General features: G+C 48.1%; 1 protein-coding gene across 1 annotated transcript; it reads left to right on the plus strand.

Moving 5' to 3' along the window:
• Positions 1-9,263: 9,263 nt before the first annotated feature.
• Positions 9,264-116,845, plus strand: P3H3 (prolyl 3-hydroxylase 3). Its single transcript, XM_078651518.1, has 15 exons — positions 9,264-9,842; positions 55,112-55,264; positions 55,347-55,533; positions 57,323-57,454; positions 60,029-60,162; positions 60,444-60,533; positions 69,405-69,457; positions 72,141-72,184; positions 73,361-73,485; positions 73,795-73,890; positions 74,453-74,606; positions 74,880-74,997; positions 76,944-77,019; positions 109,839-109,979; positions 116,234-116,845. Exons 1-15 carry the CDS (start codon positions 9,396-9,398, stop codon positions 116,420-116,422), a joined length of 2,139 nt encoding a protein of 712 aa, XP_078507644.1. The 5' UTR covers positions 9,264-9,395; the 3' UTR covers positions 116,423-116,845.
• Positions 116,846-144,179: the final 27,334 nt, after the last annotated feature.

Consider the following 144,179-nt stretch of genomic DNA (forward strand, 5'->3'; position numbering starts at 1 on the left):
TCTCCCCCAGCTCCCAATGTTGCTCACTGTAGTGCGCAATGCTTACCCTTCCTCACCCCCATTCTCTCCTTCATTTTGCAAACCACCTGCATTCCATGGCATGGCAGTTCGAGCTGGACTGTTCCCATGAGGCACAGGGTCAAGACTGATTTGCATATGGCCGTGTCTGAACTGGGGTGGCTGGGTGAGAAAAATAACGATGGATTAAACCCAGATCTGTGACTGGGGGTGAATATTTTGCCATTGTGCAACATTCCGTCCATCATCTTTGCGTGTTTTGCTGTTCACCCTATGTGGGAAGGGTATGCCCAGACGGGAGTCCCGTGCACACTACGCCACTGGAGTCAAGCTATTCTGGCTGAAGACGGCTGATAGCCAGAAACCGCTCCTAGGATGCTTGATTCCAGTCCAGGGAAGACATGGCTTGGCAGTTCGGGCTGGACTGTTCCCATGAGGCACAGGGTCAAGACTGATTTGCATATGGCCATGTCTGAACTGGGGTGGCTTGGTGAGCAAAATAACGATGGATGGAACCCAGATCTGTGACTGGGGGTGAATGTTTAGCCATTGTGCAACATTCCATCCATCATCTTGTGTGTTTTGCTGTAACAAGGAGAAATATCTTTCTTTCTTCTTGTTACTTCCTCTTTGCATGTGTGCTGCAGTGTGCCACGCACATTCAAAGAGGAAATAGCTGCAAAGGATAGGTTTCCCTTCCTGCACAAAAAGTACCCAACCACAATGTTTTGGCAGCAGGCAGCCACAAGTTACCCAGTGCTAGGAGAGAGCAGAACTGCACCATATCTTTGAAAATGCAGTGCTGTTGTGCTATTTCCGTTTCAGGCAACACAGCGCTGCAGTAACACTAGCTGCACTGTGTTGCATGAAATGTTAGTAAACATTTCCATCAATAATTAGCACAGGTGTCCAAACATACATATTGTCTTTGGCCTCATACAGAGCTCTGCTGCCTTTTTAGCTAGGGTCACACTGCAGAAATAACATATACATACAGACAAAAAATCAGTTTAACCACGGCTGCAGTTTAGCGGATTGGGCCGGTCTGCGCCGGCCAACGGACGTGCGCAGCAGTATGAAGGTAGTGCGCGCGACGGCCGTTGGCCAACAGAAGCATGCAAGGGGGTAAGAAAAAAGGGTATTTTTCAAAGAATGAGGGTGAAATTTATCTAAGGGTCCAACTTGGGGCATTTGTCTGGCAGGTTACAGTTTGGCACTACAAGATTTTGAGATTAGTGCACACCAGTTTTGTTTTGTAGACATTTTTGTTTTATAACTGTGTTTATTAGTAACATAACAATGTACATAACTGTTTGTACAGTTCTGTTTCCTGTATCAGGGAGACTAGGTTATAGTTATAAACACTAGGAGTGCTGTCAATTGGAAACTGATGGCATCCCTTAGGGCACACTGATGTCAGGGTGATTATCCTCCGTGTGATGATGAAAAGAACATTTACTCTTGTTGAACTTGAAATAAAGTTTTATTTTCTTATATCCATTGATGTATGTTTCTGCACATAATCAGTGTTGTTAATAAAGTTTTTTCATTTTCAACAATTGCATTCTCCAGCTCCAATGCATTTCGGGCTGCTGCCCTTCTTCTGGGAGCGTCTACAAAAAACGACATATATAGCACACATATCATGTCTGTCGAGGTTCAAGAATCATAAAACTGTGGTGGTGAATAGCGTGCTGGGAGTGCATTCTGGTGAGTCCTGTCAAATGAATAAAAGTGATTGTAGTCGACAAGCGGAGGGGACGTGATGTTCAATAGTTGAAACAGGGGCTTGGAATAAAAACTTCAAAATGTGCGTTTGTTTCATTGACAACTTATTTATCCTTTTGAAGGACACCAGAGAGAGTTTGGAACAAGCTCTGACTACATTAAATACCATTAATCAACGAATCAAGTTCACATGGACCATAGATGCAGAATCAATAACTTTTTTGGATGTTAAGATTACATTAAAGAATAACAGCATCATCACAGATATTTACCACAAGCCAGCTGATCGGAATAATGTTTTGCATTATACTAGCTTCCATCAGGCATCGCTCAAAAAACACCTACCTAAGTCCCAAATGCTAAGGGTCAAACGAATCACCTCTGAATCCAACTTGGCTGAAATCCAAATAGAAGAGATGACGAATAGATTTCGTGAAAGAGGATATCCCAATCAGATATTAGAGACAGCCAAAAACCAGGTCAAAGAATTAAACCGTTTGGATTTACTGCAAAAACCTAGAACAAAACCTCAGAGTGACAGGATGGTCATTGTCTCTAAATTCTCAAATGTGAGCACCACGTTCCGAAACATAGTGTTAAAACATTGGCCTATGCTACAATGGGAGATGGACTTCAAAGACATGTTTAAGTCGCGACCACTGTACGCATATACCAGAGGAAAAAATTTGGGAGAAATCCTCAAACAACCATAAAACATCTACACAGAGTCACGCAGCACCAGACCCTGCAACAATTGCAATAATTGTAATAATATAATTTTGGGCAACAAGGTGACACATCCAATGAGAGGTCATAAAATAGCGATAAACGTCACAGCCACCTGTGACACCAATAATGTGATATATCTGTTGAAATGTCCGTGCGGAAAAACCTATATTGGTAAGACAGAGCGCAAATTCAAAGTACGCTTGAATGAACATAAGTCGAATATCAGAACCAAGAAATTGAAATCGTCTGTAGCCAACCATTTCAATGAAATGAACCACAACATTTCCCAACTTAAGTTTATGATACTCGAAATCATCAAAAAAGTTGAGGGGAGAGACAATAACAAATATTTGCTTCAAAGAGAGAATCACTGAATTTATAGACTCAATTCCATGAAACCATATGGACTGAACGAACGCATTGAATATTCTTGTTATCTATAATGATATCATGGTACCATCATCCATTAACCCACAGTGATGGGGCATATGGTTCTGGATAGTCTCCTTACTGCAGTTATTCCACACCCATGTTTAATTTCCTCATGTCTAATTTTTTACGTTCTGTTGTTTTATGTTTTGTTATTTATCGTGTTATTTAATTAATGTATGGTTTATGGTTTTTATACACCATATACACACATCACACACAACCTCCATTCCCGGGTCTGTAAGTTCCCTCGCAGTCCCATTTCTATCGCTTTGTTTTCGCGGTCACATGATCGGCACATTTTCCTTCTTTATTAGTCGAGTCGACTCATTCACACTAACAAACCCGCTCACCGAGCACCAGACAGACGTTAATCCCGTCTTTGAACAGTAGCGGAAGCCACACGGCATCTTCTCGTGTAAGTAAAACTTAGCACTGCAATATAGCACCGCCACTTGAGTCCCGTCTCAGTTTCTCTGTGACGAGCATTAATCCCGTTTTGAATAAAGCGAAACCCGTAAGGCGTTTCTTTACACTATATACCACCATTCGTGTCAGCATAATTAAATGTTGTACCGTCCACGCTTTACTTCCATGTTAAACGTAAACGCGCTGCTAACAAACCACTCGTCTGCATTTCTGTAGCTCACGCAATTAGGCTTAATCAATCGATGCACCGTTAACATTTTACCTTCACGCTAAACGCGTTCCTAACAATTCACCCCCTCAGCATTCCCGTAGCCCATGCAACAAGGCTTAAAACCCCTGTTTCAACTATTGAACATCACGTTCCCTCTGCTTGTCGACCACAATCACTTTTATTCATTTGACAGGACTCACCAGAATGCACTCCCAGCACGCTATTCACCACCACAGTTTTATGATTCTTGAAACTCGACAGACATGATATGTGTGCTATATATGTCGTTTTTTGTAGACGCTCCCAGAAGAAGGGCAGCAGCCCCAAATGCATTGGAGCTGGAGAATGCAATTGTTGAAAATGAAAAAACTTTATTAACAACATTGATTATGTGCAGAAACATACATCAATGGATATAAGAAAATAAAACTTTATTTCAAGTTTAACAAGAGTAAATATTCTTTTCATCATCACACGGAGGATAATCACCCCGACATCAGTGTGCCCTAAGGGATGCCATCAGTTTCCAATAGACAGCACTCCTAGTTACTTCATTTTACTCGTCTCCAGGGTGGAAGGCGATACCTCCGGAGCACCTACTCAAATCAAGTAGCTTCTCAAAATGAATTCTATACAAGCTGTGCACTCGTCGACCGACCTAGAAAGTATAGTTATAAACACCACATTGCCATAATATTACAAGTGATCTATTGCTTCCAGCAACACGCCCCGGGAACCATTTCTCATCTATGCATCCCCCCTATATGGTCCCTCTTTTGGGTTCATGCATGGGCTCCTCTGATAGACATTCCTTATGCCCCATACACTGTCTTCTCCGCTACCATACACCAATCGACGTCCTTCATCCAATGTTGTGGCAATGGCACGTCGGGTGCTCCCCACAGCTTTGCAGAATGGCTTGGCGGCAGGTGATTTTTTAATGTATATTGAATCATAAATTAACTGTTGCTGTGGGCATCTCTAAATTAGCCAGACAGCGCCACCTTGTGGCAGACTATCACAAGTGCCGGAGTTGACAATTAAGTGCCGGTGCCGAGTACTGGACACCACCTGCTCAAATTAAACACTGCCCGTCATCATTTGATACTAATTTCTCACTCCCTCGTTTTCTCCTACATACATCTGCCTCCCTTCTCTCTCCCTCTTCCATTGCCCTCTCTATGCAATCTCTGCCTTTACCCCCTTTAATCTCTCACTCCTCCTGTTATCTCACATAAGCTTGTGTGTGCTCGTGCGAACACACACACTACACTTAGCCACCCGTTCCTCCTTTACTGTTCACTTTGACTGTCTCTATTCATTATCTGTCATTTACTGTTTTTCTCAAAAGCCCTTTCTGCCTATGTCCTGGGCATCTTTTGTTATCCACTTTTTTGTGTCACTTTATTCCTTTTACCCTGCAGTCCCTCCCACTTTGACGACCCATTGTCTCTGTCTCCCTCCTCCTTCAGGGTCCCTCATCAAAGATATCCCTCTCCAAAGAGACGGCTGGCATCCCTGTGAGCTGTGGGTGCTTGTGAAACGTCTTTAGGGCTAGAGGCAGCTTCACTTGAAATATTGTCTTTGTCGCAGAATCTGAGTGCGGCTTGGAGTTGACAAGCTTCATAAAATAGAAGGAAAGAGAGTGTCAATGGACCAGTTTCTACAATCCGTGTCTAGCCTGCACGCCACAGGTTTAGGGAATTACAAGGATCGACTTTCACATCAGACTTCCGCACTAAGTGGACAAAGACTTTTACTCACTCATTCCTGTTGTCTATGGTGCGCTCAGGATAAACATTGAACCATGGGCAGTATTTTCCAAGAAACGTGTCAGACATTCATCCCAGAGGCTTTGTCATCACAAGAGGATATGGGAGGTGTTTTAGGAAAAGCTCACTGCCATTTTTGGACGTTATAGAGGCTATTCTGTATATATAACCTAACTCGCGATTCTCCAAAGTCGGTCCCGGAGGGAGGGATCCAAGCCAGATTTGTAGCAAATCCCCATTTAGATAAATGTAGTTATCTTAAAAATCTGGCATGGATCCGGCACGCCAGGACTGACTTTGGAGAACGATGACCTACGAATAACTGCAATTCTGGCAGATAAAGGAAGTGAGGCATAGGGAGAGGAAGTGATTTGTGAAGGATCACACAATTTGTTATGGTGTGGAAGCCACGGGTAGTTAACTGTGCTATCAATGTCTGTGGCTTGCTCTTCGATTCTAATCTATGAGTGAACCCGTCTATTGCATAGCAATAGAATTCAATCCGTAATATACATTGTACTGGATCACCTCATGCTAGAAGTGAAGAGGATGAATGAGTGAATGGACCTCTTCCGCGATAGCCAGACTGTGGTCAGTAAGGAAGGAAGTTATGTTCAAGTGAATTTTTTTAACCGGATGTATGACGGTACAATGCGTACCGTTACAACGTGTCCCTTTACGACGCAGTTTTAACAACGCAAGTCGTTACAACGACTTGCGTTGGGGGGGCGCTGAGAGTGAATAGTTTAATTTACTATTCCAACACCAGTCCCCGTGGATAGTAGGGAAGGTGTTGGATAGTAAATTAAACTATCCCCTATCCTAGAGCGCCCTCCAGCAAAAGTCGTTGTAACGACTTTCGTTGTTAAAACTGCGACGTAATGGTACTGCGTTGTAGCGGTTCCGTTGTAAAGGATGTTTCCCGTTTTAACCATGTCTCCCTGCATAAGCAGACTTGTGTATATTTGTCCCTGTGCTATATTGCTTGTAGTAGGTAAGTAATTCAACATATTAACTGCTCTGCTCCTGTGTCTGTTGCTTTGTATTGATTGACAAGGTACAAATGCTCACCTGTGACAGGATGCGGGCTCAGAAAGACTTGTCAGAAAGTATCACTTTCCTGTTTCCTGCAGACCCATTAATGCAAGTGATTGTGACTATCTCCAACAGAGAGGGCCTGCATTGTCAATTATTCAGTCAGACCTCTTAAGAGTGGCAAGAAGGCTTTAAATCGATGTTTGTGAGAACCACTACTGCAGATGGAGACATACAGGACACTCTTAATACAGGGCTAAACTAGCCGGACTATTTACAAGAAGCTAGCCCCGCTGCAGCTTCATTTTTTTATGCAGTGGCAGCGCAATTAGTGCTCCACACTGCTCCATATTAACAAACTGACACATTGGGACCAATGTGTCACTTTGTGTAGGCCTGTATCAAATAATACCAGCAGGAGGTATAATGTACGCAGGGTAGGCATTCCTACCTTAAAAGCCACAGAGAACTGACGCAGTGAAATTTACTGCTTTTCACTGTGTCACTTTACAACTTGACTGTGTCAAAAACCCTATGCCTTCTCAAACCAGACGTAAGGATTGACGCAAGGCTTTTAAAATGGGACTCGCCTCTGTGTTCTGACGCATTGCTGGAGTTGCGTCAGTATTACACAAACTCCAGAAATGCATCACTTTAGCGCCAACAGATGCTTCAGAGTTTCTGACGCATCTGTGAATCCTTGCACCATTGAGCCCTGTATTGTAAATACAGTGCATCCTTGGCGTCGTTAGGGCATTTGCAGCAGGTGCATGAAATCTGACGCATGGAAGTTGATGCGCCAGTTCTTGTAACTATACTCCTAGGTTCACTTTTGGAGTTTGTGGAGTGGTGTGGCTCACTGGTTAGAGGCGGCAGACTCAGAAGCAGAGGTTGGCCCGGAACCAGGGTTCGATTCCCGACGCGGCAGGGTCTTGGACCAAGGTCAGCGGACTCGATAATTCTCGCCTCGGTGCCTACTCTAACCATGGGTCGCACTCAGCAACTCTGGGCAATAGCTTGCTTAATCTCCACTAACGGCCCCATCAGCGCCGGGGATGCTTGTCTTCACCTTGGAGATGCCCAGGAGGGACCATCTCACAGGGAAAGCCAGGATGGGTTCGCCAGCGGTATACAGCGCCGGGACAGCTGTGCTCTTTACAAGTATACCACGACATTTAACTTTTCAAGAAGCAGAACCAAGGTTTTTTGTGCAAATATTCATATGTAATACATTTTGCTACAACTAACATAAAATATGTGTCACGCTAAGCAATTATTGATAGGCTGTTATAACAGCTCAGTCTATACTTTGGAATCTCACCGTGAATATCACTTTCATTCATCCTTCTGACGTCGATAAAATGGTTTACTATTAAGTGGTTGTATGACATCACAACGCATGCTTTTACCACACATGCCATTACAACGCAGTTTTTACAACGCAAGTCGTTACAACGACTTGCGTCGGGGGGGGTTGGATAGTGGAATAGTTTAATTTTCTATTCCAACTCCAGTCCCTGTGGATAGTAGGGAAGGTGTTGGATAGAAAATTAAGCAATTCCCTATCCTACAGCGCCCTCCAGCGCAAGTCGTTGTAATGACTTGCGTTGTAATGGTTGTGTTGTAATGGTAGTGCGGGGTCAAAGTTGCGTTGTAAAGGATGTTCCCCCTATTAAGTAGCCTAAACCCTAAGTGCATGTTTACAGGGCTACAAAACTGCGAGCCATTATGTGCACAGTCACCAAATAAAATACTCATTAATACGTCATTAATTACAGAAAATTATGAAAGTTCAAGTGGGGCTCTGGGGCTTTGTGGCGGTGTGCATATTAAAGAACAGCACATAACACACAATGTAAAGTTATTTAATGTTTGTTAATTGTTAGGTCTGGGGAAGCCGACCAATTATGTTCAGCACACAGACAGTGTGTTTAGCCCAGACCCTTTCAATCATTGGGTCGCCTGGATCAGCCCCCTGCAGCCACTGGTTCGAAACACTGCCAATCACATAGGCTTTCCTTTAACCTCGTCATCCTGCTATTGGCTGTTTGGGTGTATCATTCCACTTAGTTGGAAGTGCTTCTATTGGCTCGTGTGAGAGCAATAAATGCACTGACACGAGGTTCGTGGGGCCTTTCACCCCAATGTAGTGCTGCCTTTTACTACTCTACCCTGAGGCATTTTCTTTGAAGTCACAGAGCTGTGTGCTCGAATGGAAGCGCACTTAACTCATGTAAAGTTGTCTTACAATGATATCCAGTTTTGACTCCGAATGCTTTACAATGCATAGTTTGTCATACATTTCCTCTGAAAATCAATGGAAAGTAATACAATTATAGTAAAGAATACAAATAAAAAAATAGTAATATTGCAGTTTTTTGCCCAAAATTTTTAAACCGAAGAAACCACATGTTCGAAGCATTTCCTTTATATTGTCATCAGTGGGGGGCAAACGCCCCCCTCTCCCCCTCCCAAAAAAAAATAATAATTGTCCTGGCATCCGCCCTAAAAAGGGATCAGGTTAAAGACAGGGAAATAAAATTATCATTCTGTAAGTCAAGACGGGACCTCAAGGGGTCGCTGTTGCGCCGTCACTGTGCCGACCTGTAATGTTTGTGTGTGCCACGAGCCCAGGGGTTGACTTTCTCCAGCCACGATAACAGGCGACCTTCTCCTCCTTTCATCACTCCAGTCCCGTTTCTTTATTGGTCCTTTTTGGGCGGCCCTCTCCTCCCCCTCCATTGGATATACAGACACACACACACACTCACACACAGAGACAGAGCAGCCAGCCCTCTCAGGGCAGAGGAATGTGTATCCTCGGGGCGGGGGGAGGAGGGTCCGCCCCTCCCTCCTCCTCCAATTTCTGCACTTAAAAAAAATCTGCACTTTTAACAAACCATCCTCAGAAAGTCAGGAGAGCTGCCGACCCTCCACGTGAACACACTTGTGTAGGCACTGAGGGGGCAGGTCTCCTCCTGCACGCAGCAGGCACCCCTGGCACACCTCACCAGCCTTGCCCATCACCCGCCCTCCCCACCGCCATGCCCCCAGCTCAGGTCGCCCTCCTGTCCCTGGTCCTGGCCTGCTGCCTGCCGGGGCCCCTCCTGGCCGGCCTGCTGCAGCCCTTCGACCGCCTCTACTACTCGGGCCTGCGTGCCTACTTCCAGAAGGACTGGCCTGCCACCGAGGAGTCCCTGCTGGGCGCCTTGCAGAGCCGCGCCCGGGTTCGAGGCGCTAAGGTGGCGTGCCATGCCCAGTGCCAAGCCGAGGAGGAGGACGCGGGCACGGCTGCAGGGGCAGGGGAGGGCGTGCCCGGCCACCTGCAGGAGCTGGGGGTCTTCGAGAGGGTGCTGAGGAGGGCAGAGTGCCAGAGCTACTGCCTGGGGCGGCAGGTGGGCCCGCCCTCGCGGCACCGCACCACGCGGAGGGTGGAGGACGAGTTCCGCAGGCGAGAGCCCTACAACTACCTGCAGCTGGCCTACTTCCAGGTAAGGGGCAGGGTGGTGCACAGTGTATGCATTCACCCATTCGTTCGTTGGCATTGGGTTGGTGGGCATTGCTGGGGTGGAATCAGTCCTGGGTCCTCACAGCGCCTCCTGCTGGTCAGGGCAGTCATTTTGGTTCATTCTTCCTGCCAGCAGAGCAGAGTTAGATGAACACACCAGACTGCAGAGGGACAGTCTACTCTGGACAGAGCCACTCACATTAGAACACTCACTGCCCAGTGGCGCTGGGACAGAGTCACTCACGTGAGATCACTGCCCAGAGATGCTGGGATAGAGTCACTCATGTGAGATCACTGCCCAGTGGCGCTGGGACAGAGTCACTCACATGAGATCACTGCCAGTGGCGCTGGGACAGAGTCACTCACATGAGATCACTGCCAGTGGCGCTGGGACAGTGTCACTCACATGAGATCACTGCCCAGGGGCGCTGGGACAGAGTCACTTACATGAGATCACTGCCAGTGGCGCTGGGACAGAGTCACTCACGTTAGATCACTGCCCAGTGATGCTGGGACAGAGTCACTCACGTTCGATCACTGCCAGTGGCGCTGGGACAGAGTCACTCACGTGAGATCACTGCCCAGAGATGCTGGGATAGAGTCACTCATGTGAGATCACTGCCCAGTGGCGCTGGGACAGAGTCACTCACATGAGATCACTGCCAGTGGCGCTGGGACAGAGTCACTCACATGAGATCACTGCCAGTGGCGCTGGGACAGAGTCACTCACATGAGATCACTGCCCAGGGGCGCTGGGACAGAGTCACTCACATGAGATCACTGCCAGTGGCGCTGGGACAGAGTCACTCACGTTAGATCACTGCCCAGTGATGCTGGGACAGAGTCACTCACGTTAGATCACTGCCAGTGGCACTGGAACAGAGTCACTCACGTTAGATCACTGCCCAGTGATGCTGGGACAGAGTCACTCACGTTAGATCACTGCCAGTGATGCTGGGACAGAGTCACTCACGTTAGATCACTGCCAGTGGCGCTGGGACAGAGTCACTCACGTTAGATCACTGCCCAATGATGCTGGGACAGAGTCACTCACGTTAGATCACTGCCAGTGGCGCTGGGACAGAGTCACTCACGTTAGATCACTGCCAGTGGCGCTGGGACAGAGTCCCTCATGTTAGATCACTGCCCACGGGCCCTGGGATAGAGTCACTCACATTAGATCACTGCCCAGGGGCGCTGGGACAGAGTCACTCACATGAGATCACTGCCAGTGGCGCTGGGACAGAGTCACTCACATGAGATCACTGCCCAGGGGCGCTGGGACAGAGTCACTCACATGAGATCACTGCCAGTGGCGCTGGGACAGAGTCACTCACATGAGATCACTGCCAGTGGCGCTGGGACAGAGTCACTCACGTTAGATCACTGCCCACACTGCCCACGGGCCCTGGGATAGAGTCACCCACATGAGATCACTGCCAGTGGCGCTGGGACAGAGTCACTCACATGAGATCACTGCCCAGGGGCGCTGGGACAGAGTCACACACATGAGATCACTGCCAGTGGCGCTGGGACAGAGTCACTCACATGAGATCACTGCCAGTTGCGCTGGGACAGAGTCACTCACGTTAGATCACTGCCAATGGCGCTGGGACAGAGTCACTCACGTTAGATCACTGCCCAGTGATGCTGGGACAGAGTCACTCACGTTAGATCACTGCCAGTGGCGCTGGAACAGAGTCACTCACGTTAGATCACTGCCCAGTGATGCTGGGACAGAGTCACTCACGTTAGATCACTGCCAGTGATGCTGGGACAGAGTCACTCACGTTAGATCACTGCCAGTGATGCTGGGACAGAGTCACTCACGTGAGATCACTGCCAGTGGCGCTGGGACAGAGTCACTCACGTTAGATCACTGCCAGTGGCGCTGGGACAGAGTCACTCACGTTAGATCACTGCCAGTGGCGCTGGGACAGAGTCATTCACGTTAGATCACTGCCCACGGGCCCTGGGATAGACTCACTCACATTAGATCACTGCCCAGGGGCGCTGGGACAGAGTCACTCACATGAGATCACCGCCAGTGGCGCTGGGACAGAGTCACTCACATGAGATCACTGCCCAGGGGCGCTGGGACAGAGTCACTCACATGAGATCATTGCCAGTGGCGCTGGGACAGTCACTCACATGAGATCACTGCCAGTGGCGCTGGGACAGAGTCACTCACGTTAGATCACTGCCAGTGGCGCTGGGACAGAGTCACTCACATGAGATCACTGCAAGTGGCGCTGGGACAGAGTCACTCACGTTAGATCACTGCCCACGGTCCCTGGGATAGAGTCACTCACGTGAGATCACTGCCAGTGGCGCTGGGGCAGAGTCACTCACGTTAGATCACTGCCCAGTGATGCTGGGACAGAGTCACTCACGTTAGATCACTGCCAGTGATGCTGGGACAGAGTCACTCACGTTAGATCACTGCCAGTGATGCTGGGACAGAGTCACTCACGTTAGATCAATGCCAGTGGCGCTGGGACAGAGTCACTCACGTGAGATCACTGCCCAGTGATGCTGGGACAGAGTCACTCACGTTAGATCACTGCCAGTGGCGCTGGAACAGAGTCACTTACGTTAGATCACTGCCCAGGGGCCCTGGGATAGAGTCACTCACATTAGATCACTGCCAGTGGCGCTGGGACAGAGTCACTCACGTTAGATCACTGCCCAGTGATGCTGGGACAGAGTCACTCATGTTAGATCACTGCCCAGGGGCCCTGGGATAAAGTCACTCACATTAGATCACTGCCCAGGGGCGCTGGGATAGAGTCACTCCCATTAGATCACTGCCAGGGGCCCTGGGACAGACTCACTCACATTAGATCACTGCCAGGGGCCCTGGGACAGAGTCACTCACGTGAGATCACTGCCAGGGGCCCTGGGACAGAGTCACTCACGTGAGATCACTGCCAGGGGCCCTGGGACAGAGTCACTCACATGAGATCACTGCTAGTGGTGCTGGGGCAGAGTCACTCACATTAGATCACTGCCCACTGACCTGGGACAGAGCCACTCACGTGAGATCACTCACTGCCCACTGGCGCTGGGGCAGAGTCACTCACATTAGATCACTGCCCACTGGCGCTGGGACAGAGTCGCTCACGTTAGACCACCCACTGTCCAGTGGCACTAGGACAGAGTCACTCACATTAGATCAATGTCCAGTGGCGCTGGAACAGTCACTCACATTAGATCACTGCTAGTGACGCTGGGGCAGAGTCACTCACATTAGATCACTGCTAGTGGCGCTGGGGCAGAGTCACTCACGTTAGATCACTGCCAGTGATGCTGGGACAGAGTCACTCACGTTAGATCAATGCCAGTGGCGCTGGGACAGAGTCACTCACGTTAGATCACTGCCCACGGGCCCTGGGATAGAGTCACTCACATTAGATCACTGCCCAGGGGCGCTGGGACAGAGTCACTCACATGAGATCACTGCCAGTGGCGCTGGGACAGAGTCACTCACATGAGATCACTGCCCAGGGGCGCTGGGACAGAGTCACTCACATGAGATCACTGCCAGTGGCGCTGGGACAGAGTCACTCACATGAGATCACTGCCAGTGGCGCTGGGACAGAGTCACTCACGTTAGATCACTGCCCACGGGCCCTGGGATAGAGTCACCCACATGAGATCACTGCCAGTGGCGCTGGGACAGAGTCACTCACGTTAGATCACTGCCCACGGGCCCTGGGATAGAGTCACTCACATTAGATCACTGCCCAGGGGCGCTGGGACAGAGTCACTCACATGAGATCACTGCCCAGGGGCGCTGGGACAGAGTCACACACATGAGATCACTGCCAGTGGCGCTGGGACAGAGTCACTCACATGAGATCACTGCCAGTGGCGCTGGGACAGAGTCACTCACGTTAGATCACTGCCAATGGCGCTGGGACAGAGTCACTCACATGAGATCACTGCCAGTGGCGCTGGGACAGAGTCACTCACGTTAGATCACTGCCAGTGGCGCTGGGACAGAGTCACTCACGTTAGATCACTGCCCAGTGATGCTGGGACAGAGTCACTCACGTTAGATCACTGCCAGTGGCGCTGGAACAGAGTCACTCACGTTAGATCACTGCCCAGTGATGCTGGGACAGAGTCACTCACGTTAGATCACTGCCAGTGATGCTGGGACAGAGTCACTCACGTTAGATCACTGCCAGTGATGCTGGGACAGAGTCACTCACGTGAGATCACTGCCAGTGGTGCTGGGACAGAGTCACTCACGTTAGATCACTGCCAGTGGCGCTGGGACAGAGTCACTCACGTTAGATCACTGCCAGTGGCGCTGGGACAGAGTCATTCACGTTAGATCACTGCCCACGGGCCCTGGGATAGACTCACTCACATTAGATCACTGCCCAGGGGCGCTGGGACAGAGTCACTCACATGAGATCACCGCCAGTGGCGCTGGGACAGAGTCACTCACATGAGATCACTGCCCAGGGGCGCTGGGACAGAGTCACTCACATGAGATCACTGCCAGTGGCGCTGGGACAGTCACTCACATGAGATCACTGCCAGTGGCGCTGGGACAGAGTCACTCACGTTAGATCACTGCCAGTGGCGCTGGGACAGAGTCACTCACATGAGATCACTGCAAGTGGCGCTGGGACAGAGTCACTCACGTTAGATCACTGCCCACGGTCCCTGGGATAGAGTCACTCACGTGAGATCACTGCCAGTGGCGCTGGGGCAGAGTCACTCACGTTAGATCACTGCCCAGTGATGCTGGGACAGAGTCACTCACGTTAGATCACTGCCAGTGATGCTGGGACAGAGTCACTCACGTTAGATCAATGCCAGTGGCGCTGGGACAGAGTCACTCACGTGAGATCACTGCCCAGTGATGCTGGGACAGAGTCACTCACGTTAGATCACTGCCAGTGGCGCTGGAACAGAGTCACTTACGTTAGATCACTGCCCAGGGGCCCTGGGATAGAGTCACTCACATTAGATCACTGCCAGTGGCGCTGGGACAGAGTCACTCACGTTAGATCACTGCCAGTGGCGCTGGAACAGAGTCACTCACGTTAGATCACTGCCCAGGGGCCCTGGGATAGAGTCACTCACATTAGATCACTGCCAGTGGCGCTGGGACAGAGTCACTCACGTTAGATCACTGCCCAGTGATGCTGGGACAGAGTCACTCATGTTAGATCACTGCCCAGGGGCCCTGGGATAAAGTCACTCACATTAGATCACTGCCCAGGGGCGCTGGGATAGAGTCACTCCCATTAGATCACTGCCAGGGGCCCTGGGACAGACTCAATCACATTAGATCACTGCCAGGGGCCCTGGGACAGAGTCACTCACGTGAGATCACTGCCAGGGGCCCTGGGACAGAGTCACTCACGTGAGATCACTGCCAGGGGCCCTGGGACAGAGTCACTCACATGAGATCACTGCTAGTGGTGCTGGGGCAGAGTCACTCACATTAGATCACTGCCCACTGACCTGGGACAGAGCCACTCACGTGAGATCACTCACTGCCCACTGGCGCTGGGGCAGAGTCACTCACATTAGATCACTGCCCACTGGCGCTGGGACAGAGTCGCTCACGTTAGATCACCCACTGTCCAGTGGCACTAGGACAGAGTCACTCACATTAGATCAATGTCCAGTGGCGCTGGAACAGTCACTCACATTAGATCACTGCTAGTGACGCTGGGGCAGAGTCACTCACATTAGATCACTGCTAGTGGCGCTGGGGCAGAGTCACTCACGTTAGATCACTGCCAGTGATGCTGGGACAGAGTCACTCACGTTAGATCAATGCCAGTGGCGCTGGGACAGAGTCACTCACGTTAGATCACTGCCCAGGGGCCCTGGGATAGAGTCACTCACATTAGATCACTGCCAGTGGCGCTGGGACAGAGTCACTCACGTTAAATCACTGCCCAGTGATGTTGGGACAGAGTCACTCATGTTAGATCACTGCCCAGGGGCCCTGGAATAAAGTCACCCACATTAGATCACTGCCCAGGGGCGCTGGGATAGAGTCACTCACATTAGATCACTGCCCAGGGGCGCTGGGACAGAGTCACTCACATGAGATCACTGCCAGTGGCGCTGGGACAGAGTCACTCACATGAGATCACTGCCCAGGGGCGCTGGGACAGAGTCACTCACATGAGATCACTGCCAGTGGCGCTGGGACAGAGTCACTCACATGAGATCACTGCCAGTGGCGCTGGGACAGAGTCACTCACGTTAGATCACTGCCCACGGGCCCTGGGATAGAGTCACCCACATGAGATCACTGCCAGTGGCGCTGGGACAGAGTCACTCACATGAGATCACTGCCCAGGGGCGCTGGGACAGAGTCACACACATGAGATCACTGCCAGTGGCGCTGGGACAGAGTCACTCACATGAGATCACTGCCAGTGGCGCTGGGACAGAGTCACTCACGTTAGATCACTGCCAATGGCGCTGGGACAGAGTCACTCACATGAGATCACTGCCAGTGGCGCTGGGACAGAGTCACTCACGTTAGATCACTGCCAGTGGCGCTGGGACAGAGTCACTCACGTTAGATCACTGCCCAGTGATGCTGGGACAGAGTCACTCACGTTAGATCACTGCCAGTGGCGCTGGAACAGAGTCACTCACGTTAGATCACTGCCCAGTGATGCTGGGACAGAGTCACTCACGTTAGATCACTGCCAGTGATGCTGGGACAGAGTCACTCACGTTAGATCACTGCCAGTGATGCTGGGACAGAGTCACTCACGTGAGATCACTGCCAGTGGTGCTGGGACAGAGTCACTCACGTTAGATCACTGCCAGTGGCGCTGGGACAGAGTCACTCACGTTAGATCACTGCCAGTGGCGCTGGGACAGAGTCATTCACGTTAGATCACTGCCCACGGGCCCTGGGATAGACTCACTCACATTAGATCACTGCCCAGGGGCGCTGGGACAGAGTCACTCACATGAGATCACCGCCAGTGGCGCTGGGACAGAGTCACTCACATGAGATCACTGCCCAGGGGCGCTGGGACAGAGTCACTCACATGAGATCACTGCCAGTGGCGCTGGGACAGAGTCACTCACATGAGATCACTGCCCAGGGGCGCTGGGACAGAGTCACTCACATGAGATCACTGCCAGTGGCGCTGGGACAGAGTCACTCACATGAGATCACTGCCAGTGGCGCTGGGACAGAGTCACTCACGTTAGATCACTGCCCACGGGCCCTGGGATAGAGTCACCCACATGAGATCACTGCCAGTGGCGCTGGGACAGAGTCACTCACATGAGATCACTGCCCAGGGGCGCTGGGACAGAGTCACACACATGAGATCACTGCCAGTGGCGCTGGGACAGAGTCACTCACATGAGATCACTGCCAGTGGCGCTGGGACAGAGTCACTCACGTTAGATCACTGCCAATGGCGCTGGGACAGAGTCACTCACATGAGATCACTGCCAGTGGCGCTGGGACAGAGTCACTCACGTTAGATCACTGCCAGTGGCGCTGGGACAGAGTCACTCACGTTAGATCACTGCCCAGTGATGCTGGGACAGAGTCACTCACGTTAGATCACTGCCAGTGGCGCTGGAACAGAGTCACTCACGTTAGATCACTGCCCAGTGATGCTGGGACAGAGTCACTCACGTTAGATCACTGCCAGTGATGCTGGGACAGAGTCACTCACGTTAGATCACTGCCAGTGATGCTGGGACAGAGTCACTCACGTGAGATCACTGCCAGTGGTGCTGGGACAGAGTCACTCACGTTAGATCACTGCCAGTGGCGCTGGGACAGAGTCACTCACGTTAGATCACTGCCAGTGGCGCTGGGACAGAGTCATTCACGTTAGATCACTGCCCACGGGCCCTGGGATAGACTCACTCACATTAGATCACTGCCCAGGGGCGCTGGGACAGAGTCACTCACATGAGATCACCGCCAGTGGCGCTGGGACAGAGTCACTCACATGAGATCACTGCCCAGGGGCGCTGGGACAGAGTCACTCACATGAGATCACTGCCAGTGGCGCTGGGACAGTCACTCACATGAGATCACTGCCAGTGGCGCTGGGACAGAGTCACTCACGTTAGATCACTGCCAGTGGCGCTGGGACAGAGTCACTCACATGAGATCACTGCAAGTGGCGCTGGGACAGAGTCACTCACGTTAGATCACTGCCCACGGTCCCTGGGATAGAGTCACTCACGTGAGATCACTGCCAGTGGCGCTGGGGCAGAGTCACTCACGTTAGATCACTGCCCAGTGATGCTGGGACAGAGTCACTCACGTTAGATCACTGCCAGTGATGCTGGGACAGAGTCACTCACGTTAGATCAATGCCAGTGGCGCTGGGACAGAGTCACTCACGTGAGATCACTGCCCAGTGATGCTGGGACAGAGTCACTCACGTTAGATCACTGCCAGTGGCGCTGGAACAGAGTCACTTACGTTAGATCACTGCCCAGGGGCCCTGGGATAGAGTCACTCACATTAGATCACTGCCAGTGGCGCTGGGACAGAGTCACTCACGTTAGATCACTGCCAGTGGCGCTGGAACAGAGTCACTCACGTTAGATCACTGCCCAGGGGCCCTGGGATAGAGTCACTCACATTAGATCACTGCCAGTGGCGCTGGGACAGAGTCACTCACGTTAGATCACTGCCCAGTGATGCTGGGACAGAGTCACTCATGTTAGATCACTGCCCAGGGGCCCTGGGATAAAGTCACTCACATTAGATCACTGCCCAGGGGCGCTGGGATAGAGTCACTCCCATTAGATCACTGCCAGGGGCCCTGGGACAGACTCACTTACATTAGATCACTGCCAGGGGCCCTGGGACAGAGTCACTCACGTGAGATCACTGCCAGGGGCCCTGGGACAGAGTCACTCACGTGGGATCACTGCCAGGGGCCCTGGGACAGAGTCACTCACATGAGATCACTGCTAGTGGTGCTGGGGCAGAGTCACTCACATTAGATCACTGACCACTGACCTGGGACAGAGCCACTCACGTGAGATCACTCACTGCCCACTGGCGCTGGGGCAGAGTCACTCACATTAGATCACTGCCCACTGGCGCTGGGACAGAGTCGCTCACGTTAGATCACCCACTGTCCAGTGGCACTAGGACAGAGTCACTCACATTAGATCAATGTCCAGTGGCGCTGGAACAGTCACTCACATTAGATCACTGCTAGTGACGCTGGGGCAGAGTCACTCACATTAGATCACTGCTAGTGGCGCTGGGGCAGAGTCACTCACGTTAGATCACTGCCAGTGATGCTGGGACAGAGTCACTCACGTTAGATCAATGCCAGTGGCGCTGGGACAGAGTCACTCACGTTAGATCACTGCCCAGGGGTCCTGGGATAGAGTCACTCACATTAGATCACTGCCAGTGGCGCTGGGACAGAGTCACTCACGTTAAATCACTGCCCAGGGATGTTGGGACAGAGTCACTCACGTTAGATCACTGCCAGGGGCCCTGGGACAGACTCACTCACATTAGATCACTGCCATGGGCCCTGGGACAGAGTCACTCACGTGAGATCACTGCCAGGGGCCCTGGGACAGAGTCACTCACATTAGACCACTGCCCACTGACCTGGGACAGAGCCACTCACGTGAGATCACTGGGACAGAGTTACTCACGTGAGATCACTCACTGCCCACTGGCGCTGGGGCAGAGTCACTCACATTAGATCACTGCCCACTGGCGCTGGGACAGAGTCGCTCACGTTAGATCACTCACTGTCCAGTGGCACTGGGACAGAGTCACTCACATTAGATCAATGTCCAGTGGCGCTGGAACAGTCACTCACATTAGATCACTGCTAGTGGCGCTGGGGCAGAGTCACTCACATTAGATCACTGCTAGTGGCGCTGGGGCAGAGTCGCTCACATTAGATCACTGCCAGTGGCGCTGGAACAGAGTCACTCACATTAGATCACTGCCACTGGGCTGGGACAGAGTCACTCACATGAGATCACTGCCAGTGGCGCTGGGACAGAGTCACTCACATTAGATCACTGCCCAGTGGCGCTGGGACAGAGTCACTCACGTTAGATCACTGCCCAGTGATGCTGGGACAGAGTCACTCACGTTCGATCACTGCCAGTGGCGCTGGGGCAGAGTCACTCACATTAGATCACTGCCAGTGGCGCTGGGGCAGAGTCACTCACAATAGATCACTGCCCAGTGATGCTGGGACAGAGTCACTCACGTTAGATCACTGCCAGTGGCGCTGGGACAGAGTCACTCACGTTAGATCACTGCCCAGTGATGCTGGGACAGAGTCACTCACGTTAGATCACTGCCAGTGGCGCTGGGACAGAGTCACTCACGCTAGATCACTGCCAGTGGCGCTGGGACAGAGTCACTCACGTTAGATCACTGCCCTGGGATAGAGTCACTCACATTAGATCACTGCCCAGGGGCGCTGGGACAGAGTCACTCACATGAGATCACTGCCAGTGGCGCTGGGACAGAGTCACTCACATGAGATCACTGCCCAGGGGCGCTGGGACAGAGTCACTCACATGAGATCACTGCCCAGGGGCGCTGGGACAGAGTCACTCACATGAGATCACTGCCCAGGGGCGCTGGGACAGAGTCACTCACATGAGATCACTGCCAGTGGCGCTGGGACAGAGTCACTCACATGAGATCACTGCCAGTGGCGCTGGGACAGAGTCACTCACGTTTGATCACTGCCCACGGGCCCTGGGATAGAGTCACTCACATGAGATCACTGCCAGTGGCGCTGGGACAGAGTCACTCACATGAGATCACTGCCCAGGGGCGCTGGGACAGAGTCACTCACATGAGATCACTGCCAGTGGCGCTGGGACAGAGTCACTCACGTTAGATCACTGCCAATGGCGCTGGGACAGAGTCACTCACATGAGATCACTGCCAGTGGCGCTGGGACAGAGTCACTCACGTTAGATCACTGCCAGTGGCGCTGGGACAGAGTCACTCACGTTAGATCACTGCCCAGTGATGCTGGGACAGAGTCACTCACGTTAGATCACTGCCAGTGGCGCTGGAACAGAGTCACTCACGTTAGATCACTGCCCAGTAATGCTGGGACAGAGTCACTCACGTTAGATCACTGCCAGTGATGCTGGGACAGAGTCACTCACGTTAGATCACTGCCAGTGATGCTGGGACAGAGTCACTCACATTAGATCACTGCCAGTGGCGCTGGGACAGAGTCACTCACGTTAGATCACTGCCCACGGGCCCTGGGATAGAGTCACTCACATTAGATCACTGCCCAGGGGCGCTGGGACAGAGTCACTCACATGAGATCACTGCCAGTGGCGCTGGGACAGAGTCACTCACATGAGATCACTGCCCAGGGGCGCTGGGACAGAGTCACTCACATGAGATCACTGCCAGTTGCGCTGGGACAGAGTCACTCACATGAGATCACTGCCAGTGGCGCTGGGACAGAGTCACTCACGTTAGATCACTGCCAGTGGCGCTGGGACAGAGTCACTCACATGAGATCACTGCCAGTGGCGCTGGGACAGAGTCACTCACGTTAGATCACTGCCAGTGGCGCTGGGACAGAGTCACTCACGTTATATCACTGCCCAGTGATGCTGGGACAGAGTCACTCACGTTGGATCACTGCCAGTGATGCTGGGACAGAGTCACTCACGTTAGATCAATGCCAGTGGCGCTGGGACAGAGTCACTCACGTGAGATCACTGCCCAGTGATACTGGGACAGAGTCACTCACGTTAGATCAATGCCAGTGGCGCTGGGACAGAGTCACTCACGTTAGATCACTGCCCAGTGATGTTGGGACAGAGTCACTCATGTTAGATCACTGCCCAGGGGCCCTGGGATAAAGTCACCCACATTAGATCACTGCCCAGGGGCGCTGGGATAGAGTCACTCACATTAGATCACTGCCAGGGGCCCTGGGACAGACTCACTCACATTAGATCACTGCCAGGGGCCCTGGGACAGAGTCACTCACGTGAGATCACTGCCAGGGGCCCTGGGACAGAGTCACTCACATTAGACCACTGCGAGTGGCGCTGGAACAGTCACTCACATTAGATCACTGCTAGTGGCGCTGGGGCAGAGTCACTCACATTAGATCACTGCCCACTGACCTGGGACAGAGCCACTCACGTGAGATCACTGGGACAGAGTTACTCACGTGAGATCACTCACTGCCCACTGACGCTGGGGCAGAGTCACTCACATTAGATCACTGCCCACTGGCGCTGGGACAGAGTCGCTCACGTTAGATCACTCACTGTCCAGTGGCACTGGGACAGAGTCACTCACATTAGATCAATGTCCAGTGGCGCTGGAAACGTCACTCACATTAGATCACTGCTAGTGGCGCTGGGGCAGAGTCACTCACATTAGATCACTGCTAGTGGCGCTGGGACAGAGTCACTCACGTTAGATCACTGCCCAGGGGCCCTGGGATAGAGTCACTCACATTAGATCACTGCCAGTGGCGCTGGGACAGAGTCACTCACGTTAAATCACTGCCCAGTGATGTTGGGACAGAGTCACTCATGTTAGATCACTGCCCAGGGGCCCTGGGATAAAGTCACCCACATTAGATCACTGCCCAGGGGCGCTGGGATAGAGTCACTCACATTAGATCACTGCCAGGGGCCCTGGGACAGACTCACTCACATTAGATCACTGCCATGGGCCCTGGGACAGAGTCACTCACGTGAGATCACTGCCAGGGGCCCTGGGACAGAGTCACTCACATTAGACCACTGCCAGTGGCGCTGGAACAGTCACTCACATTAGATCACTGCTAGTGGCGCTGGGGCAGAGTCACTCACATTAGATCACTGCCCACTGACCTGGGACAGAGCCACTCACGTGAGATCACTGGGACAGAGTTACTCACTTGAGATCACTCACTGCCCACTGGCGCTGCGGCAGAGTCACTCACATTAGATCACTGCCCACTGGCGCTGGGACAGAGTCGCTCACGTTAGATCACTCACTGTCCAGTGGCACTGGGACAGAGTCACTCACATTAGATCAATGTCCAGTGGCGCTGGAACAGTCACTCACATTAGATCACTGCTAGTGGCGCTGGGGCAGAGTCACTCACATTAGATCACTGCTAGTGGCGCTGGGGCAGAGTCACTCACATTAGATCACTGCCAGTGGCGCTGGAACAGAGTCACTCACATTAGATCACTGCCACTGGGCTGGGACAGAGTCACTCACATGAGATCACTGCCAGTGGCGCTGGGACAGAGTCACTCACATTAGATCACTGCCCAGTGGCGCTGGGACAGAGTCACTCACGTTAGATCACTGCCCATTGATGCTGGGACAGAGTCACTCACGTTAGATCACTGCCAGTGGCGCTGGAACAGAGTCACTCACATTAGATCACTGCCAGTGGCGCTGGGGCAGAGTCACTCACAATAGATCACTGCCCAGTGATGCTGGGACAGAGTCACTCACGTTAGATCACTGCCAGTGGCGCTGGGACAGAGTCACTCACGTTAGATCACTGCCCAATGATGCTGGGACAGAGTCACTCACGTTAGATCACTGCCAGTGGCGCTGGGACAGAGTCACTCACGTTAGATCACTGCCAGTGGCGCTGGGACAGAGTCACTCACGTTAGATCACTGCCCTGGGATAGAGTCACTCACATTAGATCACTGCCCAGGGGCGCTGGGACAGAGTCACTCACATGAGATCACTGCCAGTGGCGCTGGGACAGAGTCACTCACATGAGATCACTGCCCAGGGGCGCTGGGACAGAGTCACTCACATGAGATCACTGCCAGTGGCGCTGGGACAGAGTCACTCACATGAGATCACTGCCAGTGGCGCTGGGACAGAGTCACTCACGTTAGATCACTGCCCACGGGCCCTGGGATAGAGTCACTCACATGAGATCACTGCCAGTGGCGCTGGGACAGAGTCACTCACATGAGATCACTGCCCAGGGGCGCTGGGACAGAGTCACTCACATGAGATCACTGCCAGTGATGCTGGGACAGAGTCACTCACATGAGATCACTGCCAGTGGCGCTGGGACAGAGTCACTCACGTTAGATCACTGCCAATGGCGCTGGGACAGAGTCACTCACATGAGATCACTGCCAGTGGCGCTGGGACAGAGTCACTCACGTTAGATCACTGCCAGTGGCGCTGGGACAGAGTCACTCACGTTAGATCACTGCCCAGTGATGCTGGGACAGAGTCACTCACGTTAGATCACTGCCAGTGGCGCTGGAACAGAGTCACTCACGTTAGATCACTGCCAGTGGCGCTGGAACAGAGTCACTCACGTTAGATCACTGCCCAGTAATGCTGGGACAGAGTCACTCATGTTAGATCACTGCCAGTGATGCTGGGACAGAGTCACTCACGTTAGATCACTGCCAGTGATGCTGGGACAGAGTCACTCACATTAGATCACTGCCAGTGGCGCTGGGACAGAGTCACTCACGTTAGATCACTGCCAGTGGCGCTGGGACAGAGTCACTCACGTTAGATCACTGCCAGTGGCGCTGGGACAGATTCACTCACGTTAGATCACTGCCCACGGGCCCTGGGATAGAGTCACTCACATTAGATCACTGCCCAGGGGCGCTGGGACAGAGTCACTCACATGAGATCACTGCCAGTGGCGCTGGGACAGAGTCACTCACATGAGATCACTGCCCAGGGGCGCTGGGACAGAGTCACTCACATGAGATCACTGCCAGTTGCGCTGGGACAGAGTCACTCACATGAGATCACTGCCAGTGGCGCTGGGACAGAGTCACTCACGTTAGATCACTGCCAGTGGCGCTGGGACAGAGTCACTCACATGAGATCACTGCCAGTGGCGCTGGGACAGAGTCACTCACGTTAGATCACTGCCAGTGGCGCTGGGACAGAGTCACTCACGTTATATCACTGCCCAGTGATGCTGGGACAGAGTCACTCACGTTGGATCACTGCCAGTGATGCTGGGACAGAGTCACTCACGTTAGATCAATGCCAGTGGCGCTGGGACAGAGTCACTCACGTGAGATCACTGCCCAGTGATACTGGGACAGAGTCACTCACGTTAGATCACTGCCAGTGGCGCTGGAACAGAGTCACTCACGTTAGATCACTGCCAGTGGCGCTGGGACAGAGTCACTCACGTTAGATCACTGCCCAGTGATGTTGGGACAGAGTCACTCATGTTAGATCACTGCCCAGGGGCCCTGGGATAAAGTCACCCACATTAGATCACTGCCCAGGGGCGCTGGGATAGAGTCACTCACATTAGATCACTGCCAGGGGCCCTGGGACAGACTCACTCACATTAGATCACTGCCAGGGGCCCTGGGACAGAGTCACTCACGTGAGATCACTGCCAGGGGCCCTGGGACAGAGTCACTCACATTAGACCACTGCCATTGGCGCTGGAACAGTCACTCACATTAGATCGCTGCTAGTGGCGCTGGGGCAGAGTCACTCACATTAGATCACTGCCCACTGACCTGGGACAGAGCCACTCACGTGAGATCACTGGGACAGAGTTACTCACGTGAGATCACTCACTGCCCACTGGCGCTGGGGCAGAGTCACTCACATTAGATCACTGCCCACTGGCGCTGGGACAGAGTCGCTCACGTTAGATCACTCACTGTCCAGTGGCACTGGGACAGAGTCACTCACATTAGATCAATGTCCAGTGGTGCTGGAACAGAGTCACTCACGTTAGATCAATGCCAGTGGCGCTGGGACAGAGTCACTCACGTTAGATCACTGCCCACGGGCCCTGGGATAGAGTCACTCACATTAGATCACTGCCAGTGGCGCTGGGACAGAGTCACTCACGTTAGATCACTGCCCAGTGATGTTGGGACAGAGTTACTCATGTTAGATCACTGCCCAGGGGCCCTGGGATAAAGTCACTTACATTAGATCACTGCCCAGTGGTGTTGGGACAGAGTCACTCACGTGAGATCACTGCCCAGTGCGGCTGGGACAGAGAACGTGAGATCACTGCCGGTGGCGCTGGGACAGAGTCACTCACATTAGATCACTCACTGCCCACTGGGGCTGGGACTGAGCCGTGCCTGTCAGACCGGTGTATCTGAAATCTTGTCCGAGTCGAGGCAGGGTAGCCGGCCCTGCGCCTCCTGAACACCCCTGGGCCGGGGCAGAGTCCGGGGAGTGTTCCGCCGGTCACGTGGCAGGTGAGGGCATCATATATGGATCTGGAATAAAGTCAGTGCCATGTCAGGGCACTGCCTCTGAAAGGCCAGGGTGGCAGAATGAATGAATGTCAGTCACGTGCCGTGTGGGACTGGGGCATAGCTTTGATGTGGCACGTATCACACGTAACACAGGTAGAGCTTGGATGGAGACTGGCACATGCCAGGCGGTGCCTCCTGCTCGCAGGTAGAGGTTGGCAGAGTCAAGTATATACTGCACTCTGCTGCGTCTGAAAGGCGTGGGGCCTGGGGCGCGGTCAGTCACAGTCTGGCAGGGACATGGCAGATATAATGGGACAGCCTGTGTGCCAAGAACGTCTCCCCCATCGTGACTGAAATGATGGGGTGAGACCCTGTGGCAGATATGAGGGGGTGAGACCCTGTGGCTGACATGACAGGGTGAGACCCCGTGGCAGACATGACAGGGTGAGACCCCGTGGCAAGCATGATGGGGTGAGACCCTGCGGCAGACATGACAGGGTGAGACCCCGTGGCAGACATTAAGGGGTGAGACCATGAGGCAGACATGACGGGGTGAGACCCTGTGCCAGACATGATGGGGTGAGACCCTGTGGCAGACATGATGGGGTGAGACCCTGCGGCAGACATGACGGAGTGAGACCCTGCGGCTGACATGACGGAGTTAGACCCCGTGGCTGACATGACAGGGTGAGACCCTGCGGCAGACATGACGGAGTGAGACCCTGTGCCAGACATGATGGGGTGAGACCCTGTGGCTGACATGACGGGGTGAGACCCTGTGGCTGACATGACGGAGTGAGACCCCGTGGCTGACATGACAGGTTGAGACCCCGTGGCAAGCATGATGGGGTGAGACCCGTGGCAGATATGAGGGGGTGAGACCCTGTGGCTGACATGACAGGGTGAGACCCCGTGGCAGACATGACGGGGTGAGACCCGTGGCAGATATGAGGGGATGAGACCCTGTGGCTGACATGACAGGGTGAGACCCCGTGGCAGACATGACAGGGTGAGACCCCGTGGCAGACATTAAGGGGTGAGACCCTGAGGCAGACATGACAGGGTGAGACCCCGTGGCAAGCATGATGGGGTGAGACCCGTGGCAGATATGAGGGGGTGAGACCCTGTGGCTGACATGACAGGGTGAGACCCCGTGGCAGACATTAAGGGGTGAGACCCTGAGGCAGACATGATGGGGTGAGACCCTGTGGCAGACATGACGGGGTGAGACCCTGCGACAGACATGATGGGATGAGACCCTGTGGCAGACATGAAGGAGTGAGACCCTGCGGCAGACATGACGGGGTGAGACCCTGTGGCAGACATTAAGGGGTGAGATCCTGTGGCACACATGACGGGGTGAAACCTGTGGCAGACATGATGGGGTGAGACCCTGTGGCAGGCATGACGGGGTGAGACCCTGTGGCTGACATGACGGAGTGAGACCCCGTGGCTGACATGACAGGGTGAGACCCCGTGGCAAGCATGATGGGGTGAGACCCGTGGCAGATATGAGGGGGTGAGACCCTGTGGCTGACATGACAGGGTGAGACCCCGTGGCAAGCATGATGGGGTGAGACCCGTGGCAGATATGAGGGGGTGAGACCCTGTGGCTGACATGACAGGGTGAGACCCCGTGTCAGACATTAAGGGGTGAGACCCTGTGGCTGACATGACGGAGTGAGACCCTGCGGCAGACATGACGGGGTGAGACCCTGTGGCAGACATTAAGGGGTGAGATCCTGTGGCAGACATGATGGGGTGAGACCCTGTGGCAGACATGAAGGAGTGAGACCCTGTGGCAGACATGACGGGGTGAGACCCTGGGGCAGACATGAAGGAGTGAGACCCTGTGTCAGACATGACGGGGTGAGACCCTGTGTCAGACATGACGGGGTGAGACCCTGTGGCAAGCATGATGGGGTGAGACCCTGTGGCAGACATGACGGGGTGAGACCCTGTGGCAGACATGAAGGAGTGAGACCCTGTGTCAGACATGATGGGGTGAGACCCTGGGGCAGACATGAAGGAGTGAGACCCTGTGGCAGACATGACGGGGTGAGACCCTGTGGCAAGCATGATGGGGTGAGACCCTGTGGCAGACATGACGGGGTGAGACCCTGTGGCAAGCATGATGGGGTGAGACCCTGCGGCAGACATGACGGGGGGACCCTGTGGCAGACATGAAGGAGTGAGACCCTGTGGCAGACATGATGGGGTGAGACCCTGTGGCAGACATGACGGGGTGAGACCCTGTGGCAGACATGTCGGGGTGAGACCCTGTGGCAGACATGACGGGGTGAGACCCTGTGGCAGACATGATGGGGTGAGACCCTGTGGCAGACATGACGGGGTGAGACCCTGTGTCAGATATGTCGGGGTGAGACCCTGTGGCGGACATGATGGGGTGAGACGGAGACCCTGTGGCAGACATGATGGGGTGAGACCCTGTGTCAGACATGATGGGGTGAGACCCCGTGGCAGACATGATGGAGTGAGACCCTGTGTCAGACATGATGGGGTGAGACCCCGTGGCAAGCATGACGGGGTGAGACCCCGTGGCAGACATGATGGAGTGAAACCCTGGGGCAGACATGACGGGGTGAGACTCTGTGGCAGACATTAAGGAGTGAGACCCTGTGGCAGACATGATGGAGTGAGACCCTGTGTCAGACATGATGGACTGAGACCCCGTGGCAAACATGACGGGGTGAGACCCCGTGGCAGACATGATGGAGTGAGACCCTGTGTCAGACATGATGGGGTGAGACCCTGCGGCAGATATGAAGGAGTGAGACCCTGTGGCAGACATGACGGGGTGAGACCCTGTGGCAGACATGACGGGGTGAGACCCTGGGGCAGACATGATGGGGTGAGACCCTGGGGCAGACATGAAGGAGTGAGACCCTGTGTCAGACATGATGGGGTGAGACCCTGTGGCAGACATGATGGGGTGAGACCCTGTGGCAGACATGACGGGGTGAGACCCTGCAGCAGACATGATGGGGTGAGACTCTGTGGCAGACATTAAGGAGTGAGACCCTGCGGCAGATATGAAGGAGTGAGACCCTGTGGCAGACATGATGGGGTGAGACCCTGTGGCAGACATGATGGAGTGAGACCCTGCAGCAGACATGATGGGGTGAGACTCTGTGGCAGACATTAAGGTATGAGACCCTGTGGCAGACATGATGGGGTGAGACCCTGTGGCAGACATGACGGGGTGATACCCTGGGGCAGACATGATGGAGTGAGACCCTGTGGCAGACATGACGGGGTGAGACCCCGTGGCAAGCATGATGGGGTGAGACCCTGTGGCAGACATGATGGGGTGAGACCCTGTGGCAGACATGACGGGGTGAGACCCTGTGACAGACATGCTGGGGTGAGACCCTGTGACAGACATGCTGGGGTGAGACCCTGTGGCAGACATGATGGAGTGAGACCCTGTGGCACACATGACGGGGTGAAACCTGTGGCAGACATGATGGGGTGAGACCCTGTGGCAGACATGAAGGAGTGAGACCCTGTGGCAGACATGAAGGAGTGAGACCCTGTGGCAGACATGATGGGGTGAGACCCTGTGGCAGACATTAAGGGGTGAGACCCTGTGTCAGACATGACGGGGTGAGACCCTGTGTCAGACATGACGGGGTGAGACCCTGTGTCAGACATGTCGGGGTGAGACCCTGTGGCAAACATGATGGGGTGAGACCCTGTGGCAGACATTAAGGGGTGAGACCCTGCAGCAGACATGATTGGGTGCGACCCTGTGGCAGACATGATGGGGTGCGACCCTGTGGCAGACATGGGGTGAGACCCTGTGGCAGACATTAAGGGGTGAGATCCTGTGGCACACATGACGGGGTGAAACCTGTGGCAGACATGATGGGGTGAGACCCCGTGGCAAACATGACAGGGTGAGACCCTGCGGCAGACATGACAGGGTTAGACCCTGCTGCAGATATTAAGGGGTGAGACCCTGTGGCAGACATTAAGGGGTGAGACCCTGCAGCAGACATGACAGGGTGAGACCCTGTGGCAGACATGATGGGGTGAGACCCTGTGGCAGACATGACAGGGTGAGACCCTGCAGCAGACATGATTGGGTGCGACCCTGTGGCAGACATGATGGGGTGCGACCCTGTGGCAGACATTAAGGGGTGAGATCCTGTGGCACACATGACGGGGTGAAACCTGTGGCAGACATGATGGGGTGAGACCCTGCGGCAAACATGACAGGGTGAGACCCTGCGGCAAACATGACAGGGTGAGACCCTGTGGCAGACATGACAGGGTGAGACCCTGCGGCAGACATTAAGGGGTGATACCCTGTGGCAGTTATTAAGGGGTGAGATCCTGTGGCAGACATTAAGGGGTGAGATCCTGTGGCACACATGACGGGGTGAAACCTGTGGCAGACATGATGGGGTGAGACCCTGGGGCAGACATGAAGGAGTGAGACCCTGTGGCAGACATGAAGGAGTGAGACCCTGTGGCAGACATGATGGGTTGAGACCCTGCAGCAGACATGATGGGGTGAGACCCTGTGGCAGACATGATGGGGTGAGACTCTGTGGCAGACATTAAGGTATGAGACCCTGTGGCAGACATGAAGGAGTGAGACCCTGTGGCAGACATGAAGGAGTGAGACCCTGTGGCAGACATGATGGGGTGAGACCCTGTGGCAACCATTAAGGGGTGAGACCCTGTGTCAGACATGACGGGGTGAGACCCTGTGTCAGACATGACGGGGTGAGACCCTGTGTCAGACATGACGGGGTGAGACCCTGTGTCAGACATGACGGGGTGAGACCCTGTGTCAGACATGACGGGGTGAGACCCTGTGGCAAACATGACGGGGTGAGACCCTGTGGCAAACATGATGGGGTGAGACCCTGTGGCAGACATTAAGGGGTGAGACCCTGCAGCAGACATGATTGGGTGCGACCCTGTGGCAGACATGATTGGGTGCGACCCTGTGGCAGACATGATGGGGTGCGACCCTGTGGCAGACATGTGGTGAGACCCTGTGGCAGACATTAAGGGGTGAAATCCTGTGGCACACATGACGGGGTGAAACCTGTGGCAGACATGATGGGGTGAGACCCCGTGGCAAACATGACAGGGTGAGACCCTGCGGCAGACATGACAGGGTTAGACCCTGCGGCAGATATTAAGGGGTGAGACCCTGTGGCAGACATTAAGGGGTGAGACCCTGCAGCAGACATGACAGGGTGAGACCCTGTGGCAGACATGATGGGGTGAGACCCTGTGGCAGACATGACAGGGTGAGACCCTGCAGCAGACATGATTGGGTGCGACCCTGTGGCAGACATGATGGGGTGCGACCCTGTGGCAGACATTAAGGGGTGAGATCCTGTGGCACACATGACGGGGTGAAACCTGTGGCAGACATGATGGGGTGAGACCCCGTGGCAAACATGACGGGTGAGACCCTGTGGCAGACATGACTGGGTGAGACCCTGTGGCAGACAAGACCGGGGTGAGACCCTGCGGCAGACATGACCGGGGTGAGACCCTGTGGCAGACATGACGGGTGAGACCCTGCGGCAAACATGACAGGGTGAGACCCTGTGGCAGACATGACAGGGTGAGACCCTGCGGCAGACATTAAGGGGTGATACCCTGTGGCAGTTATTAAGGGGTGAGATCCTGTGGCAGACATTAAGGGGTGAGATCCTGTGGCACACATGACGGGGTGAAACCTGTGGCAGACATGATGGGGTGAGACCCTGGGGCAGACATGAAGGAGTGAGACCCTGTGGCAGACATGAAGGAGTGAGACCCTGTGGCAGACATGATGGGTTGAGACCCTGCAGCAGACATGATGGGGTGAGACCCTGTGGCAGACATGATGGGGTGAGACTCTGTGGTAGACATTAAGGTATGAGACCCTGTGGCAGACATGATGGGGTGCGACCCTGCAGCAGACATGATGGGGTGAGACCCTGTGGCAGACATTAAGGGGTGAGACCCTGTGGCAGACATTAAGGGGTGAGATCCTGTGGCACACATGACGGGGTGAAACCTGTGGCAGACATGATGGGGTGAGACCCTGGGGCAGACATGAAGGAGTGAGACCCTGTGGCAGACATGACGGGGTGAGACCCTGTGGCAGACATGATGGGGTGAGACCCTGTGGCAGACATGATGGGGTGAGACCCTGTGGCAGACATGACTGGGTGAAACCTGTGGCAGACATGATGGGGTGAGACCCTGTGGCAGACATGAAGGAGTGAGACCCTGTGGCAGACATGAAGGAGTGAGACCCTGTGGCAGACATGATGGGGTGAGACCCTGTGGCAGACATGACGGGGTGAGACCCTGTGGCAGACGTGACGGGGTGAGACCCTGTGGCAGACATGATGGGGTGAGACCCTGGGGCAGACATGAAGGAGTGAGACCCTGTGTCAGACATGTCGGGGTGAGACCCTGTGGCAAACATGATGGGGTGAGACCCTGTGGCAGACATTAAGGGGTGAGACCCTGCAGCAGACATGATTGGGTGCGACCCTGTGGCAGACATGATGGGGTGCGACCCTGTGGCAGACATGGGGTGAGACCCTGTGGCAGACATTAAGGGGTGAGATCCTGTGGCAGACATGATGGGGTGAGACTCTGTGGCAGACATTAAGGTATGAGACCCTGTGGCAGACATTAAGGGGTGAGACCCTGTGGCAGACATTAAGGGGTGAGACCCTGTGGCAGACATGATGGGAGAGTCCTTGTGGCAGACATGCTGTGGTGAGACCCTGTGGCAGACATTAAAGGGTGAGACCCTGTGGGAGACATTAAGGGGTGAGATCCTGCAGCAGCCATGCTGGGAGAGACCTTGTGGCAGACATGCTGGGGTGAGAGCCTGTGGCAGACATGCTTGGGTGAAACCCTGTGACTTCAACCTCCACTGGGGCGTACCGCATGACTCTTCGGCAAACTCGCTGGCCTCCTTCCTCTCTGCAAACGATCTTATCCAACACTGCACAAAATCAACACACTCTAAGGGCTCAATCCTGGACCTTGTTATTTCTAAAGCAGGCATGCTCTCTATCACTACCCCTATTCATGTAGACTGGTCCGACCACCTCCTCATCCCATTCTCTCTTCACCTCTCACACTCTATAACCCTTGGTCAACCTAAGAGGGCTACCTCCTGGTTCCGTGATGCGAAAAATATTGATGTCGGACCCCTCTGTGAATCAGCTCTGTTATCACTTCCAAGGCTAGACCCGAACCTAGATGTTAACGAACTCACCTCCCAATGCCTCACAGTCCTTGCAGCTGAAATCAATAACGTCGCTCCACTCAAAAGCAAAAAGATAAGGCCCACTCCCTCAGCTCCTTGGTTCAAGAAATCCCTCCATGAAGAAAGGAAGCAGCTAAGACACCTGGAGAAACAATGGAGGCAAGTGCCCTCCACAGATAATTTAGCCACGCTTCGTTCAGCAAGATCCAAGTACCACAAGCACATCTTCCTTGGGAAAGCATCGCACTTCAAAACCCTTCTTGACACAGCCAAATATAGACCCAAAAAACTATTTGATCTCATCAAGATTCCTAACTGCTCTCCCCCAACTTCCAAGGTGGAGGATTCTACAAAACAAGCAGCGGATTTCGCTATATTCTTCGATGAAAAAGTGAAATCACTTGTGGATCAGGTCGCTCATCCTACCCCTCCAGAGGAGCGCAAATCGTCAGCCATTTGGCAGAACTTTGACTCCATATCTGAAGATGCCCTCCTCAAGTACATCCACGAAACAAAGCCCTCCAACCACTCTCTGGACCCCATCCCCAGTGCCATTGCCATTGACTTCTATACCCATTCCCTTTCCTATTGGACTACTCTGGTCAACCTCTCCCTCTGTCAAGGCTCCCTTCCAGTCCCCTTTAAAACGGGGCAGGTCACCCCTCGGCTTAAAAAACCCACTGCTGATGCGAATGGCCTCAACAACTTCCGCCCCATCACTATTCTACCCTTTCTTGCGAAGATCTCAGAAAGATGTGTAGCGAAACAACTCTCTCGTCATATCAAGGACAATGATCTTCTTGACAATTGTCAGTCCGGCTTCTTCCAAAACTGCAGCACTGAAACAGCCCTACTGCAAGTGGTTGATGACGCGCTGAGGATACTCGATTCGGGGGGGTCCTGTCTTCTAATTCTCCTTGACCTTTCTGCAGCCTTTGACACTGTCAATCACAATACCCTCCTCAACACTCTTCAACAGAGAATGGGCATGGAGGGCACTGTGCTTAAATGGTTTGCTTCCTTCCTCTCTGATAGATCCCAAATGATCAAAATAGAGAACAGTCTTTCTTCTCCTGTGGCAGTAGGTCAAGGGGTTCCTCAAGGCTCTATACTCGCACCCACATTGTTCAATCTCTATTTAGAACCACTGGGAACTCTCCTAAGTAAATGCGGGATCCACTATCATCTCTTTGCAGACGACACTCAAATCTACCTCAAGGTTGCCTCCACTCACGATCTCTCCATCCTAAGCTCTACTCTCGACTCCATTCAAAACTGGATGTCAACTCATCAACTGATTCTAAATCCCTCCAAAACTGAATTCCTCCTCCTCTCCTCCTCACTCTCTCCTCCCCGGTTCAATCATGGATGGATCAGATGAATCTACTTAACAACAAACCCATCATTGTCGACAGCGCAAAATCCCTTGGTGTCACACTCGACAAAAAAACGCAATCTAATCTCCCACATCAATTCCATTGCAAAGTCTGCTCGATACCAACTGCGCCTTCTTTGGGGAATTTGTCACCTTTTCCAGGAACAGGACCTTAAAACCCTCGTGCAATCGCTGGTCCTCTCCAGACTAGACTACTGCAATTCTCTTCTTACTGGCCTCCCCAAATCTCACCTGTCCCCACTTAAGTCTGTTTTCCATTCAGCAGCTCGTTTCATTTATGGGGCCAAAAGAAGCGACCACATCACACCGATGTTATCCACCCTCCGCTGGCTTCCCATCGAGGCAAGATCTATCTACAAGACTGCCTGTATCACCCACAAAGCCTTGCACTCCTTCTCTCCTCGCTACCTGGCGAATAAACTGAAACTCTCTGGAGGCTCTAGACCATCACGTAATGCGGAAAATCTACTGCTTGAACCTCCCACATTCAAGAAGGAAAGAACGATGGCCCAATCCTTTTCAGGCAACGCGGTGAGAATATGGAACTCACTTCCGCCTCAGCTCCGGACCACCACCTCCTCCCAGGTCTTCAAAACGGACCTTAAAGTTCTCCTCCTCCAAAGACACCTCCTAAAGTAAGTCACGCCCTCTCTATTATCTGAAGGAAGACCTCCCATTATTGAAAACTCTTTTCTCCATGACTATGGCAGTGCCTTCCCAGTGTAGTAGTAGTAGTAGAAAAGCTTTATTCGATTTTTGTAAATTAAAAAACCATAAAAGCTACATCAGAGAAAGAAAAACGATACATATATACATAAAAATAACAATGCATTTAGAGCCAACTACAGAATAAAAGATGAAGATATATTATAAACATATTAAACTTTTCCTTTTTCTAAAAACACTTTTTAAAAAGCCGACCACGGTGGCCACAAACAGTTCATCATTAAGTAATTGGAGATACAGTAGGGCTGGGCGGCACTGATACCAAGTTCCATGGTTTTTCAAGAGTGGTTTGATCCATCGAACTCTCTCATTATGATAAAATTTGCAAAAGAAAATCACATGGAGTGTTGATTGTTCTGCCCTCCCATCACATGGACATTTGGTAAGCATTTTAGACCAATCGTTTGGATGTGGGAAAGACACCAGGCGAAAAAAGATGTTAAATCTGTGCCTAGTAAGTAAAAATCTGTCAAAACCCTTGGTGCACCAGCTCAAATAGGGTTCCATGTTGGCCGAGGTGAGCAGCAATTGGTGCCGCGCTACCGTTTCCTTGTTCAGCTCAGAACCTAGGCGCAAGGATTCTAAATGGAGCCAACAGCTATTCTTTAGATCTCTCCTCGAGATCCTGGCTAGCTCCTCTGGTGACGTGTAAAACTCAGGCTTCCCCAGATCCTGGCAAAACTTTTGAATGTATGTCAACCACGCTATATTATTGGATTTGTCAAGAGCCATAACATCGCGAAGAATCTCTCTATTGAGTTCCAAGTCTGCTCCTGTCCAAACCCTGTGCCAAAGTAGCAAGGGTTGCATTGCAATCAAGTCGCTAATGTGTCTAACCCCCAGCTCAGCATGACAATTAAACACAGATAAACTGGGTGGGACGGCCAAGATATACCTTAAAAAAGCATTTTCTACAACTTGTAATTCCCTAGTATCTTGGATGCCCCAAACACCGGCCCCATAAATGGCTGTACTAACGCATTTGGCCATATACATTTTGAGTAGGATTTCAGGGGGTCTTTTACCCATTTTACGTGAAAAGACAATGAGTGCTGCGGTAGCTTTTTTGAACGACAGGGTCCTGCTCCTAATGGCTGAGCCCCAAAGTCCCCCCCCCCTCAAGGACTACTCCTAGGTAAGAGAAAGATTTTGTAGTCTGCACTCTTTCCTTACGTGCAAACAGTTTGCAGGTTTTAGACTTACCCCTGGCGCACGTCATAGCAAAGTTTTTTTTCACATTTAATGACAAACCCCTGGAATCCATAAAGTTCATATAAGCACCCAGGGCTAGCTGCAGACCTCTCTCTGTCTTCGCCATAATGACGGCGTCATCAGCATATAATAATGACACCACTTGCTTGGAATTAATTCTGGGCGAGTCAATAACTTTGGACACCAGGACATCCTCTAAATCATTTGTATACAGATTAAAAAGGAGGGGCGCGAGTACGCACCCTTGCCTTACTCCGCGCTTTACATGAAATGGCTTGGTGCATTCTCCACTGATTCCATATCTCACCCTTGCCCTTGCCCCCACATAGAGTTGTCTTAAAAAAGAGATAATGGCCTGTTCTACTTTAAGATCCTCTAACACCTTCCACAGTCGATCATGCTTCACGCAGTCGAATGCGGCACTCAGGTCGACAAATGCCGCATAGAGTTTACCTGCCTTAGCCTGGACGTATTTTCCACGAAGGAGTGTGAAATTTAAGACCTGTTCCACAGTTCCCATCCCCTTGCGGAATCCGTACTGGACCGGAGATAGTACTGCTTCCTCCTCCACCCAGGAAGATAACCGGTTCAGGACGGTCCTTCCCGCAATTTTCATAAAGGAATCAAGAAGGGAGATAGGGCGATAACAAGAAGGGCTCTCTCTATCTCCCTTCTTGAAGATGGGTATAATAATGGAATCGGACCAGGTCCCAGGAAACCCCAGCTCACAACTAGCGTCCAAGACTCTCTTCAGTATGGGAGACCATAAGTCAACTAGGTATTTAAATAAATCAATAGGAACCCCATCTATTCCTGGGGCTTTACCTCCCCTACTCTGCTCGATGGCGGCGGACATTTCGCCAATTGAGATGTCTAAATTAACCGGTTGAAAATTCCTGGCCATGTCCCAATCCGGATCCCCCATATCCACAAGTTTAGGAAACCCGTCCGGATTATAAACTTCTGAGAAGAAGTCAATCCAGGAGGCTTCATTGATGGCCACCTCAACCCTGGCATTATTTGGTGCGTTAAAAAAGGGTGCATTGACTGCTCGCCAAAATAGGGTGCTATCCTTTGATTGTGCGGCAGTAACCAGATTGTTCCATGCCTCCTGCTTTATATTGTTGTTACAGATCTTCCGGGAAAGGCGATAGTCTTTCCTGCAGTTGGCCACCTCACACGGGTCCCTGATCTTTTTATGTAGCGCATCCATAAGATGTGAATGCGCCCTAGAGCATGGGGCATCGAACCATGAATTGGTCGTCATCCTAGAGGTGGGGCCTTTCCCCTTACGGGACAGACTATCTCGTACGGTCCGTGTAATATCATCAAAGGCTGCCAGTGTCTCCTTGTGAGAAGAAACTACATCTAGACACCTGTCAATAGATTCCAAGGATCCCCTGACTATCTTTACAGACATAACCTCCGGGTCAATCTGGCTCCATTTGATGGCATAGCCATTTTGCCTGGGCATATAACAGGATTTCAGCCACGACAATCTCTCTATGAGTGAACTAGACTTAGCCTGAGGTATGTTAATAGCAAAGGAAAGAGGGAGATGGTCGCTAAATCCTACAGGATGGGTGGAATAATCTGCATACCAAGTAGCGTGGCTTTCCGAGGCGATGATAAAATCTATAGTGGTGCCGAGCCCTCTACCCACAAAGGTTGCTCCAAATTCAACACTAGGGGTGCACAGCCTGTTAACAAAGTCAAGATTAAAAGATGCCAACATATCATTCAATGAGTCACTGCCTTCCTGGTGGGAAAAGTGTGGGGAAATATCATCCTCGTCTTCCCCCGTAAATCCACAACCCCCCTCTCATGAACACACAAATTATAATTGAAATCTCCCCCGCAAACAATAATACAGTCCCTCCCATTCGGGGTAACAATACCATTTATACCTTCCCAGTGTGTTTGTGTGGTTGGAGTGTATGCCATTTATTGCAGTATTATCCTTCTACCTGTGTTTGGTTCTCTTTTGTAACGATGCACACGCCACTTTTCTCTTGTAACACACTGTTTGCTACCTCTCACATTTTGTTTGTTTTTGATACTTGCACAAGTGCCACCATTGCCTACGTAACGTTTGTTCTTGTGCCTGAGTGTGGAGCATATATTGCACTATATTACCTCTAATTGTACTTTGTTTTCTCTTGTAACCTGCACACTTGTCACTCTTTCCTCCTGTAATGCACTGTTTACTACCTCATGTATTTTGTTTTGCTCACAATGGTCACTTTTACCACATGTAACTTATTGTCTGCTTTTGTAATTTGTTCACTTGTAATTTTCTGTACCTATTGTGAAGCGCTCTGATGCCTTCGGGTAAAGTTCGCGCTATATAAAAACGCATAAATAAACAAATAAATAAATAAATAAAAAAGATATTAAGGGGCGAGGCCCTGTAGGAGACATGATGGGGCGAGACCCTGTGGCAGGGAGTCCTGGGCGGTGCCAGCGGTGCAGCCTACGTGGCTCCTGTGATGCGCGGCGCCCCAGGGAGCCCCCGGGTCCTAGAGCCCGCTGCGTCCGACACCCGTGGAGCAAGCAGCAGAGACGGGGCGGGTCGGGGCGGCCTCACCCAAGGAAGACGCTTTAGCCCCTCCTTGTGTTGGGTGTCACTTTCTAGATTTGCGTGTGAATGAACGAAACCCTTTCGTTTGTTTGTTTACACAACAAAACAAACATTCCCAGCTTGCCTGGAGGCATCTTTGACTCAGCCCGGCTGCTTCTCCCATCAGTTTCCCTTCGTCGCCCTCTCTCTTTCCTCGACCTCTCTCTACAGTCACGGTCTCTCCAGACCCCAGTCTGCGCCTCTGCTGCTGCTCTCTCCCCCTCAGCAGTCTTGGGACACATTCACCCCGGGGCCTTTTGCTGGGACTGGAACGTGTGATCTGCTGAGAACTTTACAGCAGGGGCATTTAAACACACTCTCAGCAGTCATTGTAAGGGTTGAGCCCGTGGTCTGAGGTTTCAGACTGCTTTCTGCAGAAGACACCAGCTCTGAGCTCTAAAACCTCTCTCTGCAACAGCTGCATTAACCCCCTGAGCTATCTGAATATTCTTGGAGGCATTTGTGCACACGTCTATGTAGCAAAGGCAGATGTGCGTTTATATATCATGCACAATATATGGGTTTAGGCCGTGCTCTGTGTGACGTACATACAAGGAATGCCAGCTGTGTCCCCTGTGTGCCCTGGGCCGTGCACGAGGCACCAGTGACCCCAGAGCATGCCCTCTGTGTGAAGGGGGTGTGGCCTGTGACTCAGGCCTGTAGGTTCTAGTTAAAGGCTATATCTTGAGTTTTTTATGTTAATACATTTTGCAAAGTGCGCATGCACCAAGGCCTCTTGGCGCTATGTCTAGAAACAAAGTCTCATAGCAACTGAAGAACAAGCATTTACAATGTGATGGTTTCGGCATTAATAAAGGTAGAGCTATTGGCATTGCTCATGATTTTTTGTTTTATCATAAATAAATGGTATTGTCATTTACAATGCCAATAGCTTAATCGCTCGCAAATGCATGACCTATTGCATTTACGCCCACACAGAGCCACACACATAGAGCCACCTACACAGAGCCACTCTCACACAGACAGTCACCCACACATAGAGCAACCTACAAAATGAACGCGCCTGACTTCAGCTCCGCCATCTCTTATTATTTTTCCAATGGTCTGGCGTGAATTTTCCCTACTTCGACTTCATTTAATCTCCTCGGTACCTGCAATTATGGTGCTCGGGGACCTTTGAATCTTCACAAGTACCGGTGTTTACATTTCTGTGCTAGTGAATCCGCCTTTGACTGCCTTTTTCGGTATCAAAGTATATTTCTGTATCAGCTTTATACCTCTCTTTTTGTAGATCTTAAAATGTAAACTGGCTTTCCTTGTCTTCAGAGCGCAATAAGATTGTCGAAAAATAAGACATGTATGTGCCGCCGTCTGTGTGGGTGTGTTTCTTGCGTCTTGATGGCGACTATTGATCGGAAAAGTGTGGTTTAGTAGTATGACTGCTATGTGTAAAACGTCACGGTGTTGCCTAAAGCATACTGCTCATGACGTTTAAGTATATTGTAAGTTAGGATAGTTGTTGGATTGACCTTTGTTATATTTTATTTCATTAGCAGCAGTACTAATTGTAGAGGAATGTAAATAGCAACAGTGGTGGTACATAACTAGCAAGGATGTAGTACTGAGCACACACATGCCAATAAACCATTGTTTGCATACATAGGCCCATTGTCCAGCAGTTGCAGACAGACATTCCTGCTTGCTATGTGATAGGCGATGACAGTGCATATCTACAGGCTAGCGATGACAGTACTCCTCTACAGGCTAGCGATGACAATGCATATCTACAGGCTAGCGATGACGGAGCATGTCTACAGGCTAGCGATGACAATGCATATCTACAGGCTAGCGATGACAGTACTCCTCTACAGGCTAGCGATGACAATGCATATCTACAGGCTAGCGATGACAGAGCATATCTACAGGCTAGCGATGACAGTACATATCTACAGGCTAGCGATGACAGTACTCCTCTACAGGCTAGCGATGACAGTGCATATCTACAGGCTAGCGATGACAGTGCATATCTACAGGCTAGCGATGACAGTACTCCTCTACAGGCTAGCGATGACAATGCATATCTACAGGCTAGCGATGACAGTGCATATCTACAGGCTAGCGATGACAGTACTCCTCTACAGACTAGCGATGACAATGCATATCTACAGGCTAGCGATGACAATGCATATCTACAGGCTAGCGATGACAGTGCATATCTACAGGCTAGCGATGACAGTACATATCTACAGGCTAGCGATGACAATGCATATCTACAGGCTAGCGATGACAGTGCATATCTACAGGCTAGCGATGACAGTGCATATCTACAGGCTAGCGATGACAGTACTCCTCTACAGGCTAGAGATGACAATGCATATCTACAGGCTAGCGATGACAGTGCATATCTACAAGCTAGCGATCACAGTACTCCTCTACAGGCTAGCGATGACAATGCATATCTACAGGCTAGCGATGACAGAGCATATCTACAGGCTAGCGATGACAGTACTCCTCTACAGGCTAGCGATGACAATGCATATCTACAGGCTAGCGATGACAGTGCATATCTACAGGCTAGCGATGACAATGCATATCTACAGGCTAGCGATGACAGTGCATATCTACAGGCTAGCGATGACAGTACATATCTACAGGCTAGCGATGACAGTACTCCTCTACAGGCTAGCGATGACAATGCATATCTACAGGCTAGCGATGACAGTGCATATCTACAGGCTAGCGATGACAGTACTCCTCTACAGGCTAGCGATGACAATGCATATCTACAGGCTAGCGATGACAGTGCATATCTACAGGCTAGCGATGACAGTACTCCTCTACAGGCTAGCGATGACAATGCATATCTACAGGCTAGCGATGACAGAGCATATCTACAGGCTAGCGATGACAGTACTCCTCTACAGGCTAGCGATGACAATGCATATCTACAGGCTAGCGATGACAGTGCATATCTACAGGCTAGCGATGACAGTACTCCTCTACAGGCTAGCGATGACAATGCATATCTACAGGCTAGCGATGACAGAGCATATCTACAGGCTAGCGATGACAGTACTCCTCTACAGGCTAGCGATGACAATGCATATCTACAGGCTAGCGATGACAGAGCATATCTACAGGCTAGCGATGACAATGCATTTCTACAGGCTAGCGATGACAGTACTCCTCTACAGGCTAGCGATGACAATGCATATCTACAGGCTAGCGATGACAGAGCATATCTACAGGCTAGCGATGACAGTACATATCTACAGGCTAGCGATGACAGTACTCCTCTACAGGCTAGCGATGACAATGCATATCTACAGGCTAGCGATGACCGTGCATATCTACAGGCTATCGATGACAGTACTCCTCTACAGGCTAGCGATGACAATGCATATCTACAGGCTAGCGATGACAATGCATATCTACAGGCTAGCGATGACAGTACTCCTCTACAGGCTAGCGATGACAATGCATATCTACAGGCTAGCGATGACAGAGCATATCTACAGGCTAGCGATGACAGTACTCCTCTACAGGCTAGCGATGACAATGCATATCTACAGGCTAGCGATGACAGAGCATATCTACAGGCTAGCGATGACAGTACTCCTCTACAGGCTAGCGATGACAATGCATATCTACAGGCTAGCGATGACAGTGCATATCTACAGGCTAGCGATGACAGTACTCCTCTACAGGCTAGCGATGACAGAGCATATCTACAGGCTAGCGATGACAGAGCATATCTACAGGCTAGCGATGACAGTACTCCTCTACAGGCTAGGGATGACAGTGCATATCTACAGGCTAGCGATGACAGTGCATATCTACAGGCTAGCGATGACAGTACTCCTCTACAGGCTAGCGATGACAATGCATATCTACAGGCTAGCGATGACAATGCATATCTACAGGCTAGCGATGACAGTGCATATCTACAGGCTAGCGATGACAGTACATATCTACAGGCTAGCGATGACAGTACTCCTCTACAGGCTAGCGATGACAATGCATATCTACAGGCTAGCGATGACAGTGCATATCTACAGGCTAGCGATGACAGTACTCCTCTACAGGCTAGCGATGACAATGCATATCTACAGGCTAGCGATGACAGTGCATATCTACAGGCTAGCGATGACAGTACTCCTCTACAGGCTAGCGATGACGATGCATATCTACAGGCTAGCGATGACAGAGCATATCTACAGGCTAGCGATGACAGTACTCCACTACAGGCTAGCGATGACAATGCATATCTACAGGCTAGCGATGACAGAGCATATCTACAGGCTAGCGATGACAGTACTCCTCTACAGGCTAGCGATGACAATGCATATCTACAGGCTAGCGATGACAGTGCATATCTACAGGCTAGCGATGACAGAACTCCTCTACAGGCTAGCGATGACAATGCATATCTACAGGCTAGCGATGACAGTGCATATCTACAGGCTAGCGATGACAGTACTCCTCTACAGGCTAGCGATGACAATGCATATCTACAGGCTAGCGATGACAATGCATATCTACAGGCTAGCGATGACAATGCATATCTACAGGCTAGCGATGACAGTGCATATCTACAGGCTAGCGATGACAGTACATATCTACAGGCTAGCAATGACAGTACTCCTCTACAGGCTAGCGATGACAATGCATATCTACAGGCTAGAGATGACAGAGCATATCTACAGGCTAGCGATGACAGTACTCCTCTACAGGCTAGCGATGACAATGCATATCTACAGGCTAGTGATGACAGTGCATATCTACAGGCTAGCGATGACAGTACTCCTCTACAGGCTAGCGATGACAATGCATATCTACAGGCTAGCGATGACAATGCATATCTACAGGCTAGCGATGACAGTGCATATCTACAGGCTAGCGATGACAGTACTCTTTTACAGGCTAGCGATGACAATGCATATCTACAGGCTAGCGATGACAGAGCATATCTACAGGCTAGCGATGACAGTACTCCTCTACAGGCTAGCGATGACAATGCATATCTACAGGCTAGCGATGACAGAGCATATCTACAGGCTAGCGATGACAGTACTCCTCTACAGGCTAGCGATGACAATGCATATCTACAGGCTAGCGATGACAGTGCATATCTACAGGCTAGCGATGACAGTACTCCTCTACAGGCTAGCGATGACCATGCATATCTACAGGCTAGCGATGACAGAGCATATCTACAGGCTAGCAATGACAGTGCATATCTACAGGCTTGTGAAGCCAATACATATCTACAGGCTAGCGATGACAGTGCATATCTACAGGCTAGCGATGACAGTACTCCTCTACAGGCTAGCGATGACCATGCATATCTACAGGCTAGCGATGACAGAGCATATCTACAGGCTAGCGATGACAGTGCATATCTACAGGCTTGTGAAGCCAATACATATCTACAGGCTAGCGATGACAGTGCATATCTACAGGCTAGCGATGACAGAGCATATCTACAGGCTAGCGATGACAGTGCATATCTACAGGCTAGTGAAGCCAATGCATATCTACAGGCTAGCGATGACAGTGCATATCTACAGGCTAGCGATGACAGAGCATATCTACAGGCTAGCGATGACAGAGCATATCTACAGGCTAGCGATGATAGTGCATATCTACAGGCTTGTGAAGCCAATGCATATCTACAGGCTAGCGATGACAGAGCATATCTACAGGCTAGCGATGACTGCATATCTACAGGCTAGTGAAGCCAATGCATATCTACAGGCTAGTGATGACAGAGCATATCTACAGGCTAGCGATGACAGAGCATATCTACAGGCTAGCGATGACAGTGCATATCTACAGGCTAGCGATGACAGTGCATATCTACAGGCTAGCGATGATAATGCATATCTACAGGCTAGTGATGACAATGCATATCATCAGGCTAGCGATGACAGTACACATCTACAGGCTAGTAAAGACAATGCATATTTATGGGCTAGCGATGACAATGCATATCTACAGGCTAGCGATGACAGTGCATATAGGCTAGCAATGACAGTGCATAATTACAGGCCAGTGATGACACTTCATATCTACAGGCTACCGATGACAGTGCATATCTACAGGCTAGCGATAACAGTGCATATCTACAGGCTAGCGATGATAATGCATATCTACAGGCTAGCGATGACAGCGCATATCTACAGGATAGCAATGACAGCGCATATCTACAGGCTAGCGATGACAGTGCATATCTACAGGCTAGCGATGATGGTGCATATCTACAGGCTAGCGATGACAGTGCATATCTACAGGCTAGCGATGACAGAGCATATCTACAGGCTAGCGATGACAGCGCATATCTACAGGCTAGCGATGACAGCGCATATCTACAGGCTAGCGATGACAGTGCATATCTACAGGCTAGCGATGATGGTGCATATCTACAGGCTAGTGAAGCCAATGCATATCTACAGGCTAGCGATGACAGTGCATATCTACAGGCTAGCGATGACAGAGCATATCTACAGGCTAGCGATGACAGCGCATATCTACAGGCTAGCGATGACAGTGCATATCTACAGGCTAGTGAAGCCAATGCATATCTACAGGCTAGCGATGACAGTGCATATCTACAGGCTAGTGATGACAGTGCATATCTACAGGCTAGCGATGACAGTGTATATCTAAAGGCAAGCGATGATAATGCATATCTACAGGCTAGTGGTGACAATGCATATCATCAGGCTAGCGATGACAGAGCATATCTACAGGCTAGCGATGGCAGTGCATATCTACAGGCTAGCGATGACAGTACTTCTCTACAGGCTAGCGATGACAATGCATATCTACAGGCTAGCGATGACAGTGCATATCTACAGGCTAGCGATGACAGTGCATATCTACAGGCTAGCGATGACAGTACTCCTCTACAGGCTAGCGATGACAATGCATATCTACAGGCTAGCGATGACAATGCATATCTACAGGCTAGCGATGACAGTGCATATCTACAGGCTAGCGATGACAGTACTCCTCTACAGGCTAGCGATGACAATGCATATCTACAGGCTAGCGATGACAGAGCATATCTACAGGCTAGCGATGACAGTACTCCTCTACAGGCTAGCGATGACAATGCATATCTACAGGCTAGCGATGACAGAGCATATCTACAGGCTAGTGAAGCCAATGCATATCTACAGGCTAGCGATGACAGTGCATATCTACAGGCTAGCGATGACAGAGCATATCTACAGGCTAGCGATGACAGTGCATATCTACAGGCTTGTGAAGCCAATGCATATCTACAGGCTAGCGATGACAGTGCATATCTACAGGCTAGCGATGACAGAGCATATCTACAGGCTAGCAATGACAGTGCATATCTACAGGCTAGTGAAGCCAATGCTTATCTACAGGCTAGTGATGACAGTGCATATCTACAGGCTAGCGATGACAGAGCATATCTACAGGCTAGCGATGACAGCGCATATCTACAGGCTAGCGATGACAGTACTCCTCTACAGGCTAGCGATGACAGTGCATATCTACAGGCTAGCGATGATAATGCATATCTACAGGCTAGCAATGACAGCGCATATCTACAGGATAGCAATGACAGCGCATATCTACAGGCTAGTGAAGCCAATGCATATCTACAGGCTAGCGATGACAGTGCATATCTACAGGCTAGTGAAGCCAATGCATATCTACAGGCTAGCGATGACAGTGCATATCTACAGGCTAGCGATGACAGAGCATATCTACAGGCTAGCGATGACAGAGCATATCTACAGGCTAGCGATGACAGTGCATATCTACAGGCTAGCGATGACAGTGCATATCTACAGGCTAGCGATGACAGTGCATATCTACAGGCTAGCGATGATAATGCATATCTACAGGCTAGCGATGACAGCGCATATCTACAGGATAGCAATGACAGCGCATATCTACAGGCTAGCGATGACAGTGCATATCTACAGGCTAGCAATGACGGTGCATATCTACAGGCTAGTGAAGCCAATGCATATCTACAGGCTAGTGATGACAGTGCATATCTACAGGCTAGCGATGACAGCGCATATCTACAGGCTAGGGATGACAGTGCATATCTACAGGCTAGTGAAGCCAATTCATATCGACAGGCTAGCGATGACAGTGCATATCTACAGGCTAGCGATGACAGTGCATATCTACAGGCTAGCGATGATAATGCATATCTACAGGCTAGTGATGACAATGCATATCATCAGGCTAGCGATGACAGTACACATCTACAGGCTAGTGATGACAATGCATATTTATGGGCTAGCGATGACAATGCATATCTACAGGCTAGCTATGACAGTGCATATAGGCTAGCAATGACAGTGCATAATTACAGGCCAGTGATGACACTTCATATCTACAGGCTAGCGATGACAGAGCATATCTACAGGCTAGCGATGACAGTGCATATCTACAGGCTTGTGAAGCCAATGCATATCTACAGGCTAGCGATGACAGTGCATATCTACAGGCTAGCGATGACAGAGCATATCTACAGGCTAGCGATGACAGTGCATATCTACAGGCTAGTGAAGCCAATGCATATCTACAGGCTAGCGATGACAGAGCATATCTACAGGCTAGCGATGACAGAGCATATCTACAGGCTAGCGATGACAGAGCATATCTACAGGCTAGCGATGACAGAGCATATCTACAGGCTAGCGATGACAGTGCATATCTACAGGCTTGTGAAGCTAATGCATATCTACAGGCTAGCGATGACAGTGCATATCTACAGGCTAGCGATGACAGAGCATATCTACAGGCTAGCGATGACTGCATATCTACAGGCTAGTGAAGCCAATGCATATCTACAGGCTAGCGATGACAGTGCATATCTACAGGCTAGCGATGACAGAGCATATCTACAGGCTAGCGATGACAGTGCATATCTACAGGCTAGCGATGACAGTGCATATCTACAGGCTAGCGATGATAATGCATATCTACAGGCTAGTGATGACAATGCATATCATCAGGCTAGCGATGACAGTACACATCTATAGGCTAGTGATGACAATGCATATTTATGGGCTAGCGATGACAATGCATATCTACAGGCTAGCGATGACAGTGCATATAGGCTTGCAATGACAGTGCATAATTACAGGCCAGTGAAGACACTTCATATCTACAGGCTAGCGATGACAGTGCATATCTACAGGATAGCGATAACAGTGCATATCTACAGGCTAGCGATGATAATGCATATCTACAGGCTAGCGATGACAGCGCATATCTACAGGATAGCAATGACAGCGCATATCTACAGGATAGCAATGACAGCGCATATCTACAGGCTAGCGATGACAGTGCATATCTACAGGCTAGCAATGACGGTGCATATCTACAGGCTAGTGAAGCCAATGCATATCTACAGGCTAGTGATGACAGTGCATATCTACAGGCTAGCGATGACAGCGCATATCTACAGGCTAGGGATGACAGTGCATATCTACAGGCTAGTGAAGCCAATTCATATCGACAGGCTAGCGATGACAGTGCATATCTACAGGCTAGCGATGACAGTGCATATCTACAGGCTAGCGATGATAATGCATATCTACAGGCTAGTGATGACAATGCATATCATCAGGCTAGCGATGACAGTACACATCTACAGGCTAGTGATGACAATGCATATTTATGGGCTAGCGATGACAATGCATATCTACAGGCTAGCTATGACAGTGCATATAGGCTAGCAATGACAGTGCATAATTACAGGCCAGTGATGACACTTCATATCTACAGGCTAGCGATGACAGAGCATATCTACAGGCTAGCGATGACAGTGCATATCTACAGGCTTGTGAAGCCAATGCATATCTACAGGCTAGCGATGACAGTGCATATCTACAGGCTAGCGATGACAGAGCATATCTACAGGCTAGCGATGACAGTGCATATCTACAGGCTAGTGAAGCCAATGCATATCTACAGGCTAGCGATGACAGAGCATATCTACAGGCTAGCGATGACAGAGCATATCTACAGGCTAGCGATGACAGAGCATATCTACAGGCTAGCGATGACAGAGCATATCTACAGGCTAGCGATGACAGTGCATATCTACAGGCTTGTGAAGCTAATGCATATCTACAGGCTAGCGATGACAGTGCATATCTACAGGCTAGCGATGACAGAGCATATCTACAGGCTAGCGATGACTGCATATCTACAGGCTAGTGAAGCCAATGCATATCTACAGGCTAGCGATGACAGTGCATATCTACAGGCTAGCGATGACAGAGCATATCTACAGGCTAGCGATGACAGTGCATATCTACAGGCTAGCGATGACAGTGCATATCTACAGGCTAGCGATGATAATGCATATCTACAGGCTAGTGATGACAATGCATATCATCAGGCTAGCGATGACAGTACACATCTATAGGCTAGTGATGACAATGCATATTTATGGGCTAGCGATGACAATGCATATCTACAGGCTAGCGATGACAGTGCATATAGGCTAGCAATGACAGTGCATAATTACAGGCCAGTGAAGACACTTCATATCTACAGGCTAGCGATGACAGTGCATATCTACAGGCTAGCGATAACAGTGCATATCTACAGGCTAGCGATGATAATGCATATCTACAGGCTAGCGATGACAGCGCATATCTACAGGATAGCAATGACAGCGCATATCTACAGGCTAGCGATGACAGTGCATATCTACAGGCTAGCGATGATGGTGCATATCTACAGGCTAGTGAAGCCAATGCATATCTACAGGCTAGCGATGACAGTGCATATCTACAGGCTAGCGATGACAGTGCATATCTACAGGCTAGCGATGACAGCGCATATCTACAGGCTAGCGATGACAGTGCATATCTACAGGCTAGCGATGACAGTGCATATCTACAGGCTAGCGATGATGGTGCATATCTACAGGCTAGCGATGACTGCATATCTACAGGCTAGCGATGACAGAGCATATCTACAAGCTAGCGATGACAGCGCATATCTACAGGCTAGCAATGACAGTGCATATCTACAGGCTAGTTAAGCCAATGCATATCTACAGGCTAGCGATGACAGTGCATATCTACAGGCTAGCGATGATAATGCATATCTACAGGCTAGTGATGACAATGCATATCATCAGGCTAGCGATGACAGTACACATCTACAGGCTAGTGATGACAATGCATATTTATGGGCTAGCGGTGACAATGCATATCTACAGGCTAGCGATGACAGTGCATATAGGCTAGCAATGACAGTGCATAATTACAGGCCAGTGATGACACTCCATATCTACAGGCTACCGATGACAGTGCATATCTACAGGCTAGCAATAACAGTGCATATCTACAGGCTAGCAATGACAATGCATATCTACAAGCTAGCGATGACAATGCATATCTACAGGCTAGCGATGACAGAGCATATCTACAGGCTAGCGATGACAGTGCATATCTACAGGCTTGTGAAGCCAATGCATATCTACAGACTAGCGATGACAGTGCATATCTACAGGCTTGCGATGACAGTGCATATCTACAGGCTAGCGATGACAGAGCATATCTACAGGCTAGCGATGCCAATGCATATCTACAGGCTAGCGATGACAGTGCATATCTACAGGCTAGCGATGACAGAGCATATCTACAGGCTAGCGATGACCGTGCATATCTACAGGCTTGTGAAGCCAATGCATATCTACAGGCTAGCGATGACAGTGCATATCTACAGGCTAGCGATGACAGAGCATATCTACAGGCTAGCGATGACAGTGCATATCTACAGGCTAGCGATGACAGTGCATATCTACAGGCTAGTGAAGCCAATGCATATCTACAGGCTAGCGATGACAGTGCATATCTACAGGCTAGCGATGACAGAGCATATCTACAGGCTAGCGATGACAGTGCATATCTACAGGCTAGCGATGACAGTGCATATCTACAGGCTAGCGATGATAATGCATATCTACAGGCTAGCGATGACAGCGCATATCTACAGGATAGCAATGACAGCGCATATCTACAGGCTAGTGAAGCCAATGCATATCTACAGGCTAGCGATGACAGTGCATATCTACAGGCTAGTGAAGCCAATGCATATCTACAGGCTAGCGATGACAGTGAATATCTACAGGCTAGCGATGACAGTGCATATCTACAGGCTAGCTATGACAGTGCATATCTACAGGCTAGCGGTGATAATGCATATCTACAGGCTAGCGATGACAGCGCATAGCTACAGGCTAGCGATGACAGTGCATATCTACAGGCTAGAGATGACGGTGCATATCTACAGGCTAGTGAAGCCAATGCATATCTACAGGCTAGTGATGACAGTGCATATCTACAGGCTAGCGATGACCGAGCATATCTACAGGCTAGCAATGACAGCGCATATCTACAGGCTAGCGATGATAATGCATATCTACAGGCTAGTGATGACAATGCATATCATCAGGCTAGCGATGACACTACACATCTACAGGCTAGTGATGACAATGCATATTTATGGGCTAGCGATGACAATGCATATCTACAGGCTAGCGATGACAGTGCATATAGGCTAGCAATGACAGTGCATAATTACAGGCCAGTGATGACACTTCATATCTACAGGCTACCGATGACAGTGCATATCTACAGGCTAGCGATAACAGTGCATATCTACAGGCTAGCGATAACAGTGCATATCTACAGGCTAGCAATGACAGTGCATATCTACAGGCTATCAAAGCATGAAGATGGGAACTTTACTTGTTTACAACAGAATGTTTCAGTTATTGTAACTTTCCAGTTGTTGTATTTTAAGGACGTTTTTAAGCGCTTGGAGAGGACAAATGACCCTAATATTGGGTGGCAGGGACCTTCAGTGCAGGCAGCTAGGGAGGTAGAAGACACAGGGTCTGGGGCAGCACAGAGTAGATTCTCTACTGCTACAAGATTGTGATCAGCAGATCTTAAGTTCCAAGCCGCTGTAAGACAAGTTAAAGTCAGTGTCTGGGGCAGACAAGCCTGAAATGAGATTGACTATTTCTCAATTTTCTGGTGCCTTTGGAAAGGTGGCAGTGGAGGGCCAGTGCGTCAGCGCTATCGGTATTATAGAAGGGAACACACAAGCGTCTGCACCCCCTTCTATAATACCAAAGTGCCCTGGGGGCGTGCAAAGCGGACGCAAATGCCCATTGCGCCCCGGGGCACCTTATGTAATACGGCCCCGGTAACATTACATAAAGACATATTCATTTTGCCAATCACAGGATGTTGAGCGACTCCAATGCTTGATTTCCACGCTCCAAAGTCCGCTGCTCTTTACCCCGTTACGCCACACTCTCTCCCACAAGAACTGAGGCATTTGCCATTTCCATTATATACAATGAGGCCATAGTTGTTGCTTTTTTAGGTCTCGCTGCGCATTGAGCTTGCGAGAATATAAGGGCTTAACAAGAGCTTAAACATCGGGCGATTTCATGCTGTGCCCGTGAAAAGCAGGCTCAATGCGCAAGCGCATTGACCTGAAAGTGCGTGCACATGAAAGCCAGCCATCTGCCTCCAGCAGCTTCACTTGAAAGAGATCATTTCGCACTTTTCACGGCCGCCAGGCCGTGTCGCATTTCTCCTCCCCCCTCCCCACAGCAATGCCCTTTTTCCCCTGCCACAAAATGTAACAAAAAGATGTTAATATTTCACTTCCGTTCTTGGATTTTCGTCACAATAAAATACACTGAACATAATCTTCACAAAAGTTATTTACAAAACTTTAAGCTAGTGCCATTATAAATTATAATAACTTTCATTTAAGTATTAAATATTGAAAAAAAAATAAAACCCATTGTTGTTTGTAATATCAATACATGTAAGTCACATAAATACAACACATATTGCATTACAAATGCTATAGGTGTCACATTTGCGAAAGTTATAACTATTGGCATTGTAAATGACAACGCTATTAATTTCGGTATTTTCAAAAATAAAACATTAATAAAAAATGTGTCATTTACAATACCAATAGCTCAAACTTTCCTAATGCGAGACCTATTGCATTGCAAATGCTTGTTTAAAAGAAGGTGTGCCCGATATTTTAGTGTCCGATAATGGCACACATTTTGTGTCTGAAAAATTTGAACATATCTAAAGCTCATTGGTATCAAACGTGAAAAAAATTTTTTTGATTTTCCTGATGCCAATGGATTTGTGGGAAAGAACGTGTACAAATTGCCATTGTGTCAAGAATAAACGTTAAGAAGTAATTGAGAAACAAAGTGTGGAGTCATTTGAACACACCTCACTCTGTGACTGGTTCAAGACCCTTCTTCAGAGGAAGAGAAGCAAGAACAATATTGAGTCCAAAGTGGTGTGTTATTAACCTGTGTGATCAAAATTGGAAACAGACTATGAGGGAATGTGTAGAAGAGATACAACAGCTGGCAAGAGAGCATTTGGATCCTGTGGGACAAAGGTTTAGGGGTTGGTCATTGGGCCTTGATTAAAAAGTTTTTAGGGTTCAGAATGGAACTACCACCTCTAGTGCAGTTTTGTTAAAAAAAATAGTGTATGTTGTAATAAAGGTTCCTTTGTTAAGATAAAGCCCTATCATAAAGAGGTTCTTTAGAAAGGAAATTCAGCTGAAAATTGCGGTGCGTAGTTGCACTAGGGTCAAGAAAAAAACCTTTGCTCTAGAGATGCCTTGGGTAAAGGCTCACATGACAACCTGCACGCTGATTCGACCCTCTCTAATGTTGGTGAAAATTTCAGTTAGGATGGAATAATGAGTTGAGATCTCTCTGATGTCCATGAGGATACTGGAATCAACGTTGATAGATATGTATGCTCGGAACCCACCAAAAGAGTGATCAAGTTACCAGAAAGACCACAGGACTATGTATTATTTTGATTTGTTTATTTGTATGTTTATTTAATTTCCTTTATATATCTTGCTGCATAAGTGTATCTTAATTTCTTGTTCTTTTCTTTGCTTTCTTTTATTTCTTTAATATAGCTATATAGCCTGTCGTAGTGGGCTATACCGGCTATTAAAGGCCTGCTCCAGCGTTAAAGGCCCGAGCAGAAGGCGAGGGCCTTTTACAAGGGAGCGGGACTTTAGTAGCCTGTATAGCTCAGCTACGAAGGGCTATAAGGCTATAAGAACATTCTGCCACTAGAGGGCAGAATGTTCTAACAAATTAAGCAAAGGCTTCAGGGAGCGTGAGGGGATTGTAATCCGCTCAGGCTCCCTGAAGCCTTTGTTCACAACCACAGCTGTAAACAAAGAAGCATTGGAAGGTTGGAGCTCCGGGCTTATACCAGCCATTATAATCCCGGAGCTACTCAATTGTTTTCAATGGAGCTGCCAACATTCCAATGTTCTAATATAGCCTTATAGCCCGCCGTAGCAGGCTATACCGGCTATTAAAGGCCCACTCCCACATTAAAGGCCCGAGCCAAAGGCAAGGGACTTTATCAAGGGAGTGGGACTTTAATAGCCGGTATAGGCCTGCTACGAAGGGCTATAAGGCTATTAGAACATTCTGCCACTAGAGGGCAGAATGTTCTAACGAATAAAACCGAGGCCTCTCGAAGCTCGATGGGATTTAAATCCCCTCGAACTCCGAGAGGACTTTGTAAAACACTGGAATGTTGCTCTGCCGGCCTTTACCGGCCCATAGAAGCAGGGAGCACTCAATTGTCTTCAATGGAGCTCCCAACATTCCAATGTTCTAATTTGTGTTAAGGAAGATGTATGGGGTTAATGGAATGTTTCTAGTAGAATTATACTGTCCCTTGACGGTGTTCTTGTGGGAGCGCTTCTCCATAATGTTCTTCCTGGTACTTTGTACAGCAAAAGAAGCTCAACGAGGCCGCCTCAGCAGCTCACACGTTCTTTGTGGCCAATCCTCGGCACCTGCAGATGAAGGAGGACATTAGCAAGTACCGGAAGATGGCCGGAGTGCAGGAGGAGAGTTTCCGCGACCTTGAAGCCCAGCCCCACTGGGTAAGTCCTTTGTCGGTTTCTTTTGTATACCTAGATCTTCTCATTCAGTATCTGCCTAACAAGGAACCATCTGGTCCCGCAGGAAGCGTATGAGGCGGCATTGCGGTACTATGAGGCTGATCAGTACCAGGAGGCTATTCCACTCCTGGAGGTGTCGCTGAACGAGTCCTTCAAGGCACTAGAAGAGTGCAGGGTGCTCTGTGAAGGGCCCTACGAAGAAGAGGAGAGTGAGGAGGAGCAACACAAGGAACTCTATGAGGCCATAGCAGGTAAACCCCATCTGTCATTATGTGCTACCAGGTGTTGGGGAGCAAAGTGCTCATGTACAACATTTGAGGCCATTACATCTTTGTTCTTTTTTAACCTTCGTGAAGGTCTGTAGAAAAAAGATGCACATTTTCAAAGGATGCTGAGTGTTTTTGCTTTTCCACGTTTGCCTGTTTTGTGACCTTTCTGACAGTTTCTGTATCATAAATCCATATTTAACTATTTTAAAATGTTTGTGAATACATGAATTCTCAGGCAGTAGCTACTGTTAGGGGCATATGTATCAAGCCCTTTTCCCGTTTGTAAACGTGCAGATTCTCAGAACCGGCTAGTTTGGGAACGGGAAAAGGCCTTTTGTGATGTATCATCCCAAAAGGGCATCGCAAAATAGGGAATCGCAAATTTTGCGATTCCCTATTTTACGATTGCATTTAAGGAATCGCATATTGCAATTCCTTAAATGCGATGCATGAAGCACCCAAGTTGTGGCATTTTGGCGTAAGAAATAGCAAATTACCACCAACTTCAAGTTGGTGGTATTTTGCGATTTCTTTGAAAAATGCACTTTTTTCAAAGTGACATGTGGCATACATACAGGCCCTTAGGGCATGTATGTGCGCCACATGTGCACACACACACATATTTCAGAGGTGCAACATAGTATCCTTTTGACACCCTTGCACCCTTGGAATTGCATTTGCAATTTGCTAGTACCTAATGGGTACTCGCAAATTGCGACTGTCTTCCCATTCATTCCTATGGGCCTCTAGGCCCACGGGAATGAATGGGAAACTATTCCTTAATTGTGAATCGCAATTTGCGATAGGCAATCAAGGAATATTAAGGAATCACAATTAATATTGGGATTCCTACATACATTCCATTTTGCGAGTCCTTAATAGCGATTCGCAAAAAAACGCTATTAAGGACTTGCGAAACGGGTTTATAATACATATGGCACTAATGGCCAGATGAAGGTAATCGTGAAATACAGATTCCTTAATACAGAATTTTAACTATTCGGTATTAAGGAATCGGTATCTCCGATGTACGTAAACAATCGGTAAAATTTACAGATTCGGTAAAAATCGGTAAAAAATACCGATTCGGAAGCAATCGTTTACCGAATCACCAATACCGATTCGTAAATACCGATTTTGGTCAAATTCGGTATTACCGAATTTTGCTACATCGCATTTCGGAATTATTACCGATTCGGTATTGTTTGTTTCGGTGTTCACCAATCGGTAAATAAGGAATTGGTAACTGTCCCCCTTGGATTTACTGATTCGTTATTACCGAAGGCATTCGGTAATACGTACATCGCATAGGGCTAAATACCGGTCGGTAAAGCTGAATTTTACCGAATTTCGGCTTTACCGACCGGTATTTGGCTACCTACATCTGGCCCTTAGGGCATAAAAAACTTCAGCTAAAGTTAAACTTGCAGAGAAAAAGTTGTCGTACATTCATAGCCTGGCTGGGTCAGATTAGAGAGAAATGGGATAGAAAGGATCATGCATTGCACAGTAACAGATGCATGTATGAAGGTAAACTGGGAAACATCGCAAGGTTTGCAAAGTACTAAAAATTCGAATTTCGAAAAACAACCCCAGCGAAAAGACAAACTTTACACACTCCTAAAATAACCCATGAATGGTATTTGATTTTCCATGAAATCATGAAATGACCCCAGCGTTGTTTAAGGGATTCTTGTGCTATCCTGACTCGGTTCGCCCATGAACGCCTCCACCAGAGGACCGATAACCAGTTCCTCTGTCTTTGTTCCAGATCACTATATGCAGGTCCTGCAGTGCAAGCAGCAGTGTGTGCTGGACATCGCCACGAAACCCGGGCGCAGATACGCCATTGACGACTTTCTCCCATCGCACTTTGATCTGCTGCACTTTGCCTATGGGAGCGGTGAGAGGGGCGCATGCACTGTGGGGGGATCTACAAGAACCATAGGGGATGTGGCAAGTGCTGGGGATGAATATTGTATCGAGTCAAGTTGCCTACAAGGGATTTTGTTTGAGCAGAAAACTGCTATTCTAACAATTCCACAGTTTTAATACCATTAAGTTCTGCGAACTTCTATGTATTGATCATAGATTTAAGCATTAATGCACAGGAAATTTCAATCAAGATATAACAAAAAAGCAGCAAACACGGGGATATCTTTTGAAAAATATATTATCTATTGTGATTTTCAAAGTTTATAGTGTACATTCAACTCTACGGTTAACATCAAATGCATACAAATGAAGAAAGGGTACATCTTATTTACACCTCAGTTTCATAAGTAAAAAATCCTCTCCTCATAAAATCAAAATTTTGCCCAAACTTTTTACTACAGAATACAGTCACTAATTGTACATTAATACATAGGGAGTTGGATTCTTAGTCGACGTTTCGGTTTTCTATCGTGCAAATCCTTTAGGCCATCTTCAGGACGGCATAGTCTGCATTAAAATAATGACCCTTTTAGAAAATTCCAGAGCTTCAGATTTTGGAACTTTTGCAGAGACTCCTACCAGTGGAGAAGGGGGAATTTCCTGATTGTATTCTGGTTTTCCTCAATTTCCAACACCCTGATAATGGCGTCTTCACGAGATTTCTGTTTGACCTGATGTCACTTTGATATTCATGGAGTTTCAGGTCTTGAGTCGATTTTAGTAATATGGCAGATATATTTCGGGCAGCAGTCCTCTCGGCAATGTAGACGCGAGCAGCGGATGTATATTGTGCACCAAAGGTACAAGAAATATGGATGCCTAGAATAGGAGGAAGGCGCGCCAGTTACACATAGACGTCCAATACATTCAACATTCATTGGGTTCCCAAAAGCAGAAAATTGAGTATCTGAGGCATAAGGCATCAAAGGCTATGGTTGCCCAGATTAGGAAATAGGCCAAAAAACTAATGCATTTACCAATTGGGCATCACGTATTGGAAGGAATTGGTGTCCGAGGGTCAAGTATTGGCTTCTAGAAATAGCAGAAGACTCTGGGGGAATCAGGTAGCAGATCAGAGAGTATGCAGCAGCTAGTAAAAGGTAATGGTGTTGTTGTAATTGAAGGGCAGGGATGCATGATGGAACTACGCATTCGACTACCACGCATGCCTTTACCCTGCGGTGGTTACAACGCTGGTACCATTACCAAACGTTATCTTACCATGCAGGCTGTTGCAACGATTATGCCTTTACCACGCATGCCTTTACAGCGAATTTTGTAACGCCATCAATGTTAAAGGCATATGAGTGGTAAAGGGTTTTCCTCAAAATCAAAACAACCTCTCTTGATCCCAGCCCTGAGCCCTAAAACAGGCTGCTGCAATATCCCCCCTCCAGCCCCCCCAACCCAGACCAAAAAAAAAAAGTCCCCAGCCCTGAGCCCTAAAACTGCCCCCTGTTACTACCGCCCCTAGCCCTAAACAAAAACCCAGCCTTGAGCCCTAACGCCAGACCCACCACGGAACCAGCCCTAAAACCCTAGGCCCCACGCCCTTGTGTGAAGTCCCCCATACCTACAGCAAGAAAAGGGGGACGAAGCCGTACCAGTTCCACTTGGTTGAGGCTGACGTGCAGGTTTGTAGGGTTTTTTTTGTTGGTTTTTTTATAAGCGGAAGATGTCTTTGTCTTCTGAGGTAAAGATGCTGATTGCCTCTACCACGCACATGCCCTTAACACCTGTACCACACATATGCCCTTACGTTTATTACCTTTACAACGTAATTCATTGTAAAGGCATGCGTGGTAACGGCATATTAGTTGTAAAATCACGCCTGGTAAAGGCTATGCATGGTAACATCTGCGTTGTAAGTCCCATGTGGTAAAGGCTATTTCGTGATACCAGCTGCATTGTAATGGCCGTTTCCCAGAGGGCAGGTTCATCAGACTAAGAGTTTAGAGCCTTTCAAGATAGGAGTTATTTCTTTGTATTATGTTAGGCCCTTATCTTACAGCAGCAGGTAGGTCCTGCCAGGGCTCCATCGGCACTCCATCTGTCCCTGTTTCCGGATTCCACTGCAGACCACACACCATCACTGTATTACATCTTTCACTCTCAGCATTCCAGACACCAGCTCTGACATACAGGGAATGCAAACACACAGGGTACCGTAGATGTCCTGGGATTAATTGTGCACTGTAGGATCTTACCTGTGGGGAGCCCTGGGTGGCGGGTCAGATAAGCAAAGCAGTTGCTGCCCAGGATATGGGTGCGTCCAGTGCCATGAGTGGGTTTCCAAAGAAGGGGAAGAAGGGATGGGGGATTTTGGGAACCGTATGTCCTGGGTGGGCATCAGGAGTTAGTGGATGGTGGCTATGAGCATCAGGAATTGTGCCCTAGGTCATCATAAGTAACAGGACCACGTGGGGAGCATATGGGTGGGTGGTGAGGGGGGCGTGGGCTGATATTTGAATATTTTGGTACTACACGCATGGGCCGTGGTGCAATAAACATATACTCTTGCTCTCCTGTCTTCTTGGCACAGTTGGCGACTGGCAGAGGGCTATCGAGTGTGCCCACACCTTCCTGCTCTTCTACCCCAAGAACCAGACTGTGACGGAGAGACTTGGGCAGTACCAGAGCGCTACTGATGAGGGGCTAGAGGCGAAAGCCAGAGAGGTAAGCCCCAGCTGGCTTTTAGGGTGAGGTTTCCTTATTTATACTTTCATCTCTCTATCTCCCTCTCTACCTGTCTTCCTCTTTGATAATTTCTCTGAGTGCCTCAAACTGCAGTGGGTGCCAGTGAGCTGTACAAACTTTTCATTAACACGAAGACTGAAGTCCTCTGCTTCCACCAGAAACAGATGTTCTTCAAGGGTCCTTCTGGGGGAAGGAAGAAAAGAGAGAGAGAGAATGAAAACATATAGTAAGTCTAAACCCTTTGTCTTTAAACTCTCCAGAATGTGCGGTTGTACATCCAGAGATCCCTCATGGAGAAGACGCTGATATATTACGCCGTGGAGCACTTGGACCTCACCTTTGATGACCCGGTAAGGGCTTTGAGAATGGCTGCTCCACCCAGGTCCAAAATCAGTGTCCCACAATAGAGATATGTGATTTTTTGGGGGGGTCCATTACCAAAGCACGCATTACTTTTAAGGTAATAGTATTAGGTTCTAAGTGTGACGACAAAAGTAAAATATAGTTTAATTGTAGAGGCCAAGATAAAAAAATAAACTTAAATCGAATAGAGGTACAGAGGTCCACCCAACACCATGCACAAAAAAAGTGATAAAGGGAACAATGTAATTAAATAAATAAAAAAAAAGAATAAAGGATACTTGGGTGGGATATTGCCCCAGTAAATTAGAAAAAATCCAAGATTTTCTCAGAATTCCCTAAACAACCCCCCGAGGTTTTGGGAAAATTCTGAATCACCTTAGATTAATCTCAAAGTGATTAATCAGCCACAAAAACATATGGTGTTGGGAGCAGAATACAGTGCCGTTTATACAGTTCTAAAACCAGCAAGCATAATTACAGTGTGTGCGGAAAAGTTGCAAACATTCTTTAAAACAGCCAGCTGAAATGTAAATAGCAAAGGAAGCTGCCAAGCGGTAGCAATAAAAAAAGAACAAGAGAAAGGAGCTCTTGTGAGTAAATAAAGAAATTGTTGTATAGTTAAATAGAGGCATCACAAAACTGAGAGAGAAGAGCAGGAGGGGAGAAAACAAAAACATACCAGAGACAGAGAATAAAACCAGAAGACAGGAAAAGAGGAGTACGGAGAAAGTAAATGAAGAGACAGAATGCTACAAAATAGGCGGGCAAAATACAGGGAGAAAAAAAGAAGCAAGGGAGTAGATAGAAATGCAATAAATCAAGTAGAGCAGCATGGGAAAAGAAAAAGGAAGTGAGAGACAGAAAGGGGAGAGAAAGTAGGGAGCCACAACATAGAAAATAGATGACATCAGGCGATACGAGAAAGGAAGAGGAGTGTTAAAGTAAATCTCTTCATTCCAATCCTAGTCTAAAAGGGTTTATTAACCCCTTCCGTGCTCGGTGAGCACTACCTGCTGGGTGCTGCGCACGACCGTTGGCCAACGCAGCCCCAACCACTCCGTCGAACGCCCGCACCGCAGCGGAATGTACGCCGCGGTAAACGGTTAACAAATAAATGTATATGTGAACTTCCTGACTGATAATGCTAGTATGTATGTATGTATGTTTGTATGTATGTATGTATTTGAGCTTGTAAAGCGCACTGCTACCCGTCCTTAGGTTTCCTCGCGCTGTATAACTCTGGGGAACCCATCCTGGCTTTCTCTGTGGGATGGTCCCTGCTGGGAGTCCCCAAGGTGGAGCCAGGCATCCCCGGAGTTGATGGGGCCGTTGTGGAGATTAGGCAAGCTAATGCCCAGAGTTGCCGAGAGGAACCCCTGATTAGAGTAAGCACCGAAGCGAGAATTATCGAGTCCGCTGACCCAAGTCCACGACCCTGCCACGTCGGGAATTTAACCCTGGTCCCGGGCCGACTTCTGCTCCCGGGTCTGCCACCTCTAACCAGTGAGCCACACTACTCCACTATCAGGGACAGACACCTCCTGAGGGCAGCTTTTGCTTGAGTGGAAAAACATGGGTGAAAAAGGTTAAAGTTACACTACTACAATGATTTCTATTTCACAAATGCTTTCTCTGGTACTATTTAAGTGCATAATCTTAGCACGTTTAGTATTCATTAGTAAATGTACATTCACTTCTATATTTCCATCATATCATTCCAAAGAACCTTAATCGGACTTCCGTCATCAAATTAATCTTTACCATGCAGCATTCTTAAAAAAGAAGATGGGGATGTACACTTGTCTCTGCTAAGACTTGCAATAGAGCAAATTCAGACTTAGATAGGAACATAAATCAGGTAAAGGGTGATGAAAATGACAAGTATATATCAATAATCTTGATTCTCCACCCTCCAAACACTTTTCAACCATTACCAAACTCCTTCATAGGCAACGGTACCATCATGGGTATTCATTCCATTTAAACATTCACATTTATGATCAATCTGTTAATGTATACCTAAAGAAACATTTGGAATGAAAGTACAACAGTCAATGCCTACCGTTGCACAAACTCCACCTTTGGAAGCCAGGACAAAATCAAGAGCCATTCTGTTTTGCGCAGTCAGTTCATTTGGCTTCTAATGAGTAAGAGTTCAAACCCAAAGAAACTGCAGTTAGGGTAACTGTCATTTTGCATACTTTAGCAATGTGATGTCTCTCACCTATGCATAGTACAATTCCGCAACTGGGTAACAAAATGGCACAGAATTGAGCAGTCGCGAAAATGTCTTTGGGCAGTTTTATGCATTACGGTGGAGAATGTGACCCGAGTGTCTAGTGGTAGGCATGACATGAGCAAGGGTAGCAGGATCTGTCTTTAGTCTTTACTTATCCATTCATAGGCTCTGTTTCGGCAGACCTAAAGGGTTCCAGGTTGATCAGTTGTTCTGCGTCCGCTGCCTTTCACTGGTGGATCTTCACATTAACCCAGTCTCCCTGCTGCAGTTCATGACAGGCCTCAATCAAAATAGTAGTTTAAATGATTAGAGAGTCCCATCATCATTTAGGTGCAAATCGAGCAAACCTGGAGGCACAGAAGATGTCGCAGGAATTCTCCTATGTCGATCCATAATAGCGTGATATACAGTTTAGCTGATGGGTTACCCCGTCACAAACGTGATGGATATCCTGTCTGCCTTATTGCAAATACCCAAGGATGTAATGCACTGTAATTAGGCAGATTGGTTATTTGTCTAATTTGTGATGGACTAACCCGACTGCCAAACTCTAAATTGGACCCTTAGCCCTCAGCATAATGGTGGCTTGAACTTACCAGAGTGCCAAAGGTAGAGAGCAGTGGGTATCTTGAGCCCTGTTTCACTACAAATCTTTGATGTTTTGTTTTTCTGAGTCTCATTATATCGCTCTTCTTTTCCTTAAGACTCAGGGTGGTAAGCGCAGTGAAAGTGTTGTTTTTCCATAAAGCTTTAAACAGTTCTTGAGCACAGAAAATACATAGTGTGTTTCTTTGTCACTCCTGATCTAGAACTGGATTACTAACCTGAGCATAACCTTCAAAGTATCTTCTTAGCTACAGTAATGGAGTTCACATGAGCACATAGGTAAACTTCAGTCCAACCTAAAAACATGCATACTAGATCCAGCGCACAAGGGTAGCATACGGTAATTGTATGAAATCACCTTGTATGATGACAAACCAGTCCTATTGGGGTGGATGGGCAGCTGGGGTAAATGAAACTCTTACAAACATGATAGGCTTGTCACCTCTACTGACATGAGCAGCACTAGTATAAAGCCAGGCTAAATTTGGGATATAGCCCATAGGGGCAAATACTCTCCCGTGTTTATTCATCTATACTCCATCAAGGTTCTCATAATCACATTTCATCCAGGTGATCTGTTCATTGTTTGCTGCACATCAATGTAATGCAGCAAGGTCTTTAAAGAAGGCATAAGGAGTTCAATGGCTTCGGACACATACAGGGTGCTCTCACAACTGGAAGGACAGTGCATCCATTTTGGCAATGCGGGCTGGGAAAGTGTTCACGTTGGTCACCCTAGAGTTTTCTGTGCAGCTATCACATAAGCATGAGTGCGGACTGTCAGTTCAGCTACTTGTGCAAAAGGCACATAGGGTAAATAAACACAGTGCTTAATCTGAGCCGAGGTTTCCAATGCTCGGCACCAGCACTTAATTGCCAGCTATTAATTGCCGGAACTTGCACTTACGACAGCTGCCACATAGTGGCGCTGTTTGCGTAATTTAAAGATGAGCAGAAAAAGAGTTGTTTGTTAATTCAGTATACGTTAAAAACAACTAATACCTGCCACCCAAGCTATTCTTAAAGCTTCGGCGGCCTCGATCAGTCTGAATTGTCACTCTTGCAGCAGTGTGATGGTTAGCAGTTATTGTGTAGGTACAGTGGCAATGTGTGGTGCAAATAGCAGTGCCTCCTGATGATGGCCCCAGCACTTTTTTTCTTTACAAATTAGGCACTGGGTAAACATTGACTCTAAATAATGTCATGTATAGTACCAACGCAAAAACATCAGTTGATGGACAGAATGCAGAACAATGTCATACATTCACCCCAGTACATAGATCTGGGCCTAAATCCATCGTTTTTTGCTCACAATGCCATTCTAGTTTGAACCCAGCCATATGCAAATCAGTCTTGACCCTGTGCCCCATGTGAGCAGTCCAGCCCGAACTGCCAAGCCAGGTCCTCCCTGGACTGGAAACAAGCATCCAAGGACCAGTTTCGGGCTTTCAGCCCTCATCAGCCTGGCTAGCTTGATTCCAGTGACATGGAGAGCACGGGACTCACGTCTGAGCATACCCGTCCCACTCGGGGTGACATATAGTACCAACGGCATAATCCACAACTAGGGCTCCCTTCTCAATCCCGAGAGCATTCGTCATAATTTGCAAAATCGTAGCTTTGTGTGAGGGCATCAGTAAAATAATGTGAGGTTTTGTTAGGAGGGGACAACTGAGTACGCATACATGCAGACCACGGTTAGAATAGCACAAGGTTCAACAGGGGTGTAACGCAAAATAATGGGCCACAATGCAGAATGGATGAGGAAGAGACGTTTTATGGCATGGGCAAAGTGGTTCCTGGCCCAGGGCTCCAGCCTTTCAGGAGGGCCACAGAAAGAGCCAACTTTGTTCTGCAGAGAGTCTTGCCCTGATGACCTTGCATAATTCTTAAACAGATTGTTAGAAATACCATTTTCCTTTAATATATTTTTAATGTGGGTGATGCCTGAGAGTCAATTTTAGACATTTTGCTGAGAAATGTTGATGTATGTTTCATGCGGCATCTATGAATAAAAAAAGTTTCTTTTAAACCAAAAAAGGACCAGGACACTCAAGAGTAATCGAGCGCGCTATAAGTCACTTATAACATAACATAACATAACCTCACATATGAGAAATGGGAGGGTGTCACAGAGATTATTTCCTGTAGCATTAGTGAGCAGCTGCTATGACCCAATATTGAAAACACAGATCACTATCTCTGAATATTAGATGTAAACACTTTTTGAATTTAGACCAGTGTGCCTGTGAAGTGTCAGTGACCTGGCCAAAGAGGGCAAGATAGAGATGAAAATGGATCATAAATTCAAAGCTGTTACGAACAGGAGCCCCAAAAAAAGTTTTTCCCAGGGCCCCAAAAATCCTTAAGATGCCCCTGTGATGAGGGGCCCCTGAAGCTCTCATATCTCACAGATATTCATGGGCCTTGGGCTGAAAAGTGACCCCTGATGAGTTGGGGGCACATTGAAGGGTTGTGGGCCCCACTGTGCCACAGGGGCTGCTGTAGCCTTTGTTATACCCCTGGGGCCTCATTCATGAGGCCGTGTGGCACTTTTACGCCCCCGGTGCGTCACCAGCAGCGTAAAAAATGTGCCTTGTTGCACCATATTAACAAAGTGACACATCTAGGTAGATGCGTCACTTTGTAAACCCCTGCGCTACATAATACCCATGCCAAGTATAATGTATACAGGGGGGCGTTCTGACGCAAGAAAGGGTCATAGAAGTGACGCAGTGAAATCTATGAGATTTCCCTGCGCCACTTCTTGGACACAAATGCGTCAATTTCTTACGCCTGCCTCACAGCAGGCGTAAGCCTGACGCAGGCCCTTTCACATGGGGCTTGCCCCATGTGAAAGGACACATTGCTGGAGTTGTGTCACTTTTGTGACACACTCCAGCAATGCGTCACTTTTGCGCCTACAGATACGTCGGAAATACTGACGTATCTGTAACTCCTTGCGCCATGATGCGTCATACTGTAAATATGACGCATCAATGGTGTCGCAAGGAGGGCGCAGTGAAAAGTGACGCATCTCTGCTTTCACGCAGCGATGCGTCACTTTTCATAAATGAGGACCTTAGTTTCTGTAGAAGAAAATCTCACGTGCTGAAAGAGGTTTATTAACAAGAGAAAAAATAATAGTCTGTTAATTACTTAGTCGGCAAACCAGAATTTCCTCTAGCATGTTCATATGGAACACACTTGTAGGCAAAGCACATATTTTAAAACTAGAATTCATAACTTATACATTTTTTCATGTCACAGATTTATTTATTTTTAAACTACAAGCAGGTGAGCCTAATTCAACATAATTGACAGGCACTTCCTGTGGATGTTGTTAGCAGGAGTAGGAAAACATGGTTGAAGTAGGTTATATTTACTCTAATACAGTGATTTCTGTTTCACAGCAGGAATGCAATTCACGTTCGTGAAAAGAGTGAAGCTTTTTCGAAAGAGATGTGAATATACAATATAAATAAATAACAGTTTTATCATTAAGGGAGAGAAGAGCATGGCAGGGAAAACAGAAATACAAAAAAAACACATGGAAAGAAAGAATTAGAGAAACAAAACATGTTTGAGCGAATAGATGTGTAAAGAGGGAACTAGAAGGGCAAAAAGTAAGAGGTCGAGAGTTTAGAAGGGAAAAGGAAGTGGAATGTGTAATTAAAATCATGAAGGGAAGAAATCCAATAAATAGAGCAGGAAGTGGGAAAACGGGAGAGGAATGAGAAATTGAGCGAAAATGGGGTGAGGCGCTATAGGCAACGTAAAAGAGAAGGAGCGTTTTTGAAATAGAATAAATAAAAGTAGAAAGAGGAGAGAGGTGTAGGATGATAAAATGTTTCCGGGAACATTAAACATTTCATCACTGGCAAGAAATTGGCCAGAGCCTCTAGGTGGCGCCATTAGCACAAGACAGAAGCTAGGATGCGTTCAGCCCAATCCTGAATGGGTCGTCAGCATAAATGCAAGGTCCAAACGCAAAGCTTTTGACCTGTAACAACTTTGTTAGACAAATATAGGAATAGCTCCGTCAATAGAGGCAGAGATCAGATGGGAAAGAGAGACAAGCATCAGTCAGACAGAGGTGAATGCAGCCAAAGGAAGAGATAAACAAAAGGCAAGCCAGGTTGAGAGAAACGCATAGGGTCGTGGGATACAGACAGAAGGATCATCAGGCAGGAGACAGACAGAGGAAACGAAAAACATAGACAGAACCAAGGAAGATTTAAATGAAGATGGAAAGAGTAATAGAAGGTTAAATAGAGTTGTTTTGTTTTACATAGCGCAAACGTGCCCAGAAGTGCTAAAGCGCTTTACATGAGCACCAGAATATGTTACACGTTGTTTTGCCTTCCCTCTCTCTACCCTCCCTTCGTTCTTGGCACTAGCCAGATGCCAGGAATTAAATGCCAATAAGTTCTATTTCTTTGTCCAACGGTTTGAAGATTAGACTAAATTCAGTGGGAAGGGTCCCCCGGGTGGGGCTGGATGGTCGCTCCTGATGGGGTCTGGTTCCTCTCTACCAACCTACTCTGGAACCCTTGGTAGATAAATCTTTGTTACCTGCTGAGAAGTGGAGAGAGGAGAAATAACTCGTTTAGACGAGTACCAAGTTTAGAGAACCATGAATCTGAAGAATCACAGACTCCGAATTCTAAGTTAGTGGGTTTATTACAAAGCCAAAAATAACTGGACATACAGACACCTCAAGACGAGGTTATAGAAATACAAGGGAACTAATACAAATACAAACCTACGGGTGAGATTAAATCTCTGAACCATGAAAAGAATGACAAATTCCAGAACCACAACGCAGGAAATGATTGCCCCCACATCAACATCTGTCTTCGTTTGGGGTTGATAAGTGAAAAGCATTAGTCTGTCCCTACCCTACGACTGTCGTGACATCCCTACTTAGCATTCTGTAGGCAAGATCAGGAAAAGGTGTCGGCGCGTGAGGACATCCATAATGCATTATATGGGTCAAGTAGCTAAAGCTACAGAGCTCGTTCTAAGATGCTCCTTCCCTCTCCTTCGATTTCCTCACCTCTTCTCCTGAGTCGACCCGCGGGACACTGTCCTTAAATAAAAATGCAAAAACACAGAACACTTCCACTGCTTGCATCTGGATCACCTCATCCCCCTAGACACTTCTCATAGGTGATTTTCCATTTAGATTCAATACTCCCAGCTCCTGGCTCGGTGACCTTGATTCCCAGGCCTCCTCCAGTGAGAAAGAATACCGTCTCCCAATTATCAGCATTCCTTGCATAAAAGTATCCTCTCTCCTCCAAGCCTAACTCCTAAACCAAAAGGTGTTATTCTAACTAACAAAGACGACTTTCTCCACCTGCAACAGAAACGCGAGAAAGAACAAATCCAACATGCACATGAATTTCAGCTATTAATTCTAAAATACAAGCACAAAAGGGAGAATACATTTCAGGCCTGCAGGAGTTGGGCAACATGAGAATGAACACATAGGCCCTTTGAAAATACATTTTATTTAAGCGTTTCGAAACCATCATGTTACATAAACACACCAATGCTCAAATCACTGTGAATGACCTATGAAATCCTACACTTTAAAGCTCAATTAACCACATCCATATGCAACTTTATTATGGTGCTCGTTTAAGTCAAAGCATTACATTGTACATGAGCAACTTCGTTAATCGACTGCAACCAATTGCTAGGGGTTACACGATTCGAAACGCTACTGCCACGTTATATCTTTACATAGCACGTAATAATTCTATCATTGCACTTTCACATGTTATTACCAAGTACATTATACTAATCAAATGTTAACATGACAAAGTAATATATGTAGGTGCGGACTACTCGTGATTATGATGCACCCCTACAAATGAAAAAGCACCGTCGGGTTTCATCACTCCCTAACTTTTGCCAGCACTCTGGACCCAGCATTGCCCTGCCAGCTTCCATCTTTCTCGTGCCACAACGTCTCCTGAGTATGCTTGTCTGTTTCATCCTCCAGGACCCTTGGACTCCAGAGGATCTTTTCCCAGAGGGTGTCAGGGAGAGACCGAGGTGAGTGTGAGGTTTACATAGCACCTCTTAGTCCATACGCAGCTTCCAAGCACTGAGAGAGAGAGTCGAAGACTTGCTAAGATCAAGGTGGCCATGGAAATGGAATTGTAGAACTGGCTTATGGCTGCAAGCATTGGAGCATGAGGCCGCGGCTCCCTGCATGCTGCTCAAACAAGTGAGAAAGAACAGCTCTCATAGCGCCTAGATGTGAGTCACTTAGCACTACTCTGCTCCTGAATCGCATAGTCACTACCCACCTCTGAGCCATTGGCCAGTCAGAATTCCTTAACATAGCAGTCATTGGCCAGTCAGAATTCCTCAACAAGGCCAGTTCAGGTACACAGAGTTTTTCCAGCTTATCACTTCCACTGCCCAATCTTCACACACTGACCCCACGTGACACTTGCTGCTCCTCAAGATTGGTGTGCCCATAGCAACCTAGTGCAGTGGTCTTCAAACTTTTTAATGCCACGTCCCTCCCCCCAAGTAATAAAAAAAAGTCATCTGGCTCATCTCAGTTTTTTTCACAATTATTCTGTTAAATTGGCAATGTTTAAATATGTCTAGACTTATTAAAACATTGCAGTTAAGCTATGTTACCGTTTAAAATATGCAATCAAATACATGATTGTCACACATGCTATTCTGGTCAGGCAGGCCTTACTAACCTATAAAAGTATCCACAGGGTGATTATTAGAAAGGGGGGTTGTGGTTTTGAAGAATATTTGGAGTCCCTTCCCTATTGACACGTACGTCCAGCTGGATAATAATGACAAAAGATGCCAGTGATGACCAATCACAGAGCGGCTTACTTTTGCTCATTTTTCTTTGCTTAAAACAAAGCATTGTTATCAGCACAATGCTTCTTGTGGCCAGTGACGGACTCTCCCCCTGGGATCCCTTGAGGCCCTTACTGGTGAAGGGGGTCGGGGGTTCCCCCCAGTTTGAAGACCCCTGCCCTAGTGGTTGGTGAGATGGGACGCTAGGTTACCTCATCAGAGTGGAGGGAACTATGGCCCACATGCATCAAAGCAAAAACCGGTTGCAAATGGACAGATTCTCAGAATCTGCCCCTTTGCGACTGGTATTTTTGCATTTGGGATGCATCATCCCAAAGGCAAAAATCGCAATTTAAGTAATCTCTAAATTGCGATTACTTAAATTGTCATTGCATTTAAGGAATCGCAAATTGAGATTTCTTAAATGCAATGCATTAAAGTAAAAAAACGAGCGATTTCGCTAATAGGGGGAGCAAATTACCGTGAAGTTGAACTTCATGGTAATTTGCAAAAACTTTCAAAAATGCACTAAAGTGCAATTTTCAAAGTTCCATTTTACACACACATATGCCCTTGGGGCATGTGTGTGTGCAAGCTGTACTCGTATGCAGATTTCAGGGGAGCAACAGGGTGTCCTTTTGACACCTTGGCACCGTTGAAATTGCATTCTCAATTTGCGATTCTATAATTGAGAATCACAAATTGAGAATGTCTTCCCATTCATTCCTATGGGCCTCTAGGCCGATAGGAATGAAGGGGGAGGTATTCCTTAATTGCGACTCGCAATTTGCGAGTCACAATTAAGGAATGTTTAGAAATCGCTATTTTTTTTGCAATTTCTACATGAAAAGCCTTTTGCTATTCCTTATTAGCGAATCCTTATTTTTCGTTAATAAGGATTTGCAAATGGCATTGTTGATGCATGTGCCAGTATAAGTGCTGCAGTCACGTACATAGCCCCTTAAAGATAACTGTTTTCAATTGGAGCTAGAAAAGTCGTTAAAGAGAGGGAGGGAAATTGATAGGACAGGGAGATGAGCATGAGTCTGGGACAGATGGAGAGAAGGCGAAGAAAGAGGAGGGAGATTCAAAGAGTGTGAAGAATAGGTGATGGCGGGGAACGGTAGGGGGGGTCCAATATTTAGAAAAAAAGTGGATGTGAAAAGAGGGGAAAAAGAAAATGGGGTAGGGTGGGGGTTAGGAGAACAACAGGCCAAGAGGAAAGAATAGCGTGTGAGCCAAGGGTGTGAGTGGGAGAGAAGGCAGAGGCAAGACAGATGTGGAGTTGTGGGTAGAAACAGAAAACAGATAAAGTGCAGTATTAAAGAGGGAGTGTGGTGCAATGGTAGTGCGAGAGTCAGAAGGATGAGAAAACAAGATAACTCAGTGGGTTATTGTGTCATCGTCAGAAACCTGTGGCTAACCCGGAAGTCACATGTTCAGTAGTGGAGAGAGCTACTCAGCAAGTTTGTTTTTTGCTTTCAAACTCAACAAAACAAAGACTTTTCAGTTGGGCAACAGTAACTTCAATTAGTATAGCCCGTACATGTCCTGGCGCGCTTAAGCGCTACATAAAATGCTGGAGAAGCTTCCTCTAAGTGCAGTTACATAGCTCACGGCAGGAGGTCGCTGCCTAGCATCTGTCAGGGTTTTCCACCAATCATTGCTCCAGCCACTGCACTCCCTTGCCTCACAGCGGCCACCTTCAAGTCAAATGGTTGCTCAATTAAAAATGGCGGACAATAGACATGGCGCCCAACCTGTGTATGCCTGGTACGCTTATACATAACCTTGCTGCTATATGTGGAGGAGGGGTGCATGAGCTAGTGTGATGGAGAGGGGAGTGTGCAGATGTCCAGGATGTCCAGGATGTCACTCATAACTCTTGTTTTCCTCTTTTGAGGGTGAACAAGAAGAAGGCCTCTGAGGACGATGAACCAGAGAGGGGTAAGGAAACACCAAGGTGGAGGAGAACGTGTCACTGTAGCTTCTCTTTCACACCACTTGCCCTCCAGCCTCCCCCTACTCCTCAAAACCTAGTTACATACCCCAAAACCTATTCTTTACATTACTCTAGAAACTTACCAGATCACTCGTCCGTGCCTCTGCAATCCCTAATTTGCAAGCATATCAAAAAGTTAATTTGGTGTGTCAAACTACCCTGAAACAGAAGATATGGATTTTCTCCTCAGAAATAGCCTATGTGTCTTGTCCTCATATCAGAGGCCAGATGAATTGATGTCCAGCACAACATCAGATTGACTTCACTAACTCCCAGTCTAAAGGAAAATCTTCCTGAGACATGCCAACTACAACTTTGTTGCAAGCTAATTACTAACCAGTATATCCATAGCTTTCCTATTAACCATTCATGGGCTTTGAGACAACTCAACAAGGGCCCTTGAGCCAACCCAGCTACATTACCCTAGAGCAACTCAACCTTACCTTCTGAAGTAGTCCAGCCATTGCCCCTGGAGCAACCGACCCACAGCCCCTACAGGAACCAATCAAATATTGGAACCGCCTGTAGATCAGCCTACCCAAGACTTCAAGTGTAACACAGTCATAGGCCCTGGAGTAACCCAACCAAATGTTCAGTTCCATAAAACCTTGGCCATTTGAGCATCCAAAGTCCCTGAGAGCAGCCTACAGGTCCGGCAGGTGCAACCCAACCTTGCCCGTAGACCAACCCAGCCATAGCACTGGGTGGAGGGTACTGATTGCTGTTGGTGCAACTCAGCCTTGCTCCTGGAGCAACCCAGCTGTAGCCTTGGGTGCAACCCAGCCATAGCACTGGGCGTAGGCTATTGGTTGCTGTTGGTGCACTCAACCTTGCCCTTGGACCAACCCAACCAACCTTGGGTGCAACCCAACCATGGCCACTGCAACAACCAAACCGCTGGCCCGGAGCAACCAAATTGTAACCCCTGGAACAGCTCAACAAATACCCTTGGAACAACCTAGTCGTGGCACCTTGAACAACCCCACCTTAGCCCACAGTGAAACACAATCCAACCTTATTCCTTGGTCCAAGCCCTATAGACCACTCAACCACTGACCTCTGGATCATCGATAACTGCCGTTCGGAATTGTTAACTGCACTTCACGTCCCCCCTCTTGCAGGTCCGCCACCGTATGATGGTCCAACCGTGACCGAGAATGCCCAGCAGCTGAACGGGACCCAGCGCGTGGTCCTGGATGGATTGTTGACTGACGATGAGTGCACCAGTATCATTCGGCTGGCGAGGGTGAGTGAGTGGCTGTGACCGCATACGTGACCTGGCGAACAGGAAACTGGATGTCAGGGTCATATACTTCTGTTGTAGCGGAGGGCCATGAATGAGTGGACAGGTGAATTAATGTATTGTTGTGGACATCTGAGTTGGAAAATGAGTGAATGCATGCCTGAATTAATGCATTATTGAATGTATGAATTCATCTCAGTTTGAATATGTGAATGACTGTGAAGGAGAGAGCTATTTGGCGGTTAAATGAATGAATGAATACTGATCAAATTCACTAATGTATGTTCGAACCTTCTTGTATTTTTCCTTCAGATGGCTGGGGGCTCGGGTGACGGCTACCGTGGAAGGAGGTCGCCACACACCCCCTACGAGAACTTCCAAGGCCTAACACTTTTAAAAGCTGTGAAGGTAATGTACAAAGTACCCCAATCGCTAGCCACACCGTGAGGTCCCATGGCTTTGCGACCTATAATCTCCTGCCCCCTTGTGGCAGGACGTGGGAACTGTGGCTATAAAAGAAGTAATAATACTTTCTGTAACAGCGACACATCCTATGCATTTTCCCCAGTGGTGGTTGCATCTATACAAAGTCTCACAGCTTGTTCATTGGACACCAGTGGCATGAAATGCTCTCTGGTGGTGGAAAGTGGAACTGCAGCTATTGAGCAAGTTGCAGCTAGTCCTGGACTGGGAAAAGAAGTCTTACTCCAACAGTTTATGGAAATAATGGAACATGCAACTATAGAGAATCTAAGATGGTCCTGACATTGATGGTCCTTACTTTACCGTTCTCAGAAAATGCAAAGAAAAGTCCATCAAGTAACCCTAGGATTAAAAAAAAAAAATCTGAAATAGGCACATTGACCCACTGGTATATCCTATTGGAATCCTTTGAAATGCAAGTTTTAGATCCCTGTAACTACTGCATTAACCCTTTGATAATTCACCAAACAGCTTTTTCCTTCTACAGACGGTAGGAGAAGGCCTGGCAAACATAGACGATGCCCGACACTTCCTGGAGGCCAGCGAGCGTGCCCTGAAGATGACCGAGTGGTACTTCCCCACCATGGACACTCCACTGCTTTACTCCTTCACCCATCTGGTGTGCCGCGCAGCCGTTGAGGGTAAGGGTTGGGTCCTACCCAGGAGGATCCCATCTTTATAGACTCTGGGTTCCACTCCTCAGACACCATGCCCTTCTTACTCCACCCTGTTATTCCTTCACCCTGTCCATCTGTCCTGGCCTCTTCTTCTTTCTTCTGTCCATTTCTGTCTCCCAACCTTCCCTTATTCCTCACCCTCTATTCCCCTGTTCCTGTTTCTGTTTTTTTATGTTCCATGTTTCTACAGTAGTGAGCATTGTCCTCATTCTGCGGCTACAATTTTTGTCGCTCCAGGGCAGCAGGAGGGCCGCAGCGATCTGAGCCACCCAGTCCATGCCGACAACTGTATCTTAGATCCAGAGAGCCAGGAGTGCTGGAAGGAACCCCCCGCCTACATCCATCGGGACTACAGGTGGGTGCAAAGAGGGCTGGTAATGGGTGCAGGGACAAACGCCCGACTACATCCACCGACATGAAAAGTGCATCCACTACCGCTGTCAGAAGCAATAGCGGAATTATCTATATTTTCTTCTGAGGACTAGAACTATAAGCAAAGAGGGCTGGACTGTGGTTAGATCCTATGGTCATATCCACAGAGGCTACAGATACAAGCAAATAGGTCAGCACAGATCATGTGCCTAATTGGGTGTGTGTGTGTGTTTGTGTGTGTGCATGTAGCCAGACAATTAAAATACTCCCCACTTTGAGCCAAAGCTCTGACGTCACTGAGTGAGAACAACAGCAAGCCTGACACTTCCTAGATGAGTTCTCTTCACTTCTACATCCTCTGATCATCCATCCTCCTACCCTTCCATCCATCCACTCTTTGATCCTTTACCTCCTTTTATCATTCCGACAATCCATTTACATTCCTTCCATCCAGTTGTCCAGTCATTCATTCATCCATCCTTTCACTCATCCATCCACCCTTTCAACCATCTACCTAGCCATCCCGTTCCCTTCACACATCGATCATCCATCCTTTCACTCTTCCATCCATTTATGCTAGCAGCCTTTCGTCCGGCCTTCCATCCATGCATCCTTTCACCCTTCCCTCCAACCTTTCATTAATTGATCCTTTCACTCCTACATCCAACCATTCATCCTTACAACCATGCACCCTTGCACCGTTTCTTTGCTGTTTAACCCTTCCTTCCTTGCACTTCTCCTTCCACCTTTCTTTCCTTACTTGTTTTCTTTCTTTAACCTTTACTTTCACCCTCATGCCTTCCTCCTTCCCAGTGTCTAGCAACCATAATTGTTTCGATGCTCAAACTATTTGTTCGTGCATGGGATTAGATTCGGTTAAGGACAGACGTAATATTTAGAAGGGCCCAGATAGGCCCCTGGGTGCAGGGGCTACCCCCACTTATGCTGCTAAAGTAGGGGGGGTGTTTGTGAATGAGTGTGTGTGTGTGTGTGTCTGTGTGTGTGTGTATATATATATCTGCTTTCTGTGGTTTAAAAAACATTCCTCAAGGGTCTCTTGTGGACTGTCATGGTCGCCCACAAGTAGGGAGATGGCTCAGTCGGGATGTAGCAGGGCTTGGGTGGTTGTTTTGAAGTCTGTTTCAAGGAAAACCACCTTCACTTTGCAGAACAAAAGGGTACATGCATCATTCTAAATACTGGTCGCAAAGGGGCAGATTTGCAGTTTTTGGGATGCATTAACCCAAATGCAAATTTGCAATTTAAGTAATCGCAAAATTTACGATTACTTAAATTGTGAATGCATTTAGGGAATCGCAAATTGTGATTCCCTAAATGCAATGCATGATGCAATTTAAAATTGTGCTTTCATAATTAGGGATTGCAAATTACCATCAATTTAAAGTTGATGGTAATTTGCGAGAAATTTGAAAAATGCACTAAAGTGCATTTTTCAAAGTTCCATGTTACACACGCACTTGCCCTTGGGGCATGTGTGTGCGCAACATGTGGTCACATGGACATTTCTGGGGTGCATCAGGGTGTCCTTTTGGCACCCATGCACCCTTGAAATTGCATGCACAATTTGCGAGTACCTATTTGGTACTCGTAAATTACGCATGCAATTCCTAGTTATTCCTATGGGCCTATAGGAATGAATGGGAAGCTATTCCTTAATTGCGGATTGCAATTTTCAATTCGCAATTAAGGAATATGTAGGAATCACAAATTTTTTAGCAATTCCTACATGCATAAGAAATTGCTATTTCTAAATTGCGATTTCGAAAAAGTCCCTATTAAGGAATCGCAATTCCTTATGTTGATGCAAGGAGGTTTGTGTCATTCCACAGTGTGTGTTCGTAAGCTGATGGTGGTGTCAATGTGTCAGCTGGGTGGAGAAAGTTAAATCTGGTTCCTTTCTTTCGACAGTGCCGTCCTTTACCTAAATGATGATTTCGAAGGGGGAGATATGTTCTTCACCGATATGGATGCTGCCACAGTGACTGTGAGTATGAATTAGACACGCACTGCCAAATGAGGGTAAGATATGACTTCTTAGTTAATAAGTGGTTACAGAGTACATGACAACTCTTCGGGATATGACATTACATTCTCAGCCAATGGGGTATCCTTTGTGGCATGGAGAGGATATGACATCACACGATCAGCACATAACATTGCATCCCCTGTCCTATGGATATAAAGAGGATGTGACGTCACTTAAGTAGGACTTGACATCACACCCCGATTAAGCGATATAAAGGATATTACATCAATCTCTACCTTCACTGTGACTAAAACTAGTGTAGGTTGTATTTGACTGGGAAGCATAGGAGAATTATAAGAAAAACTTTTTTTTTATTTAATAAAATCAGCAAATACATGGTCAGTGATTTTATTGGTAACTGAAGACCTGCATCTTGGGGCCAAATTAAGGCACCATCTTTAAGGCATTAGAATTGCTTTTTACATAACATTTCAGTCAGCAACTTTTCATTACTACACAACTTTGGTGTCTTCCATGTAAATCTTCCATGGGAAATCTTATATTGCCTCTCCCCAAAGGTATCTTTGTAAGCCTGGACCAGGCACCAGTCTTAATTTGTAGGAAGTATTTCCTCCCGCCATCTTGTCGCTCTCTGACCTATAGCCACAATAGAGCCAACAAATATAATACAACAACTAGCTGAAGTTACTTCTTATTATGTAGCTCATTATTCTGCCAGTATGAATGTCCCCATGGCCCAACTACCTTGCGGCCTCTGATATATTGACTTGTCGCTGTCAATTTGAATTTTATACAGTCTCACAGATTTCATGCAGCGACTATGCTAGATAAAAAGCTGGGCCTGCCTGTCGTTAGATCCCCAGATTACTGAATGTGTCATGTTTATGTAGCCATTACAAATCTGCTTATGGTAATCTCAAGTTGGCCTTGTTCGGCCATGCTGCCATTATTTCCGAGCATCATATATTTGCGCGACCCCGCACATTTTCCGGATTACCTTACTTTTACTGTCACTCTTAAAATACCGCTCCTACTCACTCTCAGCGCCTCAAGAACGAATATTTAAAAAAGCCCCCATGATGCAGCAATAAACCTCCTGTTACATAGCATCAAACAACTTGGCTTGGTCAAAATCCAAGATACCCCCCTGCACTGACAACTCCCTCTGGGGACAAGTTGGTTATGCCTACAGGCGTATTTAAGTAATCGGGCCATGTGGGATCAGCGGGTGTTTTTTTCATCTCCTTCACAATACGTATTGAGATTTTTTTTGAAGGTGAGCCTGTGAAACATATTTTTTCTTTGTTATTGAAATTCAATCAAGATTACAAATATACATGTACTAGGATTTTAATTTAACAATCAACATTAATTCCTCGCCGATTATCTGAATCAGAGCATTATATCTTAAGATATCTTATTAGACTCGACTAAAGAGGGCAAACAAACAAGTGAATTAATGACTTTGGAAAGTTACAAATCATCAAAAAGAAATGAAGCTAATCATCAAGCTGAAAGTTCCTCCACAAAGTTTTGAAGTATTTGAACTCATCTTAGCAAAGTATAGTTCCATGGAATACAATTTACACATCTGCAACTGGCCTTAGTGAATATTGGTGGTACTTTTGCCTATATAATTTTTGCAATTACTGCCACATATAGTATTAGCTTATTCTACGGATGCCAAAAACCACTGCTTGTGAGTCATTGATTAGCGTTAATTTAATATATCATTTGTATTCTATGTACGTGTGAGGCGCACACCACACGTGGAGCACATGGCTGTTTTCTTGTCTGCGTTCCACAAACATAAAAGTGAAAAAAAAATGTTATTCTGTTGCAGTCTGTATTTTGCCAGGGATCTAAAAAATTATCCTTTGGCCAAATGGACTTACTTTTATACCATTGCTAACAGCTAGTTGTCCATTCAATAACCTAACGCAGTTGTGTGATAACGTAAAGATGGCTAGGGCTCATTCTAATCTTCCTTCCAAATGCACTTTGATTAAACTGTTGAATTATTGTAAACATTTTCGAGTTAAACTGCACTGTATTATTGTGAATGGAATACCAAATAAGGATAAAAACGCGTATTAATTACAAGGAGTCCCCACCACCTAAGGCTGGAAGCTTCCGTAAAGCCTTTAGTTGTTATTCCATCTTATTAACTTGTGGGGATAATGCAATCTAACTAAATTGTGAGGATCCTTCGGAAATCCTAATCCCAGATATCATTTAGCGAAGAGCCGATCGCAGTCTCTCAGGGAGACCTGCAGTAAACTTTTATCCACATGCATCCTAGTCTGTCCCATCTTACCTCGGCTTCATTTGTACTCAGACACCTGAGGAAAGCGAGCGCTTCCTGCAAGTGTGTTTTGTGATGTCTTCTTCCTGCAATCCAATTGTAGCTTCTATTCTCGCTCCGCCCTAGGGATATGACTGCTGTTCCTTATTTGCCATGGTCTCTGTGTACCCAATTGATACAAGGGTTGGCATTGGACAACCATGCTTGCACGCCAATTGGATTACAACTGTGCCCTAGGGATATGTCTGCTGTTCCTTAGTTGCTATGGTCTCTGTGTAACTAACTCATGTATGGGTTGGCGTTGGACAACTATGCTTGGACGCCTTTTGGATTAAAAGTGTGCCCATTATTTCATCGATTATATCAAGCTCAGTTGAGGAGTTGACATATGCAGGACGGAAAGACTTGGTGAATTGTGCTGCAGCTTCTTAAATTACAGCAATTTCCATACAACTCTACACCGGGTCAAAGGCCTTTTCTTCATTGAGAAGCATAAAGATTGTTGAGTAATCCCAGCTCAGTGACGTAAACTATGGCTTGAAATGAGAGGTGTGTATTTTTTTTTCCAGAGTTTTATATAGCGCGAACTTGACCCGAATCCAAATCTGGTATCAGAGCGCTTTACATAGCACCAGTTACCATACATGAGGACACACTTTCATTTTTGTTAGGCACGGGGAGAATCACAGGATGTTTTAGCGTCGTTACCGAGACTCGAACCCAATTTCCCAGGTCCGAGGTCGAGCGCCCTAGCCGTTAGACCAACTCCTGTCCCAGTCACCAGCTGTCGGCCAGGGATAAAGCTTGTTTGGTTAAATTTAACTAGATAACGGACAAATGGAACGAGCCAGCTGGTTTACCTTCTTAACTATTTTACAACGTCCTTGTGTGTTATCAGTTACGATCATTGGAAAAAACAGCAACTGTGTCTTTCTGACAAATTCAGAAGGGTGCCTCCCTGATCATGCATAATTAAATACTTGAAATTAGATACATTCATCAGCAGGGGCGGCTCCTCCACTATGGCGGAGAAGCGACGCCCCACTGCTTTTAAGCAGTGCGAGGAAGAAAAAACATAAAATGACAATAACTTATAATTTTATGTTTGTCTCCTCTTTGCTAGTGGGTGGTTGGGCGGGGCTGCCGTGCTCTTGGAGCAGGGCAGGGGAGGAATGCTTTGCCCACTCCTAAATGTGCAATGACTGTTTGGTCGGCCTTCACGGGCCGCCCAAACCAGTGATGCACAACTTTCCCCATTCTCCATGCAGGCTGCATTACAACCTGCGTGGAGAACAAACCCAGGCCCCATTCCCTGGTTGAGCGTCAAATACGGATGCTCAAATGCAGCATTGTGATTGGTCAGGGGAGCCTAGGTGCCCACCAATCACAATGCACCCGCTCCCGCCCCTGTTCATCAGGCATTTCAGTATCCCTGCATCCAGGAGAGCTTGCTGACAGTTAACCAAACACTTAATCTTGACCATTTCCACTCGCATAATAGCAAATAAATCCTTTTTTTCTCTGCTAGATTTGCCAAAGTTAACTCAGCATGATTTTTACGTTATGCCTTGTGGTGAGATCTTATGCCAAGAAACTTTATCTTTTTTATGCCAAGAAACATGCTCACGTTTGGAATGCCCCTGCCACTATTGACTGCTGGGGTTCAGCTGACTTTAAAAGTTGGCTGAGTAGATGGTCCAGCAGCCTTAGTATCAATCCATGGCATATTGGTGATCTGTGTGTATGATATACCGTGATCAAGGCGGTTTTCCGCTGAAACGCGTAGGGCAATTTCTGAAATCCTTGTGCATATCGAATAAACCTTTGTTTTCAACTGCAATGGACTGCCGTTTCTAATTCTCGTATGGGAGGAGTGCATTCGCGCTGCTTTGTGGCGTTTGGTGAATCCGGTAATATATATTTTATATATATATATATATATATACTAACAGCCCGACGTTATCCGGGTATGAAATAGAATGTGTGTAATGTGTGTATTTGGCAAGTGCAATTTATTTTAAAATCTCGCTGTAGACAAAATATTTTGTTTCATTAGAATCGGGACGGAGAAGGCCCAGCTGCAGCCCTGGTTGATGTTAGCAGGCGCGTGTAATTGGTGTAGTGATCCGCCGCCTGAGCCCGGCTACAGCCCTGGTTGATGTTAGCAGGCGCGTGTAATGTCGTTGAATGAGAGAGTTATCAGCCGCGGGTAAATCCGAGAGTGTTGAGTGACAGCGTGTAGGAGAGGCTGCAGTAATTGTCCCCGCAGACACGCTCATTTGCGTGTTCCCCCGCTTGAGGCCCAGATGCAGGCCTGTTTGATGTTAGCAGGCGCGTGTTCCCCCGCTTGAGGCCCAGCGGCAGCCCTGGTTGATGTTATCAGGCGCATGTAATTAGTGTACTGATCCGCCGCCTGAGCCCAGCTAGAGCCCTGGTTGATGGAAGCAGGCGCCTGTAATTTCGTTGAATGAGAGAGTTCAGTAACAGCGCGCACGAGAGGCTGCAGTAACGTTACTTACCACGCCTCCAGCTGAACGCGTTTGTCACGCCCCCAGGACACGGCCACAGCAGACGATCTTCTGATTAATGTACGACCCACATGGCATGAAGGACGGAACGTAGCACACGCCCCCAGCGTTTCTCACGCCCCCAGCGTGCCCTTTGATGCGGCGCAATTGCGTTCACATGGCATGAATGCCGGACACATGCCCTCAGCGTTTCTCACGGCCCCAGCGTGCCCCTTGATGCTGCGCTGCAACATAATTGGCTCTTGTATGTACGACTCACATGGCATGAAGGGCGGACACACGCCCCCAGCGTTTGTCACGCCCCCAGCACATGCCCACAGTCCACGATATGATGGCCGTACCACACGCCCCCAGCGTTAGTCACGCCCCCAGCCCACGCCCACAGCACAACGCAAACACGCCCACAAGGGACTACTTTGCTGGCACGGTTCTTTAACCTTTTAAATGTATATGGTGGCCGTCTGCACAGCCTATGTCCTCCTGCTGCAACTGCCCTTTCCAACGCTGTCTTGGGTGTTGTGATTGGTGCTGTGGTTACTGAGATTACCCGCCTCAAAGGTTTGGGCTCTTTCTTTATAATATTAGTATGGATATATATATAAATATATATTATGCTCAAACTCCTCTTGTTTTTAAAGTTACTGCACGCACTGGGATGCTTTTCAAAGTTGCTTTATTCTGCGAACAGAACAAAAGCGTTTCAGCGTGACGCCTTCCTCGGTATTCATGACACACCGAGGGAGGCACGTTTAAAAACACTCGCCATTGCGTGTCAACATAGAGAAAGGACAAGTAACTATTATTTACATAGGCGCCATCTTATAGTGTTAGATACACTACTACATACAATGTTAGATGTAATGTTACGCAAGATTTGCAAACATACTATTATCATCAGGAATGTGTCTAATGCCAATATCGTATATACGATTACTTAAATTATACTTATGCGCGACACAATTCCTATATGTCGGTGCAATAAGACGGTGTTTATTTACAGCAACGGGTGCCCAACGCGTTTCGCAGTTAACCTCACTGCTTGATCACAGGTAAGTTACACAAGTGTAGTACAACCATTTAAAGGCGCAGGGTTTATTTCTGTTTGTCACACTAGATATAGTAAACAGACTGTATAGCAAGGTTTTTATAGCATTTGCAAGTCATATGTGGTCTTTAACTTCCAACTTGGATCAAGATTCATAATGAAAATGTAAAACAATGAATTTGGTCAAGATAGACAGAATTGTAATGCTCATATTGCCCAAGTGGATTTCAAAGCGGACTGATTATCATGAACATGATAAAATTACTACCCCACCACCGTGGGTGCTTGTGATTCATCATTTACATTTTTATGATTAGAATGTATCTCATTTAACCCAAGTGGGTTAATGCTGCATATAAGTCTATCAATTCACCAAACGACTTTACACGTTATTAGAAATCATGCTCTATTGAGCTAGAGTCTCTTATCCTTTCTATGGATTCGACCACAACTCCAATTCATTTTCTTCATTTCTGCAACAAAAACCAAATATAACTTATGTTACCAAACATATGAACCCCTTCATTTAAAACAAAAACAAAAACTTGTTAAAAACGTATTAAAAGATGGGCCGTAACGAATGGGTGCAGCTCTGGACTATTCATTTATCTCAAATGTATCGACATCTCCTCATCAAGATTCAAACCGAATATATATATATACATATTACATCCTCAACTTCCTTCTCTCACTTCCAAGAAGGGAACTGCACTCGAAAGCAAAAGCAGTGCAAAATTATTTTATTTCAGCCAACCGAGAAAATCACATCAACGCGTTTCGGCTGCAAAGAGCCTTAGTCATCATTTGTGACGCCATCTTTTTTGTTCCTAAATACCACATGAATCTCAGTGCAAACAAACATAGAAACAATACTAACAATGTTTAGTGCACCATACGTACACTAAATTAATATAAAGCTATTTCCTCAGTTGTAAGTTTTGAGTAGACTAATTGTGAAAATCAGTTAACAAAATAATAGGAATCTGTTCAATTGCTTTGCCCCTTTCCACAACATATAGCGTGGACAGATGCTATACTTAATAAATATATATATTACCTACTGGCGGTCACCAGTAGGTAGTTATAGTTAGGATCTCATTTCTATTCAAATAGTGTTTTTTCTTTTCCCAATATCTTCTGTGTCGTTTGACGAATCTTCGCGAAATTTTCATAACGAATGACCCGCTCTGGTCAGCTCCTATCTTTGAAGTTTCGCGGTGATTCGTCAAGCAGGGGCTGTGAAAAAAAGGGGGTCCCAAAACGAATTTCCCCCATGTTAATTGGCATAGGAAAAATTGGAACAGGCTACAGTCCGGACTGCTGAACGGAATTACACCAAATTTGGCAAAAAGGTAGCCCTTGGTTCAGAAAGAGACCTTTTTTTAAATGGTGTAAATCTGTTCAGTAGTTCCTGAGAAATGTAAAAATGAAAAATATCGATATCTGAGCACCAAGGAAGAGTCATGACTCCTCCCGAGCACAAGCTGACTTCTGATTGGCTGCCAACACTCCAAACCAGGAAGTGTTGGCAGCCATCTTGTGACTCAGTAAAACAGAGTCACAAGAAAACAGTGAAAAAAAGATGAAAAACAAAAAAGGGGGCAGGGTAGAAACACCCTGACCCCCTAGTCATGCTCAGGGGGTCCCTCAAGGACCCCCAGGGCCTAAAAAAATTATTTCGAATTCGCGCTAGGGTCCCGAATCCCGCCGAAATTATTAAAAAAATGAAGCGCTGGCTTCCATGCTTCATTTTAATGAAGCCCCCGGGTGTGCCAGGTCCCGGGGGCATTGTTAATAAATAATAGCGGGGCCCGCGGGGGCTCCCGCAGCCCCGGGGACCGCCACTTCCCCGGGGCTATGCTCATTATGGGTCAATTAGGATGGCGGACTCCTGTGTGAGGACGGGACCGTCCGCCACAGTGGCGGAGGTTCCGTCCGTGGAATTAGGATGCACCCGCCACAGTGGCGGGTGCATCCCACATTTTTAACCTTGCAGTGTTAAAAATGCATGTTGTGCGTTTCAAAGCACAACATGACAGGCACCGCGCGGTGCCTGCCATGTTGTATTTTGAAACGCAGGGGGGTCCAATAGGTACCCCCCATGTGCACCCCCTTCACCCTGGGGGCCCGCAACGGGCCCCCAAATCAAGGACCGTTTGCCTTTTCGCGGCGGCATTGCCGCCACAGTAAGGCATAGCCCCCAGCACATCCTAATATGGCTGGCGGTGTCTGATAGACACCGCCACCATATTAGAGCTTTTCTGCCGCGGTCGCAAGGCGACCGTGGCGGAAAAGCGGCAGACGGTCTTCCCATCCGCCACGGTCCCCCCCGCCATTGTAATATGGCGGGAGGGAAATAGGTGGCGGACGGGCAAGGATGGCGGACGGATCGCCACCGCCTGCATGGCGGTGGCGATCTGTCCGCCATCCTAATTGACCCCTATGTGAGGTGGGCACGCGGCTCCCCGCAGCCCCGGGGACCGCCGCCCCCACCGATGCTTTTAAAAAAAAGTAATGCATAGGAGGTCCCACCCCCCCATGCTGCCCCGGGAACCACCATTTTCCTGGGGCTTCAATAAATAAGGTTGGGGGGGCCTCGCGGACCCCCCCAAGCCCCGGGGACCACCACCTTCCTGGGGCACTTTGAATTTATATACAGGGGTCTGTTACGGTTACACTTGTACCACTGTGCAAACGCGCCCCCTGGTGCATTGTAACTTGGGGGGATTAAGTCTCCTTTTAGTCCTGAAGGGCCCTGGGGCCCAACTAGCTTATCCTGTACCTCCAGTAAGCACCACAGAGCTGCATTGCAGAGTGGTGTAAAAAGGGGCATGGCCTCAGAACACCTCTCTGCGGCGCTTACTGGAGATGCCTGGTGGGCTAGTTGGCCCCACAGGGACCCTCAGGATTCAAGGGTCTTAATCCCCCAACCATCAATGCGCATAGGGGCGTGTTTGCACCGTGGTGGAGAGAGGGGGCAGGGCCTGATATTACATTTGTGCAAACACACCTCCTTGTGTGTTGTAAATTGGGGGACCTCAGGACACAAGTGGACTTCATACTCTGAGGAGCTGTGTGCCAGAAGCCGCGTTTTCAGCGTGGTGTAAACACCTCTCTGCAACGCAGCTCTCTGGCACTTACTGGAGATACCTGGTGGGCTACTTGGCCGCCAGGGACCTTCAGGATTCCAGGGGACTTAATAGGGATGTTGTAGTTAGAAATTAAAACTTTAAAAAGCACTGAAATTCACTGAAAAACTATAGGTTTCAGGCACATTATAGTTAGAAATTAGCATTTAAAAAACCTTATAAATTAACTGAAAAAGCCATAGGTTTCAGGCACATTATAGTTAGTTGGACATTTCACTCATACAAATCCATAGAAATTCCGCCGTTATAGTTAGTTCAGGTAATTATAACTCGCGCCCACGCAATGCACTGCTGATGACGTCACATATTACATCATTCATGACATGGTCAGTGATATCACTGATGACATCTCAAATGACATCACTGATGACATCATCCACATGAAAATCTGATGCACCTCCTCACACTCTAATATAACCTTTGATATACACACACTGTAAAATACAGACTATCACTTTGAAAACCATCGACACACCAATACCAGTTACTACATAAGCACTCACTGATTCCTAGATCTACACACACATCCACTCATTCACCCACACAATCACTTACACATGCAGTCACTCATCAATACAACACTATCATATGCACTCATACACCTATACAGACACTCACACACCAGCACTCATCCAGAGTTACTCACACACCTAGTCAGTCATTCAAAGAATCAATCACACTTCCATTTACTGACCTATACAGTTATACACACAGCACATCACTTATTCAAACAGAAACAAACACATAATTACTCTCTTATACAATCACTGATACAAGTACACACTCATCCATACAGCCACTCTCCCAATCACTGACTCTCACGTATAGTCATTTATATACTCCAACTCTCACATACACTGCCGTTTACATATATAGTTACTAGGACATATACCACTGAGACATCCATTCACTCACCAACACACCCATACACACACTCCCCCACCCATACAGCTGTTTCAACATGCACTCTTGAACCCATACACCCAGTGAATCAACCACTCAAACATCTATGCACAGAGTCACACACCTCCCACCCACACACTCAGGCAACCATACAAATACTCACGCAACCAATCGGTAACCCATATAGACACTCGTGTAGCTACTGACCAACCCATGCAGCAGCTTATACAACATCAAACAGACTGATACAGACATTCACACAGTTTAGTCACTAACCCATGCATTTAGTAGGACACGTAATAATTCACTTAAACAGTCAGTCACGCACCTACTAAATCCTCTATCCAGACACTTATACACTCACTCATTCTTCAATACACCTTGGCATATATATATATAATACATATTTAAAATTGAAAGAAACACAGTCACTGGATGATGTCATCAGTGATGACATTTGAGATGTCATTAGTGATATCATCACTGACCATGTCATGAATGAGGTAATATGTGACGTCATCAGCAGTGCATTGCGGGGGCGCGAGTTATAGTTACCTGAACTAATTATAATGGCGGAATTTCTATGGTTTTGTATGAGTGAAATATCAACTAACTATAATGTCCCAGAAACCTATGGTTTTTTCAGTGAATTTGTAAGGTTTTTTAAATGCTAATTTCTAACTATAACATGCCTGAAACCTATGTTTTTTTCAGTGAATTTCAATGGTGTTTTTAAATGCTAATTTCTAACTATAATGTCCCTGATCCTAACTATAACGTCCCTGAAACCTATGTTTTTTTCAGTGAATATATATATATGTATATATAATATATATCACTGGCATAACCTACAAACTCAACATTGTTTCATACGCAGACGATACCCAACTCGTCCTTTCCCTATCCAACGAACCCAATACCGCCAGACACAATTTTCGAGAAGGCATGGAAGCTGTCGCCAAATGGATGAAAAACAGCTGCCTACAACTAAACACCAACAAAACAGAAGTAGTCATCATGGGCCCAAACCCCGACCTATGGAAGGACACTTGGTGGCCCCCCGCCCTCGGAAGCCCGCCCACCCCCACGGACCACACACGCAACCTGGGAATCATCCTGGACTCTGAGCTCAAAATAGACCGCCAGATCAACCCGGTCTCGTCCTCCTGCTTCCACACCCTCCGCCTCCTACGTAAGACCTTCAAATGGATCCCCTAGAACACAGAAAGACCGTCACTCACACCCTGGTCACCAGCAGACTCGACCATGGCAACACACTCTACGCCGGAATATACAAAAACCTCACCCGTAAGCTACAGAACATCCAGAATGCCGCCTCAAGACAGATCCTCGACCTGCCAAGACACTGCCACATCTCCCAGCACCTGCACACACTCCACTGACTCCCCATCGAAGCTATAGTCACCTTCAATATGCTCACCCACGCCCACAAGGCCCTCCATGACACTGGACCAGCAAACCTGAACAGCCGACTCAAATTCCACGCACTCCAGAGGACCCTACGATCAGCCCAGCTCTCCTACACTGTGGTACCCCACACCGGAAAGACCAGATCGGGAGGCCGCTCCTTCTTCTTCCTCGCGGCCCGAGCCTGGAATGCCCTGCCGCTCCACCTCAGACAGACCTTCATTGCTCCCCATCTTCGCAAGAAACCTCAAAACCTGGCGCCTCAACAGACCCCACCTTGATGGACCAGAGCCTGCTAACCCCCCCCCCCCACATTGCCTTGAGACCCTTACGGGTGAGTAGTCAAGCTTAACAAACACCTGATTTATTGATTGACAAACCAAACTATGATTTACGAGCCTGATTTAACAACTGCCTTTTGGTGACCAAGCTGTGGATGAATGTAAGAGAGAAATAGGCTCAGACGTGATCCATCATAAACTGTGGTTATTGCCTTTTAAAAAAGGCAACCTACGGTCCAAATTTCTCTGTCTTACCAGGTTGGGAAAGCCACCTTTGATTGCAGGGAAAGGTAAAAACATAGGACCCATCTTGGATAAGGAACTCTGTAATTTACCCTAAATAAACTCAATAGACTTGGCATGCTTTTTTCAGCTGAAGTTATTGTGCAAGAAAATGTTTCTGTTCATATCTAACAAGCTTAAAGTGGTATTGGCCAACGCTACCACCAATTCATGTCTTGAGTACGCCAACGTCTGCATCTTGTTGAGCTCGCAGGAAATACTCTTATAAAGCTTTAAAAGCCCAAAATGCGTGGCGTGGCGGGGCAAGATGGCCGAACTGATGTGCTCCGTATCAGCTCCCGGTCCGCGCACACTTTTGGAGCCCACAGCGCTGGCTTCTCGGGGTCCCGGGGGCTGAAAAGGACGGCAACCGGTGGCAGAACGGATACCGCAGCACTTGACGGCACAGGTCCGCGTTTTGAGCCGCAGGGAACCTCTGCCGTGAATCCGTGAAGATCTCGGGCCGCGTTCTAAGATGGCGGCTGCCACCCGATCGTGAGCAGTGGCTTGGACGAGGACAGCGAATCCCGTTCCTGGAGTTCTCCACGCTGATCCCTGCGCTACCGGTGAGACGGCTGCTGGCACGGTAGCAGGGCACGCTCTTTGATCATTGGCAGGGCGCCCCGATGACGAGGTCACCATGAGGCCCGGTGCCTGACTCTAAAATGGCGGCACCCCTTTAACTATATACTGCTGTCCCTCGCTATTTGGCTGGATCTCCCTGGGCTCTGGCGGCAACTGGACGGCCTGGGGAAGCAGGTCTGGGCTAAGATGCTGACCCCTGCCTTATACCTGGTGGCCCTCGCCCTGTGGCGCTGACACGTGGTTGGCCTGACTTCAAGATGGCGGCGAGTGCTGTTTCACATGGCAGATTCTTCCTGGGCGCTCCTTCTCTTCCTGTGGCACCCCTATATCAACGTGGGATCCCTACAGTGCAGAGCTCCCCCTACCAGCACTGGATGGCGTCAACACTTTACGCCTTGAGGGGAGCTTGCTTTTCTGGGTGGTCCTGAGGAGGCTTTCTTGGAGGGGCACTTCCGGTATACATCATATCCAGGGGGGTGCGTGGCCGCTCTCTCTTGTTTGAGTACCACCGCCTCTCGGACCAGAGGCTGGCCCCCCCGCTCCCTGGGCTCGCTCCTCAGTTGCCTCCAGCATGATTGGGAGAGGCCCCCTCCAGTGGTCTCCGTTCCCGATCGCACTTCCGCGACCCTGGTCCCCCCGCCTGTCACGTGCACCCAGAGCCCATCGACACTGCGGCCGGGGGAGACCACCCAGAGTTGTCCCGCATGCCACCCAAGAAGTCGACATCTAAAGCATCCACCAAAGTATCTGACTTATTCCAGGCTCCGGATAAGCGCCAAGCCCTACGCACTGAATAAGCAGCTACCACCATGGCACTCACGAAAGCGGACCTCCTCGCTATGTTCAAGGATTTTAAATCTGATCTACGCAAAGACCTGGGGCAGGACATTAAATCCTCTATAGAGCAGCTTCGGGCGGATCTGAACGAAAAACTCACCTCTCTCCAGCAGGATGTCGATTCAGTGGGTACTCGAGTGATGGACTTAGAGGTTCATTCCCAAGACCGAGATAAGCTTACGACGGAACTTCAAGAGGAAGTGCGGTCACTTAAGGATCAGAGTGGTAGGTAATAATGGGGTAAACCCTTACCTCATCGACCTGGGTCAGTACAATGTTATAAGAAAAGGGGTGGTCGATTACAAAACAGTTAAACATATCATTACTTAAACATAAAGGTACATCCACCAAGTACATGTCATTTAAATTGCATTTAATCCAACTATTTGCAGTGATTTTCTGCAGTTACGCATATACTATATTTCATATTCATACAATACATGGTAAATTACGTATAATTCTTCAATCAGTGCTCGGTGATTGTCAGATAAGAAAAGGGATTTTAAAGGAGGGTAGGGTGTGTTTGGAAAAGAATGAGGGACCAAGAAAAGGAATTGTGTCCTATAAACAATTCTGTCTCATTCAACAGAACATTTCCAGTCATATTACAGATCCCAGTTGTTCCCAAGAGATACACTATACACAGGAGTTGAGTTTAACAAGTTTTCGGCAGGGCGTGTATGTGTTGATGATGATGTCGACGTTTCGACCCCCAAGTTAAGGGCGGGTGAGTCCTCAGTTTGGGGTCTTCCTCAGGACAATTAAAAACAGTGACATTGAGCACATGCGCAGGCGATCGAGTAGTATCCCGTCTGAGTTGGGACTCGCGCCTGTGGAGTTGTTCTTAAGTTCGCCCGTTCATTGAAGAGCAAACGTCGTGGATGACGATACTGGGAACGGTCTATCCGTGGGTGAGGCAAGCGTCCTACATCCAACGGGCGGTAGAGTACAACGTGTAGATAAGTTACACAATCTGCGTGACTGCTGCCGATTCTTTCACAGTGAGTCACTGTGAAAGAATCGGCAGCAGTCACGCAGATTGTGGATGTTCCCAGTATCGTCATCCACGACGTTTGCTCTTCAATGAACGGGCGAACTTAAGAACAACTCCACAGGCGCGAGTCCCAACTCAGACGGGATACTACTCGATCGCCTGCGCATGTGCTCAATGTCACTGTTTTTAATTGTCCTGAGGAAGACCCCAAACTGAGGACTCACCCGCCCTTAACTTGGGGGTCGAAACGTCGACATCATCATCAACACATACACGCCCTGCCGAAAACTTGTTAAACTCAACTCCTGTGTATAGTGTATCTCTTGGGAACAACTGGGATCTGTAATATGACTGGAAATGTTCTGTTGAATGAGACAGAATTGTTTATAGGACACAATTCCTTTTCTTGGTCCCTCATTCTTTTCCAAACACACCCTACCCTCCTTTAAAATCCCTTTTCTTATCTGACAATCACCGAGCACTGATTGAAGAATTATACGTAATTTACCATGTATTGTATGAATATGAAATATAGTATATGCGTAACTGCAGAAAATCACTGCAAATAGTTGGATTAAATGCAATTTAAATGACATGTACTTGGTGGATGTACCTTTATGTTTAAGTAATGATATGTTTAACTGTTTTGTAATCGACCACCCCTTTTCTTATAACACTTAAGGATCAGAGGCTCCAGGCTCAGCTCAAGACGGAGTACCTTGAAAATAGGGCACGGAGAGACAACATCCACGTGAAGGACCTGGAGGAGGGAGCGGAGGGGCCGGACTTGGGGACCTTCTTGGAGGGTCTCTTCGCTGAAATTCTGAGCCCTCAGATCCTCAAGATGAAGCTCGAGCGAGTGCACAGAGTGGGGGCCCTTCAGCATGGAGAAAAGAAACGGCCCAGAGACATATTGGCGAAGTTCCATTCCTTCAAAGTGAAAGAAGCCGTCCTAGTTGCAGCCAGGTCGAAAAGTTCCATCTCTTTTCAGAACCACTCCTGTACAATATACCAGGACCTGGCACCGGCCACATTAGCGAGGAGGCAGCTCTTCAGACCCATCACCACCAAGCTCAGAGACGATAAGATTAAATATCGGTGGACCTTGCCTTTTGGCTTGAGCTTTGAATACCGCAATTGACAACGCCACATCACGGATCTGCAGGAGGGCCTGACCCTCCTAGGCCTCGCCAACGCTGACACTGCTTCTAGCCAAGGAGAACCTGGCGACAACGACAAGGCGGCTTCCTCTGCTTCGACGTGGTCGGAGAGGGCGCGCAGAGGACACAGACGAATCTTACCCAACATCGCGGGATGGCGGCCGCACCCCCGATGCTTGGACTATATCTCCACCTCCCTGTTGGCTTTTAGAGGTTGTGGACAGTAGGGGAGTGGACTGCATCTGGTAGACTTTGCCGGGGCTCTATGGTACTCCTCTCGGCCCTCTCACTGTGACGGCTTCACCTTTTGGGTGTCCGGTGATGCCAGGATCATTTGTCTACTCTGCTCCTCAGGATGGCCCAGATACCTGTTGGTCCCGATGGTTGTTCTTGGGCCGGCCCCCCGTGCTAGGACCGGTGGGTTCTGGCCTGGGGGGTCCTTGGAGGCCGTGGCCGAACTTCCTACCTTTGGAGGCCCCTCATAGCAATCTGCCACTGCTGCCTTTAGGATGTCTAGCTAGGCATCCCCTGAGCGCGGCTCCGGACTGGGCGCGGATGGAGACCTCAGTCTTCCGGCCCTCCACTACCCTGAGGGGTGTCTATAACCCCTGACGGGCGGTTCATGATGAGTGACACATTGTTATCGCAATGGTTTAGATTCTGTTTTTCTTTGTTACTGGGGGTAGGGGGAGGGCCGGGTGGGTCAAGGTGGCGGTCTTTTCTTATTTTGTAAAGTGCGAATGTGGGGTTGTGCTATTCCCTTTCATTGTTTTGACAGGGGGGGTCGAAATTCCCAAGTCCACTGTCTTCGGAGGGCCTAGTGGGTCTGGGGGAGTCTCCTATTGTGCTGTTTTCTCTATCCACTGCCACGATGACGCTCACCATAGGTACATGGAATCTCAAGGGTCTTAACTCCCCTCAGAAACACCAGAAGGTCTGGAAATATATTAATAATCACCACCTCGACGTGGTGGCCCTCTAGGAAACCCACCTCGTCAGGTCTGAGGATACCAGGTTGCGCCACAAACAATACCCATTGATTTACAGGTCCTCTGCTTTGACGAAACACAGGGGGGTTGCCGTGCTGTTCCATTCCTCCACCAAGTTTCAGCCTCTGGATGTGCAACACGATAGGGAAGGGCGTTGGATCATGGTAAAGGGCCGGCTGTGAGGGAAACTCTTTTCTGGGGAGGCTGCTGGACTTTACTGAAGGGCACCTGATCCTTACGGGGGATTTCAATCTAACCTGGTGCAAAGACCTGGATAGCACCCATTTTCAACGCACTGGTTCCTTCTCCCCAGATACACAACAACGCATCCATGACATGGGCCTCTTAGATTCCTCGCGTACTCTCTACCCCACTGCCCGTGATTTCACGTTCTATTCCCATGTGCACCGAACATATTCCCGCTTAGATTACATCTTCATTGGCCAATCGCTCCTAGGTGAGCATGAGGAAGCTAAAATATTCCCCCTGTCTGTCTCAGATCACAGCCTCATAGAGATCTCTCTGTCTTGGAGGGTCGACACCTCTACATCTCCCAGGTGGTACTTCCCGTCTGCTCTGGCTCGAGATAAGGACTCCTGTACCAAACTGAGGGAGGCCATCACCGAGTTCTTTGATATTAACGATCCTGATGACACGGCTGAATTCATCACCTGGGATGCTTCTAAATCAGTCTTTCGGGGGAGGTGCATCTCCCTCCACTCCGCACTGAATCGGTAACGTGCCAGGGAAAGGGAAGCGCTGGAATCGGAATTGTGCTCCGTGGAACAAGCCCACAAGCAAAACCCTACCAGGCAGACCCTCTGCAATCTCACGGCACGAAGGGGTAAATTACGTGTTATCTATAACAACCGGGCAGAACTTACCCTACTAAAACTGCGCCAATTATCTTACGCCCAGGGCAACAAGATTGGTAAGCATCTGCCTCGGCAACTCAAGGGAAAGAGGGTGCAGGAGTTTATTGGGGGTATTAGAGGCCCGGGGGGTGATCTTTCCCATAGTGATGAGGTGAAGGCGGAACTTTTTGGGGATTTTTATAAGGCCCTGTACCCAGGGGACACCTTAGATCCAGATTTCCAGAATGCCTACTTACGATCCCTACAGCTCCCACAGGTCTCTCCAGAGTGGAATGAACGCCTTACGGCACCCATTACCTGCGAAGACGTTACAATGGCGATTAAGGCTCTCAAGCCACACAAAGCTCCTGGTCCAGATGGGTTTACGGCCCTATTTTATAAGACCTTTGCCCCTGACATCATCCCCCACCTCACAAAGCTCTTCAACAGGATGACGGAGGGGGGGCTACTCCCGATTCCCTCACTGAAGCAGTTCTTTCTGTGATTCCTAAACCGGGAAAGGATCCTGAAGCTTGTGCCTCTTATAGGCCTATAGCTCTCCTTAACCTTGACGCAAAGCTTTACTCATCCATATTAGCCCAGCGCTTAAATGACCTCATGCCCGACATTATTCATCCAGACCAATCCGGCTTCATCAAAGGGCGCTAAACCCACAACAACACCCAACGCATTGTCCACCTTGTCGAGAAGGCCAATAGATATCGAATCCCCGTGGTCCTGGTAGGGCTGGACACGGAGAAGGCTTTCGACAGGGAGGAATGGGGGGGGGGGGTTTATTCCGTGCTCTGTCAGCTTTTGGCTTCGCTCCCCAGTTTCTTACTATGGTCCGGGCCAACTACCTCCATCCTCGTTCCCGACTGGTGGTCAATGGCTCGCAGTCGGCCCCTTTCCCCCCTCCTTTTTGCCCTTAGCATTGAACCTCTGGCCGCAGCAATCACAGCATACCCTGCAATCAGGGAGATCCCCTTTACGGGAGAACAACACAAAATCTCTTTGTTTGCCGATGATGTCCTGCTAGCCCTAGCCGACCCGGCTGCATCTCTCCCACCTTTGCAAGATGAATTAGCTAAATTCGAGACAGTGGCTGGCTCTAAAGTTAACCTAGGGAAATCCTCTATTCTTAACCTTACGCTCTCGCCAGCGGCAATGCAGGAACTTTAGTCTCTCACCCCCCTTCAGTGGACCACGTCCTCCATTCAATATCTAGGCGTCCAGATCACACCCAAAGTAGGGGGCCTCTATGCTGCCAACTTCCCTCCCACACTGGGGCGGCTTCAATCCGAACTTACTAAATGGAAACCCCTTTTCCTTTCCTGGCTAGGTCGCATCCATGCTATAAAAATGACTCTCCTTCCAAAGCTTCTTTACCTTTTCCAGGCCTTGCCTATCGAAACAGAGAAGGACTTCTTCAAGCGAGTTAAGACCATGATCTTGCAATATGTCTGGCAAGGGAGACGGGCGCGCTTCTCTTTTGCGATACTCCGCCGATCTAGGGGGAAGGGTGGGGTGAGCCTCCCTGATATCCATTTATATTATAAGGCTGCTTAGCTACGGGTGCTTGTGGAATGGACGAAATATGAATCCGATAAGCATTAGCTACACATGGACCGTAGTGTGACCGGCCGCACTATCTGGGACTTAATCTGGCGCCCCAAATGTGCTAGGCCGAAAAATACCTATATAACCAGTCCTACATGTACGACACTCACGGTGTGGCATTCGGTGTCGGGCGATGAGAGATGGACCTCCTTCCCCTCCCCCTTTACACCCATACGTTATAACACGGCATTCCCTCCGGGACTACAGTCAGGACCATTCGACGCATGGCGGGAGGGGGGCTGCTTGGCCTTAACACACCTCTTCCACCACTATGATCCCCTCACCTTTGAAAGCTGTAAAAGGGAGTACAATCTACAGGATTCGGAGAGGTACCATTATCATCAGCCTTGGCCCCGCAGGTGCGGGAGGGGGCTACACGATCCTTTACAAATTTGAATTCTTTCTAGTTAAAGCAAAATCCATGAAAGGCACGATTTCCTTTATATATAAATTTCTTCTTAGTACCATACACGCGCTGCGCCCGCGCTACATGTCAATGCGGGAGGATATTCTTCAGCGAGATATCACGGATGTAGAGTGGTCCCGCTTGTGGGCCGATATCACAAAAATCAATCAATCTGCTGATCTCAGGGATGCGCATCTCAAAACGATGATGGACTGGTACCTGTATCCTTCCAAACTTAGCAGAATCTTTCCTGGGTCATCCGATAGATGTTGGAGAGGATGTGGTCTTTTGGGAGATTTCCAGCATATCTGGTGGGATTGTCCTCACATTAGGCCGTTCTGGGAAGAGATCCTTGCCCTCGTTAGAACACCAGACGCGGGCGGATAAAAAAATCACGTGGCTAGGTATTGGGGGCGCTAAGATCACGCTAGCGGCAGCTTGGAAAAAGAGAGAACTCCCGCTCTCTCCCTCTGGTACTCCAGATGACGGAGGCTTCTCAGTATGGAGCGGATGTCGTAAATTTTTAGGGACGATTTTAAAAATGTTGAATTCACTTAGGGTCACTTTCCTCTCGCGAGGTCTCCCGTCCGCTGTCTGCCCCGCCTCTGTTAGGGCACTCCATCTATTCCAGTTGTGAAGCACGATTGCACCTTTTTCTTTTTCTTCTTTCTTTTAGGCCGCCACCTTGTACGGGGAGGGGGTAGGGGGAGGGTTGATTGTTTTTATTTTAGCTCAGTGCTCCGCGGTTGGGAGCCGTTATTCAACTGCTTTGGTACTTCTTTCATATCCCATCGTTATAGACGACCATACAGTATAGCTGCCTTATAGCTTGTTGGGACACTCATAGCATTCTTTACCATTTCGAATGACGAGCCCTGCACCCATTTCTTTTAGAAGCTGTTCCCCCTAAATGTGCATTCCACTAGGGGTGGGCCGGGGCATGTTTCCCGTGTAGTTCATGACTCTGTATGCCGTACAGCTCTGCTATTCTTCATAGTCATTTATGTGTGATGAATAAGATGATGCTATGATTGTTGTACCATGCAAAGTATTTCTAATAAACAGAAGTTTGACAAAAAGCCCAAAAGGCCTCAGCTAAAGCTATTTTTAATAGACGTAAGCAGTGTTCTATTTTTGGACTCAATAGATCACTGCACCGGCGTCATGTGGAGAAACGGATACAGATTAAAGCCTTATGTCCATGTCATAAGGCGATTTATGGAAAAGATCAGTCTTTATCCACACTTTACTACCAAAGAAACAGGGAATCAGAAATGTAAGATCTGATAATCTCCTCCTGCTAAACATTCCCAGAATAAAACATACCAGAACAGAACAGCAGCTCCACCGCAGCTGTGGAATTCTCTTGTGTTTACCCTTCAAACACCTAAAAATGTCATGCTATTTAGAATAAATCTAAAATCATTCTCATTCACTTAATTCTCTACCACAGAGTATCTATTCAATTTCATGTTAGATTCTATGCATCAGCGCCATGAAACCTTATTGTGTTAGTCGTACTCTCTGTCGCGACAGACATGAAGAGCAGGTGTGGGGGGGGGGGACGTTGTGCTGGGGGGGGTTAAAAATAAAAACTTACCTTACCGTGTCATGAGTCAAGATGAGATGTTGTATACTGCCTTCCAGAGAACATGTGATATACTGCATTTCCAGAGGATATGACATATACTGCTGTCAAGAGGATATGTCTTATACTGCTGTCAAGAGGACATGTCATATACTGCCTTCCAGAGTATACTGCCCTCCAGAGGATATGTTATATACTGCCTTCCAGATGATATGTCATATACTGCCTTCCAAAGATGTCATATAATGCCTTCCAGAGGATATGTCATATACTGCCATCAAGAGGATATGTCATATACTGCCTTCCAGAGAACATGTCATATACTGCCCTCCAGAGGATATGTCATATACTGCTGTCTAGAGGACATGTCATATACTGCCTTGAAGAGGAGATGTCATATACTGCCCGCAAGAGAATACATTATGTACGGCCTTCAAGAGAATATATTATATACTGCCTTCCAGAGGATATGTTGTATATTGCCTTCAAGAAGGATATGTTGTATACTGCCTTCCAGAAGATATGTCATATACTGCCTTCAATAGGATATATGTCATATACTGCCTTGAATAGGAAATGTCATATACTGCTGTCAAGAGGCTATGTCATATACTACCTTCCAGAGAACATGTCATATACTGCTCTCCAGAGGATATGTCATATACTGCCTTCTAGAGATGTCATATACTGCCTTCCAGAGGATATGTCATATACTGCCATCAAGATGATGCCATATACTGCCTTCCAGAGAACATGTCATATACTGCCTTCCAGAGGATATGTCATATACTGCCATCAAGAGGATATGTCATATACTGCCATCAAGAGGATATGTCATATACTGCCTTCCAGAGAACATGTCATATACTGCCATCAAGAGGATATGTCATATACTGCCTTCCAGAGGAGATGTCATATACTGCCCTCTAGAGGATGTCATATACTGCCATCAAGAGGATATGTCATATACTGCCTTCCAGAGAACATGTCATATACTGCCTTCCAGAGGATATGTCATATACTGCCATCAAGAGGATATGTCATATACTGCCATCAAGAGGATATGTCATATGCTGCCTTCCAGAGGATATGTCATATACTGCCGTCATGAGGATATGTCATATACTGCCATCAAGAGGATATGTCCTATACTGCCCTCCAAAGGATATGTAATATTCTGCCTTCCAGAGGAGATGTCATATACTGCCCTCCAGAGGATATGTCATATACTGCCATCAAGAGGAGATGTCATATACTGCCTTCCAGAGAACATGTCATATGCTGCCCTCCAGAGGATATGTCATATACTGCTGTCAAGAGGACATGTTGTATACTGTCTTCCAGAGATATGTCATATACTGCCTTCAATAGGATATGTCATACTCTGCCTTGAAGAGAATATATTATATACTGCTTTCCAGAGGATATGTCATATATTGCCTTCCAGAAGATATGTCATATACTGCCTCCCAGAGGATATGTCATATACTGCTTTCAAGAGGAGATGTCCTATACTGCCTTCAAGAGGATATGTCCTATACTGCCTTCCAGAGGATATGTCCTATACTGCCTTCCAGAGGATATGTCCTATACTGCCTTCCAGAGGATTTGTCATGTACTGCCTTCTAGAGGATGTGTCATATACTGCCTTCTAGAGGATGTGTCATATACTGCCTTACAGAGGATATGTCATATACTGCCTTCTAGAGGATGTGTCATATACTGCCTTACAGAGGATATGTCACTGCCTTCTAGAGGATATGCCATATACCACCTTCCAAAGAATACATCATATACTGCCTTCCAGAGGATATGTTCTGTACCGCCTTCCAGAGGAGATGTCCTATACTGACTTGAAGAGAATATCTCATATACTGCCTTCAAGAGGAGATGGTATATACTGCCTCCAAGAGGAGATGTCCTATACTGCCTTGAAGAGAATGTCATATACTGCCTTCAATAGTATATGTCATACAATGCCTTCAAGAGGAGATGTCCTATACTGCCTTGAAGAGAATATGTCATATACTGCCTTCAAGAGGATCTGTCATATACTGCCTTCAATAGTATATGTCGTACACTGCCTTCAAGAGGATATGTCATACACAGCTGGCAAGAGGATATATCATATACTGCCTTCAAGTGGAGAGGTCATATACTGCCTTCCAGAGGATATGTCATATACTGCTTTGAAGATGAGATGTCATATACTGCCTTCCAGAGGATATGTCATATACTGCTTTGAAGATGAGATGTCATATACTGCCTTCTAGAGGATATGTCATATACTGCCTTCTAGAGGATGTTTCATATACTGCCTTCCAGAGAATATGTCATATACTGCCTTCAAGAGGAGATGTCCTAAACTGCCTTCAAGAGGATATGTCATATACTGCCTTCCAGAGGAGTTGTCATGTACTTCCTTCAAGGAGAGTGATAGGTGCGAAAGTCCAGTGAGTTGAAAGGTGTTGAGGACACTGTATGGAACGCAGAGTAATACAGGTGTATATGTGTCACTCTCTCTCAAGGCCGCTGGAATTATGCAGCAGGAGAGGATCAAACTATGTGGCAGAGTTGAATAAATTATGCGGCAAGAAAAGCCAAATTATGTGGCGTAACCGTATTACTTCATTATTTTGTCATGGTTACCCATATTGCTGCATTTTTCTTAACTTTGGATCCATTTAAACCAGAAACACACTTGTTTGTTACAAACTGCAAATTATGCTGCAGATGATGGAGAATGTGGTAGGTGCTGCAAATCCATAATTATCAAAAAAATGCTGCTGATACACACTTGCATAAGTCTAGTGACCCTGCTCTCTATGTACAAATCTAACTGATGGACCACAATAACCTTGGTTTTTTTAACTAGAAATTAGGGCATAAAGAGAAAATTATTACTCTGAAAGATGATAAATTGGAGGACAAGATGTGGTAGTAGGAAGGGGGTGAAAAAATAGTGAAGAAGGGGGGGGTGGATTGACGAAAGCAAAGTCTGGTATCTAATACATGTGTGTGTAAATAAATATATATATATATATATATATATATATATATATATATATATATATATATATATTTACACACACATATGCATACACATACATACATATTTACAAAAAAACAAAGGTTAAAGTAGCATTACTGCTAGGTGAATTTGTCAGTGTGAACATTAACTTTCTGAACTAAAAAAAACAGAAATTCACCAGCTTAAGTTAGCAGCGTTAACTATAACTTTTGCCCCCGCCATGCTCTGCTTATGGCCTCACTTATGACATCACTCATGACATGTTCTAGGACTTCATTTATGACATCACTGATATCATTAATGCCCTCCTAAAATGAATATGCTATTTTTTATTTTTTATAGTTTTCCTAGTGGTGGGTAACTACTATATTATATTTCAACTTGATGTTGTACAGTTCGGGTGTAGCTGATGGGTGTGTTTACAAAACGCATGTGTTCGTAATGCACCGTAGCTGTATAGAGGTATTGAACATGTTATAAATCTTTGTATTTAAGAGTAATTCTGTGTGCAAGGGACAGTTGCCTTGTGTTGAGCATGTTCCACACAAATTTTTTGGTCCTGCAGAAAAAGTTTTCAGCAGGAAAAAGATTCTATTTAGTAGATGCTAACTTTTGTAAGGAGCTTCGAGTACGTATACAAAATCGTCTCAGCATGAGAATTTCTACTTAGCATAGAAAACTGTGTGCACCAGGTACTAAGCTATGTATGTGTGCGCTAGTTGCACTAGAAAAGATGAATTATCTGCAAAGTTTTCACCACAGTATGACAGTTTTTACCACCTCCAGATCATGGTTATTTTTTAGCAAATAGTGTTTTCTGACAACTGGCGCAAGTTATAATTAGTGCTGCTACGTTAATGTTCACACTGACAAATTCACCTAACTATAACGATACTTTAACCTTTATTTTTGTCAGTGAATTTCTAAAGTTTTGTTTAGTTTTTTTTTTAAACAGATCATTTCATTACACCTAACTATAATGTTACTGTAACCTTCGTTTTTTTCAGTGAAGTTCTACATTTAATTTAACATAAAGTAATAATTACCATACATAAATGCAACCCCCAGCTGTTGCCAACACCCACCATACGACTGACCACACCTCCAAGGCTACACATTAAAACTAGGGGGAGGGAGCCAATTTTGGTCTGGAGAACCCCATCCCCAGAGGTTTGGCGCCACTTTGAAGGGAGAATGCGGATCCTCCTGCCTAGGCCGATTTCGGCCTAGGTGACCCAATCCCCTGGGACCTGGTCACATGCCCCCTCCCCTGGCAACCTCGGGTCACGGGAGCCCACACCCTGGTGCCCAGCACTACATTTAGTGGGGAGGGGGACAGAGAGCCTCCCTTTCCTGGGCTGATTATGGCCCCGGGAACCCCACTCCCTGAGGCACAGCACTATATTGAATCGAGAGGGGACATGCAGCCTCCCGCGCGGGCCGATCCCGTCCGCGGTGACTCCAACTCCCGGGAACCAGCTGTATAGTAAAGGAGGAGGGGAGAGTACGCAGACCCCCTACCCTAGCCGGTTTCAGCCCCAAGGACCCCACCCCCGGGGTCTGGCCAAATTTTAAATGTGGAGGGAGACACGTGGTCCCCCTACCCAGGTCGATTTTGGCCCCAGGAATAAAATAGAAGAAAAGCAACCCCTCACATGTTTCACTGGCATTATAGCTCTTCCGAAAGTTTTAACTTTGTCCAGACAGAAGGGAGAACCCAATATAAGTCAAAACAATACCCTTTCAAGCTTAGAGTGCCACATAAATTATGAAGAAAATGATGCAGAGATCTCTAGGTAGTTCCAAAGTTTAGGTGGAGAGCAGCTCCTATATAGAGCACGCCACAACACCAGCGGCACTCTAATTGAGCTCACCTCAAATGTCTGTTTTTAAGCATAGGATTAGCACAGTGCCATTCACGCCGAGCTAGAAAGGGGCTGGTCATAGGCTACATTTTAAATAACTTCAGTAATTAAGGTACCTGCTGCAGAGATCTTTGCATGCCATGCAATTTTCAGGGCGCATTAATAAAAGAAAGATAACCCTGGAGGGTAATGCACTTGCTTGTGCGGTCTGTGGTTTGTTTAGTTACAGTTTTGATTAAAAAATTTGCCTAGTGGGGTAATGTTCCTGCTTCAAACTACAACATGTAAACTGCAAAACAGAGAGTTGTATTATATGCAGATGGCCAGTAAGTTATTGCTCTTGTCACAGAGATTGTTTTGTTATTACAGACCACCCACAACCACAGCCACTCCATTACATTTTAAGTCCTTACTTTGTGTTTCTCCAGACAGAGCGCTCTTAACATATAACCCCTGCCAGTATAGATGATATGTGACTCCTACACCTTGTAATCCTCATTGTGCTGTATGAGATTTTCTGTACATTGATTTTCACCCTGGTATGATGGATTCTCTCTGTACAAAGGGTGAGAGTAAAGTAAGGGAATGAAATTAAAAAAATAAGTGCTATTCAGATCACTGTTAGTTTAATTACTCATACAGATACATCTGAGATTGTCACTGTACACACATAGCTCTTATTATCATGGGCTGAACAAAGTCAAAAAAACCTGCCTCAAAATCATAGTTTCTCTTAAGTGCTTGTGAAGTGACAATAAGCTCCTTTATACTGGCATCTATGTGTTAGGTACAGTCAGGATGAAACCCGACAAAATGAGGGCTGATGGCAATTTAGGGATGTATGATGTTACCACGCGGTACATCACAACGCAGCTTTTACAACGCAAGTCGTTACCACGACTTGCGCTGTAGGGTGCTGGACTTTGGAGTAGTATGATTTACTATTCCAACTCCAGCCTACGTACAGTAGGGAAGGTGTTGGAATAGTAAATCACACTATTCCTTAGTCTAGAGCGCCCTCCAGTGCAAGTCGTGGTAACGACTTGCGTTGTAAAATCTGCGTTGTGATGGCACTGCGGTGTTTTGACCGCGTAGTAAAGGTTGTTTCCCCAATTAAGTGAGGCCTTTGTGTTGAGCCCAGCAGGGAGTTGAAAAATAAAAAAATCCCCTTGCCCCCCTGAAGACTGATGCTTTGAGTAGAATGCACATAGCGTGTGGATACTACTGAGAGTGTCCTGGGGTCAGTAAATTACACATGGACAAATTCAGCATATTTCACTGGTGCCACCTGGATCCCAAATCCAGCTCAAGAATAGTCGACCGGCTCCATCTCATTTCCTGCACTGGTCAAAATATATTCCTATATTTGACTATATACCCTATGAAGCTTTTTCCTCTCCAAATAGAGATGTGATCTCAGGGCTGAGTGCCTTAAACTTTATAGTAAGTTTACTAACTTTTGGCATTCACAAACTACATGCTGAGTTTTGCGACTCTGCACTCCCTATACTTATGTGTGCGGAGCTCCCACCACTGGAGACTCCGCAGGCGCGGTGGAGAACTCAGCACACAGAAGTATTGGGAGTGAGGAGTCGTAATACGCCGCACGTACTTTGTGAATTGCATTTTTAGTACATCTTGTAGAATTACAAAACATTCCAAAACAATAAGGGAAGTGCAGAGGTGTTGATAGAATCACCCTCCAAACTGATATACATAAACAAAAAGATTCTATCAATGTGTGGACATATATTTTATTTGTTGGTTTTACAGTGATGAAAATATAGTGAAAATACTCTCTCTTAGGGTGGTAAAGATGAGAGCGCTATGTGCTTTTTAAAATACCCCTCACACACTAAAAAAATCCAGTAGTGTCATGCTTCATCATTGGGGTCTTCCCGTCCCTCTACGGGGCGGGGCGTGCTACGACCTGACCGACTACGCGGGAGCACTGAAGTGGTGACAGGACTATGTGATGGTGCAAGGTGGGTGGTGTCAGTGAACGTGTAGGGACCTAACAATGTGTGTGAGTACAAAAATTAAAAATCCTCTGGCTAGTAGAAAAAAACAATTTATTCACTTCTCTAGCTGGGGACGTTAAGAAGGGGGTTTTGGGGTTGAGCCGATCGCTACAACCTGGTCTACATGTTTCGTAGGCAGTCCCCTACTGCCTACTCATCAGGACCTTCTACTGGTCCCTACTAAAATAAGCTCAGTTGCTAAGTGTTGTCAGCCTGTCTTCCTAAAAACTAACAGTAAAAATCCACTGTTAGTTTATGCTTCAGGGCATGAGCTGGCCCCAGGGAAGCAAAAATTAACAAAAATAGTGACCTAAATGTAGCTTATTTTAGTAGGGACCAGTAGAAGGTCCTGATGAGTAGGCAGTAGGGGACTGCCTACGAAACATGTAGACCAGGTTGTAGCGATCGGCTCAACCCCAAAACCCCCTTCTTAACGTCCCCAGCTAGAGAAGTGAATAAATTGTTTTTTTCTACTAGCCAGAGGATTTTTAATTTTTGTACTCACACACATTGTTAGGTCCCTACACGTTCACTGACACCACCCACCTTGCACCATCACATAGTCCTGTCACCACTTCAGTGCTCCCGCGTAGTCGGTCAGGTCGTAGCACGCCCCGCCCCGTAGAGGGACGGGAAGACCCCAATGATGAAGCATGACACTACTGGATTTTTTTAGTGTGTGAGGGGTATTTTAAAAAGCACATAGCGCTCTCATCTTTACCACCCTAAGAGAGAGTATTTTCACTATATTTTCATCACTGTAAAACCAACAAATAAAATATATGTCCACACATTGATAGAATCTTTTTGTTTATGAATTACAAAACATACTACAAAGTGCAGTTTGAGAATCGCGCCCTAAGTTTTTAGCTGTGGCACTTTTCAGTCAATCTCCCAGCTTTCGCAATTATCCAAATTGTGTCATTTTGTACAAAACTTGTTATCACCTCATCCATCAATATAGTCTGTTGCCAACATTGTGAGGTAACCAATAGTATTAAGTAAAAGGCGCTGGAACACGACAACGTATTGAATGAACAGTACATGGGCACTGCTTCTAATAATAGCTCCTCATCATAGTAAATCAGCGGCAAGTAACCAAGAGAACAGAGAGAACAAACATTTCGTAACTGGAAAGACCAACCATTAGCGCAACCCATTAAGAACTTAAGAAGCGTGTGTCTGTTTTTGTTTTTTTTCAATAAAAAAACAAACCTTACCAGTAACACATTTTTCCCTCTGTGCTTAGCACTCATTAAAGCCGCTAAGCCGATTATCCTGAGCATGAAGTCAAAACCGTGCTGCTGACAACAGCTCAGAGTCCCTAGCAGGGCTGGCCGGGGACAGACCCCTTGCCAGTGCGGCATCAAAAGTACACAGGCGACATATTGTTACTTGTAGTGTGTTGTACCCTGAACACCCAATGGCTGTCTAGTGTACTGATCCAAACTCGACTGTCATTGGCAACAAAACTCATGGCGGAAGCGGATTGGCTGATCCATTGCCCTATCATTGCTTCCTGGGGGCAGAACAAAAAGGTGAATGACACAGGAACAAAGCAATGGCTGAAGGAAGATGGCCTGAAGCCCCTCTAAATGTATCTACTGTAAATGTATTATTGTTCAAGTGCTGCTAGACTGCTAAAGCGGTCAGGCCAGACTTAAAAAGCAATATTTGTCTAGTTGTCTTGAAAAAGATGACAACCCATAAACACCTCTAAGTGGGGCACGCCTTTCCTCAATAGTGCGAATTTATGTTCCTAGGGCCTCATTTATGAGGCCATGCGCCACTTTTACGCCGCGAGTGCGTCACTTTTTGTGACGCACCAGTGGCGTAAAAAATGTGCCTTGTTGCACCATATTTACAAAGTGACGCATCTAGGTAGATGCGTCACTTTGTAAACCCCTGCGCCACATTATACCTGCGACAGGTATAATGTATGCAAGGGGGGCGTTTTGACGCAAGAAAGGGTCGTAGAAGTGACGCAGTGAAATCCATGAGATTTCGCTGCGCCACTTCTAGGACTCAAATGCGTCAATTTCTTACGTCTGCCTCACAGCAGGCGTAAAAAACTGATGCAGGCCCTTTCACATGGGGCTTGCCCCATGTGAAAGGACACATTGCTGGAGTTGTGTCACTTTTGTGACACACTCCAGCAATGCGTCACTTTTGCGCGATACAGATATGTCAGAAATACTGACGTATCTGTAACTCCTTGCACAATGACGCGTCATTGGTGTCGCAAGGAGGGCACAGTGAAAAGTGATGCATCTCTGTTTTCACGCAGCGATGCATCACTTTTCATAAATGAGGCCCCTACAGTTTGCATTTTTTTCTCAAAGCAAGCACTAGTTTGGAGGGCTCCGTGAGAACCTTTCTCCCGTCCCACTCTCACGCCCATTATAGGTACAGTCAAATTAAGCGAAACACAACAGTTGCCAGGGGTGTCACTTGGTCAATAATATTGGGGGGTGTGAGCTTCATATTTTCCTACAATCACACTGGCTTATGTTAACATACATTACATGAGAAGCCGGGCATGAGGGGGGCTTAAGGGGCAGTGGAAAGAGAGAGGAGTGCGGATTGTTATCGTTACTTATAACACAAGGCCTCATTTATGAACCCCCTCGCGCCGCCCGAACGTCACTTTTTGTGATGTTCCGTGGCGCAGGAGATCGCACGATATTTATCAGGCAGCACTAAGCCACTTTTTTTGTCTTAATGGTGCCTGATAAATATTGTTCCCTTTAACACAGTTTTCTGTGTTAAGGGGGCGGGCAATGGGTGTTGCTGGGGGCGTTCCCAGCAACATCCATGGCATTTTGACATTGCCCCAGATTTATGAGAAATCGTAACTCTGAGGCAGCTCCAAAAACTTCCGCATCCCCGTGGGAGGCATAAGGGAGGCACAACAAGGAGAAATATCTTAATTTCTCCTCATTTTTCCTTTTTCAATTCTGCAGCACACATAGAAAGAGGAAAAAGCCTCTTGTTACTGTTATTGTGCAGGAAAGTTTACCTTCCTGCACACAAAAAATCATCCCCTCAATGCAGACACCCTTGCATCATGGTGCAAAGGTGCCTGCATTGGCGCACTGCAGCCCATTGTTTGCGGGCGCAGGGGAAAAGGACAGGAATGTGCCGTATCTAATAAATACAGGGCATTCCTGCAATTTTTCTTTTGCAGTAGGACAGCGCAGCACGAAGGCCTGCAGTGCTGCCCTACGGCAGAAACTAATAAAAGAGGCCCCAACAGTATTTTTGAAAATAGCCAACATTTTTAATACCTTCAAAACATAGACAAGCGCGTGTGTGTCTGTTTGTCTGTCTGTAAAATTCTCAGGTGAAATCCAACAGACACTTCACCATACCCAAGTAAAAGCTCCTGTACACAACTAATAACAAGATGATAGATTGATTAGTGCGGTGTAGGGGAACATCCATGACAACGTGGTCAAAACACCGCGCTGCCATTACCACGCGTCTTTTACAACGCAAGTCGTTACCACGACTTGCGCTGGAGGGCGCTCTAGACTAAGGAATAGTAGATTTACTATTCCAACACCTTCCCTACTGTACGTAGGCTGGAGTTGGAATAGTAAATCTTACTATTCCTAAGCCCAGCACCCTACAGCGCAAGTCGTGGTAACGACTTGCGTTGTAAAAGATGCGTTGTGATGTACCGCGATCTAAAAGATCGCGTTGTAACATCTTACAACCGCGGTGTAACACCCAAAGCTGCGCCCCTGACCATTACCTGCGTTAACCCTTGTGTGACCACGCACCTTTGTCGTTGCCCAGCAGCACAAGACTGGAGGCCAATCAAGGCACAGATATGAACACCATGAGAGTCAGCACACTGTGCATTCTACCAGGCCCTGCCCAGACACACCTCGGTAGCTTTATATTGTGGACTCTACCCCAGAACCAAGGTAGACATGGAACTATGCCCCCTGGCAGCAGGTGGAAGGGGGAGGGCCACCTGTAAGGACAGAAAGGTATAGGACAACTCACTCTGGAAGAATATTTTGCTGCTTCCTGTCCAGGATCCTATGGAGGTAACCAAGGGGGGGTGGGGAGAGGCAGCTGGTTTGCATGCAAATTCGTAGCAGGTCATGCAAATGCCTTAGAATCACGGCGCCCTGCTATGCAGCGTGACACCCTTTCGATGCCAGGGGAGTCTCAGGTAATCATTTCTAGGGTTTCCTCATTCTCCCTCGCTTTTCCTTCTCCGCCGCTTTCGCGTGCTCGCCTACTCTCTCTCTGTTTGCCTCTCACGTGTGCCTGCAACTTTACATCCTTCTTTCCCTTTCAAAACCCTTCCTTCTGCATCTCTTTCTTCCCCTCACTCCCCTCTAATTTTACTCCTACCCTGCCCTCCACTCTTGTCCTCTTTCTCACTCTCTTTATGTTTTTTTCTCTAAAAATGTGGTTTGTCCCCCTCTCCTATTTTCTTTTCTTTTCTACTATTCTGTCTCAACACTTTCCATCATTATTTGCCCTTTCCATCTCTCTCACTCTCATAATTCACTGTCAATCTTTCCTTTATTTTGTCCCATTTTTACACTCTTTCTCTTGTCTCTCTGCCCCACTATATATACCCCATCTCACTCTTAACATTGTAATGGTTTCCATCACACATATATTAAATACTTTCAATTGCTGTATTTTATCTTTTTATTCGCCTCGCCCTTCTTTTTCTCCCTTCTATAATGTTCTTTGCCCCTCCAGTGTTCGTGTATTCCCTTTTTTGACTATTGTTTTTTTTCTCCTGACTCACTCGCTCTTCACCTCCGCTCCACCTATATTTATATATCTCCTATAAGCACTGTGGTAAAAAGCTCTGACTTGTAACATGTATACTTTGTGGTTCATTTAATCGTTCTCTCTCTCAAAGGGAACCTGCAGCACTAAACTCTCTGTCTTACTTTCTTGCTCCTGGCAGGCGCAGGTCCGCCCACAGTGCGGCCGACTGGTGGCCTTCAGCTCGGGTGGAGAAAACCCTCATGGCGTGCGGGCTGTGACGCGCGGCCAGAGATGCGCCATCGCCCTTTGGTTCACGCTGTCTCCGGAATATTCCGAACAGGTAATAGAAGCTGAAGCAAACGCAATAAAACTATGGGAACCACCATAGAAGTGATGTCTCAAAGTGTTCCTTTACCAAGAAGTGACTTTTCATGTCTCTGAAGGATGAGGTGGGTTCACCCAGGCTGGTTTACAGAAGGGTCACCCAAGATTGTGCAATAGGGCTTACTGAAAATATTCTAATACCAAACATTGCGATCCCTTGTTAGCTAACGGTGCTCCAAAAACGTCTTGGTCGGATCGTCCGCCCACGGCCATAGATGGAGGTTTCACTAGCATTCCCCGGTGTTTGTCAAGGATGGCGTTGGTCCAACGGGACCATTCTACCAGAGGGTTATTTATCTCTAGATAATAGAGAAAGAGCTTTAACCCGTTTGCTGCTTCGAACGTTCAGCGCCAGTGCTGAACGTTCGAAGAAACGGGTGCGGACGCGTCGGCCGTTGAACGTGCGCAGCACCAGGGAGGTAGCTCGCGCGACGTCCAACGGCAGCAGCGAAGGGGTTAAAGGTGCTCAAGGGATTTTTACTTCCAGCACTGCTACCCATGTAAGTCATAGCTAGATAGGTTCACTTAGACTTTTTAGAATCAGTCACCCATGTCAGGCCTCTCAACATGTTAATATACCAAAGAGCTGCCAAGGTATTCTGGTTAACAAGAGTCTAGTCTTACTGTGCACAGTAGGGTCTGATACTTATGACCAATGATGGACGACATGCCTTCAAATTGATCGACAACAATGGTACCCAGCACTGGTCGCGTGTGATGGCTGTGCCTTTCAACCAATGTGCATCAAGATCAGTCATTCCTTCATCAGATAAAGGCGACTCTGTCAAAATCAGATGCATTAGCCACTGACCAGTGACAGAACAGTTTTTGCCAATTCCAGTCAATCTATCAATCAGTAGATTTGTAGAGCACTTCTTGGCCCCCATGAGGGTATCCAGGCTCTGGCAGGGTCCAGTTGATTAGCTGAATAGTCAGATCTTCAGGGACCCTTGGAATGCTGGAATATATGGGCGGTCCGGAGATAAAAGGGTAGCTCGTGTCATGTCTTTGCTGTGAGGTAGGAGAAGGAGCTGCCGCCGCATCTCCTCCATCGGATGTGGAGGGAGATGGCTAGAGAAAGACCGTGGTCTTTGATAATCAACAAAGGAGTTTCTTCTGAATCTTTCTACATGAGTGCCATAGAACCCTGATCAATGGTGGACTGAGTATCTCAAACCTCTCAATGCTTGGAACTGCCATCCCTCGTCATTTGTTGAAGCTCTGGTTCCAAATCTTTCAGGAATATTGGCATGCAAGGTAAGCATATCCAGCAGAAAAGACTCAAAACCATTCTATAATCGGGACAGCCCTTCATGACGAATTGTGGAACACTATCCGGTGTTGGCACAAGTTCAATGTGTATAAATCAAGGGGTGGAGGCAGAGGAGAAATGACAAAAGGACTCGTCCTCCTATTGAACTTAACCATAAACAAAGAGAACCCATTGTCCCTCTTCAACTTGACTTACTCTTCTGGTTTGGAAAACAGAATGTTTTCTTTAGATAACCCTCACTCACCAGGGTTGCCCCTTGGTGGCATGCTTCATCATGGGGTCATTCCCGTTCCGCTGCGGAACGGGGCGTGCTGCAACCTACTGATTACGCGGGAGCACCTATGGTGTTGTTTCTAATAGATGAAGAGAATGTAAAGAAAATAGGAGTTGGGGGTTTGCGGAAGAGTAAAAATACCTGTCTAGTAGGAAAAAAATATTGTTTTCATACCTCTAGTTGGTATGGTTAAAAAATTGGGGGGAAATGAAACTTAATGGAATTATGTTCCTGTGTTTGAGGTCTACATGTTTCAAGCCCCACCCCAAGGCTTTTCATCCGGACCAAAGAGTACTACTCCCTGATTCCACTCATGTCAACAATCTAGTTGTGAAGCAGCTGCATGCTGAAAAAGGTCAAATATACATACAGCTCTGTTTTGGTGTTCTATCCGGAGCCACGGATGGGCTATCCTAATGCGATTTGGCACGGGAGGAGCCTCGGAATAACCGTGACTACAGGCGTCCCTTCCCCCGTTTGGACTCATGATGCCGGAATTAGGCAACCTACATATCTTCCAGATATAACACCACAACTGTGCTTTATGCATATTAGACCTTTGTCAGCATGCAGTTGTAGATGCAGGAGTGAAAAGAGAACCTGTCCTCACAGCCAAAGGGGGAAATGGAACAATCTAATGCTTGTGATGGAACAAGTGCAAAAGGAATTAGAATGGTGGTCACAAGAAAACATGAAATAGGGCAGGCCTTTTACAGAACTATTCTCCACTGTGACAATCACCACAGACAAATCACACAGATGATGTGATGCTCACACAGAAGCCTGAAAATCAGGGGCAGTGGAGTCAGCAGACTCAGCAGCAGGCAGTGAAATTCATCAACCTAAAGCCTTTCACTCACAAATATAGGGAAAGAAAGTTCAAATCCAAAAACTATGACAATGGCCCACGTCAACAAACATGGTGGAACACAGTCATACCCTCTTCAGAACTAGTCCAAGGGATATGGAAGTGGTCTACCAACAGAAGTATAACTCTAGGTGCAGGCCTTGGGGCACACTAAATGTAGAACTATTTACAACAAGAGGGAAAATGAATCAAAACTCTGTCAATTAACTGTGTGATCAACAAATACAGAAAAAGATTACAAAGATTTGTATAGCGTCTCACTGGCAATGTCAGACAGGTTGTACATTCTAGCACTAACGTACAGCCAGACAATAAAGATCCGAAACAGAGTATAGTTACAGATATTGCAACAGGGAAGAGTCTGCTACCCAGATCATTTGAACCTCAATCTTGCAGCATTGCTCCCGAGTATTAAGGGGCAGATTTACAAGCCCATTGCGCCTCCTTGCACTACCATTGCGTCACTTTTTTGGTTGCAACGGCGGCACTGCCTCTGTTCCATATTTACATAGATGCAGATGCGTCACTTTTCTACAGGCTGCGTCGGTTTTCACATGCGTGAAAATCGCCTGCGCCGCCTTAGATTTTAATTTATGCAAGGTAGTCGTCCTGTCGGAAAGGCCAACCTTGAAAATGCCGCAATGGTCTTTATTACTTTTTTTGTTTATGGCGCAGCCTTTAGCTGTGCTGCCAATGCCTCACAATCCCAATGCCTGCTAAACCAGGCGTAGGGATGATGCATTGGCTGTACCCACCGGACCACACCAGCTGCAGTGACTTGATTGCAATCTGCAATCAAGTCACGAGGTAAATGGACCCCAGAAGGTAAGTATATGCACGTAATGTCACAAAGTGTGACCTTATGTGCTGATGTCACACATACATGTGACACATACAAGTGGACTCTAGGCCCACTTGTATGTGTCACATCCAGGACCAATATGTTTAAGTGCAAAGTGACTTTGTCACCTTTTTACGCTCCAACACATTGGTCCCCATTTAGTAGTCGATGCGTCAGTTAAAAGTGACGCATTGCCTCTAATTTTGACGCATTGCTGGAGTTACATCAGTTTTCATGCCAACTCCAGCAATGCGCCAAAAAAAACATTATCATTGTGCGCCGTATTAATAATACGGCACATCCATGGTGACGCAAGAGTTTCTCCCGCAGGCGCAAAAAAACGGACGCATTGCTGCTTTAACCCAGCGATGCGTCAATTCTTGTAAATCTGCCCCTCAGAGTTTTGATACGTGAATCTGTGAGCCAAATGCATGGAGGTTACAATGGGGGCAAGAAAACAACAACACGCAAATGTTATGTGGCGAAGTGGACAAGGTTTATAATGCGGGCAACAAAGAGACTATAAAAGAAAACAAAACAAATGGGGCAGCTGTGGTTAGATCTTTGATGTACTTTTAATGTCAAACATGTTGTATCCCTTATTTGTAGCACATCTATCAGAAGGTGTAGCATACACCAAGGGAGGAAGGGACACAAACCTGTTCATAATAACAGCAATCAAAAGATTCCTCGAAGGGGCTAAGAATGTTAATCCACCTAGAACCGCACCCCTCCAATGTGGAACCTTAATTTATTACTAACGATTAATTACATAACCATTTTAACCAATTCAAAAGGCTACATTAAAATATCTTTCAATAAAGACTGCTTTTTTTTATGGCAACCACTTCCTAATGCAGAGTAAGTGATGTGCAAGTTAAGAAAAAATACCTAGAGATCCATAAATACAAGGGGCCTCATTTATGAAAAGTGACGCATCGCTGCGTGAAAACAGCGATGCGTCACTTTTCACTGCGCTCGCCTTGCGACACCAATGATGCACCATATTTACAGTATGACGCATCATTGCGCAAGGAGTTACAGATACGTCAGTATTTCTGACGTATCTGTATGGACAAAAGTGACGCATTGCTGGAGCGTGTCACAAAAGTGACGCAACTCCAGCAATGTGTCCTTTCACATGGGGCCTGCGTCAGTCTTACACCTGCTGTGAGGCAGGCGTAAGAAATTGACGCATTTGCATCGTAGAAGTGACTCAGTGAAATCTTATAGATTTCACTGCGTCACTTCTACGACCCTTTCTTGCATCAATACGCCCCCCTTGCATACATTATACCCGGCATAGGTATAATGTGGCGCAGGGGTTTACAAAGTGACGCATCTACCTAGATGCGTCACTTTGTAAATATGGCGCAACAAGGCACATTTTTTACGCAACTGGTGCGTCACAAAAAGGGACGCACCGGTGGCGTAAAAGTGACGCACAGCCTCATAAATGAGGCCCAAGGTTACTTTGAAGCCAAATCCCAAATTTAAGTGCAACGTTGTTTCAGGGCTACACTTCAATCAGTCCTTTCCGCTACACGTTTTTTTCAGAACCAAAGACACAATTTGAGACAGTGTAGCAAAAGCTAGATGTTAGAGAAGCAGCTATGTACTACTTACAGCAAATTAACCCCTCCCATGCTCATGACGAGCTCAGCTCGTCATGAGCCACGGTTCTCGTGTGCTCAAGACGAGCTGAGCTCGTCATGCCCGTTAGAACGCTCGCATGCGGGGCTAATTCCCCTGCTGTGCTGAGCGTTCTAAGGAACAGGCGTGGCCGTGACGAGCTGAGCTCGTCATGAGCACACAAGACTCGTGGCTCATGACGAGCTGAGATCGTCATGAGCACCGGGGCGCTGTACGCGCCCCTCCCCCCAGCACAGCGGGGGAATGTTCCCCACAGCCAAGGGATTAAAACAATAAGCAGAAGTTATCAATGCTATGATGATTGGCAGGGAAAGATTTACAAGGGAGACCAGCAGCTCATTCCACAAGAGAGAAAGGGACTTCAATAGCTTTTAAAGGGATTGTAGGCCTAGAAAGTAAAAGACATTTGTAGAGCAGCCACTTCGACTTCAGTAGATATATTTGCTAAATACTGTTGTGTACATGTACAGTAAAGAGGCCAGACTCAGGTGGTACAACATCTAAAACAGTTATCCAGATCAACCCAAACATTACAGTTCTCCACCACTATAGGATAATACCACTTTGAAGTCAGTGCACACCATGTGAATCTAGAGGGGAGTCACACTGCAAAAGAAATTGGTTACTTTCCTGTGACAATAGTTTTAAATCATGAAACTCTTGGAGATTCATTTCACGCTCCCAAGGAGGGAAGTTCATGCACAAAGTGGGGGAAGAAAAGAGGAAAAAGAATCAGATGATGTCATCTACATAAGGAGTCATTGTGGCCTTATGCTGGACATCATAGGAAGTTCCTTTTAACTATGTCTATGGTCGACACCTACATTGAAAACCGCGTACCTTTACGCAGTGTTTCATCACCTGCACGCTAAAGGGGGGAATAGTTCACAGCATGTAAACCTAGAGAAGTTCGGAGCTGCAAAACTATTGTTAGAGGTAAGTAACATGTTTCTTTGTGTGGCAGAGCACTGAAAACACACCAATGCAGAGCATAAAAACAAAGCCTAATAGGGACAGCAAAAAGGTGACTCCTGTATTACTGAAAGCAATTAATGTGGCCTGGGGCTGAGTGTAAAAATAAGAAATGTGAACAACACAAAGTAGTGGCAAGTATGAGCTATACAAAGGACATTGTAGCAGGGAAAAGGCATGTCCCGCGATGCTGTCATCCACCAATATCCCTGGTCAGAAGACAATTTTGAGTTTATATTGCGATCCTAGCACAATTCACACTGCCCAGCCTTCCTCAGCTAGCCACTTTTGTGCCTATCTGGCCTCATCTTCACTTTTCTCCATTTCAGGAGAGAACAGAAGCTGAAGAGTACCTGAAACAGATGGAGCAATCAGCCGCCAAGACATCTCAGGTGGAAGAGAAGAGCAGGAGCGAGCGCGGTCACTCCCCAGAGCCCCCAGGTGCCGGGGAGCGAGGGGACCACCAAGCCCGGAATCACAAGAAGAAGGCATCAACCAACAGAAGAGATGAACTCTAAGGGCAGCCCTACAAGGGTGGGAAAGACTTCTATGTGTTTCAGAGATCTGTGTCCTGGCAGTGGCCACCAGAAGTGTCCCTTGGACATTCTCTCAGGTTCTGCAGCCCCGTCTCTACAACTGCAGCAGGGGATTCTGAAGCCACTGTAGGCGTCAAGGGGCTTACTGCTCTTCAGCTGGACCTACAGATCCACTGCCTACACCTCAGCGGGGCCTTCCTTTCGCCCCACTTTTTACTGTGAGGACATAAAGCTGAATCTCTTATTTAATTTCACCCTCTAATGGATGTGCATTGGGTGTTTGATCTCTCATGTTAGGCCCTTGAAGCTTCAGCAGTGCAGATGGTGTGCAGGATGCCCCCATGAAAGACAAATAAGAAGATTTTATGAACATTGGACAGCAATAATAAAAACAAATACAATGAATGTCTCCCAACAATTTTTTTGGGCTCAAACATCAATGTCTCACTGTAGTTAAATAGTCAGATTTGGCTAAAAATGCCAAATACAATCCCCAGTACAGTGAGTGGCAAGAAAGACAAAATTAGCTTTTTGTCTGTCAAGCTTTTCCCACCCAGTGGTACAACACACAAAAGACTATGCACTTAGTCAGTCGAGTCTTTACACACCACACAGTGCTGCATAGAACAGAAGCAAAAAATGGGCTGTTGTGGTTGTCACCACCCTGTGACACAACATAGAACAGAAGCGGTGTGCCCTCTGACCATCGAAACCACAATATCGATGGGACACGATATCGAGGACACAATATCAAAATAAAACATCAACAAGTAAGTCTAGATTTTCTAAACCTAACTCCACGGATATGCAACTACGCTGTACAAATGTCTTCAAATTATGTAGAGGTGGAGCTATGAATAGTAAAAATGTATACTTCCCTATATGCACTTACCTTTCGATATAATGTCCCATGATATTCTGTCCTCAATATTCTTGTACCGCGATATTGTTGGTGTCGATATTCAGTAGTACAATCGGGAGAAGCTAATGGCGAACCATTGTGATTGTCCCCGCCACCGGTACAACATAGAACAAGACGACTCTTGGTCTTTTGAGCCAGTCCCCACCACGTGGTACAAGAGAGAACAGAAAGTTGGCTTTTGGTCGTTTGAGCCAGTCCCTTATGCGTAGGACGAGATACCACCGACAACCGGCTCTTTATCTTTTGAGTCAGTCCCCTAACATGGTGCAACGCAGAACAGAAAACGGGCGCTTAGTCGCATAGAACAGAGAAAAGGCTCTTGCTCCTTCAATAAATTACCACGACTTGTGCTGGAGGGCGCTCTAGACTAAGGAATAGTAGATTTACTATTCCAACACCTTCCCCACTGTACGTAGGCTGGAGTTGGAATAGTAAATCTTACTATTCCTAAGTCCAGCGCCCCCAGCGCAAGTCGTGGTAACGACTTGCGTTGTAAAAGATGCGTTGTGATGTACCGCGATCATTTTGATCGCGTTGTAACATCATACATCCTGCTGGGTAATGTAAATAGATCCATTTAATTTTTTAAGTTAAATATACATTAACATAAGGCTCCCATAGTGAGTTAAAACATAAAATTATTTAAAGTAAGTAAACAGTAATGACAGTTAAAGGTATTGTATAGTGTCCAAGTAAGCATTAGGGACACAAAAATAAATTAATTAAAGAAACCTAAAATACAATAATATAAAAATGACAAGGTCAGGGTTAGTTTCAAAAAGAGGACACAAGAAAATAGTTGAAAGAAGCGGATGAAAATGAGGAAATGGTAAAAAATATGCAACAACACACCTCGCACGAGGAAATTGCGAACGAGGAAAAACATGCACGAAGGGGCTGGAGGAAAAAATGGCATGCAAATGAGGTTAACCCGGAGCCACATGCTAATATATTTACAAAAAATCTCAGGGAACCAGAGGGAAAAGCCCAGCTTTGTGTGCCAGCCAGGTCTAAAAGCGAGCAAACATGGAATTAAAAATTTTACTTTAGGCGAGGCATCCTCCCTTTGATGAATCTTACTGTTTCCCCGACAGCTGGACTTGGCAGAAGAGGGACAACTGTTAGATTGCAATAGAACGATCTGCAAGACCGGGCACTTTGCTTGCATAACACAAGCTGATGCTAGCCCAAGAGGCAACTGGCCCATCCCCTCCTCCACTGGCCCCCTGTGGTACTGCTGTCTGCCAGTGGCAGTTCCTCCACTAAGGCGGAGGAGCGTCGCCCCACTGCTCTGTAAGCAGGCCCGGACTGGCTGTTGCGGGCACTGGGCAATCCCCCGGTGCGCCGCAAGGGTAGGGGCCGGTTTTGGGTCCTGGGGGCCGTTTTTGTTACAGGGCCGTTTTATTTAAGGAGTTTTCTATAGCGCTGTCCAGACCCACGGGTATCGGAGCGCTTTACAGTGGAAGCATAGCACATAATCATCAGATACATGACATAAGAGCGATATAACAACCAACGAGTGTCAGAGTAAAGAGTAGCATATTGTAATGTAGAGCCTTTATGACTTCAAGATTCTTTTTGCAGCATAGCTGCAAAATCGGCCTTGTAACAAAATCGGCCGAAAACCGGCCCCGGCCAAGAGCTCGGTCTCACCCCCAGGGGGGCGGGTGAGCACTTTGCCAGGGCCGGTTTTGGTTGTCAGTCCGACCCTGTCTGTAAGCAGTTCAAAAAGGAGAAATAAAGAGATAATAATGCAATGACTGGCTTAGGAGCGGGGTGGGGCTGGGCTGGCCAGCGCAGGGAAAGTAGTGGCCGGCCAAACAGTCATGCACACTTAGCATGTTCTCCACCTGGCTGTATTCCACAGCCATGTGGAGGACATGCACAGGCCCAGTTATTGTCTGAGTGCCGAACCACGGCGCTCGGACCAATCACAACGCTGCTGTCATGCTGGTGACAGCAGCGTCATGATTGGCTAGGGGAGCCTGGGATGCTACCTATGTCGACGACCGAAGTGGACCGAGAGGTGGCGGCCGGCCTGCAGGTAAGTAGGTTTTATTTTCTTATCCCTGCCCCACCACCCTCATTAATCAGCAGCCAACACTGCTGTCTGCCCTCTCCCATCATGTGCGACCGGGAGGCTGGAGTAACTGTGGTAAAGAAGCCGCTGCTACCTTGGTTTCCAGCATCTTTCTATGGGACTCCTCCTTTTCTCCTTGGTCTGTTTTCCTGATTTGTCCTCAACTTCTTTTTACTTTTTTTTTTTTTCGTTGCTCTCCACGCATGCATTGTGGTGTCAGCTGTTGCAGATTTATTTCCTGTTACAGAGACGTTATAAGGCATGGGCAAAGTGGGCTCCGGCCCATTACTCCAGTCTACCTGGGGGTCCACTGATCGATCAGCTTTATTCTCCACTCAGTCCTACGCTGATGACCTTGAACGATTCATAAACATGGATTATTTTAAATACAATTTTCCTTTAATTTATTTTTAATACAAGTGATGTGTAGAAGTCATTTACAGACATTTTTCAGACAAATGTTTGTTTTTCAACACCATGCAACACCCATAGAAAAGTTACTTTTAGTTCTAAACAGCACCTCACATATGAGAACTGTCAGTCGGCCGCAGAGGTTATTTGCAGTAATATTAGTGAGCTGCTGCTCTGTTGCAATTTTGAAAACGCACATCACTCACTATCCCTGAATAGTAGATGGAAACACATTTAGAATTTGGACCCATATGTCTCTGCAGAGTCGGAGACTTGGGCGAAGGGGGCATGAAAGAGATGAAATTGAATCATAATTTCAAAGATGTACAGAAGAAGGGCCTGGATACACGTTTGGGCAGCACCCCAAAATCCTTAAGATCAGGAGTGGCTCATATTGGGGACAAGAGGTGGGGTGGAAGAGGGGGCCAGAGAGAGGGGGGGGGGATGTGGGATGACAGAGACAAAAAAATAAAACTTGTCTGCTGCCCTCGAGCATTTCGTCGTGCTCTTCTCTTCTCTTCTCCTCTCCTCACCTCTCCTCTCACATCCCCTCCCCTCCCCTCCTCTCCTCTCCTCTCCTCTCCTCTCCAATCATGCATGAGAGCAGCTTCAGGATTGGCCTGAGTGCCGATGATATGAGCTCCAGTACAGACCGGGAGTCTGTGATTGCTCTCTCCAACACCAGTAATGCAGCTGGGGTTGGAGAGGAGTCACTGTGTATGTGGTTTTCGGCCGGCCTGAGCCTAAAACCACATGCGCAGTGTAGTCAGAACCCACCACTCCACCTCCAGCCTATCATCACCCTGGCTCTGCCCAAAGGGTTGTATGTCAATACAACGCAGGTTTTTACCTCGCATGCCATTACAACCCGGGGATTACAACGAAAGTCGTTACGACTTTCGCTGTAGGCGCTGGATAGTGGAATAGTTTAATTTTCTATTCCATCTCCAGCCCACGTTGACAGTAGGGAAGGTGTTGGATAGAAAATTAAACTATTCCCTATCCAACAGCGCCCTCCAGCGAAAGTTGTTGTAACGACTTTTGTTGTAATCCCCGCGTTGTAATGGCAGGGCGGGGTAATCCCCGCGTTGTTATGGCTGTTCTCTGCCCAAAGCTCCAGCACAAACTAAATAAAACAATAATGAAACGGGTTTTAAACTTGTTTTATTTTTTCATTTTTTTAAGTGGTGGCAGGGGTGGTGCCGCTGCTCTGCCATAGCAAACGAGCCGCTTCTGCTTAAGATGTCCCTGTATCCCTCTTCGCCCTGCCTCGCCGCATCACCATGCATTCCACTGCCCCTTCGTGCACTCGACATCCACACTGCTGTCTCGTCAGTTGAGGGCCACTGTTATTTTGGGGGTGCATCCACTTCTCCCCGTCTCCTCTCATCTTCCCGCTGTTGTTATGCATACTCCCTGCATAGGCGGTCTTTGTCCCTTCCTACTCAGGACAACCGCGTGCTGTCTTCCGTTGCAGGATGCCACTGTTTTGGGGGTGCCTTTGGTCTGCAACACCTCACCATCCATGGCCATCTCATCTGCTGTCCTTCCACTGTCTTCAGGCCACGTCCAAAATGTGCTCTAGTCCAATTCTGGCACTGTGGGCTCCTGTCTTAATACCTACTTCTGGTTATATTTGGATGCAATAGCATGATATTAATATTGTTTTTTTTCCCCTCTATGTACTCCACCATCTCGTTAGTCTACTCCTTTCCTTTGTCCCTCTGTTTCTTTTCATTATTTCCCCTCTGACCCATGTACTCTGGTAATCCAGCACTAAACCTGCAGAAAGTGTGGTCACACGCATTTTCTCAGCAGAAACCCCACTTTTCAGCGTTGTATCTTCAAGCGGAATTCTCTTTTGCAGCTGTGATCGTAGTTATTCAGCTGGCTGACTCTTTCCTTCTCATAGGTACATTCTGGGCCGGCTTTTGGCACGGGTGAGCTGGGCCCAGGAAACGGTCCTAGGATGCTTGTTTGTGGTCCAGGGAGGACCCGGCTTGGCAGTTCGGACTGGACTGTTCCCATGAGGCACAGGGTCAGACTGATTTGCATATGGCCAGGTCTAAACTGGGGTGGCATGGTGAGCAAAAGAATGATGGATTTAACCCAGATCTCTTGACTGGGGTGAATGCTTTGATTTGTTCTGCATTCCATCCATCAATTGTGTGTCTTTTGCTTTCTCGCCCCGAGTGCGCCAGGTATGCCCAGATGTGGGTCCTGGGCTCACTGTGCCACTGGAATCAAGCTATCATGGCTGAAGAGGGGTGAAATCCCGAAACCGGTCTTAGGATGCTTGTTTCCTGTCCAGGGAAGACCTGGCTTGTCAGTTCGTGCTGGGCTGTTCTCATGGGGCACAGGGTCAAGACTGATTTGCATATGGCCATGTCTAAACTGGGGTGGCATGGTGAGCAAAAGAATGATGGATTTAACCCAGATCTCTTGAGTGGGGGTGAATGCTTTGATTTGTTCAGCATTCCGTCCATCAATTGTGTGTCTTTTGCTTTCTCGCTCAGGCCCACGGCGCCAACCTTAAGAGGGGCCCACTGCCCTGTCTGCATTAAGGTCGTGCATGCAGCAGTGTCCCTCTGACCAGGCTCCAGTTAATCTCCATTAACTGCTTTTAATCTTTTTTCTTTAAATATGCAGCAGACACCATGTTTAGCACCTATTCATCCCAGCATTTACCCTCCCATCCTGCAAGTTCACTCCTCATTACCCCAATGTCACCAGTGTAAAGGTGGTAAGATGTGGGTAATTAAGATGGGCTGGGGAGGTGAAGAAATGTTTGTGTTCAGAGGCAGTCACTTCTTGAGGCAGCAACTGGCCTGTGAATAGAAATGGGACCCTCTGTTGCTTCTTGCTTTAGGGAATAGCAACAGCCTGGGTGCCAAATGGTCTCCGCCAACGGCGCTCTCTGAGCAAAGGCCGGCTCTGGGTACAGTCCTAGGCACCTTGGCCCCATGTAAGCCTTTAGCAATACTTATAATGCAAGAGTCGACAGGAGTGAGATTTAAAGGGTTTGCAAACAAAAGCTGAGATTTAAACTCTAGTAAAGTCAATAGACCTCTTAGAATGCCCATGTGTGAGGCTGTGCCCGAAGACGTGACACTCACACCAAGTGAGTGAGACTTCTCAAAGGTGTGGGGCTCACATCAAGTATGTGAGATTTAGACATGAATGGCTCTTCTCTCAACTAAACAGATATATATCTTATAAATGGATATCAGTGTCAATATTCCATCACATATAAGGATGAAGTGGTATCTCCCAAATAAACAAGTATTAGACGTCTTTTGCTGGAAAATAAGTTATTTTTATTCTTTATTCTTTTATTCAATGGAAGTTCTTTAAAATCACAGCACACATTTGACAGCCGACGCGTTTCGTCCCTCTTGGGACTTCTTCAGGGCTTAATTGTTATATGCAAGTAGTAGATGGTTCAATTGTGGGGTGTTAGAAATGATAAACAGGTAAAAGTCAATAGTTGAACACACTATCACCCACAGGATTCCATGTATGGTAACCAGTACTGTTATTACCAGAATTGCGGTAGTGTCATGATGGGGCTCACAAATAAGGGCCCAGCATCAGTACATGGGACGCACGCATATAACGTCCTCACAAGGGTGGCTTAAACCAATACTTATTATTCAAGAGTCGACAGAAGTGAGATTTGAAGGGTTTGCAAACAAAAGCTGAGATTCAAACTCTAGTAAAGTCAATAGACCTTTTAAAATGTCCATGTGTGAGGCTGTGCCCGAAGACGTGACACTCACACCCAGTGAGTGAGACTCCTCAAAGGTGTGGTACTCACATCAAGTATGTGAGATGCTAACATTTGAGATTCAAACCCCATGAGTGAATGTGAAACAAAGATGGGAGCACACTCCTACCTTTTCAGCCGGATCGCCCCTTTGCATTCTGGTACATGCAGTTCGTATGGCTTGAAGATGTAGAAAAAAGTTTGTAAGTATTTCACCAAGATTGGTGCAAGTAAGTACTTGGTATGTCTAGACAATACTTGTGTTTCAGGATCATATCCTTCATCAGTAGAGATCAGTTTTGGGGTGGCTGTGAAGGCTGCCAAACAACAGTCACAGGCTTCGTTGCCTCTCGGGCGCGCAGGTGCATCACCAATAGCTCGTCAGCTACGGAGGCTCACGGGAGCCCTTTAACATGAAACAAAGATGGGAGCACACTCCTACCTTCTCAGCCGGATCACCCCTTTGCATTCTGGTAACATGCAGTTCGTATGGCTTGAAGATGTAGAAAAAAGTTTGTAAGTATTTCACCAAGATTGGTGCAAGTAAGTACTTGGTATCTCTAGACACGACTCGTGTTTCAGGATCATATCCTTCATCAGTAGAGATCAGTTTTGGGGTGGCTGTGAAGGCTGAATGTATGTGCTCCAAGACCTACAATTTACACTTGATGAGACACCTTGCGTGCCAAGGGGTGCACCTCACACCCAAGGCGTGAGACTGTTCATGAGAGTATGGAACTCCTACTGAATTAATGAGGCTGGGCACCCAAATGTGGGCTTTGGGCCAGATGAGAGAGACCGTTTGTTGGACTCGGCCTCGTGGCGTGGTCCTACCCCTCCCGCATGGCGGGCCTGGGACGACATCGGCCCGCTGTCGACCCCCCTGAACACGAACTCTCGACGAGAGCAGCCCCCTGGCAACCCACGGCTCTCCCCCCTGGGACCCCGGCGGACCCTGCTCGCCAACACAGCCGGTCTGGCGACCAGGCCAGACCACCATTTCCGGCCCGACTCCATCTTAGGCCCATCACGTCCCGAGCACGTGGCCGCAGCCATCCCTAGCCCCGGCCTCAGCGAAGCCCCGACATCGAGGCACCAAGATCCTCCCAGGTGGTAGAGTGGCCACTTGGCGGAGCCCGGAAGAGGGGAGTTTCGAGGGGCCTCCAGCCGTCCCCGGACGCCTGGTATCGATCGCCCTTCCGCCTCCCTGGGCGCTGGCTCCACCCTCCTGCTGGGTGTCTGGACACCTTCATCCCGGCCCCTCTGAACCCCAGGCGCAAGGGTCCGGACATCAAAGGACTCTAGTCCTATATCTGGGCCAGCCCTGGATTAGGACTCCAGTGGTATCTTGGAGTCGAAGCCCTGCTGACCTTGTCGCGGCTGATCCTGATCCGAACTCTTGCACCTGGAACCTTCGAGGCCCTGCTGACGCGGTCGCGGCCTGACCAAGCTGAACGACCTTCAAGGCCCTGCTGACGATGTCGCGGCCTGACCAAGTTGAACCACCTATGAGGCCCTGCTGACGCTGTCGCGGCCTGACTAAGCTGAACTACCTTCGAGGCCCTGCTGACGCTGTCGCGGCCTGACCGAACCAAACCATCTTCGAGGCCCTGCTGACGCTGTCGCGGCCTGACCGAACTGAACCATCTTCGAGGCCCTGCTGACGCTGTTGCGGCCTGACCGAGCTGAACCATCTTCGAGGCCCTGCTGACGCTGTCGCGGCCTGACCCCTGGAACTATCCACGCACCAGTTGGTGCCAAGACTGTCCCGCTACCCCCTATCCCCGAAACCAAGACTTTACGGATCCCTCGATCCTTGCCTGCTAACCTGCAAAGGACTTGCCTTAATTGCTTATATAAAGATTCTTGTGAATAATCCTCCTGGGTGGTGTCCATCTGTAAGTATTGTGATTGCTCAGCTGTTACGATTGTAGGAGAGGAGCCTCGCCAAGGAGGCCTCCCTACGGCGCTCGGCCTATTCCATACGGAGAGGTGGGTCTCGGGGCGGACAGTCAGACACCTTCTGTCTCCCCTGGGGTCGCCTTTCTAACATTGGTGGCAAGCGACGGGATCCGAGCCCGCGCAAATCGTACAGCGAGTAACTCACCTCTACTAACAGAGACCCACAACCACGATGACTACTAAAGAAGCCGGAACAACCGCAGAATTCCAGAAAGAACTATTAGAGGAGTACACCCATAAAGAACTCAAACAATTCTGCAAAGCCCTAGGTATCGCTACCACCGGACTAAGCACAAAAGACGATTTTAAAGACGCGTTACAAACATGGGTGGAGACCGGAGCGACCCCACCCCAAGCCAACGAGGACATGGTCCTAGAAGTACCCCTGAGTACAGTCGTAGCCCCAGTGGAAGAAGGAACCGCCAACAAAGAACCGGGCCTCTCCCACGAAGACGCCCGGGAGCGAGAGAGGAGTCGGCTCCATGAACTAGAGCTCGCCCGACTCCGGCTGGATGGAGAGCTTCAATTAGCAGCAAAGAAAATGGCCATTGAACAACTACGATTAGAGGGAGATCTGGAAGAGAGGCGGAGGCAAAGAGAGTTGGATGAAAAAAAGCTCACGTACGAACACGAGCGTGGCCTCAAAGAACTAGAGATCAAAGCCAAGATCGAAGAGGCTGGCGCCGCGGTAATCCGGAACCCTCCACCTCCTGCCGACCCGAAGGTCCACATTCCCAAGGATATCGTCAAGGAATACTACAAAAATGACGATATCCAGCAATGGTTCAAGGCGTATGAAGTTGCCATGACCGCGCACCGCATCCCGCGAAAAGATTGGGGTGCCGGCTTGTGGGGGAGATTCGTCAGCGAAGGAAGAGACACCCTGCTAGAGCTGGCCGAGGACGTGATGTCCTCCTATGACCACATGAAGGACGCCCTGCTCACCCGGTATGGCCTCACCCCCGAGATGTACCGACAGAGGTTCAGAGACTGCAAAAAGATTCCCGGTACCACGTGGGTGGAGTACGTAAACTTTTATAGCCGGGCCCTGGAAGGATGGATAAAGGGCAGCAAAGTGTCCACCTACGAGCAGCTGTTCGACCTCATCGTTTGGGAGCACCTCTCCAACAATTGCTTTGTCGAGCTCAGGCCGCATCTCCTCGACAGTAAGCTGACCGAGCCCCGAAAACTCGCCATCGAGGCTGATCGATGGGTGAGCACCCGGGTCCCTCGGACCCCGATAGGAGAAACGGGACGGAACGGCCAGGGGCACCCCCGCCAGCGTGGCGGCGGAGGAGGCCAGAACAGGAGCCGAGACTTCCCGTCGGCCCCGGGCCGGAGTCCGCCTCGGGGGTCCCCCCAGAAGAACACTTCGCCATCCCTGACCAGAAGAGGGCCCCCAACAGCGCGGCCGGGGCCCCACCCGAACATTACTTGCCACAGATGCCAGCGGACCGGTCACTATGCCAGTGACCCCCTCTGCCCCATGAACCAGCGCCCCGGCACCACCGGGCCTCCGACCCGCCAGTTCGCTGCTGCAGCCCTGGGGGAAGGGGGAGAAGAAGACGAAGAGGTCTACAACGAAGATCAGACCGAGTATGAACCGGCCGCCATGGCCCTAGCCTGCCTGGGCGAAAGAGACATGGTCCCCCAGGCCCCGCTACCGAGGAACACTCAAAAATACCGTCAGTGGGTCCACATCAATGGACGACGGACCGAAGCCCTCCGAGACACGGGAGCCAGTGTGACGGCCGTCCGCTGCCACTTGGTGACCCCAGAACAGATCATACCCAACGTGCGATGCCCCGTGAGGGCCGCCGAAAACTCCGAAACTCTGTGTCAGATGGCCCGAATCCCCTTCGAGTGGGGGGGGGGGGGGTGTCGGGCACCCTCAAAGTTACCCGACGCCCCCGTGGACTGCCTCCTTGGAAACGACCTCGAGAGCTCTCCCTGGGCCCCAGTCGAACGGAGAGAGCATCTAGGAATGATGGGACTACCAGAGTGGGTCTGCGCGACGACCCGATCCATGACTGCCCGAGGCCACCCCGACTGAAGAGCCAGAGTGGCCCGCGCCCCCACCGCCCGCAGTCAATGAAGAAGCCGATCCCGAGCCCGAGCCATCGGAGCATGACCAAGAAGGCAGCGCCGAACTCAGCGACATCCCCGAACTAGCCCAATGGCGCCAAGAGGGTGGTCCCACCCGAGAACAATTCCGGCAGGAACAGAAGGCCTGCCCCTCCCTCGAGGGGACCCGACAGCAAGCCACCGCCCAAGTTGCCAGGGGACACCTCGGGGTCCCACTGGGTCTACTGGGACCACGGCCTCCTATACAGTGTACAGAAAATTACCGAGCTGGGGGCCAGCCGAGTGTTGGTGGTCCCCCTACGATTCAGAGGCTTCCTTTTGAACCTGGCACACGATGTGCCCCTCGCCGGGCACCTGGGGCAGGACAAAACTTACAGCCGCCTGGTGACCCATTTCTACTGGCCGAAGATGCGCAACGATGTGCATAACCACTGCCGCACCTGCCCGACATGCCAAGCCAGCGGAAAGAGCGGAGGGAAGATGAAGGCCCCGCTCCAACCCTTTCCAGTAGTGACCACTCCCTTCGAACGAGTGGGGATAGACATCGCGGGGCCCCTGGACCCCCGAACCTCGCAAGGGCATCGCTTCATCCTCGTCCTGGTGGACCATGCCACCCGCTATCCCGAAGCCATCCCCCTATGAACCATAACGGCTCCCGTGGTGGGCCGAGCACTGATGGAGATCTTCTCCAGAGTGGGGTTCCCCCGAGAAGTCGTGAGCGATCGGGGCACAAACTTTATATCAAAGTATATGCGGTCCCTGTGGCAACAGTGCGGGGTCACGTATAAATTCACCACCCCGTATCACCCCCAAGGGAATGGACTTGTGGAGCGGTTTAACCGGACACTCAAGGGGATGATCCAGGGCCTAGAAGAGCCCCTCCGCCGCAAATGGGACGTCCTGCTGCCCTGCCTCTTGTTCGCCTATCGGGAGGTACCACAGAAATCCCTGGGCTTCAGCCCCTTTGAACTCTTGTACGGGCACCCTGTCCGAGGTCCCCTCAGCCTGGTCAAAGAAGGCTGGGAAACTACAGTCCAAGACGCACCGCCGATGTCTACCGGTACCTCGTGACCCTACGAAGCCAGACTCGGAAGTTCCGGGCCATTGCCGAGGCCAATCTTGAGGCCAGTCAGGAGGACATGAAACGCTGGTATGACCAGAACTCTTCATCCATCGAGTTCGAGCCGGGCCAGCGGGTCTGGGTCATGTCCCCGGTCGAACCTTGTGCCCTCCAGGACAAATGGTCGGGCCCCTTCAAAGTGATAGAGCGCAAGAGCCCTGTCACCTATCTCGTGGACATGGAGTTCCCCCGAAACCCCCCTGTTGCGGCCTGACTAAGCTGAACTACCTTCGAGGCCCTGCTGACGCTGTCGCGGCCTGACCGAACCGAACCATCTTCGAGGCCCTGCTGACGCTGTCGCGGCCTGACCGAACTGAACCATCTTCGAGGCCCTGCTGACGCTGTCGCGGCCTGACCGAGCTGAACCATCTTCGAGGCCCTGCTGACGCTGTCGCGGCCTGACCCCTGGAACTATCCACGCACCAGTTGGTGCCAAGACTGTCCCGCTACCCCCTATCCCCGAAACCAAAACTTTACGGATCCCTCGATCCTTGCCTGCTAACCTGCAAAGGACTTGCCTTAATTGCTTATATAAAGATTCTTGTGAATAATCCTCCTGGGTGGTGTCCCTCTGTAAGCAGTGTGATTGCTCAGCTGTTACGATTGTAGGAGAGGAGCCTCGCCAAGGAGGCCTCCCTACGGCGCTCTGCCTATTCCATACGGAGAGGTGGGTCTCGGGGCGGACAGTCAGACACCTTCTGTCTCCCCTGGGGTCGCCTTTCTAACACCGTTCCAAAATATGGGACTCAGGGACATCTTAAGAATTCTGGGGGCCCTCAGCCAAACTTATTTTAATGCGCCCTGTTCTGAACAGCTTTTAATTTATGATCCAACTTTGGCCTTTTAACCCCCTCTTTGACAGGTCACCGACATTGCACAGGCACACTGGTCCAAATTCTAGGTTTCTTCCAACTAATATTCAGGGACAGTGATGTGTGTTTTCAATATTGTAATATAGCAGCAGTTCACTAATATTACTGCAAATAATGTCTGCGACCCACTGCCATTTCTCATGGGTGAGGTCTTGTTTTGATCTGAAAGGAAATTTTGGTGTTGAAAAACGAGCATCTCCTCTCTGTAAAATGTCTGCTATAGACTTCCACACATCATCCACATTAAAAAAAATTAATAAAAGGAAAATGGTATTTAAAACAATCTATGTTTAAGAATCATCCAAGGTCATCAGGGGAGGGCTGTGTGGAGAAAAGAGCCAGGACTATCAGGAGCCCCTGGAAAGGATGGGGCCCGGGCCTTGTTTGACCATGCCTTAAAACGTCTCTGATGGGACTAAGATCAAATGAGCAAGGCTGGGCTCCAAGAAGTGATACAAACAATGAGTGAGACTGCGCTTCAAGGTGTGGCACTCCCGCCTAATTAGCAACGTTGTACTTTTCCACCTGTGCCACCGCCCCCTCTTCTTTGTGCAGAGACCAAGGCTCACTTTTACCTCTTGTGGGTTGCCCTCTGCTGCTGCTGTTGTTTTCCTCTCTGCTTGTTTGTCACCCAGTGCTTAATTTAAACCAGTGGTTTCTGGTGCTCAGCACCGGCACTTAATCATCAACACAGGCTCTTTTCATGAGCACCACTTAAGGAAACGTTTCGGTAGGCACAGGGAGATGAAGTGATTTGCTCAGAATCAAGGGATATTGAGCCGACGCGGAGGCTCGAACCTCGTTCCCCAGCTCCGAAGTTGGCAGCTGTGGCCATTATGCCACATCCTCTCTTCACTTGCATGGTTAGTAGTTGGTCGTGTTTTACGTGGTGCTAACAGAAAAAATGGGCTGGTGCAGCCTACTTCCTGACGAGAGGCCTGGCACTATTTTATTTTTACAAATTAACCACTGTTGTCACCCGCCCCTTCTCCAAGAGCTCCAGTCCAGCTACTGCGGATTCCACCTCTAGCAAACTTATAAGTTTAATATAATAATATGTCTTATATTTATTTACCTTTTGCCACTCCAAACATCTCAAGAAAGCACGGTAATTATAAAAACTTGGAAATAATAATACAATTAAACTATAGCCCTTTGTTTGAATCCTGAACACATAAAGTGCATAGATTTCATTCAGAAACAATGCAAATCTATCACTAATAGTAGCTAAAAGCACCAAACTATAAAGTGTGAAGTGCAAAATACCAGCATGTTAACATCCCACAACTGAGCATAACATTTTAAAAACCCTTTGAAATTAACATTTACAAAATAAATGTTTTTTGCCAATAATATTCGTCGGTGTGGACCCTTACGAATGACCTCTTTTCATAAACAAACACTTTATGGGCATAATTAAATTCATCTGCCCCTCTTGCATAATTAATAGGGGCATGTTTACCTGGTGATAAAAGTGGAAATGCCTAACAAGGTATGATTAAAAGTACAGTGTGTTCATATCAGATAACATGGATGATCTGTACTGAAATTAGGCCAAAATGCCATTGGTAGGCAAGAGCACAGTTTATTTCCCTGTCCCTGATGGTATCTTGAGCCACAAGAGAAATCATGGTTAGGTCGAGCCCTGAGCCAGCGCGCAAGCGCTGCTCTGGGGTTGATCTGGGGTAGTTGAGTATGGGAGAGAAGCCACGCCCACTCCCCCACCCATCTTTTTCATTGGCTTGTGTCTTTGTCGTTCCTAAATGGTGCCTTCCGACTGGTTTAAGGGCTTGTTAGTCCCTCCTTATGACGGCTATATTGTCATTTGTATCCTTCCAAGGCTCCTGGCCCCTTTACTTCCAGTGTGGCATGGTATGTGATTGTGAGCACTATTTTCCTTCTACCCCCCACCCTCCCCCTCGCATTATTCGTGTCCTCTCACCCCCCTGCCCCCCCCGCCCGCCTGCACTCTCGTTTGCAATGCAAAAGGTCTCGCGTAAATGCGAGTCCTATTGCATTGCAAACGCTTGTTTTAAATAGTCCCGCCTTTGCCCCAGCGTTTTAATCTCTGCATGATTCTAAAAGAATGACACCAAATATGTATCCAGTCATGTAGCTGATCTTGGATAAATGATTCCTCCTTCATTCAACGCCAGACTTTCACGGACCCAGCAGTGAATGCCTACATTATAGCAGGGTAGACACCTACAGCCTCAGGAGTTGTGTTTTTTTTAGCACAGGCATCAAGTTAATATTGAGACATTCTGTCACAAAGACTTTAGACGAAAGAGTTTAGAAGAAATATTTGTTAGGCTGACCAACTTACACAGACTCAGAGCCAAGCAGTGGTTAATTTGTAAAAATAAAATAAGTGGTGGGGTTTGTCATGGGGAAGCTTGCACCAGCCCATTTCTCCTGTTAGCGCCGCCTAAAACAGAACCAACTACTATCCAGGAAAGTAGGGAGAAGATGTGGGGTAATGGCCAGAGCTCCCAACTTCGCAGCTAGAGAACACGGTTAGAGTCTCGGCGTCAACTCAACGCCCTGTGATGCTGGGCAAATCACTTAATCTCCCCGTAAATGAATTTGTCCTTAACTGGTGCTCATGAAAAGTGCCAGTGTTGATGGTTAAGTGCCGGTGCTCAGCACCGGAAACCACCGGCTCAAATTTAGTACTGGAGCCCAGTTTCTAAGTCTTTTTCTTTAGCACTCCATGGGACTGCATTCGTGTTTTTTGTCCCTCCCCCACCCTTCCTTCAATTGATTTTTTTTCTTCATTTAGTCCCCCTCAGGAGCATGCACCATTGCTTATCTGCCACTCCCTGTTCACTGCTACTCATCTTCTCTGTTCAATTTCGTATCCAACCCATCACAACTCCATTGCACACCCTTCCCTGGCATCCCTTTTTTTATTTGGTTTTTTTTTCACTTTATTTTTACCAGACCTCTTCTTTCTTAAATGTACCATTCCAAAATGGTCAGCCGCCTTCTTGGCACGATAAACTAAAAAAATGTCTGCTTCCGTCCTGATACATGTATGTGTGGTGACGCATGCGTGAGCATATGTCATCACGCTGGGAGGCCACTGTAGCGTCTTGACACATATGCATCGTGACACAAGGTTGCGTATACACTATTACATTGTTTTCTTGGGGGGGGGGGGGGGTTGCGAAGCTGTTCAACAACAGCAATAACTATTGTTAGAAATTGGGTTTCTGTTTGGCAGAGGAATGCACCCTTTCCAAGCAGCAACCACAATTCTAGTCAGGATAATTCAGATACACACCATAAATTAACCTGTGCTCACCCTCTGGTAGCTTGGCACAGAGCAGTCAGGCTGAACTTAAGAGGCAATGTGTAAAGTATTTATGCAATACTTTAAAAAGTAACACAGAGAAACCACCACAAGAAGACTCTATACCAAGTCAGAAAAATAGGTTGTATTTTTATGAACAAATCAAAAACAGGCTCTGCAGTGCCAGGCCTGAGACATGTTTAAAGTGTGACTTGTGGAAGTGTCTCAATCAGTTTTGCAGGACCACTAGTAGCATTTAATTTACAGGCCCTGGGCACATGTAATATACTCTACTAGGAATTTATAGATAAATTAAATATACCAAATGGGGATAGCTCAATCAAACCATGTTTTTAGGGGAGAAGCACATGCACCTTAGCACTGGATGGCAGTGGTAAAGTGCTCAGAGTCCTAAGAGAAACAAAAAGATTTAAGCAAAATTAGAGGCAAGCAGGCAAAAGGTTTGGGAGAAGACCACCCTAAAGCTGCCAGGCCTAACAACTTTTTAGGTCTCGCCTGCGCAGCGCACATGCGCAGCATAGGCAAAAAGACCTTTAGCAATGGCTAAGGCTTTTCAGCCAAAAACGTGCACGTGTTCCATTGCCTTCAATGGCAACGCGTGCACATGTGGTGATTCACTTGCGGGAGCGAGCACCGCCATATGGTAGCAATTATCGCTCCCGGAAGGGAATTGCGCAGGCCCCCCCTTCCGCCGCGCGAGGAGCGCCCTTATTACAGCTTGCACCCCCCACTGCTACTACCGCCCCCACAAACTGCATGGCTGCGCACGATTCCTGCCTTTCCCTCAACAACATCGCCCGCTCCGGCCAGGGAGCCAGCCCGACCCACATCAGCAGGTAAGCGCATTTCTCAATAACTGATCCATCCCATATGTAATATGCCCCGTTCTCTTCCTGGAATTTGACCCATCCACTCTTGACTCTTTCCACACCTTTCTAAAGTTTACCCATATCCTTTTAGAAACCAGTCGTTTTTTAAAAAGAGCATTCCACTTCGCCCCTCCCTGCTCCCAGAATTCACATTTACCCTCCCGGCTTCCAGAATTCACACCGACCCTTCCCGCTACCAGAATTAGCATCGCCCTTTCCTCTATTCCAGAATTACCTTCCCCGTCAGCCGTGTACTTCATACAGTATGTGTACTCCATCTTGCAAACGCAGCCTTTTTAGGTCTCGCCTGTCGATGCGCATGCGCATCGAGCAAGCGAGACTATAGGGGCTCATCCAGACTTTATCTAACTTTCAAGGAATCGTGGCGATTCCTTGCAGTGCCCGTGACTTTTAAGCTCAATGCGCATGTGCATTGAGCTTAAAAGCGCGTGCACAGCCGCCCGCATTCCTCCGACACCTTTGAAGTGAAACTTAGCTTCACTTCAAAGGCCCGGCTTGTTCACACCCACATGCCGCTCTGCCCCGCTCCGCCCCCTCCCCTGAGTCATCCTGCCTGCCCCTTCCCGCCGTGTCGCATTTCTCCTCCCCCCTCCCCTCTCCCCTCTCCCCTCTCTTCCCTCCGTCTTGTTTTCTTTGATGCTGGTATTGCTGGCAGCGGCATTGCGCTTGGAGGGACAGCAACAACATAAAACTGACCATGAAGTTAATCACAGGACCCTGCAGCCGAAGGCTTCGTGCACTGAGCCCTCCCGGCATACACATAATTTTATCGCTCTCTTTCTCTCGCGCTCTCCCTACATCTATAGCTCCCCCTCCCTCTCTCCTGTCTTCCTCTGTCTCACTCTAACTGTGTTCCTCCCTCTGTCTCACTCCCCCTCTCTTTTTCCTCCTCTCTCCCTCCCTCTCCGTCTCGCAGCTTAGATTCACGTTTCTGCCTGTTTCACTCTCTCTTCCAACTCTCACCCCCCTCTCCATTTACTTACACAAATCTCGCAGATACCCCAAGCAGCGGTGCACGCAGTACCAATCCTTCTGTTATGCCACATCTCGCAGCTTAGATTCTTTCGCTCTTTCTTTTAACTCTCCACGTTTCTGCCTGTTTCACTCTCTCTTTTAACTCTCACCCCCCTCTCCATTTACTTACACAAATCTCGCAGATACCCCAAGCAGCGGTGCACGCAGTACCAATCCTTCTGTTATGCCACATCTCGCAGCTTAGATTCATTCGCTCTTTCTTTTAACTCTCCACGTTTCTTCCTGTTTCACTCTCTCTTTTAACTCTCACCCCCCTCTCCATTTACTTACACATATCTCGCAGATACCCCAAGCAGCGGTGCACGCAGTACCAATCCTTCTGTTATGCCACATCTCGCAGCTTAGATTCATTCCCTCTTTCTTTTAACTCCCCACGTTTCTGCCTGTTTCACTCTCTCTTCCAACTCTCACCCCCCTCTCCATTTACTTACACAAATCTCGCAGATACCCCAAGCAGCGGTGCACGCAGTACCAATCCTTCTGTTATGCCACATCTCGCAGCTTAGATTCATTTGCTTTTTTTTTTAACTCTCCACGTTTCTGCCTGTTTCACTCTCTCTTTTAACTCTCACCCCCCTCTCCATTTACGTTTCTGCCTGTTTCACTCAGCCACGCAACGCCACTCAGGCACGCAACGCCACTCACGCACGCAACGCCACTCAGCCACGCAACGCCACTCAGCCACGCAACGCCACTCACCCACGCAACGCCACTCAGCCACGCAACGCCACTCACCTACGCAACGCCACTCACCCACGCAACGCCACTCATGCACGCCACTCACACACGCAACGCCACGCACACATGCAACGCCACTCAGCCACTCACTGCCACTCTGCCACGCAACGCCACTCAGCCACGCAACGCCACTCAGCCACGCAACGCCACTCAGCCACGCAACGCCACTCACCCACGCAACGCCACTCAGCCACGCAACGCCACTCACCCACGCAACGCCACTCACCCACGCAACGCCACTCACCCACGCAACGCCACTCACCCACGCAACGCCACTCACCCACGCAACGCCACTCACCCACGCAACGCCACTCAGCCACGCAACGCCACTCAGCCACGCAACGCCACTCAGCCACGCAACGCCACTCACCCATGCAACGCCACTCACCCACGCAACGCCACTCACCCACGCAACGCCACTCACCCACGCAACGCCACTCACCCACGCAACGCCACTCACCCACGCAACGCCACTCACCCACGCAACGCCACTCTGGCACGCAACGCCACTCTGGCACGCAACGCCACTCTGGCACGCAACGCCACTCTGGCACGCAACGCCACTCACCCACGCAACGCCACTCACCCACGCAACGCCACTCAGCCACGCAACGCCACTCAGCCACGCAACGCCACTCAGCCACGCAACGCCACTCACCCACGCAACGCCACTCACCCACGCAACGCCACTCACCCACGCAACGCCACTCACCCACGCAACGCCACTCTGGCACGCAACGCCACTCTGGCACGCAACGCCACTCTGGCACGCAACGCCACTCTGGCACGCAACGCCACTCTGGCACGCAACGCCACTCTGGCACGCAACGCCACTCTGGCACGCAACGCCACTCACCCACGCAACGCCACTCCCCCACGCAACGCCACTTCCCCATGCAACGCCACTCACCCACGCAACGCCACTCAGCCACGCAACGCCACTCAGCCATGCAACGCCACTCAGCCACGCAACGCCACTCACCCACGCAACGCCACTCACCCACTCAACGCCACTCACCCACGCAACGCCACTCTGGCACGCAACGCCACTCTGGCACGCAACGCCACTCTGGCACGCAACGCCACTCACCCACGCAACGCCACTCACCCACGCAACGCCACTCACCCACGCAACGCCACTCACCCACACAACGCCACTCACCCACGCAACGCCACTCAGCCACGCAACGCCACTCAGCCACGCAACGCCACTCACCCACGCAACGCCACTCACACACGCAACGCCACTCCCACGCAACGCCACTCAGCCACGCAACGCCACTCAGCCACGCAACGCCACTCAGCCACGCAACGCCACTCAGCCACGCAACGCCACTCACCCACGCAACGCCACTCACCCACGCAACGCCACTCACCCACGCAACGCCACTCAGCCACGCAACGCCACTCAGCCACGCAACGCCACTCAGCCACGCAACGCCACTCAGCCACGCAACGCCACTCAGCCACGCAACGCCACTCAGCCACGCAACGCCACTCAGCCACGCAACGCCACTCACTCACGCAACGCCACTCACCCACGCAACGCCACTCACCCACGCAACGCCACTCAGCCACGCAACGCCACTCACACACGCCACTCACACACGCAACGCCACGCACACATGCAACGCCACTCAGCCACGCACTGCCACTCTGCCACGCAACGCCACTCAGCCACGCAACGCCACTCAGCCACGCAACGCCACTCACACACGCAACGCCACTCACACGCAACGCCACTCACACACGCAACGCCACTCACCCACGCAACGCCACTCACCCACGCAACGCCACTCACCCACGCAATGCCACTCTGGCACGCAACGCCACTCTGGCACGCAACGCCACTCACCCACGCAACGCCACTCACCCACGCAACGCCACTCACCCACACAACGCCACTCACCCACGCAACGCCACTCACCCACGCAACGCCACTCAGCCACGCAACGCCACTCAGCCACGCAACGCCACTCAGCCACGCAACGCCACTCACCCACGCAACGCCACTCACACACGCAACGCCACTCACACGCAACGCCACTCACCCACGCAACGCCACTCAGCCACGCAACGCCACTCACCCACGCAACGCCACTCACCCACGCAACGCCACTCACCCACGCAACGCCACTCACCCACGCAACGCCACTCACCCACGCAACGCCACTCACCCACGCAACGCCACTCAGCCACGCAACGCCACTCAGCCACGCAACGCCACTCAGCCACGCAACGCCACTCAGCCACGCAACGCCACTCACCCACGCAACGCCACTCACCCACGCAACGCCACTCACCCACGCAACGCCACTCACCCACGCAATGCCACTCACCCACGCAACGCCACTCAGCCACGCAACGCCACTCACACACGCCACTCACACACGCAACGACGCAGCAACAAACACGGAGGAATAACACACCTTTACCGCACGAACATTCACATCAATTTGGAAAAAGCCCCGTTGACGCATGTCAAATGCAACGCTACGTCACACAACGTAGAGCTGCGATTGGCTAAAAATTACGTAACGCTCATAATTACATCACCATCAATTAAAAAATAGAACGCTAACATCCCTTACGTAACAAACGTAAAGGGAATACATTGCGTAATACCCTTTACTAGAACAGAAAAAAAAAAACTTTTAATTACATACACTAAATAATTTTAGAAACGTATACACAAGCCAAGTGCGACCAAAAAACACGTACGGCAAAACGGAACACAATCCATGGCAACAAATACACCGAAATAGCAGCCATTGATAAAATAAAAATCAAATGCAAGAAGCCAGGCAGAAAGTACATGCGAGCAGAGAGACCTAATAAAATAATTACATTAGCTTTACAATAAGCAAATCAATAAACAAAAGTATAAAAGTCACAAAGACACGCTTCAATATTATGCAAATTAATTTGTCATTACCTGTCCATCGTAGCAGCTCATTCCCTGAAATAAAGAAAATATAAAAAAGAAAACACACAAAGAGAACATACACAGTGCATACATAAAACTTTTCACTACAACAATAAACAAACAAAAAAAAAAACTGTGCACGCACTACCAATCCTTCCGTTATGCCAGATCTCACAATCTTCCATCACACACGGAGCTGCTCCAGCACAGGCAACGGCAATGCAAGCTTCACTCAAACACGGAGCAGGTACAGCACAGGCAACAGCATTCCCTTACACATGGAACAGGTACAGCACCGAGAGCTGCAGTGCAATCTTCCCTCACACATACATCAGGTACAGCACAGCCGGCAGCAGTGCAAGCTTCCCTCACACACAGAGCAGGTACAGCACAGGCAGCAGCAGTGCAAGCTTCCCTCACACATAGATCAGGTACAGCACAGGCGGCAGCAGTGCAAGCTTCTCTTACACATGCAACAGGTACAGCACCGACAGCAGCAGTGCAAGCTTCCATCACACACGGAGCAGGTATAGCACAGGCAACGGCAATGCAAGCTTCACTCAAACACGGAGCAGGTACAGCACAGCCAACAGCAGTGCAAGCTTCCCTTACACATGGAACAGGTACAGCACCGACAGCAGCAGTGCAAGCTTCCCTCACACATACATCAGGTACAGCACAGGCAGCTGCAGTGCAAGCTTCCATCACACACGGAGCAGGTATAGCACAGGCAACGGCAATGCAAGCTTCACTCAAACACGGAGCAGGTACAGCACAGGCAACAGCAGTGCAAGCTTCCCTTACACATGGAACAGGTACAGCACCGACAGCAGCAGTGCAAGCTTCCCTCACACATACATCAGGTACAGCACAGGCAGCTGCAGTGCAAGCTTCCATCACACACGGAGCAGGTACTGCACAGGCAACGGCAATGCAAGCTTCACTCAAACACGGAGCAGGTACAGCACAGCCAACAGCAGTGCAAGCTTCCCTTACACATGGAACAGGTACAGCACCGACAGCAGCAGTGCAAGCTTTCATCACACATACATCAGGTACAGCACAGGCGGCAACAGTGCAAGCTTCCCTCACACACGGAGCAGGTACAGCACAGCATACCCTCAGACCCTCACCCTCAACACCTCACCCTCACTAACTTCACCCTTATCACCTCACCCACAATTCCACACCCTCACTCACCCTCACCATCACTCACCCTCACTCACACTCAACACATCACCCTCATCTACACTCAACATCACCATCACTCACCCTCAACATCTCATCCTTAACACCTCACTCTTAACACCTCACTCACCCTCACTCATCCTCAACAAGTCACACTCACTCACCCTTAACACCTCACCCTCACCCTCAATACCATTCAACACCTCACCCTCACCTTCACTCAACATCACCCTCACTCACCCTCAACGACTCACCCTCAGTTACACACACTAACACTCAAAAACGCAACAGCACTCTGCCTCTCCATCATTCACACTCTATCCATCATTCACACACTATCCATCTTTCAGAAACTCTGCATCATTCACCCACTCACCATCATTCACCCAATCTCCATCATTCACCCAATCTCCATCATTCACCCAATCTACAGCATTCACCCAATCTACAGCATTCACCCAATCTACAGCATTCACCCAATAGACAGCATTCACCCAATAGACAGCATTCACCCAATCTGCAGCATTCACCCAATCTGCAGCATTCACCCAATCTGCAGCATTCACCCAATCTGCAGCATTCACCCAATCTGCAGCATTCACCCAATCTGCAGCATTCACCCAATCTGCAGCATTCACCCACTCTGCAGCATTCACCCACTCTGCAGCATTCACCCACTCTGCAGCATTCACCCACTCTGCAGCATTCACCCACTCTGCAGCATTCACCCACTCTGCAGCATTCACCCACTCTGCAGCATTCACCCACTCTGCAGCATTCACCCACTCTGCAGCATTCACCCACTCTGCAGCATTCACCCACTCTGCAGCATACACCCACTCTGCAGCATTCACCCACTCTGCAGCATTCACCCACTCTGCAGCATTCACCCACTCTGCAGCATTCACCCACTCTGCAATTTGAGGAATGTTAGGCCATTTTCTTACACATAAAGAAATTTCAGGACGGAAAACAAGGGGGTCGACGGAGTATAGCATCAGATACGTTAGACACAAAAAAAACTTAACATCATTGACCTAAAAGGATGCAAGGATGTTAATCAGTCTTCGGGCCAAAAAGTAAATTTAATTCGTACGATATTACAACAATATTACACAAAGGAAACAAATACAAATATGTGGCAGGAAGCGAGGACGAGGAGATACAAAGACACAAGTGAAACAGGCAACTTTTTCGCCGGGCAATAAACAAGCACTATTCATCCGGAGAATGGGACGGTTTAAAGACAGTAGTCAACAGTTACACAAAAAACCGGACGCATACAACAATAGCACTTCTTCTCACGGAATTCCGTCTAATATAAAGCAAATATGACGAAATAAACAAAAATTCAGAAACAATCAAATTTTTCAGAGGGAAATAAACAAGAACGATTCATCCGGAAAATGGGACGCATTGAATACAATAGTCGAGATTTACACAAAAAAAGAAACGCTTAACACAATAGCATTTATCCAGACGGAATTAGTTCAAATACAATAAAACATATTACGAACATAGAAAGAGTCAGTCACAAAAATCTAACGAAAAATACATTAGTTCACTGTACATGTCGTTCATACATTGCTAAAAATACTACAGTCAGCAAAGACACAAAGTTTCATTTCATACTTCAAGTACGTCAATAACAAATTATCCGACTACTTCAGCATCACACAAAAAAATAATAAAAAAACAACTTACATCAATATATTACAACACATTTACCACTTCGAAATGAAACAAACCCCTTTTGTATGTCAAATTACCAAAAAAAGGACATTAATACATTACATTACAGTTTAACAAAACATATGCATTACACATCGCCAATAAAAAACACTACTTTATGTTACATTACAAACATTTACAAATATTACGAGTGAATTAAATAAATTTAGCAAGTATTTAAATTTTACATAGTATATATACTACATTACATTACATTAAAATAAACTTAGGAATACATTCTTACCTGTCAAACGACGCAGCAACACCACCGGGACAAGAACACGCCTTCCGCGCACCAACATTCTCGATCAATGGGGAATTCAACGGTTGACGTATGCAAATCGGAACGCTACGTCAAAAACGTCGCGCTCCGATTGGCTAGAAAAATACGTAAACAAAAAACACACACAACTCAAAAATAAACTAGACCGCTAAACATAGCAGACGTCGACGTGACGCTATACGTCGGCCATTTTAAAAAAAAAAAAAAAACGAGACTACACAAACATGTTACAAAACATACACATAGTTAGTACAATACATACACATTTAAAATTACATACTAATATACACATAAGACTGAAGTAATACAAAGGGGACACCTTTAGTTACAAACAACACATTACTTAATTATTATTAACATATACACACACTCTTAACATCACCCTCACACAACAAAACTATCACACTCTTTCACACACGCTCAGTAACGCTAAAACAACATCTCCCTCATACACCATCACACACCTTCAGCCTCACACACACTTACTCACCCTCACACTAACACACTCACACACTCTCTTACGCAAATAACTTCACTCATCCTCCCCCCCTCACACCCCCTAACACTCTACGCGATTGCAGCCTGGAATCCCTGATAAATTTTCTTGTATCCGTGGCTGGCATTCAGTCATCCCAACGTAAACTGGTGCATTTGTCTTTTCTTTGCTGGAAATAATTTTCTATACTTCTATTGCATGATTGATTGAAATACTTTATCGGACAATCGTTCACATTCTAGATAGGCAACTTGTACATCACACCCCTCGATGCATTTCGGGTTCGCGCCTTGTCCTTCCTCAAATGGTAAATACTTTTAGGGATGAAAAGGCGCCGGGTCCTGCTGCGTTGTTTTCATTTATATTTCAGACTCGTGCTGTCAATGTCTCAACTACGCTTAAACACACAGGACAAAAAATGACAGTTTATTAAATGTATAATTCTGTTTTTATCAGCTCTGAAGTAGCCTCCCTACCGAGCGAGTGCTATTTTATAACAATAAATACAACACATAAGCTCACAATTTTTTTTGTAAAATGTACCTATCGCATTTCATTCTTTTTCACATATAAGAAGATAATTGGGCTTTTCACGGGCAATCAGTAAGACGCTACCTCACCCTCACTGACACTCACTCACACTCAATCACTCTCACCCTCACTCACCAGCAACACCTCACCCTCAACGCCTCACCCTCAAATCCTCACTCACCCTCACTCTCACTCATCCTCAATCACCCTCAACATCACACACTCACTCACCCTCACTCACCCTCAACACCTCACCCTCACTCACCCTCAACTCCTCACTCACCCTCATTCTCACTCATCCTCACTCAACCACCCTCAACTTCAATGACCCTCAACGCCTCACCCAACACCTCACCTTCACTCACCATCAACATCTCACCCTCACTCACCCACAAAACATCAGCCTCAACACCTCACCCTCAATCACTCACCCTCAACAATTCACCCACACTCACCCTCCCTCACCCTCAATTCCTCACCCACACCCTCAACACTTCACCCTAAACACGTCACTCATCCTCAACGCCTCCCCCTCCCCCTCACTCACCCTCACCCTCACTCACCCTCAACACCTCACCATCACTAACACTCAACACCTCACCCTCACTAACTCACACTCAATCACCCTCAACACCTCACCCTCAACACCTCACCCTCAACACCTCACCCTCAACACCTCACCTTCAAAACCTCAACCTCAACAACTCACCCTCAACACCTCACCCTCACTCACTCTCACTCACCCTCACTCACCCTCACTCACACTCACTCACACTCAGTCACCCTCACTCACCCTCACTCACCCTCACTCACCCTCAACTCCTCACTCACCCTCACTCATCCTCACTCACCCTCAACACCTCACCCTCACCATCACCCACCCTCAACCCCTCATCCTAACTCGCAATAACCCTCCCTCACCCTCACCCTCACTCACTCTCACTCTCACTCACCCTCAACACCTCACTCACCCTCAACACCTCACTCACACTCAACTCCTCACTCATCCCCACCCTCACTCACCCTCAACACCTCACCCTCACACAGTGCAATAGGTCTCGTAGGATTTTTAGTTACAGCTTTTACAATTGTTTATTGCTTTTTTGATTTGTAATTCTTTAGCATTGGCAAAAAAAAAAAAAAATGCAAAAGATTTACAACAAAAAACCCATAAACAATTCTAAATGCACTAACTCTAATGCTGCGAGACCTATTGCATTTCCAATGCTTGTTTATTAAAGCTTTTCTCTGGCTTAAGACACTCTTGTGCGTGTCTCGAGCAAACAATAATGACTGATTTCCTCACGCTTTTGCCGGGCATGAAATAAGGCAGTGTTTAGAGTGTCTTAAGTCATTAATGTCTTGAGCCTCTCTCTTTCACAAGCTG

This window comes from Lissotriton helveticus, chromosome 7, assembly GCF_964261635.1.
Source record: "Lissotriton helveticus chromosome 7, aLisHel1.1, whole genome shotgun sequence".
NCBI lineage: Eukaryota > Metazoa > Chordata > Amphibia > Caudata > Salamandridae > Lissotriton > Lissotriton helveticus.

What these genes read in the sequence shown, in the direction of transcription:
- P3H3 (XM_078651518.1), top strand. Translation starts at nt 9,396, where the DNA reads ATGCCCCCAGCTCAGGTCGCCCTCCTGTCCCTGGTCCTGGCCTGCTGC. An exon ending in TAGAGGCGAAAGCCAGAGAG is followed by an intron (nt 60,163 to 60,443) that starts GTAAGCCCCAGC and finishes TAAACTCTCCAG; the next exon opens with AATGTGCGGTTGTACATCCA. An exon ending in CACTTTTAAAAGCTGTGAAG is followed by an intron (nt 73,891 to 74,452) that starts GTAATGTACAAA and finishes TTCCTTCTACAG; the next exon opens with ACGGTAGGAGAAGGCCTGGC.